Source organism: Oncorhynchus kisutch, linkage group LG10, assembly GCF_002021735.2.
Source record: "Oncorhynchus kisutch isolate 150728-3 linkage group LG10, Okis_V2, whole genome shotgun sequence".
NCBI lineage: Eukaryota > Metazoa > Chordata > Actinopteri > Salmoniformes > Salmonidae > Oncorhynchus > Oncorhynchus kisutch.
The window spans coordinates 35,613,923-35,739,794 of NC_034183.2; the positions used below are offsets into that span (position 1 = coordinate 35,613,923).

The 125,872-nt window shown below is 43.2% G+C and overlaps 1 protein-coding gene across 2 annotated transcripts; it reads right to left on the bottom strand.

Moving 5' to 3' along the window:
• Positions 1-19,506: 19,506 nt before the first annotated feature.
• On the bottom strand, positions 19,507-101,833 carry LOC109898086 (trafficking protein particle complex subunit 8). 2 transcript variants are annotated; one of them, XM_020492868.2, is made up of 30 exons: positions 101,384-101,833; positions 88,460-88,672; positions 73,952-74,035; positions 69,130-69,219; positions 68,737-68,911; positions 68,370-68,523; positions 68,021-68,123; positions 67,242-67,507; positions 66,628-66,743; positions 65,964-66,114; positions 64,899-64,999; positions 64,599-64,704; positions 63,842-63,973; positions 63,140-63,364; positions 58,061-58,166; positions 55,996-56,190; positions 53,856-54,031; positions 53,529-53,603; positions 53,239-53,365; positions 52,703-52,860; positions 51,706-52,190; positions 40,326-40,479; positions 39,953-40,049; positions 34,859-34,927; positions 34,697-34,755; positions 34,354-34,557; positions 30,980-31,081; positions 21,821-21,963; positions 21,600-21,689; positions 19,507-21,405 (listed from the first exon to the last, which is right to left on the bottom strand). In XM_020492868.2, exons 1-30 carry the CDS (start codon positions 101,538-101,540, stop codon positions 21,168-21,170), a joined length of 4,551 nt encoding a protein of 1,516 aa, XP_020348457.1. In that variant the 5' UTR covers positions 101,541-101,833; the 3' UTR covers positions 19,507-21,167. The 2 variants fall into 2 exon arrangements, with proteins under 2 accessions (XP_020348457.1, XP_020348458.1); XM_020492869.2 differs by lacking the exon at positions 73,952-74,035.
• Positions 101,834-125,872: the final 24,039 nt, after the last annotated feature.

Sequence of the window (125,872 nt, forward strand, 5' to 3'; positions counted from 1 at the left end):
TTGTGACTAAACTCAATAAGAAGAAACTGTATTATGAAGCCAAGATCAATGATATAAAGAATGATGGGAAAAACTTCAGTACTTTAAATGAAATTATGGGCAGAAAGACAAATTCTACTCCATCTTTCATCAAATGGCTTATTAATCACAATCATTTAATGTTTCCAATTATTTTAATGTTTACTTCATTGTCAAAGTGGGCAAACGTAGGCAAGAAATGCCAACAGAGAGCCATCGTATTCATGCATAAAAATAAATTTTAAAAATGAAAGAATAGCATTGCAAGTTCAAATTCTGTAAAGTTAGTGTGGGAGAGGTAGAACAATTATTGTTATAATAATGACAAACCTCATGGCATTGACAATTTAGATGGAAAAATACTGAGGATGGTGGCTGACTCTATAGCCACTCCTATCTGTCATATCTTTCTTCTGAGCCGAGAGGAAAGTCTTTGTCCTCAGGCCTGGAGGGAAGCAAAAGTAACTCCGTTACCCAAGAACAGTTGAAGTCGGAAGTTTACATACACCTTAGCCAAATACATTTAAACTCAGTTTTTCACAATTCCTGATATGTAATCCTTGTACAAATTCCCTGTTTTAGGTCAGTTAGGATCACCACTTTATTTTAAGACTGAAATGTCAGAATAATAGTAGAGTGATTTATTTCAGCTTTTTATTTATTTCATCACAATCCCAGTGGGTCAAATGTTTACATGCACTCAATTAGTATTTGGTAGCATTGCCTTTAAATGGTTTAACTTGGGTTACCTTCAGATAAGTCCCGTGACACTTGTGGGGGTTGTAGAGCGAAACGTAGAACACCATTGTGTCTAGCCGATACTGTTCAGACGCTACAGACGTTTTCATGAGAAGACCGATTTTCGGGAAGTGTCCTGGCAGCAAGGTTTAAACAAATCTCTGCCGTTAAAAATGAAATTTTAGTCTTAAAGAAATGTAAGATAATGTCTATAGTTTATAAATTGCTTGACTGGGCTGATGAAACAGTGGATTGCGCAGTCAGATGGAACAGAGTAAATAGGCATTTTAACGTCATAAATTTAGCCAGTGGTAGCATGTGGAATAGACATCGGCTGGAATGCGGTTTTAAACATTCAGGATTAGACCCACCCATTGTATAATACAGTTTTAAATACCTAAATGGATCGTAAAGGAAATCACATTACAAACTATCACCTTCAAGCACTTAAGGAAATCACAAATATCATGGATAAATTGGAACTAGTGGATATATGGAGGCTTAAATATCCTGAGATATACAGTTGAAGTCTTAAGTTTACATACACCTTAGCCAAATACATTTAAACTCAGTTTTTCACAATTCTTGACATTTAAACTCCCTGTCTAAGGTCAGTTAGGATCATCACTTTATTTTAAGAATGTGAAATTTCAGAATAATAGGACAGAATGATTTATTTCAGATTTTATTTCTTTCATCACATTCCAAGTGGATCAGAAGTTTACATACACTCAATTAGTATTTGGTAGCATTGCCTTTAAATTGTTTAACTAGGGTTAAATGTTTCGGGTAGCCTTCCACAAACCTCCCACAATAAATTGGGTGAATTTTGGCCCATTCCTCCTGATAGAGCTGGTGTAACTGAGTCAGGATTGTAGGCCTCCTTGCTCACACACACACTTCTCAGTTTTGCCCACAAATGTTCTATAGGATTGAGGTCAGGGCTTTGTGATGGCCACTCCAGTACCTTGACTTTGTTGTCCTTAAGCCATTTTGCCACAACTTTGGAAGTATGCTTGGGGTCATTGTCCATTTGGAAGACCCATTTGTGACCAAGCTTTAACTTCCTGACTGATGTCTTGAGATGTTGCTGCAATATATCCACATCCTTTGCTGTTGTTCTGGGATTGATTTGCACCAAAGTATGTTAATCTCTAGGAGACAGAATGCGTCTCCTTCCTGAGCTGGCTGCGTGGTCCAATGGTGTTTATACTTGTGCACTATTGTTTGTACAGATGAACGTGGTACCTTCAGGCATTTGAAAATTGCTCCCAAGGATGAACCAGACTTGTGGAGGTCTACAATTTTTTTTCTGAGGTCTTGGCTTATTTCTTTTGATTTTCCCATGATGTCAAGCAAAGAGGCAATGAGTTTGAAGGTAGGCCTTGAAATAACATCCACAGTTACACCTCCAATTGACTCAAATGATATCAATTAGCCTATCAGAAGCTTCTACAGCCATGACATGATTTTCTGGAATTTTCCAAGCTGTTTAAAGGCACAGTCAACTTAGTGTATGTAAACTTCTGACCCACTGTAATTGTGATACAGTGAATTATAAGTGAATTAATCTGTCTGAAAAACAATTGTTGGAAAAATGACTTGTGTCAAGCACAAAGTAGATGTGCTAACCGACTTGCCACAACTATAGTTTGTTAACAAGAAATTTGTGGAGTGGTTGAAAAACGAGTTTTAATGACTTCAACCTAAGTGTATGTAAACTTCCTACTTCAACTGTACATAGCGGAGGCTCAGTCAAGCTAGTCATCTTGACTACTTATGTCATTCTCGCTGGCACCAAAAGTTACAAAACATGATGATAGAATGTGGTCGGACCATCAAATAATTGCCATAAACATTACTCTTACAGAATTTTCATGTGGGCGAGGACATTGGACATTTCATCAAAGCCTATTGGATGACAACTTGTTTTTAACCAGGACAGAATTTACAAAATACTTTTTCAAACATAATATAGGTACAGCAGATCCCCTTATTGTATGGTACACTTTTAAACATGCCTTTAGAGGCCATGCAATTCAATACTCTTCTTTAAAACAAAAGCAATTTAGGTCAAGAGTTCATATTAACAAAGGAAATAGAGGGACTAACAGTACAGATAGATAGCAATAAAAACTATCATATAGTTACAGAATAAGTCAGAGGAAAAACAAAAAGAATTGGGGGAATTTATTAAAGGAAGATTTTTAAAATACATATTTTTACCTTTTATTTAACTAGGCAAGTCAGTGAAGAACAAATTCTTATTTACATTGACGGTTTATCCCGGCCTAATCCTAACCCAGATGACACTGGGCCAATTGTGCACCGCCCTATGGGACTCCCAATCACAGACGGTTGTGATACAGCCTGGAATCGAACCAGGGTCTGTAGTGAGGCCTCTATCAAGTGTAATATATTATTAATGAAAAATATATTATAAAAAATAAAGCGAACTGGATAGAATATGGAGAACAAAAGCTGATAATGTCTCTCACCATAAACATTTTACTTAAAAAATAATTTACCAAACAATATTTTAAGAGGAACTTTAAAGCATATGTTTTTGTTTCCTCCATCTCCACTAACCAAAGATAATTGTAAGTTTTTTTCTATTAATAATGTAAAATGAACAGCTGTACAGAAAGTCATGTGATGGCCAAATTAGAGAGGAGGAACTTCTTGATGTAATTAAAGCCTTTAAGTCTGAAAAAAACTCCTGGGCTGGATGGTATACCAAACCATTTTTTGATGTACTCAGAGGATCATTACAAAGATCCAGTCCAATTTTTTTTGCCAAATGCATAGCGCATAGAATAAAAAAAGGTATTGTCGGATATTATTCATACTAAACTAATGAACGATACATTGGAGATAATATAAGACAAGTACTGTAAACAATAGAACACTATGAAAAATCTGGGACACCAAGCCTGGCATTCATAGCTCCATACAGACCTTCTCCAAATCCTTCAGGTTTCGGGGCTGTCGCTGGGCAATACGAACTTTCAGCTCCCTCCAAAAATGTTCTATTCGGTTCAGGTCTGGAGACTGGCTAGGCCACTCCAGGACCTTGAGATGCTTCTTACGGAGCCACTCCTTAGTTGCCCTGGCTGTGTGTTTTGGGTCGCTGTCATGCTGGAAGACCCAGCCACGACCCATCTTCAATGCTCTTACTGAGGGAAGGAGGTTGTTGGCCAAGATCTCGCGATACATGGCCCCATCCATCCTCCCCTCAATATTGTGCAGTCGTCCTGTCCCCTTTGCAGAAAAGCATCCCCAAAGAATGAGGTTTCCACCTCCATGCTTCACGGTTGGGATGGTGTTCTTGGGGTTGTACTCATCATTCTTCTTCCTCCAAACACAGCGAGTGGAGTTTAGACCAAAAAGCTCTATTTTTGTCTCATCAGACCATATGACCTTCTCCCATTCCTCCTCTGGATCATCCAGATGGTCATTGGCAAACTTCAGACGGGCCTGGACATGCGCTGGCTTGAGCAGGGGGACCTTGCGTGCGCTGCAGGATTTTAATCCATGACGGCATAGTGTGTTACTAATGGTTTTCTTTGAGACTGTGGTCCCAGCTCTCTTCAGGTCATTGACCAGATCCTGCCGTGTAGTTCTGGGCTGATCCCTCACCTTCCTCATGATCATTGATGCCCCACGAGGTGAGATCTTGCATGGAGCCCCAGACCGAGGGTGATTGACCTTCATCTTGAACTTCTTCCATTTTCTAATAATTGCACCAACAGTTGTTGCCTTCTCACCAAGCTGCTTGCCTATTGTCCTGTAGCCCATCCCAGCCTTGTGCATGTCTACAATTTTATCCCTGATGTCCTTACACAGCTCTCTGGTCTTGGCCATTGTGGAAAGGTTGCAGTCTGTTTGATTGAGTGTGTGGACAGGTGTCTTTTATACAGGTAACGAGTTCAAACAGGTGCAGTTAATACAGGTAATGAGTGGAGAACAGGAGTGTATCAAAGTATCAAATACTTGTTCTCCCCACTGTATCTACAGTACTAAATCAACGCGTATGTATAGTGCGTATGTCATTGTGTGTGTGTGTCTGTGCCAATGTTTGTGTTGCTTCACAGTCCCCGCTGTTCCATAAGGTGTTTTTTAATCTGTTTCTTAAATCTAATTTTGCTGCTTGCGTCCGTTACTTGATGTGGAATAGAGTTCCATGTAGTCATGGCTCTATGTGGTACGGTGTGCCCCCCATAGTCTGTTCTGGACTTGGGGACTATGAAGAGACCTCTTGTGGCATGTCTTGTGGTGTATGCATGGGTGTCTGAGCTGTGTGCCAGTAGTTTAGACAGACAGCTCGGTGCATTCAACATGTCAATCAATACCCCTCATAAATAAAAGTAGTGATGAAGTAAATCTCCTCCACGTTCAGCCACGAGAGATTGACATGCATATTATTAATATTAGCTCTCTGTGTACATCCAAGGGCCAACCGTGCTGCCCTGTTCTGAGCCAATTGCAATTTTCCTAAGTCCTTTTTGTGGCACCTGACCACACGACTGAACAGTAGTCAAGGTCAAATCAAATTTTATGTGTCACATACACATGGTTAGCAGATGTTAATGCGAGTGTAGCGAAATGGTTGTCCTTCTAGTTCCGACAATGCAGTAATAACAGAGTAATCTAACCTAACAATTCCACAACAACTACCTTATACACACACAAGTGTAAAGGGATTAAGAATGTGTACATAAAAATATATGAATGAGTGATGGTACAGAACAGCATAGGCAAGATGCAGTAGATGGTATAGAGTACAGTATATACATATGAGATGAGTAATGTAGGGTATGTAAACATTATATTAAGTGGCATTGTTTAAAGTGGCTAGTGATACATTTTTACATCAATTTGTACATTATTAAAGAGGCTGGAGTCAGCATGTCGGCAGCAGCCACTCAATGTTAGTGGTGGCTGTTTAACAGTCTGATGGCCTTGAGATAGAAGCTGTTTTTCAGTCTCTCAGTCCCTGCTTTGATGCACCTGTACTGACCTCACCTTCTGGATGATAGCAGGGTGAACAGGCAGTGGCTCGGGTGGTTGTTGTCCTTGATGACCTTTATGGCCTTCCTGTGACATCGGGTGGTGTAGGTGTCCTGGAGGGCAGGTAGTTTGCCCCCGGTGATGCGTTGTGCAGACCTCACTACCCTCTGGAGAGCCTTATGGTTGTGGGTGGAGCAGTTGCCATACCAGGCGGTGATACAGCCCGACAAGATGCTCTCGATTGTGCATCTGTAAAAGTTTAAGTGCTTTTGGTGACAAGCCAAATTTCTTCAGCCTCCTGAGGTTGAAGAGGTGCTGCTGCGCCTTCTTCACCACACTGTCTGTATTTCACACATATTATCCAGATACTGAATGTTAGCAATTAGTGGTCTATAGCAGCTTTCCACAAGAATGGGCTTTAGGTGAGGCAGATGATCCTGTAGCCATATTTCTTCAACAGTATTTAACATTAGATCGTCTCTAAGCGTTACAGGAATGTGGTTCTGAATATAGACCGCAACACCACCTCTATTGGCATCTTTTCGGTAGACGTTATAACCATGGATTGCTACCACTGTATTATCAAAGGTATTATCTAAGTGAGTTTCAGAGATAGTCAGAATATGAATGTCTTCTGTCACAAGCAAGTTATTGACATCATGGACCTGGTTTCTTTTAGCACCTTTCTGGGTTTCTTGATTGTTTTTAATGCTTTACTGGGAAGCTTATCAGAGGTAGACTTACTCATGTTATTTACATTGGAGCTGATTATATAGCTCACCCTGCACTAAGTGGTCTTCCTACTATTGCATACTGCCTCAGTGCTAACAGTGTAACTCTGGTTTATAGGCTCATGATTACTGCTTACAATAGCTGCAGAATCAGATTTCTTCAGTGCAATTAGGGATACATAAATTACATTGCGTTTTCCAATGCCACTAAGATAATGTACATTTGATGCAACATTATGATGACTCATTGTCACAATGGTAGGGATTAACTGAGCTGGTCTTGGATCATTTACCAGTCATTGTTTTAACGTGGACAGAGTCCAGGAGCCAAGATGATTTGGATGGACTCAGTCATTCCTGTAGAGTATCTTCTGTTTCCAGAAGGTGTCAAAGTTATCAATAAAAGTGACTCCAGCAGAGCTACAGTAGTCTTTTAGCCAGATGTGTAATGCCAGCAGTCTGCTGAATCTTTCACACCCATGGCCCAACGATGGTACTGGACCTGAAATTATTGGCCGTTTTTTTTAGTCTTAATGCTAAAATTAGTTCTTTAAAATCCACTTTCAGATGTTCTGAGCTAACCCTCCTGATGTCGTTTGACCCCACATGGACTATGACAGTGTCAGCTCCCAGCATCTGTGGTAGAACAGTCGGAAACAGCCTTGTTATGTCCTGTACTTGTGCTCCTGGGTAGCATCGGGTTTTTGCCTTGGGGACCGAGATGTTTCTCACCATAGAGCTGCCTATGATGACAGCTGGTGATGTTGAATGGGCCGGTCTCTCAGGCAACCTCACGGGTTCAGATCCCCCCAGCCTCACCAGACCGAGGTAGAAGCCACCGGAGAGGGAGACAGAGCCGAGGACGAAGACACAGGTACCTCCGGGTCCGATCTTGATTGAGATACCACCACAGACAAAGGCGCCGGAACCTCTGGATCCAGGGCGGCAAAGCTGTTTCTGATCTGTGTCAGTTCCGGGCTCAACAATTCCATGGAGACCCCCGTTGCCAGAGGACGCCTTTTTCGACTTCCACGGCGAGTGACATACCTCCATGGCTAGTTGGTTGGGTCGAGATAAGCTCCGTTCTCCAGGGAAGTGGGAGACCCGTCGGGGATGGAACCCTGCCTAGCACCGGCCAGTTGGCTGTGGAGAGCCGACACGGCGGCAAAACTTCCACCAGACCAAGTCTTCTTGGGTATGACGCTACAAACTTGAAACACCTGTATTTGGGGAGTTTCTCCTATTCTTCTCTGCAGATCCTCTCAAGCTCTGTCAGGTTGTATGGGGAGCATCTCTGCACAGCTATTTTCAGGTCTCTCCAGAGATGTTCAATCGGGTTCAAGTCCGGGATCTGGCTGGGCCACTCAACATTCAAAGGGGCGGCAGGGTAGCTTAGTGGTTAGAGCATTGGACTAGTAACCGGAAGGTTGCGAGTTCAAACCCCCGAGCTGACAAGGTACAAATCTGTCGTTCTGCCCCTGAACAGGCAGTTAACCCACTGTTCCTAGGACGTCATTGAAAATAAGAATTTGTTCTTAACTGACTTGCCTGGTTAAAAAAGGGGGAAAAAAAGACTTGTCCCGAAGCCACTCATTCGTTGTCTTGGCTGTGTGCTAAGGTTCATTGTCCTGTTGGAAGAGGTCCTGAACGCTCTGGAGCAGGTTTTCATCAAGGATCTCTCTGTACTTTGCTCCATTCATCTTTCCCTCGATCCTGACTAGTCTCCCACTCCCTGCCACTGAAAAACATCCTCACAGCATGATGCTGCCACCACCATGTTTTACCATAGGCATGATGCCATGTTTCCTCCAGACGTGGGGCTTGGAATTCAGGCCAGAGAGTTCAATATTGGTTTCAGCAGACCAGAGAATCTGCTTTCTCATGGTCTGAGAGTCTTTAGGTGCCTTTTGGCAAACTTCAAGTGGGCTGTCATGTGCCTTTTGCTGAGGACTGGTTTCCGTCTGGTACTCTACCATAAAGGCCTGATTGGTGGGGTGCTGCAGAGATGGTTGTCCATCTGGAACGTTCTCCCATCTGCACAGGGGAACTCTGGAGCTCTGTCAGAGTGAACATTGGTTTCTTGGTCACCTCCGTGACCAAGGTCCTTCTCCCCCAATTGCTCAATTTGGCCGGGTGGCCAGCTCTAGGAAGAGTCTTGGTGGTTCCAAACTTCTTCCATTTAAGAATGATGGAGGCCACCGAGTTGTTGGGGAGTTTCAATGCTGCAGACATTTTTTGGTACCCTTCCCCAGATCTGTGCCTCGACACAATCCTGTTTCGGAGCTCTACAGACAATTCCTTTGACCTCATGGCTTGGTTTTTGCTCTGACATACACTGTCAACTGTGGGAGCTTATATAGACAGGTGTGTGCCTTTCCAAATCATGTGCAATCAATTGAATTGACCACAGGTGGACTCCAATGAAGTTGTAGAAACATCTCAAGGATGGTCAATGGAAACAGGATGCACCTGAGCTCAATTTCGAGTCTCATAGCAAAGGATCTGAAAATTGATGTAAATAATATATTTTTTTAAATGAATTATTAGCAAAAATTTCTAAAAACCTGTTTTAGCTTTGTCATTTTGGGGTATTGTGTGTAGATTGATTAGGGGGGAAATTATTTAAGCCATTTTAGAATAAGACTGTAACCTAACAAAATGTGGTCGGGAATACTTTCCGAATGCACTGTAAATACCTGGAATATTTCAATTTTGGAGAATCTCTTATACAATGGGTTAGAATTAGTTATAGTAACCCTAGATGTAAAATCGAGAATAATGGCTACCTCTCAGAAAGTATTAAACTGTCAAGAGGAGTAAAATAAGGTTGTCCACTATCGGCATATCTATTTATTATGGCCATCGAAATGTTAGCTATTAAAACCAGACCCAACAATAATATCAAGGGTCTAGAAATCCAGGGCTTAAAATCAAAAGGTGTCATTGTATGCTGATGATTCATGTTCTTTTAAATCCAAAATTTGGATACCTCCATAGCCTCAGAGAATAATTTAACATCTCTGGAATACATCCAAAGGATAAGTGCACTCTTACATTTTGTTTACCAATAAAATCTTACGGTGAAGTCGACATACTCTGTATTCATATCCCGAAATAATGAAATTCTCAGTACAATACATTTGTATAAAAAAAGTAAGCAAAAATAGATAAGGTCTTGCTACCATGGAAAGGGAAAATACCTGTCGTTTTGTGGAAAAAAATAACCGTAATTTAACACTTTAGTCATATTCCAGTTGACCTATTTATGTATGGCCTTGCGTACAATTATATGAAGAAAAAAAAATCAAATGTTCTTTGGAAAGGCAAGCCAGACAAAATTAAACGTGTATTTATATAATGAATATGAATTCGGAGGGTAGATAATGATTAAATATTAAAGCATTAGACCTCTCACTAAAAGCTTCAGGATTACAAAAGCTGTTCTTAAATCTGAACTGGTTGTCTTGCACATTAGAAGAATGGCTCACCCCGTGTTCAAGAATGGCCTTTTCCCCTTTATTCAGATTACAACCTCACACTTTTGGTTATTTGAAAATGAAATAATCTCCAAAATATAGCTATTTTTAAAACAATTCACAGTTGATTGCAATTTCTGTTTAATTCACCAGTCTCTCTGATCATTTGATGTTGTTACTCGAACTCTGAAGCATTTATTTGGGCTGCAATCTGAGGTGCAGTTAATTGCCGATTTCTGAGGCTGGTAACTCGAATGAACTTATCCTCTGCAGCAGAGGTAACTCTGGGTCTTCCTTTCCTTTGGTGGTCCTCATAGGAGCCCGTTTCATCATAGCGCTTGATGGTTTTTGCGACTGCACTTGAATTAAGTTCTTTAAGTTTTCCAGATTGACTGACCTTAATGTCTTAAAATTATGTACTGTCGTTTCTCTTTGCCTTTTTGAGCTATTCTTGCCATAAAATGGACATGTTCTTTTACCAAATAGGGCTATCTTTTGTATACCACCCCTACATTGTCACAATACAACTAATTGGCTCAAAAGCATTAAGAAAATAAATTCCACAAATTAACATGGCACACCTGTTAATTGAAATGCATTCCAGGTGACTACTTCATGAAGCTAGTTGAGAGAATGCCAAGAGTGTGCAAAGCTGTCGTCATGGCAGTGTGGCTACTTTGAAGAATCTAACATTTCCATCTCCTCCTTGTTCTCCTCTATTCCTTCATTGAGTACGCAGACAGGCCGTCAACAGTTTAGTGAAATATGTTTAGTTGCGAAAACATGTTACTATCGATGTTCCCAAACAGATTTCACTTGGTTTCTCAAATTAAGCACCGGGTAGCTGTAGGAACAAGGTTGGAGAGCCCTTGGCATACAGAGTTTGGGTGGAATAGCACCAATCAGGCAGCGAGAGCATGCTCCTCAAACAGTGGTTGATGCAGGGAGTGAAATCCTGTATCTCCCTGGACTCATACGGTAGCAGGGAGATTTCTGTGGTCCGGATTGGATGCATGTAGAAACTGTCCCATTACAGAGAATATCCTATGCCTGTATATGAAATTAAGGACATGCATGTCTACTCTTTGTATTTAATAAAAGGGCAGGGCAAATAGAGTCTGTGTGTGTGGGGGGGTACTTTGTATTGATGTACCCATTTTTATTTTATTTTTATTTTTGGAGTGGCAGCCCACAGGTAAATACTAACTGAATATTAAATATGAATTTGTATATTATACAGGTAATGACATTTGTTTACCATTATAATTATTAGGTGTTGGGTTGGTCGCTAGCTAGCTACAGTATTTTCAATCTAGCCTACACTCTTAAAAATTCTGGGTTGTTTGGATGGCCCACCAGCTGGATTGTAGGCATTCGATCACTTACTGTAGCTGGGTTTTTTTCTTAGAAGAGAGCCAGCTTGGGTTGTTGATGCTGGGTTATTAAGATATGACCCAGCGTGGCATAGTAGGGGCGTGGCTCTCAGATGTTTTTGGCCACCCATGAGAATAAATGTAATTCCTGTTAATCTGTTCTGTTGTCATTAAATGTTCATGTTGAACACCGACAGTTTTGTTGCTTGATCGAGGCTTACAGAGATGTACGAGTTCATCAAGACCCTATACAAATCCTAATGTTGGAAATACTGTTACCACTATTACTATATGTAATCAGCAATGTTATTATAATATGTAATACGCATAAATATTCAATGACTATTTTTATTTGCAGTGTACAAAACATAATGAACAGGAATGACATGCACTGTCACTGGTGGCCAAACATAACTATCTGAAAGTTAAGTCTCTGATAGGCTGACGCCGCTACTATATATATATATATATCCTATCACAAAAAGGTTCCTGTTGGGACCTTTACAGAGAGATTCCTGAAAAGGTTCCCCCACAGTATCAATCTTTTGAACCGTGTGAGACAACCCACCTGTGAGTGACTGACAGTGTAACAGTGACTGACAAGATTAAGAGAGATGGAGATCCCCGCTCTGTCCCCTTTGCCTTCTGACAATAACACACCACTTGTAACTATGAGTGACCACACAAACAAACAAGATCAATAAACAGCACATTTGTACAGACACTTGCATAGACTCTCTCCCATCATGCACCCACAGAGAAAACAGCGCATTGCGTTATTTAGCCCCTGAGAAGATACATTTTAATTGACAAACTGATTGTTGATTTATCCTGGAACAATGTGTGTTCCCAATTCCATTTAATCGGAGTGCCCTGAGGGTATAGTAGTGAACACTACAGCATGCACTTCCCCTATATCCCCCCCCCACCCCCAGGCATGTTCTGCTGCTGCTTGAACCCCCAAAGGAAAGAGACTGTCCAGTTTTACATTAATCTAGTTCAGTGGTTCCTAACCAGGGGTACGAGGCCCCCGAAAAAGGTTGGGAATCCCTAATTCTAGTCCACCAGCTAGCTCTCTCTACAGTTTAGCCTGTGGAGGTGGTTAGTTTTACATGGATCCACTCAAGCATTATGAATACATTACTGTATGGTACATGTGGAGTAGGGCAGGAGGTTAGAAAGTGGCCACTAGCTAGACACACAGACGGGATATGCAGATTTTATTTTACTCAACTTTCACTGTGGCAGGCTACTTTGTATGTACACAATAGCATGTCCGTCTTGGTTAGTTCCTCCAGCGAATACTGTAGGCCAATTTCCCCCCTCTGGCCGTCTTTTACCAACAGAGCGCCAAGGGGCAGTTCTTATCACACTGATGCATATGCATTTCTGAGCACATTGTTCAAATAAACAACAAGCGGGTTACCAAGAAAATAAGAAAATAACGTACAAAATAATGCATATTTTGTGTCTCTGTGTTTCATAAATTATTTGCAATTCGCAATCTCACCGGAGTAAGCATCCGAGTGAGCACCTCCCGGTCTCAGTACTGTATGTGCATTCCAGCTTTCTGATGCTGTCTGGTCAAAAATTGTATGACATTGTTGCCACCCGTAGCATTGAAGGCAAGGCAAGCTAGCGAGCTCAGCCAGAGATATTAGAAAAGGATAAGATTCCCAGCGGGAAATGAATGGGGGGAAAAGTATACGCTCTGCCCAGCAAACTGTCGACCAATCGCGTTCACGTTGTCATGCTGCGTTACGTGGCTGCTAAGCTAATCATCACGCAATCCCTTCTAAAAGTCAGGATATGAATTGAGAACCCTTGAAATTTTCCTTGAAAGTACGTAATGTCACAATTTCAGAGCTATACGATATTACAGATGACAAGCTAATCATATTTTATGCTTGGAACAGATTTGTAATGTTGAGCTTCTTGTTCACGTAATTTGTGTTCATGTTGGGTTTTTGTGCAAGCACCCAATTGACACTTTGAACGAGAGAGCTCATTGTCTAAGTTTACTCAGAATGCACCGCAAGGCCCATTGCCAATGTACTGCAACGTACACAGTGGCCGTTAATACGATTTTAATGGAGTTTCCAATCTCCTCAAAAGTATATCTGGCTCAGCTGTTAATGGTCCTAGCACACCAAAATACAGTCAAGGGAAACCAGTTTGGATGGTTTCACACCAATCATATCACATCAGAAGCCAAAATAAACTGACAAAAGAAACTTAAATTTTTGCATCATCTCGTTGTGTCGTTGTCCCCCAGTGGCTAGCTAGCTAAACTCGTCCCTTTCCTAAATTACCCATAGATGGAGATCCAACCATATATTCATACATTGTACCCCTGGCCTGTGAGGATGGAAGTTCAACATGTAGCTAGCTATATGTAGTAACTAGCTGGCCTGTTGCACTGTTGTCCATGAAGTTAGGATAGCAAGAAAGCATTTTAGCCAGGGAGCCTAGGACAACAATATATAACAGCTGTACTGTATGACAGATTCATATACGTTTAAGAAACATATACACACGCAGCCTGTGAGGTTCTGTGTTATGCACTACAGTCCATTACCATATCATATGTGATTGAATACTATCTGCTGTTGGCTTGTGTGGGTGTATGTGTTATGCAACATAGCTGACTTGAGACATTGTTAACAGTTTCAGGGCCATGGGCCTTTCTCGTGATGGAAAAATACAGAATAACAAAAACGGACACATACAGAACGTAGTAGGGAACAAACGGTCTTTTGTTAGATAACAGGAGCCGAGTGTATGAGCGCATGGATATTCTACACAACTACAACGGCAGATCGCTGAAGCGCCTAGGGGGCTGGGACCAGCTCGTGCGCCAACAATCAACGATAGGCTGGGTGAGTTTAAACCACACCCAGTCTCTACTCTGTGACAGGCCGGCTCGGAAGCAGGAACTACTTCTGTCAGAGTATATTATAACATCTTTGTCAGGAACAAGTCAGTTCTCTGTTCTACCCTGCGTGGTGTTACAGCGAACCGTATATACGAAAATTGCATTTACCACTTATTGCTTAGCTAATAAAAAGTACATAGTATACAATCGGTGACTCAATGTCATATTTATCCTGATACCAGATTCGATTGAGGCAACCCTTAACAAGCCACATATTTAGCATACCTTGGACTAAATACTTGTTGGCATATTTTAGTTGTCATTGGATTAGACTAAACATAGGTGATTAGATGATGTTGAAATGTTGAATTTGAAATATTGCTGGAATAGTGGAGGCTGCGCCTATTTTATTGTTTGGTTCAAAATCAATAGTTGTTTAGTTGTCGGAAACGTTAACTTGCTTGGCCATGCTGTAGGTCATGTACCTGTTTGAATTTAGTCTGCCACTGTCTTCTTATTGTCTCGGCTATAGGCTTACAGTCTATGTCACCGCTTCAAAGCATATGAACTCACGCAAGGGATATGGAACAACATTTATCACAACACATAGGTTGTGATATGGCGTTTTTCCCCTGGCATGGCTTCCCTGGTCATTTTAACCACGAATCAATTACCACAGGCGTGTCATCATGGGTGCTTTTTAAAACTTACGAAGTGCACCTCAACGTGTGTGTAGCTGGTGTGTCATAGAAAAATGTGCGCGATTCTTTAGCTGACAGCGTACAGAGAGAACAAATCTACCACGCAGCAGGTCCAGCCGTGGCCAATTTGAGCGCGCAGAGTGGCGGGGAGTCTGGAGACTGCCCCATGGTAAGTGAGTCAGCCTCCTTAATTCCCAGCTTTTACCTCTTGGTGGTTCTCGGACTCTGCTCTGTCTATAAAACTCCCTGAGAATCGAGGGAACTCCTCCCGTAATGGCTCGACGATGCCAGCCAACGTGTAGATGGAATTTCATTAGTAAGTGACACCTTCATTTGTAAGTGACTCAGAGTGCGTGTTCCTTAAGCAGCCTAGAACTGGACCTGTTCCACAACAGTTAAATGCCACTGCGTGAATAATGGGCCGTTTCTCTCAGGCCACTGCGTGGGAGACAGACACCGAGGCCTCTCCCTGTTCATTCAGCAAGGGAGTCCAAGCAGGCGCAGCGCGAGAAGGGGGGCAACGGGAGAGGAGAGGTGTGTATCCAAGGTCATCCGGCTCACGCGCATGTCGGTGGAGCAGGGGCTGCTGACTTCTCCGCACTCGGTCCATAAAAAAAAAAACTCCTAGCCTAACCCGGGAATGGTCACTGACTGCACGAGATGCCCGTTCACGCAGGTGTATTTAAAAAAAAATCTATTTAACCTTTAACCAGGTAGGCAAGTTGAGAACAAGTTCTCATTTACAATTGCGACCTGGCCCAGAACAAGTTCTCATTTACAATTGCGACCTGGCCCAGATAAAGCAAAGCAGTTCGACACGTACAACAGAGTTACACATGGAGTAAAACAATCATACAGTCAATAATACAGTAGAAAAATAAGTCTATATACAATGTGAGCAAATGAGGTGAGAAGGGAGGTAAGGGCAAAAAAATAGGTCTAGAAGCTTGGATGTAAAGCCCCTAGATTATGCTGGGGAACAGCAAGGCTATTTTTGATCGGCATATCTATCCAAGTGCGTATCAGACGAATATAAGGAGTATTTATATTTATTTGGTTTATTTGGCTATTTGGTTATTATAAGGGACTATAATAACCAAATAGCCTACTGTTTCTGAGAAATACATTCAGCCAGCCTATAGCACCATGTGAGGTTCCAAGATACAGTTGAAGTTGGAAGTTTACATACACTTAGGTTGGAGTCATTAAAACTCGTTTTTCAACCACTCAACTAAATTCTTGTTAACAAACTATAGTTTTGGCAAGTCGGTTAGGACATTACTTTGTGCATGACACAAGCCATTTTTCCAACTGTTTACAGACAGATTATTTAATTTATAATTCACTGTATCACAATTCCATTGGGTCAGAAGTTTACATACACTAATAGGCAATGATAGGCAAATTAACATAATTTGAGTCAATTGGAGGTGTACCTGTGGAGCAATTTCCAAATGCCTGAAGGTACCACGTTCATCTGTACAAACGATAGTACGCAAGTATAAACACCATGGGACCACACAGCCATCATACCGCTCAGGAAGGAGACGTGTTCTGTCTCCTAGAGATGTACGTACTTTGGTGCAAAAGGTGCAAATCAAACCCAGAACAATAGCCAAGGACCTTGTGAAGATGCTGGAGGAAACAGTTAAACGAGTCCTATATCGACAACCTGAAAGGCCGCTCAGCAAGGAAGAAGCCACTGCTCCAAATCCGGCATAAAAAAGCCATACTACGGATTGCAACTGCACATGGGGACAAAGATTGTACTTTCTGGAGAAATATCCTCTGGTCTGATGAAACAAAAATAGAACTGTTTGGCCATAATGACCACCGTTATGTTTGAAGGAAAAAGGGGGAGGCTTGCAAACCGAAGAACACCATCCCAACCGTGAAGCACGGGGGTGGCAGCATCATGTTTGTGGGGGTGCTTTGCTGCAGGAGGAACTGGTGCACTTCACAATATAGATGGCATCATGAGGATGGAAAATTATGTGGATATATTGCAGCAACATCTCAAGACATCAGTCAGGAAGTTAAAGCTTGGTCGCATATGGGTCTTCCAAATGGACAATGATCCCAAGGATACTTCCAAAGTTGTGGCAAAATGGCTTAAGGACAGCAAAGTCGAGGTATTGGAGTGGCCATCACAAAGCCCTGACCTCAACCCTATAGAAAATTTGTGGGCAGAACTGAAAAAGCATGTGCAATCGAGGCCTACAAACCGGACTCAGTTACACCAGCTCTGTCAGGAGGAATGGGCCAAAATTCACCCAACCTATTGTGGGGAAGCTTGTGGAAGGCTACCCGAAACGTTTGACCCAAGTTGAACAATTTAAAGGCAATGCTACTAAATACTAATTGATTATATAAACTTCTGACCCACTGGGAATGTGATGAAAGAAATATAAACCTGAAATAAATCACTCTACTATTATTCTGACATTTCACATTCTTAAAATAAAGTGGTGATCCTAACTGACCTAAGACAGGGAATTTTTTACTAGGATTACATTTCAGGAATTCTGAAAAACTGAGTTTAAATGTATTTGGCTAAGGTGCATGTAAACGTCCAACTTCAAATGTGCCTGCCACCAACCACAGCAGAGTGTGGCTTCAGAACCATAGACAGCGACAAAGCGAGATCTACTGTAGCACACACAGCTTCTCTTTACCTCAATTCTCTTGGGTTCTGAATTCACAGTATGCTTCGTGACCCTCACCCTTATAAACCTGAGAGTGCTACCAAAGCAATCCAACATGAAGAGAGGAGCATCCAATACAATTAAGTTGACACCATTTGACACGTGTAAATTAACATAAGACAGGTTCTTCATCTAATGAAGGAGAGAGTGAGAGAAGTACAATGTAACAATAGTACTTGCCATTCTGTTTTGGCTTTCATATCATGTAGCTTTTCAATCATGTTAAAACTTGCCCATCACTATCACTGTTATTTATTCAGGCAGATCGCTCAAGACTGACTTCGAAATTGGTTGTCTATAGAGGTCTTGAGGACATCTGGAAACTGTTACCATCATATATGTGTACATTTTGCTAGGGTGTTGTGGACAGAGGTGTCGGATGGGCGTAATTTGATGAATCTGGTTCAGAAGGTTGCGTCAAAGATCGTACAGTGTGAAGATAGAAATACTCAAATCATGCGTGTAGTCGATGTCATGGTGACTTTGGCTAGCTAAGCTCATGCGCAAAAACAGGTCAAACGGTCAACTCGCACCGAACTGCACATGTGCAGGCCATCAAATCAAAAAGCACTCCTTTCACGAGGTTGGAATAACAGCATGTTCAACGACTTAAGACATTGGCTCGAATCTAGGTTGTGCCTTTAGACCTCGGTCTGGTCTGCTTCGCCAACGTTCCCGGAAGTCTTGCGATGTTCCGTCTTTTGGGTTTACAAACTCTGTGGTTGCGTGTTCAATCCCATTGGTGGGTTTTTAACCCTATCCCAAACCTTAACCCTTACTCTAACCATTCAGAATGGGTCCCTAAAATGAATATTTTAACCCTATCCAAAACCTTCTAAATTTGAAATTTGGAGCAACTTCTACATTTGTAGAAACGGTACGATACTGAGCAGGAGACCGACAACACAGGGTGTCAAAAAGACTTTGAAATGTTATGTTTTTGTCTGCTTTCAGAGGGTTGTGACTGCTTTCTCTCATTCATGGTACATTTGCCTGTATAGTCATCCCTCATCTCCTGCTCCATATACCCCTATATTAGTTAATATGTGAGAGGGAGAGAGCTCTGCGCCAAGCCAGTTGAGCTCTGAAACTGAAGGGTGACGCTCTGACCTCCCTGTCTGAATGAGAATCACCTGAGAGGGGGTGGGAGGCAGAGAGAGAGGAGTAGGAGCCAGGGGTGTTGCTACTCTATCTGGTCACTATAGAAAGGTAGGAAGTGAGAGTGGACAGGGAGAATGAGGGGGTTAGGAACCATTACTTATCCTGGTCCCAGATCTGTTTGTGCGCTCTCGCCAACTCCTACAGCCAGCCATTAGCCATAACTGCATCATTTGTCTGAGTGGACAACACCCTGATCCTGTGACAAAGGCCACAGAAGTTTAGTCCAGGACAGATGGGGTTAAGATAGTAATGATAGATCTGACTGACTCACTTTCATTTTCCTTGCAGGTAAAAGTTTGTTGGAGCCAGATTCCCACTTTATTCATTCTATATTTATTATTTTGCTCCATTTAGATAAATATAGAATATAAGAATAAATATTGCTTCATGAACTAATGTTTTTTTGGTTTTCTATTATGTTTATCACAGGTATTTAAAAGCATTATGGAGCCTTTCCTGGGCACTTCGCTCATTGATGGAATACAGCCTTTGAAATTACCTTTGGAAAATAGATTTATTTTTACACGATCTGAGCTTTGGAAACGTGTCTGACAGCAGCATCACATACCTGTGGCCTCAAGGCAAGGTTGGAATTGGATTACCAATTGCCTTTATGGTTCTAGGAAGAACCCCGTAAAGGGTTATTCTACTACAAGGTTAAGCCTGTAGAACCCCTTCTTTCCCTAAGAATGTAGAGAACCACAGGGGACTTTACAACTTAACTTAAGTTAATTTATTAGGTACCAACAAGATTATTAATGCTTTATTAAAGAATGGCAACTTCACGACTAAAACATCTGAATTGAATATCTCATGTTTTAAGCTTTGTCCAGATATACATGTGTCAGCAGATCTACTAGGTTGAGTTTCTCTGTGTATCCTTGAATGTGAAAGCTCCTGGCTAGGCATACATTTTAAACACCATTTTACAATATCATTTGTAATACTTTACAAAGTTTTCAAATTGCATCTGTCAGACGCAATCTAAATAATTAGTATTCGGCGATTAGAGAATCCATTTGACTGAGAAACTGATACTGAGATAGACGCACATCAGTGTAAGTGTGTATCAGGGAGATATAGCGACAGAGGACAGCTTGACAAAGACGTCGCTACTAATGCACTTAAAACAGAGTTGGCATTGAGAGACTGAGCAGATCTACAGAGTTAGGCTAATTGAGGATCGGACTATATTCACTGCATCAAAGAGAGAGTCATTAAGTATTTTTCCCCAAATGGCACGCTACTCCTTTTATAGTACACATTGGGATCTGGTCAAAAGTAGTGTAATATATATGGAACAGGGTGCCATTTGGAATGCAAAATAAAACTTGCCCTGAAAAGTATTAAAAATCCCCACATCATCCACACATTTCACCATACAGAGACAGTTACTGTATCTCACAGCCCATATCATTGGTTACGTTTTATTTCTATTTACAGTAAATTTGTTATAAATATAATACATCATTTTCATCTGAAAAGCAGTTGAGTAAATACATACATTTAAATAACAGCTTGATCACAAGGTGGAGGAGGTCCAATGAGGGAGAAGTACAGGGAACATGTTGATTTGATTGATTGATTAGTTTGTTTTGTAGAAAATGACATGTGTGCTCGTGGGGACTGACAGCACAGTAAATCCAGATGGACTACAGACAGGTGGGGCAGGCAGCATCAGGGCCTGTCAGTCAAAGGATTCGTTCATCATAGTATAGTGGTCAACCTCTGGGTCATATTCTGAAGGGTTTGTGATGTGCCGACAGTCTGGTCCATGTGGGGCAGTTCTTTCTACTTCCTCATCCAGGTTAATCCAGGAAGTAAACAATGCAATCACTACTGTGATATCTCAACAACAACCACCTGTGATTATTTTTTCAACAGTAAAAATAAAATAAAAATCTCTGGCGGCAGACAGATGCCACCGTTACCATAGGAGACAGGTCATTGTCTTTGCTTAGAATGTCTTTGTCTGTTCTGTGTCCTTCCCTTTCACGCGCCTCCACTGAGATGATAGACTCATATGCAGAGAGAGAAAATAGTTCCTTCTTCCACATGTAAAGCCATGATGTTTTGCTTTGTTGCTGGGACATAAAATAGTTAAGTCAGACCATCAAAGTGGTTACAAGCTGAACTGATGCACAATTTAATTAGAACATTCTATTTTGTTTTTACATAATTGGAAAAATGTGTCAACTTTTTAGGGCGGGGAGTAGAGTGGGTGATTTGAAACTGGGTGGAAAGATGGGATGTGGAAGATATTTCTTGCTGGGTGCTTCTCTCAACCCTGTTGTTGCCAACCAATGGGGGACTCTGGAGCCTTGCTAGTGATGATTGACAGATGGTTAATTGGCTATTGATGATGGGGCGGGACAATGTTCAGGTGCTGTTGATGATGATTATGAGTGCTGGCGTGGCCGTCTGCTGGCTGGTCTCACACATGGCTCCCTGGTCCGCCAGTTTGGCAAAGACCCGCGGCGTTCCCAGATTATAGACGCCCGCATGCAGGAAGCAGGCTCGCAGCTGCACTCGCATCACTTCTTGTGCCCCCAACTGCATTTTGAATTGTGTCTGGCCCAGCCATGTAAACGAACCATGCACCTCGAGGGACTCAGGGCTGATGGAGGGAGTAGAGGGATGGGAGAAAAGTGAGAGAGAGAGAGGGATTTACGGCAGAGGGAGAAGAAAATAGAAAGCTCATTCAAACCAGGAGGATAAATAGAATGCAGTTTATCAGTTAAAAATTTGGTCAGGGACATGAGGAACAGATGGCAGATTTAACAGTACACAGTGAGTTTGTGTTATGTTTACCTTGTAGTTTTGTGGCGTAGGTCAATGATGACATCAACTTGAGCCAGGGAGCAGTTAGACAGAGTCAAAGTGACTGGAACCATACACAGACTACAGGGGGGGGGGGGCAAAAGAGACATAAATATATTTTTTACACCATTAATCATGTCTCATGATGCAATTTTTTGGTTTGATAATTATATTGTTTAGCTAGCTGGTCATGTTACGTGTGTGTGCGCTACCTCTTCTGATTGAAGGGGTGGCTGTAGCTCTCTGGGTACTGCAGGTTGGTCTTGATGAGGTGGGAGAGTTGTTCCATAGAGGGCCGTGTCATTGGAGGTGGCAGCTCTGGTTTAAACTTCAGCAGCACCATCTCCTGAGCCTCCTACAACAGGACAGAGGAACACAAATCAGATCAGGACGCAGGAAGAGTAAACATCAACATTATTACCTCAAACACACTGCCGATACAAAGTGTATTCGGAAAGTGTTCAGACCCCTTTACTTTTTTCACATTTTGTTTTACGTTACAGCATTATTCTAAAATTCATTAAAATATTGTCCTCAATCTACACACAATACCCCATAGTGACAAAGCGAAAACAGGTTAGAAATGTGCGCAAATGTGTTAAAAACAAAAATACATTATTTACATAAAGTATTCAGACCCTTTGTTATGAGACTCGAAAATTATCTACGGTGCATCCTGTTTCCATTGATCATCCTGGATGTTTCTACAACTTGGAGTCCACCACAGTGGTAAATTCAATTGAATGGACATGATTTGGAAAGGCACACACCTGTCAATATAAGGTCCCACAGTTGACAGTGAATGTTAGAGCAAAAACCAAGCCATGAGGTCGAAGGAATTGTCTGTAGAGCGTCGAGACAGGGTTGTGTCGAGGCACAGATCCGGGGAAGGGTACCAAAAAATGTATGCAGCATTGAAAGTCGCCAAGAACACTGTGGCCTCCATTCTTAAATGGAAGAAGTCTGGAACCACCAAGGCTCCTCCTAGAGCTGGCCGCCCAGCCAAACTGAGCAATCGAGGGAGAAGGGCCTAAGTCTCCCCATGAGAAACAAGATTCTCTCGTCTGATGAAACCAATATTGAACTCTTTGACCTGAATGCCAAGCATTACGTCTGGAGGAAACCTGGCACCATTTCTATGGTGAAGCATGGTGGTGGCAACCATGCGGTGGAGATGTTTTTCAGTGGCAGGGACTGGGAGACTAGTCAGGATCGAGGGAAAGATGAACAGAGCAAAGTACAGAGAGATCCTTATTGGAAACCTGCTCCAGAGTGCTCAGGACCGCAGACTGGGGCGAAGGTTCTCCTTCCAACAGGACAACAACCCTAAGCACACAGGCAAGACAACGCAGGAGTGGCTTCAGGACAAGTTTCTGAATGTCCTTGAGTGGCCCATCCAGAGCCCGGACTTGAATCCGATCGAACATCTCTGGAGAGACCTGAAAATAGCTGTGCAGCGACACTCCCCTTCCAACTTGACATAGCTATAGAGGATCTGCAGAGAAGAATGGGAGAAACTCCTCAAATACATGTGCCAAGCTTGTATTATCATACCCAAGAAGCCTCGAGGCTGTAATAACATGTGTAGACGGTCCAGAGGTCTGAATACTTTCCGAATGCACTGTACATCTCGGAAGTCTTACTACAGAACAGAGGAATATACTTACACACCATTAGTGGCAAGAGAAAGTTTGTGTACCCTTTAGGATTTTCTGTATTTCTGCATAAATTTGACCTAAAATGTGATCAGATCTTCATTAGTCCTAACAGTTAAAGCAAACATTAAACAAATAAAAACAATTGTAGGAATTGGCATGAGTAATCGAGTACTCAAACTGATATCAAAAAATTATCCTTAACCATCTAATATTAATATATATAGAATACGGTGTGGCAACCAGTGGTAGAAAAAGTACCCAATTGTCATACTTTAAAGTAAAGGTACCTTAATAGCAAATCACCCAGTAAGTCACCCAGTAAAATACTACTTGAGTAAAACTCTAAAAAGTATTTGGTTTGAAAAATACTTAAGTATCAAAAGTAAAAGAAAGTATAAATAATTTCAAATGACTTATAATAAGCAAACCAGATAGCGCCATTATGATTTTTTATTTATTTACAGAAAGCCAGGGACACACTCCACACTATTTACAATTATAAACTGGGTGGTTCAAGCCCTGAATGCTTATTGGCTGACAGCCGTGCTAAAACAAAATACTTATTTGTACTGCTCTAATTACATTGATAAATGGTTTAAAATAGCAAAAAGGCACCTCTGGGGTTTGTGATGTGTCCAGGCACTCCGCATAAGAACAGCCCTTAGCCGTGGTATATTTGCAATATACCACACCTCCTCGGGCCTTATTGCTTAAATGAAGCACGTGTGTTTAGTGAGTCCACCAGATCAGAGGCAGTAGGGATGACCAAGGATGTTCTCTTGATAATCACGTAACAATTTTCTGGTTCTGCTAAGCATTCCAAATGTAGAGTTATTTTGGGTGTCAGGGAAAATGGAATAAAAAGTACACTATTTTCTTTAGGAATGTAGTGAAGTAAAAGTTATATATATATATAATATAAAAGTACAGATACTGCACTCTCCCACTAACGTGCTCATTCATGGTTTTGTTTGTTGATGTTTAAGAATTTCCCACTATATATCAACATTATCACCAGTAGTAAATGTAGGCTACCATTAATCATTGCCATTTCCCCATTAATCTAGAATGTTTGGTTGTGGTCATTTCTGTTTATTCAATGTATTAATACTGCATACCGTTCTCATTCTCGTAGCGTACACATTTGGAGAGCTCGCAAACGGCACAGTGATAATGAAGTTGTGGTTTATTTAATTATATTTATCAGTTAATGTAAATTGTGTGAACGCACACAGATAGACTACCTGGCCTAAGGGCCAGTATAGACAGTCGCGTTAGAGTTCCTAAATCTGCATTTTCAAAACGCAAACCATCAAGAAAAGCCATGTTATAAACCATTTCACCTGCGTTTTGTATTGAAAGTGTGTGTTTTTCCAGTTGAAATTTAGGCAATTATTACCCAGAGGAAAATTTGGAATTTACATATTGAACTCTCATTCTCCTGGCTGAGCCTGGCTGGGTGGGCATTTCGCTTTTATCTTGCATTGGCTGTTCGATCAGTCCCCTTCATGCTTGGTGTATCCAGAACGTGTAGAGTATCTGGCGAATCAAATATGGCTTGTAGAGATGACATGGGGAGCTAGCTTTCTTTGCCGTCTCTGTCCGATGTAGAGTCCAGAAGAATTTAATGGAATTTTGGAGTTGAAAGGAGATAGTTCCTCAATGCGGAAAAAAGCAAAAGCATTAAAATTGGGTGTTGGAGTTATTGCTACCGGATGGGGAGGACAACAGTCTGTTGTTGTAGGTGTAGGCTATCTGTAGGTGAAAAGCTGTTCTTATTCGAGCGATACGTTCATCCTAGGCGGCTTGTCATTTCATATTATTCATAATTCCTCTTTAGCTCTTGGAGTACCAGGAAGAAAAAGGTAGACTAGGCCTACAAGCTTGTTGTACACTTATTTGGGTCATTTTATTTACTACTTACAGCTTGCTCGCTGAATGTAAAATAGAGAAACTAAAAGAACAAGAGCCTATTCTTACGCAGATTCTGTTGCAAAACGTTTTTATTTTTTTAAACGAAGGGGGACCTACCTGAATTTGTCCAATAGAATCCGATTTTGGTCAGTCAGTCAGTGTGAGAGCAAGATGGTGTGATCAAAATACACCATGAGTACACTAATGTACTTTTCTGGATGTTGTAAATGATTGAGAATAGACCTATAACGGAACCAAATGGTTGCATAATCAGGCAGAGGCTTTATGGTACTCCCTTATATAGCACCATTCTTGTGTATTTTATTCCTTGTGTTACTATTATAATTTTGTAAAAATTGGAAAGTCTCGCAAGCAAGCATTTCACGGTAAAGTCCACAACAGTTGTATTCGGCGCATGTGACGTTTAAGCGGTTCTTGTCTTTACTGTAATCAGAGGGTTAATAACAATACATGCCAGTATTTTTATTTTCAGAAGCATTAATGTGTTCAATTCCAAATGGTTTACATTGTCAACTTACCACACAGCACTGACACACACGTACTCCATAAGCTATGTGTGTGGTTTTTTTGTGTGTTTTTTTTTACCCATGTGACGTTTTAAATACATGTAGTTCTATCCTTAGGCGGTTGTTGTCTATTAATGATCTGTCTTATGTCATGTTTTGTGTGGAACCCAGGAAGAGTAGCTGAGGATCCTAATAAATGTGATTTTAAAAAGTCTAATTTAAAAATGAACCTACATCACTGCAGCCCTAGCTAATAAGTGTGTACTCACTTTATAACAATAATATATTCCTACTTGCACTGTGTTGTTGTAGCCTATGTAGAATAACATTAGTGTCTAAAAATCTAGGCCTAATCAATAGTGGAGTTTTGCATGCCCAACTGCTGCAGAGCATAGCCTGGAAGAACGCACAGATCTGCCATTTCATCATCTGTGAGATTATTATTAATCCTTGCACTTTGACAGGTAAATATTTATTGAGCTAATGAGTGGCCTAATATTTAGCTACACAACTCTCATCCAGCTATTGCCGTGCACGATGGTGGTCTCCGTTTTGTTATGCGACCCCTACAAGTGTCACGGGACTCGTCTGAAGGTACCCCATACAATTGAATGGATGTATGGAGGTAGTGTTGTGACAACAAAATAAAGGGGTTAAAAGGTGTCCAAAAAAATACATCCTGAGCTTTCTTATTCCTTTTTATTTAATTTTAGACTGTCTTTGCCATTTATGTGTTATTCACATTGTTTTTCTATTGGCTAGAGTAGAAAGGCTAAATTCAACATTTTATCAAATAATAAAAACATTCAAATGTATACCTAAAGTGGTCCTAAAATTCGAAATCAAATAGCTAAATGATACATGGTATGACCATTTTAAAACAATTCTAGATGTTTGCGTGAAGTTAAATCTTGCATTTTACCGGATAAAAAGGAGGCGACACCGAGAACGTTTTGTTGTAGCCTCTAACTTTCTCAATGATTCATTCATGGTTTTTCTTAATCGTGCCATTTATCAGGATTCATTTAGAAGTGTTCAAAAACATCTTATCTACTCACTTTAAAACATTTTACTCACCATTCAGTTACTATTGGGCAAAACAACTCATAACATGACCAAAACAAACTGGAAATGCATCAAACAAGTTTGTAGTCACAAGCTTGATGTAGTCAATGTGTGCTGGGAATATGGGGCCAAATACTTAACTTTTGACTACTTTAATACACTTTGAGCAGATTAATCTAGAGGTTCACGTAAGAGAGTGTCAGAGTTGAAAACATTTCAATGAGAAAAATCTGGATCCGGAGCCAAATATCACCTACAGTACCAGTCAAAAGTTTGGACACACCTGCTAAATTGTTCTATATTTGTACTATTTTCTATATTGTAGAATAGTGAAGACATCAAAACAAATTCTAAATAAATCACTGACAGTGTCACCAGCAAAGCACCCCCACACCACCTCCATGCTTCACGGTGGGAACCAAACATACGGAGATCATCCGTTCACCTACTCTGTGTCTCAGACACGGCGCTTGAACCAAAAATCTCAAATTTGGACTCACTCAGACCTAACGTCCATTGCTCGTGCGTCTTTGCCCAAGCAAGTCTCTTCTTATTGGTGTCCTTTAGTAGTTTCTTTGCAGCAATTCACAGTCTCCTCTGAACAGTTGGATGTTGAGATGTGTCTGTTACTTGAACTCTGTGACAAATTTATTTGGGCTACAATTTCTGAGACTGGTAACTGTATTGAGCTTATCCTCTGCAGCAGAGGTCATCTCTGGGTCTTCCTTTCCTGTGGCGGTCCTCATGAGAGCCAGTTTCATCATAGCGCTTGATGGTTTTTGCAACTGCACTTGAAGAAACTTTCAAAGTTCTTGAAATGTTCCGGATTGACTGACCTTCATGTCTTATAGTAATGATGGACTGTTGTTTCTCTTTGCTTATTTGAGCTGTTCTTGCCATAAAATGGACTTGGTCTTTTACCAAATAGGGCTATCTGCTGTATACCACCCCTACCTTGTCACAACACCACTGATTTGTTCAAATGCATTAAGGAAAGAAATTCCAACAAATTAACTTTTAACAAGGCACACCTGTTAATTGAAATGGATTCCACGTGATTACCTTATGAAGCTGGTTGAGAGAATGCTAAGAGTGTGCAAAGCTGTCAGAGGCAAAGGGTTCTTTGAAGAATCTCAAATAGAAAATATACTTTGATTTGTTTAACACTTTTTTTGGTTACTACATGATTCCATGTGTGTTATTTCATAGTTTTTATGTCTAAAAACAAAGAAAAATCCTTGAATGAGTAGGTGTCCAAACTTTTGACTGGTTCTTTATATAAACATCCATCTGTATAGTAGGCCTATAACAGCACATCAGTAGAGTATGGAGCTGAGGTACTTTACTTAGTCTGTATGTAGTCTAAGAGCCCTCTGTCCCTCAATGCCCTCCACTGGCCACAGCTCTCACTCTCAGTAAAGCAAACCATCAGCCATCCCTCTCTCCACCTACTAAACAAGTCATCTGACCTTCCTTAGTCGTTTAAGCAGAGATGGAGGGAGCCACTGTTCATCTCTGCACCAATCACTCCTGAAGGACATTCCTCTCTCCGTAATCACTGTTAGACAGCATGACATCATCAACATACACACACACACACACACACACACTCCTTAAACACCCTGGCAAAATGCAAGATGTGTGTGAGAGATGGTAAGTGAGTATTTTCATGAACATGTATGGCAGTTAGTTGGATATACTTGACATTGCCAAGCTCATCCTTGACTACTGCTGGAGAGAGAAACATTTTGAAGAGCGCAAGCGTTAGTTGGTTCACTGTCAGCATCGAGAGCGTCACTAATAAAACATTCAACTATCTTTCCAACAATCTCAAAACTATATCATTCCAGCTGAGTACAAAGGTGGTATGAAACATAACATACTGCTTGCTATACAGGAGTGATGCATTCCATAGAACATATTTTAATTGAAGTGGATCAACTTTATTGATCCATAGAGACTAAATACAGTCACCAACATAGGACACATACAGCAAGAACAATATAAAAAGGTATACATCAGAATGATATGAAGTCAATACAAACCTATTTGAATACGTTTCTATAGACGTCATATACTGTACTTTGACTAGCCATCCATGCGCAAGTACAGTGCATTCGGAAAGTACTCAGAACCCTTGAATTTTTTCACATTTTGTTATGTTACAGCCTTATTCTAAAATGTATTATATTAATTGTTCTCATCAATTGACACACAATACCCCACAATGACAAAGTGAAAACAGGTTGAGAAATTTTTACAAATGGATAATTTTTTTTATTTTTACGAAATACCTTATTTACATAAGTATTCAGACACTGCTATGAGATTCGAAATTGAACTCCGGTGCATCCTGTTTCCATTGATCATCCTTGAGATGTTTCTCCAACTTGATTAAAGTCCACCTGTGGTAAATTCATTTGATTGGACATGATTTGGAAAGGCACACACCTGTCTATATAAGGTCCCACAGTTGACAGTACATGTCAGAGCAAAAACCAAGCCATGGAGGTTGAAGGAATTGTCGATAGAGCTCCGAGACAAGGTTGTGACGAGACTCAGATCTGGGGAAGGGAACCAAAACATTTCTGCAGCATTGAAGATCCAAGAACACTGTGGCCTCCATTCTTAAATGGAAGAAGTTTGGAACCACCAGGACTCTACCTAGAGCTGGCCAAACTGAGAAATCGGGGGAGAAGGGCCTTGGTCAGGGAGGTGACCAAGAACCCGATGGTCAAGCTGACAGAGTTCCTCTGTGGAGATGGGAGAACCTTCCAGAAGGACAACAATCTCTGAAGCACTCCAGCAATCAGGCCTTTAAGCTACAGCGGCCAAAAGGAAGCCATTCCTAGGCAAAAGGCAAATGACAGCCCGCTTGGAGTTTGGCATAAAGCACCTAAAGGACTTTCAGACCATGAGAAACATTGGTGCCCTGAATTCCAAGCATCACGTCCGGAGGAAACCGGGCACCATCCCTACGGTGAAGCATGGTAGTGGCAGCATCATGCTGTGGGGATGTTTTTAAGCAGCAGGGACTGAGAGACTAGTCAGGATTGAGAGAAAGACAAGCAGAGCAAAGTACAGGGAGATCCTTGATGAAAACCTGCTCCAGAGCACTCAGGACCTGACTGGGGTGAAGGTTCAGGACCTCTTCCAACAGGACAACAACCTTAAGCACACAGCCAAGACAACGCACAAGTGGCTTCGGGACAAATCTCTGAATGTCCTTGAGTGGCCCAGCCAGAGCACGGACTTGAACCCGATCGAACATCTCTGGAAAGACCTGATATTAGCTGTGCAGTGACGCTCCCCTTCCAACCTGACATTGCTTGAGAGGATCTGCAGAGAATAATGGAACAAACTCTCAAAATGCAGGCGTGCCAAGCTTGTAGAGTCATACCCAAGAAGACTTGAGGCTGTAAATCACTACCAAAGGTGCTTCAAAGTCCTGAGTAAAGGTTCTGAATAATTATGTAATATTTCAGTTTTTGCTAAAATATCTAAAAACCCGTTTTTGCTTTGTCTTTATGGTGCATTTTGTGTAGAAAAAAACAATTTATTCCATTTTTAGAACAAGGCTGTAACGGGACAAAATGTAGAAAAAGTCAAGGGGTCTGAACTTTCCGAATGCATTGTATATGTGTTGATACATCTGTGTACAGTATATTGCCTCCCTTACTGTATGTCTCCTATGCTGTTGAGTGGTGACCAATTGAATTTTTACCTCTGAGGATCAATAAAGTTTGTTCAATTCAAAGAAAATCTTCCACTCAGCCTTGAGATAGCAAAGCATGGGCATGCCTCTTAAACACTCATCTGTGTAGAGTAGACCCTTCCTTACTCATGTTGGCCTATAAACCCATGAGGAGCATAGGTCAGAGTAGACACTAACCCTGTAAAAACCTCTACCAGGCCTGAGTCCGACATACCAAGCTTTCCAGTGTCACCCTGGCCCCACAGCTTACAGGGTGTTTGGGAGGTGGCCAAGTAAACACTCGACGCCCTGTTGGACCTTGGCAGGGAGATATAGGGGCTTTTAGGTAGTGAATGAGAGAGAGGTAGCGTTCTCCAAGAAGTCGGATCGCTTTGTTTTGCTTGTGCTTTAGTCGCAATGCAAAGGAGTCCAGGAGTGTGTATAGTTATTCAGCTTGTGTGTACACTACACAGTTAGAACAAAATGGTGATTTGAATTTTTACATGCGTTTACCTCTTTCGGTGTCAAAGAGCAGGCCTCTTTGTCGATGGTCTGTAGGGCCACATGAAGCTGTCCCTCTAGGATAACCTGCTTGTTGTCCTCAACAACAAATGCCTGTAAACAAACAAATTAGCAACTATAATAGACCTTTCTACAACAAACATTAGCAACATCATTGGCCTAATGCCAAAAACAAAACAGCAGCAAATACCTCAAAATCTTAACATAATGAGTACATTTTACTAATGCATAATTAAACAATGGAGCACGTAAAGAAGGCTACGTCTGCACATGTGACTGTAGCTGTATAGTACCGCTGGAGCTTATGTACATTTCAGACACTCAATATGCATGTTGTTTATAAGGGCCTGTATTGAATTGAATGCATGAGTGTTGTGCAACAGATGTTCTTGTTTAGAGATGGTTAATCCCTATAGCCTGTAATGCGCACTTTACCTCTGCGCTTTCATAGTTTGCGCAACTGTTAAAGCTGCAATACTTAACTTTTTGGGCAACCTGACCAATTTCAGTTATAGATCGTTATAGATATGTCACTCTCATTCAAAGCAAGTCTAAAAAAGCGGTAGATAAGTTCAATGCGCGCTATTTTTATGCTTCCCGTTCTTAAATTTAGTTTTTGCATTTTACCTTCTGTTTTGTACACCAGTTTCAAAAAGCTGAAAATAAAATATTTTTGGTTATGGAAAATATATTTCACAGCGGTTTCAATGGTACAATGACTCTACACTATACCTGCTTGTTTTGACACAAACTGGAATTAGGCAAACTATTAGAATTTTAGCAACCAGGAAATGGCGGCGTGACTTCTGCATAGTAGTGCATCTTTAAGCCATGGTGCGAGATTCTAGATGTTTCAGTCCGTCCTCAGCCCTGCATGCGCAGTGAGATTTGACTATGGCACCAGCTTTTATTTATTTGACCTTTATTTAAACTAGGCAAGTCAGTTAAGAACAAATACGTATTTTCAATGACGGCCTAGGAACAGTGGGTTAACTGCCTTGTTCAGGGGCAGAACTACAGATTTTTACCTTGTCATCTCAGGGATTCCATCTTGCAACCTTTCGGTTACTAGTCCAATGCTCTAACCACTAGGCTACCTGCCGCCCCCTAACCACTAGGCTACCAGTATATCCTTGTATAGATGCGCAATATAAATCGGTGAGCATATCGGAATTGGACAATATTAACTAAAAATGCCAACATCGGCCCGATTTCTAGTTTAAAGGCGATGTGCAAAACCAATGTCAAAGCTGATGTGCATACGTATATAACGTAAGTAGATGACAATGACGGCACTAAAAATACAATACACTTCAAACAACTAAACAAGTTCAAGTTGAGCAGTCATTTGAAAGAGTAAGAACATTTCAGCAAGACAACTCGAAGGCGAAACCCATTAACGCCAAGATAATTTAATGCATTGCCATTGACAATCAACCGTTCTCTGTCGTGGATGATGTTGGCTTAACGACTGACATTTGGACCAGCGATGTCAGCCCCATGAGCATGCTAAGTCTGACAGCACAGTGGGTTGACGAGGATTTCGTACTGAGGAAAGCCGTATTACATGCTCAAGAATGTGCTGGTTCTCATACTCCTGCTTCCATTTCAATGGCATTTGAGAACATACCATTGAAACCTGGAAACATGAACACACTCCTAGCGCCGTTCGAACAACTGACTCGAGACATAAGATAATCAACTGCGTCTGCAGCAGACGGGATACCCTCGGTCAAGGCATTGAAACGCCTGCTCGACATAAACCGTGGGGTTAAAACTTAAAGGTACTCGGTGGCATTCTCTCTGAGCCTCTTTACCCTTTACCGTGTGTGTTAACTATTTAACAGTACCAGAATGCTTAAAAGGCTGGTATCAGAATCGTTCTTTTTTGGGGGTCGCAAGGAAAATAGCAGATATCGGTATCGGCCAATACTTTCATATCAGGGCATCTCTAATGCTATGCGATTATTTCCTGAGTAGATATTCCTACTGCATAGCTTACAACAATATATACTGGTTCTTACCTTTCAGAACCACAAGTCCATTCCTAATTGTAACATGAAGCTCACTTCTAGCCTGTGTGTTCTAATGTGTGGTGCTGACCATGAGCCAATTAAACTCTGTATATGGACACGTCTGCCTTGTTCTTGCCGGGCAGAATCTAAATACAAAAACATATGGACACCCCTTCAAATGAGTGGATTCAGCTATTTCAGCCACACCTGTTGCACACAACCATGGAATCTCCATAGACAAACATTGGCAGTAGAATGGCCTTAAGAACTGTGACTTTCAAAGTGGCACAATCATAAGACGCCACCTTTCCAACAAGTCAGTTCGTCAAATTTTTGCCCTGCTAGAGCTTCCCTGGTCAACTGTAAGTGCTGTTATTGTGAAGTTGAAATATCTAGGAGAAGCAACGGCTCAGCCACAAAGTCGAAGGCCAAACAAGCTCATAGAACAGGAGCGGCAAGTGATGAAGCGCGGTTGCAACACTCACTACAGAGTTCCAAACTTCCTCTGGAAGCAACGTCAGCACAATAACTGTTCATCGGGAGCTTCATGAAATGGGTTTTCATGTCTGAGCAGCCGCACGCACACAAGACTAAGATCGCCATGCGCAATGCCAAGAGTCGGCTGGAGTGGTCTAAAACTCGCCTCCATTGGACACTGCAGTTTGTGCCCATTGGCGACACTGTTGCCGGTAATGTCTGGTGAGGACCTGCCTTTACAACAGGCCTACAAGCACTCAGTCCAGCCTCTCTCAGCCTATTGCGGACAGTCTGAGCACTGACGGAGGGATTGTGCATTCCTGGTGTAACTCAGGCAGTTGTTGCCAGCCTGTACCTGTCCCGCAGGTGTGATGTTCGGATGTACCGATCCTGTGCAGGTGTTGTTACAGGTGGTCTGCCACTGCGAGGACAATCAGCTGTCCGTTCTGTCTCCCTGTAGCGCTGTCTTAGGCGTATCACAGTGCGGACATTGCAATCTATTGCCCTGGCCACATCTGCAGTCCTCATGCCTCCTTGCAGCATGCCTAAGGCGCGTTCGCGCAGACGAGCAGGGACCCTGGGCATCTTTCTTTTGGTGTTTTTCAGAGTCAGTACAAAGGCCTCTTTCGTGTCCTACGTTCTCATAACTGTGACCTTAATTGCCTGCCGTCTATAAGCTGTTAGTGTCTTAACAATGTTCCACAGGTGCATGTTCATTAATTGTTTATGGTTCATTGAACAAGCATGGGAAACAGTGTTTAAACCCTTTACAATGAAGATCTGTGAAGTTATTTGGATTTTTAAAAATGATCTTTGAAAGACAGGGTCCTGAGTTTAGTAATGATAAGAGTCCCTTTAATTCTGTGGTTTTACCTTCCAGAGGATGATGATGTCGAGGTCCACCTCATTACACTTCCTGACCACGCCCGCTATATCCTTGTCCCCGCCCCCATGCCCCACCCCCTGACTCCTGGAATGTCTCCCCTGTGTCTCCATGGCAACGGGAGGTCTCAGAGACTCCAAGGGCTGACACCTCCGGAAGAAGAAATCTGCACATGGAGTGGTGGAGGTGATGATCTGAAGAGAGGAGACACCAGACTTAGAGAAGGGAAAGGCTGATTGTTTTTTTTCCTCTTTTATAAGGCATTCACAGCATTAACAGCATTAACTCGACAGCCTTGACAGTCACAGATAACAATGTGTTTCCTCTACATACCAGTTCATTCCCAAGGCTCAGGTCTGCAAATGTGTATTTCTCTGCTGCCTTCAAGGTAACTGAAAAACACAAGTTAAAAACAGGCAGAGAGAGAAAAGAGATTCTCCATATTGACTGATATTGCTGGTAGTGTATGTGTGTGATGCGTGCATATCATGTTACCTTGCAGGGGTTTGCATCGTGTTGCTCTGAAGCACAGCTTTCCTCTCTCTCTGCTGGTGAGTTTGCAGTCTGGAATGACAACAAGAGGATGAAAGGAAAGACCTTCTCCCTCTGAACTATAACAAACACTCTTGAACAGCATTCTTACAGTAACTCAGAAAGCCTCTAAGAACAACTATCAATGCACCTCCCCCACAGCAAAACCTTCCCTCCAGATCAAAACTCCAAACCTACAACCTAATTTTGGACAAAAGTACCTGGAAGGATTAATACTACCAAGGACACCATCCAACCTGGAACTGAGACAGACCAGATACAACTTCAATTAGCACTGAGGTGTGAAGTGAGAGGTGTCGAAGCATGAGCCCAACAAATGGCAGGCTACCCCACCCAAATCCAGGGGCATGGAAGCCCCCTCCTGCTGTTCAGAGACCATCTGCTGGCATTTTTTTAAATACAAGAAATCTACCCCCAGAAATAAAAGCTTTTCCCAAGTGGGTGTGGCACCTACTCAATTTGCCTGCTGCACTGCTGCTTGGATTCCACCTGGTGATCTGTTCAAAGTCTGCCCTGGTTGTTGCCCCATCTGGTACAGGTACCCCCACCACACTCCCCTCTCTCCCGAGCTTTTGCTCACCACAGGCACTGTCAGGGCGAGTAACTCTGAACTTACAAGGGCTAGCCCCGAATCGTTATATTTGTTTTCTTGTGCATTTAGCTATTTGCCTCCTGCATGCTTTGTTGACTACGAACTTTCTTTACCCAACCATGTTTGTTCCCACACTCGGGACTCTGACTCTCTATTGGTTATACAGACTTTTGGCCTCCCATCCTATTCTAACCACCTCTCGCCGGCATTGTATTCATGTTAACTGATGAAATTGCTGTATAATATGATCTTGTTGCCATCTAATGCACATTCAAATGTCATAAATCAACACCGCAGAGCTCTCCCTGTCCTCTGCCATGCCTTGATTGTTTTACTATTGATGATATCTAGAAATGTGCACGTCTGCTTCACTGATTTCTGCTCTCGTAAAAGCCTGGGTTTTCTGCACGTTAACACTAGAAGCTTATTACCAACATAAGGGACGCGAGTGGCATTTCCCATATGATCGATGAGGATCTCCATATTGCAAATGTACGGTCCCTTAACCTCTTACGTCGACCCCCTACTTTTTCGAACATTCTGTTAAAAATCGCGCAACATTTCGGCGTCCTGCTACTCATGCCAGGAATATAGTATATGCATATGATTAGTATGTGTGGATAGAAAACTCTAACGTTTCTAAAACTGGTTAAATCACGGCTGTGACTATAACAGAGCGTGTGTTTCATCGAAAAGCGCAAGAAAATCTGGTCACTGAAAACTGAAAAAAGTATCAATGCGCCACTTGCATGTATTGTTGAATGGAAACTAAATTAAATGGGGCCGAGATTGCAATTCCTACAGCTTCCACACGATGTCGCCAGTCTCGTCATTTGCGGTGCCTTTGTTTCTTGGTCAAACGTACTAGAGAGATCACTTTCCATCCGGTCTCCGACAGGAAGGTTTGGAAGAGAGATTTTGGAAGATGATTTGAAATCGTGGAGCTATTGAATACACATCGCCCCGTGATCAATTTGATAGATTATTAACGTTTACTGATACCTAAAGTTGGATTACAAAAGTATTTCGAAGTGTTTTGTGAAAGTTTATCGTCAACTTTTTTAATAAAAAAAAATGACGTAGCGTTTTCAAACTTTTTTTTCTGAATCACACAGTTTCCATAGATGGCTATTTTGGGTATATATGGACCGATTTAATCGAAAAAAATACCCAATAGTGATGTTTATGGGACATATAGGAGTGCCAACAAAGAAGCTCGTCAAAGGTAATGAAAGTTTTATATTTTATTTCTGCTATTTGTGTAGCGCCGGTAGCGGTATTTGTGTAGCGTCGCATTCAGTTATTTCGGGGTGTTGCATGCTATCAGATAATAGCTTCATGCTTTCGCCCGAAAAGCATTTTAATAATCTGACTTGTTGGCTAGATTCACAACGAGTGTAGCTTTAATTCACTACCCTGCATGTGTGTTTTAATGAACGTTTGAGTTTTAACGAGTGCTATTAGCATTTGGCGTAGCGCATTTGCATTTGCTGATGGCTAGATGAGACGATTGCGTCTCGGGTCGACGTAAGAGGTTAAACATCCGCAGGTGTTATTAAAATAGGCTGACGGCCCCAGGTCATCCCCCAGGGACCAGTCTTCCGGGAAGTCCTCAAATGAAGTCTCGGACATTTGGTTTCCGTGTTAAAAAATGCTGCTGTACTGGAAATTTCCACCAGATGGTGTCTGGTTAACTTATGGCAAATGGACAAAACGTCCCCAAATGGACATGGTCATTTCTCGTAAACGGAAAAGACTAAGACAAAACCCGGTGAGCACGTTTGGCCAAATGTACTTTTACCCCAGAAACAAGATGGCGTCGAGGCCTCAACGCTTTGAGTTAATGCCCATTTTCTGGGATTAAAGATTGAAAACGGTTATACCGCGAAAATTTGACTGCTTCACGCCATAGTACATAAACCTACAGTGTAAGGAAAAAACAGCCATTTATCTATCATAATTTACGATAAATCATACAGCGTCTGTTTGATGATCGTTACAAAGTTTTTTCTTTTTCAAAAAAGTCAAATCCAGTTGCGGCATGTTAACTTCTCTCGGGTAGGGGGCAGCATGCGGAATTTTGGATGAAAAGCATGCCCAAATTAAACAGCCTGCTACTCGGGCCCAGAAGATATATGCAATGCATATAACTGGTAGATTTGGATAGAAAACACTAAAGTTTCCAAAACTGTTAAAATAGTGTCTGAGTATAACAGAACTGATTTGGCAGGCGAAAACTACTTCCTGAATGGATTTTTCTCAGGTTATTTTTGTTGGTTTTGTAGTTCTATTCAATGCCATTACAGTATCCATTGACTAAGAACTCAAATTGCAGTTCCTATACCTTCCACCGGCCTGTACCCTATATGCCCTAAGCCCCCTCTTGGCCCCTTACACTAAGTCTGAATTTGTCCTGCTAGGTGATCTAAACTGGGACATGCCTAAACCACTTGACCAAGTGCTAAAGCAATGGGACTCCCTAAAGCTTCCTCAGATTACCAATCCCACAAGGTATGACTCAGTAAAGGCTACTCTCCTCGATGTTATCCTCACAAATTATCCTGAGCGGTATCAGTCTGCTGTTTTCTGTAATGACGTTAGTGATCACTGATTTACAGCCTGTGTTAGTAATGGCTGCAATAGTGAAACGACCTGTCTTGATTTGTCATAGACGCTTGCTAAAAACTTTAATGAGTAAGCCTTCCTTCATGACCTGGCCTCTGTAAACATGTATGGAATCAGCTTGATCCCTTCTGTTGAAGAACCTTCTTTTTGATATATTCAGTGATATTGTTTACAAACACGCCTCCAATAAGAAAATGAGAATTAAAAACTGGTTCAGTCCCTGGCTCGACAATGATCTGGCAGTTACTCCACTTCAAGAATTGCATTTGGCGAAAGGCTCGGCACACGCATACACTCAGGCTGACTGGCTCTCGTTCAGGCAAATGATTAATAAGTGCACTTAGACTATCAGGAAGGCCAAAGTTAGTTACTTTAAGGAGCAGTTCTCTCTGTGGGTCTAACCCCAAGAACTTCTGGAAAACGACCTGGAGAATAAGCCCTCGTCCTCACAGCTGCCCATGTCCCTTAATGTTGATGATGTGGTTGTTACTGACAAGAAGCACATGGCTGAGCTTTTTAATCACCACTTCAATAAGTCAAGATTCCTATTTGACTCAGCCATGCCTCCTTGCCTGTCCAACATTTCCTCATCTCTTGGAAGGCAGCCACAGTTCATCCTTTATTTAAAGGGGGAGATCAAGCTGATCCTAACTGTTACAGTCCTATTTTTATTTTGCCCTGTTTACCAAAGGTGTTGGAAAAACTTGTCAATAATCAATTGACTTGCTTTCTTGATGTCTATAGTATTCTCTCTGGTGTGCAATCTGGTTTCCACTCAGGTTATGTATGTGTCACTGCAACCTCAAAAGTCCTCAATGTCACCATTGCCCTTGATTGTGCTGCTATTTTTATTGACTTGACCAAAGCTTTTGATACGGTAGACCATTCCATTCTTGTAGGCCAGCTAAGGAGTATTGGTGTCTGCGAGGGATCTTTGGCTTGGTTTGCTAACTACCGCTCTCAAAGAGTGCAGTGTATAAAGTCCGAATAGCTGCTGTCTCAGCCACTGCCTGTCACCAAGGGTGTACCCCAAGGCTCGATCCTAGGCCCGACGCTCTTCTCAATTTACATCAACAACATAGCCCAGGCAGTAGGAAGCTCTCTCATCCATTTATATGCAGATGATACAGTCTTATACTCTGCTGGCCCCTCCCCGGATGTTTTGTTAAATGCTCTACAACAAAGCTTTCTTAGTGTCCAACAAGCTTTCTCTGCCCTTACCTTTGTTTTGGAGGTGTTCAGAACAAGGTTAATGTGGTTTGTTAAGAAGAATGCCCCTCTATTTTGTGGAACTTCATTCCTCCTTAATGCATTTGAGCCAATCAGTTGTGACAAGGTAGGAGAGGTATACAGAAGATAGCCCTATTTGGCGAAAGACCATATTATGAAGGTCAGTCAATCCGTAAAACTAGATAGCCAAATCAAGGTAGCCACTCTAAACAAGTAAACCTCACTGATCAAACCACCAAAAGGCATCTATGTAATGAACTTAACAGCTATGCAACACAACACATCAAACCAATCCTGTGGATGAAGTGAAACATTCCTAAGCCAGTCTGGCTGCTGCCACATGGCTAACTAGTGATAGACTCCTCAGCAACACAAAAACCTAAATCAAATCCTTCCAAATGAAATGACGGAAAGACACAAAGTGAAAGAATTGAGAAAAAAGAGTGAAACGCCACAAACTGAAACTTCTTAAGTCAATCATCTTTGAATGGAAATGCACAAAACAAAATCTGAGACCGAAATGTTAGTCATCCAGTAAATGAGTTAGACTATTTGTAATCCCTTCTGAGAGGCTGCAGAGAGGGACAAACCTTTGTCTTCTGCTGGGTTTATACACTTGTGTAGTCTCCACTGTTTACTGCTGCTAGAGACCTGTGCAATGTGAAACTCACGCACCCCAGCCTCGCTCTGTAGAGAGAGAGAGCACGAATAAGTATCATAACGACCAGCATTTAAAGTCAACACAATGAACAGCAATGTCTGTCATAACATTCAAATCTTCACATCAGCATACTTGTACAGAACACAAAAACGGAACTTTGAATAACAATGTTCCATCAAACATCAGCTTAACTGCGATTGTGTGACTGAAATAGTATGTGTGTGTATGAGTATTACAACGGAACGTGTTAGTGTGTGTGTGTATATATAGCATGCTTGTGTGCGCACGCTCGTGGAGCTCACAGAGTTGATGTTCTCCACGTCAACAAAGACCAGCATGCTGCCGTTCCTCTCCTCCTCCTCCTCCTCAGGTAGTGTGTTACTACGACAAGCTGTGGCCCGAACAGACAGCGAACGACTCGCACAAATAAATACCGTGTGACGCAAAACCCTGTGACTGGGGGGAGGAGAGAGAGGGGGAGGGAGGTAAGGAGGGGGAGAGAGAGGGGAGGGGATTGAGATGAAAGCAGAGAACGTGAGTAGAGTGACAGAAGGAGAGCAGAAATTAGATGGAGGGAACGAGAGACGAGGAAAGAGATTGAGTTCATGTAATGCATTTCCAACTCATAATCGTCATAATTGAAACTACAGAAACCACGTTAAAAGTAAACCATTTAATTTAAACAGATGATCAGGCACATTCTGTAAGATCTGAAAGGTCCTTTAAGAGAAAAATATATAGTACTTTGTAAAGTAGAATGGCTTTTCAAAAGTGCCCCAATTTCATCTCATTCGATCTCCAATGAGCAAATGTTTTATTTTATTTCACCTTTATTGAACCAGTTGAGAACAAGTTTATAACTGAAACATGGCCAAGATAAAGCAAAGCAGTGCGACACAGAGATACATGTGGAATAAACAAACGTACAGTCAATAACACAATAGAAAACATCTATATACAGTGGGGAGAACAAGTATTTGATAACCTGCAAAATCGGCAGTGTTTCCTACTTACAAAGCATGTAGAGGTCAAATTTTTTATCATAGGTACACTTCAACTTTGAGAGACGGAATCTAAAACAAAAATCCAGAAAATCACATTGTATGATTTTTAAGTAATTAATTTGCATTTTATTGCATGACATAAGTATTTGATACATCAGAAAAGCAGAACTTAATATTTGGTACAGAAACCTTTGTTTGCAATTACAGAGATCGTATGTTTCCTGTAGTTCTTGACCAGGTTTGCACACACTGCAGTAGGGATTTTGGCCCACTCCTCCATACAGACCTTCTCCAGATCCTTCAGGTTTCGGGGCTGTCGCTGGGCAATATAGACTTTCAGCTCCCTCCAAAGATTTTCTATTGGGTTCAGGTCTGGAGACTGGCTAGGCCACTCCAGGACCTTGAGATGCTTCTTACGGAGCCACTCCTTAGTTGCCCTGGCTGTGTGTTTTGGGTCGCTGTCATGCTGGAAGACCCAGCCACGACCCATCTTCAATGCTCTTACTGAGGGAAGGAGGTTGTTGGCCAAGATCTCTCGATACATGGCCCCATCCATCCTCCCCTCAATACGGTGCAGTCGTCCTGTCCCCTTTGCAGAAAAACATCCCCAAAGAATGATGTTTCCACCTCCGTGCTTCACGGTTGGGATGGTGTTCTTGGGGTTGTACTCATCCTTCTTCTTCCTCCAAACACGGCGAGTGGAGTTTAGACCAAAAAGCTCTATTTTTGTCTCATCAGACCACGTGACCTTCTCCCATTCCTCCTCTGGATCATCCAGATGGTCATTGGCAAACTTCAGACGGGCCTGGACATGCGCTGGCTTGAGCAGGGGGACCTTGCGTGCGCTGCAGGATTTTAATCCATGACGGCGTAGTGTGTTACTAATGGTTTTCTTTGAGACTGTGTTCCCAGCTCTCTGCAGACCATTGACCAGGTCCTGCCGTGTAGTTCTGGGCTGATCCCTCACCTTCCTCATAATCATTGATGCCCCACGAGGTGAAATTTTGCATGGAGCCCCAGACCGAGGGTGATTGACCGTCATCTTGAGCTTCTTCCATTTTCTATGGAAGAAGCGCCAACAGTGGAATTGCGCCAACAGTTGTTGCCTTCTCACCAAGCTGCTTGCCTATTGTCCTGTAGCCCATCCCAGCCTTGTGCAGGTCTACAATTTTATCCCTGATGTCCTTACACAGCTCTCTGGTCTTGGCCATTGTGGATAGGTTGGAGTCTGTTTGATTGAGTGTGTGGACAGGTGTCTTTTAGACAGGTAACAAGTTCAAACAGGTGCAGTTAACACAGGTAATGAGTGGAGAACAGGAGGGCTTCTTAAAGAAAAACTAACAGGTTTGTGAGAGCCGGAATTCTTACTAGTTGGTAGGTGATCAAATACCTATGTCATGCAATAAAATGCAAATGAATTACTTTAAAAAATCATACAATGTGATTTTCTGGATTTTTGTTTTAGATTCCGTTTCTCACAGTTGAAGTGTACCTATGATAAAACAAATACTGACCTCTACATGCTTTGTAAGTAGGAAAACCTGCAAAATTGGCAGTGTATCAAATACTTGTTCTCCCCACTGTACAGTGTGTGCAAATTAGGGAGGTAAGGCAATAAACAGGCTGTAGTGGTGAAGTAATTACAATTTAGCAATTAAACACCGGAGTGATAGATGTGCAGAAGATGAATGTGCAAGTAGAGATACTGGGGTGCAAAAGAGCAACAACAACAAAAAAACAATATGGGGATGTGTGAGTTGGATGGACTAATTACAGATGCGCTATGTACAGTACAGGTGGGCTATGTACAGGTGCAGTGATCGGTGAGCTGCTCTGACAGCTGATGCTTAAAGTTAGTGAGGGAGATATGGGTCCCCAGCTTCAGTGATTTTTGCAATTCGTGCTTCATTGGCAGCAGAGAACTGGAAGGAAAGACGGACAAAGGAGGAATTGGCTTTGAGGGTGACCAGTGAAATAAACCTGCTGGAACGCGTGTTATGGGTGGGTGCTGCTATGGTGACCAGTGAGCTGAGATAAGGCCTCACTTAATCGATGACCTGGAACCAGTGGGTTCAGCGACGAATGAAGCGAGGGCCAACCAACGAGAGCATACAGGTCGCAGTGGTGGGTTGTATATGGGGATTTGGAGACCAAACGGATGGCACTGGGATAGCAAATTGGATGCAATTTGTGTTGGAGGCTATTTTGTAAATCGCCGAAGTCAAGGATCGGTAGGATAGTCAGTTTTACGAGGGTATGTTTGGCAGCATGAGTGAAGGATGCTTTGGTGCGAAATAGGAAGCCGGATTCTGGATTTAATTTTGGATTGGAGATGCTTAATGAGAGTCTGGAAGGAGAGTTTACAGTCGAACCAGACACGAAGGTATTTGTAGTTGTCCACATATTCTGAGTCAGAACTGTCCAGAGTATGTGAAGCTGGACTGGCGGGCAGGTGCGGGCAGCGATCAGTTGAAGAGCAGGCATTTAGTTTTACTTGCATTTAAGAGCAGTTGGAGGCCACGGAAGGAGTGTTGTATTGCATTGTAGCTTGTCTTTAGGTTAATTAACACAGTGTCCAAGAAGGGCCAGAAGTAGACAGAATGGTGTCGACAGCATAGAGGTGGATCAGAGAATCACCAGGAGCAAGAGCGACATCATTGATGTATACAGAGAAAATAGTCAGCTCAAGAACTGAACCCTGTGGCACCCCCATAGAGACTGCTAGAGGTCCGGACAATAGGCCCTCCGATTTGACACACAGAACTCTGAGAAGTAGTTGGTGAACCAGGTGAGGCAGTCATTTGAAAAACCAAGGCTGTTGAGTCTGCCAATATGAATGCTGTGATTGACAGAGTCGAAAGCCTTGGCCAGGTCGATAGAAACGGCTGTTATGATATCGTTTAGGACCTTGAGCGTGGCTGAGGTGCACCCATGACCAGCTCGGAAACCAGAATGCATAGCGGAGAAGGTACGGTCGGGGATTGGAAATGGTCGGTGATCTGTTTCTTAACTTGGCTTTCAAAGATCTTAGAAAGGCAGGGTAGAATAGATCAAATCAAATTTTATTTGTCACATACACATGGTTAGCAGATGTTAATGCGAGTGTAGCGAAATGCTTGTGCTTCTAGTTCCGACAATGCAGTAATAACCAACAAGTAATCTAACTAACAATTCCAAAACTACTGTCTTATACACAGTGTAAGGGGATAAAGAATATGTACATAAGGATATATGAATGAGTGATGGTACAGAGCAGCATAGGCAAGATACAGTAGATGGTATCGAGTACAGTATATACATATGAGATGAGTATGTAAACAAAGTGGCATAGTTAAAGTGGCTAGTGATACATGTATTACATAAGGATGCAGTCGATGATATAGAGTACAGTATATACGTATGCATATGAGATGAATAATGTAGGGTAAGTAACATTATATAAGGTAGCATTGTTTAAAGTGGCTAGTGATATATTTACATCATTTCCCATCAATTCCCATTATTAAAGTGGCTGGAGTTGAGTCAGTGTGTTGGCAGCAGCCACTCAATGTTAGTGGTGGCTGTTTAACAGTCTGATGGCCTTGAGATAGCTGTTTTTCCGTCTCTCGGTCCCAGCTTTGATGCACCTGTACTGACCTCGCCTTCTGGATGATAGCGGGGTGAACAGGCAGTGGCTCGGGTGGTTGATGTCCTTGATGATCTTTATGGCCTTCCTGTAACATCGGGTGGTGTAGGTGTCCTGGAGGGCAGGTAGTTTGCCCCCGGTGATGCGTTGTGCAGACCTCACTACCCTCTGGAGAGCCTTACGGTTGTGGGCGGAGCAGTTGCCGTACCAGGCGGTGATACAGCCCGCCAGGATGCTCTCGATTGTGCATCTGTAGAAGTTTGTGAGTGCTTCTGGTGACAAGCCGAATTTCTTCAGCCTCCTGAGGTTGAAGAGGCGCTGCTGCGCCTTCTTCACGATGCTGTCTGTGTGAATGGACCAATTCAGTTTGTCTGTGATGTGTATGCCGAGGAACTTAAAACTTGCTACCCTCTCCACTACTGTTCCATCGATGTGGATAGGGGGGTGTTCCCTCTGCTGTTTCCTGAAGTCCACAATCATCTCCTTAGTTTTGTTGACGTTGTGTGTGAGGTTATTTTCCTGACACCACACTCCGAGGGCCCTCACCTCCTCCCTGTAGGCCGTCTCATCGTTGTTGGTAATCAAGCCTACCACTGTTGTGTCGTCCGCAAACTTGATGATTGAGTTGGAGGCGTGCGTGGCCACGCAGTTGTGGGTGAACAGGGAGTACAGGAGAGGGCTCAGAACGCACCATTGTGGGGCCCCAGTGTTGAGGATCAGCGGGGTGGAGATGTTGTTGCCTACCCTCACCACCTGGGGGCGGCCCGTCAGGAAGTCCAGTACCCAGTTGCACAGGGCGGGGACGATACCCAGGGTCTCGAGCTTGATGACGAGCTTGGAGGGTACTATGGTGTTGAATACAGAGCTGTAGTCGATGAACAGCATTCTCACATAGGTATTCCTCTTGTCCAGATGGGTTAGGGCAGTGTGCAGTGTGGTTGAGATTGCATCGTCTGTGGACCTATTTGGGCGGTAAGCAAATTGGAGTGGGTCTAGGGTGTCAGGTAGGGTGGAGGTGATATGGTCCTTGACTAGTCTCTCAAAGCACTTCATGATGACGGGAGTGCTACGGGGCGGTAGTCGTTTAGCTCAGTTACCTTAGCTTTCTTGGGAACAGGAACAATGGTGGCCCTCTTGAAGCATGTGGGAACAGCAGACTGGTATAGGGATTGATTGAATATGTCCGTAAACACACCGGCCAGCTGGTCTGCGCATGCTCTGAGGGCGCGGCTGGGGATGCCGTCTGGGCCTGCAGCCTTGCGAGGGTTAACACGTGTAAATGTCTTACTCACCTCGGCTGCAGTGTAGGAGAGTCCGCATGTTTTCGTTGCAGGCCGTGTCAGTGGCACTGTATTGTCCTCAAAGCGGGCAAAAAGGTTAGTCTGCCTGGGAGCAAGACATCCTGGTCCGTGACTGGGCTGGATTTCTTCTTGTAGTCCATGATTGACTGTAGACCCTGCCACATGCCTCGTGTCTGAGCCGTTGAATTGAGATTCTACTTTGTCTCTGTACTGACGCTTAGCTTGTTTGATAGCCTTGCGGAGGGAATAGCTGCACTGTTTGTATTCGGTCATGTTTCCGGTCACCTTGCCCTGATTAAAAGCAGTGGTTCGGGCTTTCAGTTTCACGCGAATGCTGCCATCAATCCACGGTTTCTGGTTAGGGAATGTTTTAATCGTTGCTATGGGAACGACATCTTCAACGCACGTTCTAAAGAACTCGCACACCGAATCAGCGTATTCGTCAAGATTGTTATCTGACGCAACACGAAACATATCCCAGTCCACGTGATGGAAGCAGTCTTGGAGTGTGGAGTCAGCTTGGTCGAGTCAGCTTGGTCGGACCAGCGTTGGACAGACCTCAGCGTGGGAGCCTCTTGTTTTAGTTTCTGTCTGTAGGCAGGGATCAACAAAATGAAGTCGTGGTCAGCTTTTCCGAAAGGAGGGCGGGGCAGGGCCTTATATGCGTCGCGGAAGTTAGAGTAACAATGATCCAAGGTTTTTCCACCCCTGGTTGCGCAATCGATATGCTGATAAAATGTAGGGAGTCTTGTTTTCAGATTAGCCTTGTTAAAATCCCCAGCTACAATGAATGCAGCCTCCGGATAAATGGATTCCAGTTTGCAAAGAGTCAAATAAAGTTTGTTCAGAGCCATCGATGTGTCTGCTTGGGGGGGGATATACACGGCTGTGATTATAATCTAAGAGAATTCTCTTGGTAGATAATGCGATCTACATTTGATTGTGAGGAATTCTTAAATCAGGTGAACAGAAGGATTTGAGTTCCTGTATGTTTCTTTCACCACACCATGTCTCGTTAGCCATAAGGCATACACCCCCGCCCCTCTTCTAACCAGAAAGATGTTTGTTTCTGTCGGCGCGATGCGTGGAGAAACCCGCTGGCTGCACCGCCTCCGATAGCGTCTCTCCAGTGAGCCATGTTTCCGTGAAGCAAAGAACGTTACAGTCTCTGATGTCCCTCTGGAATGCTACCCTTGCTCGGATTTCATCAACCTTGTTGTCAAGAGACTGGACATTGGCGAGAAGAATGCTAGGGAGTGGTGCACGATGTGCCCGTCTCCGGAGTCTGACCAGAAGACCGCCTTGTTTCCCTCTTTTTCGGAGTCGTTTTTTTGGGGTCGCTGTCCGGTTTGAGAGGCAGAACACAGGATCCGCGTCGCGAAAAACATATTCTTGGTCGTACTGATGGTGAGTTGACGCTGATCTTATATTCAGTAGTTCTTCTCGACTGTATGTAATGAAACCTAGGATGACCTGGGGTACTAATGTAAGAAATAACACGTAAAAAAACTGCATAGTTTCCTAGGAACGCGAAGCGAGGCGGCCATCTCTGTCGGCGCCGGAAGTAGTATAGTTATGTAACAGTTTGGGGCTGGAGTGTCACCACCTTTGAAGAGGGGGATGATCACGGCAGCTTTCCAATCTTTGGGGATCTCAGACAATACGAAAGAGGTTGAACAGGCTAGTAATAGGGGTTGCAACAAGTGTGTTGGATAATTTTAGAAAGAGAGGGTCCATATTGTCTAGCCCAGCTGATTTGTAGGGGTCCAGATTTTGCAACTCTTTCAAAACATCAGCTATCTGGATTTGGGGGAAGGAGAAATGGGGAGGCTTGGGCAAGTTGCTGTAGGGGGTGCAGGGCTGTTGACCGGGGTAGGGGTAGCCAGGTGGAAAGCATGGCCAGCCGTAGAAAAATGCTTACTGAAATTCTCAATTATCGTGTATTTATCGGTAGTGACAGTGTTTCCTAGCATCAGTGCAGTGGGCAGCTGGGAGGAGCTGCTCTTGTTCTCCATGGACTTTACAGTGTCCCAGAACTTTTTGGAGTTTGTGCTACAGGATGAACATTTCTGTTTGAAAAAGCTAGCCTTAGCTTTCCTAACTGCCTGTGTATATTGGTTCCTAACTTCCCTGAAAAGTTGCATATCGCGCGAGATATTTGATGCTAATGCGGTACGCCACAGGATGTTTTTGTGCTGGTCAAGGGCAGTCAGGTCATGAGTGAACCAAGGGCTATATCTGTTCATGGTTCTACATTTTTTCAAGGGGCATGCTTATTTAAGATGGTGAGAAAAGCACTTTTAAAGAATAACCAGGCATCCTCTACTGACGGAATGAGGACAATATCCTTCCAGGATACCCGGACCAGGTCGATGAAAGGCCTGCTCGCTGAAGTGTTTTAGGGAGCGTTTGAGAGTGATGAGGGGTGGTCGTTTGACCGCAGACCCATTACGGACGCAGGCAATGAGGCAGTGATCGCTGAGACCCTGGTTGAAGACAGCAGAGGTGTATTTAGAGGGCAGGTTGTTTAGGATGGTATGTATGAGGGTGCCAGTGTTTACAGATTTGGGGTTGTACCTGGAAGGTTCATTGATAATTTGTGTGAGATTGAGGGCATCTAGCTTAGATTGTAGGACAGCCAGGGTGTTAAGCATGTCCCAGTTTAGGTCACCTAACAATACGAGCTCTGAATATAGATGGGGGTGCAATCAATTCACATATGGTGTCCAGGGCACAGCTGGGGGCTGAAGGTGGTCTATAACAAGCGGCAATTGTGAGAGACTTGTTTCTGGAAAGGTGGATTATTAAAAGTAGAAGCTTGAATTGTTTGGGCACAGACCTGGATAGTTAGACAGAACTCTGCAGGCTCTTTCTGCAGTAGATTGCAACTCCGCCCCCTTTGGCAGTTCTATTTTGTCGGGAAATGTTGTAGTTAGGGATGGAAATTTCTAGTGGCCTTCCTAAGCCAGGCTTCAGACACTGCTAGGGCATCCGGGTTAGCAGAGTGTGCTAAAGCAGTGGAAGAAAAAAAACTTAGGGAGGAGGCTTCTAATGTTAACATGCATGAAACAAATGCTTTTATGGTTACAGAAGTCAACAAATGAGAGCGCCTGGGGAATGGGAGTGGAGCTAGGCGCTGCAGGGCCTGGATATATCTCTACATCAACAGAAGAACAGAGGAGGAGTAGGATAAGGGTATGACAAAAGGCTATAAGAACTGGTCGTCTAGTGCGTTCGGAACAGAGTAAAAGGAGCAGGTTTCTGGGTACAGAAGAATTGATTCAAGGCATAATGTACAGACAATGGTATGGTAGGATGTGAATACAATGGAGGTAAACCTAGGCATTGAGTGACGATGAGAGAAGTTGTCTCTAGAGACACCATTTAAACCAGGTGGGGTAACCGAATGTGTGGGAGGTGGAACAAAAGGGCATATTGACCAGGGCTGGAGGTTCTACAGTGAAATAAGTCAATCACTAAACAAAACAGCAATGGACAAGGCATATTGACATTAGGGTGAGGCATGCGTAGCCGAGTTATCATAGGGACCAGTGAGTAGCTAGGCGAGCTGGAGACACGGCGATTCAGACAGCTAGCGGGCCGGGGCTAGCAGAAGAGCCTTAGGGGGACTTTATGACTGAAGAGTCAGTTGTAGCCCCCGCGGATGGTTACGTCGGCAGACCAGTCGTGATGGATAGGCAGTAAAAGGGTCCAGGCCAATTGGCAAAATAGGTATTGTAGCCCAATTGGCAAAATAGGTTTTGTAGCCCAAGAAATTGGCTGATGGATCTCTTCAGCTAACAGTCCTATATGCTCTAGACAGCTAGTGGGCCGCGGCTAGCAGATGGGCACTTCAGGGGACGTGGCAACGGAGGAACCTGTTGAAACCCCCTCGGGAGGATTTCGTCAGTAGACCAGTCGTGATGGATCAGCGGGGCTCTGTGTCGGCAGTAAACGGGGTCCAGGTCAATTGGCAAAATAGGTATGGTAGCCCAAGTAGTGGCTGATGGACCTCTTCAGCTAGCCGGGAGATGGTTCTAGTACGAGGCTAGTTCCAGGCTAACTGGTGCTTGCGTCGGGACAGAGACGTTAGGAGTAGCCACTCAGATAGCTAGCTACGATGATCCAGGTGAAAAGGTTCAGAGCTTGCGGTAGGAATCCGGAGACATGGAGATTTGGTGTAGAAAAAGCAGTCCGGTATGCTCTGGGTTGAATCTCGCTGTGCAGACTGGCAGGAGTTGACCGGGCTAAGGTTAGCTGATGACCGCTAGCAGTGGCTAACTGACTACTAGCTAGTTAGCTGGCTAGCTTCTGTTGGGGGTTCCGGTTCTAAAGCATAGAAAATAGCAGATCCATACCACATTGGGTGAGGCGGGTTGTTGAAATGTTGTAATTGAGGTTTAAAATATACAAAATATGTCCAAAGAAAAAATATATATACATGGGTCACGACAAGACAAGGATGTCTGACTACAAGCAGTGAACACTGATTTTAAAGCAAGACTGACATATGCAGGTGTACATTCAGGATAACTAGGAGACTTAAGAAATACACACCGGTATTGAAATGATACCTAATATGCTTCAGGCAGTGCCAGGACTCATCGTAAGTTTTCTACTGCTTGATTACACCCACCACTCTAACAGAATATTTGCTCTAAAATGTGAAATTAAAACATTTCATTCAACTTGAACCACTAGGCTGTAGTCATGCTTAATAAAAGAGACTCAAAATTACCAGTGAAAGACAAAAAATATATATATATTTTTTTAACTTAAATCATATTTTATAATTTAATACAATGTTCCACTCCTTGGTTTGTGTATTAGTGAACAATCTTCAACTCTCCCTATGCCTCTCCCCAACCTGAATATAAAAAGCTACTTTCTCCCCTTAGGGCTTTCGTGTTACACATCGCACAAGCCAAATAGTGTATTGACTAATGAGTCAATACACAGTCTTAACTTTGAAGTCTTCACACAAGACTACACAACGTAGGCAGCTTTTTTTTTGAGGATTCTATCAGCTCCATTCCATCTTTTATACATTTTTTTTATAATGAGATGTCATGTCTTGCATCAGGCAGCTTCCCCAAGGTCATACCTGCTCTCTCTTCTACCTGATTAACAGGCAGCTCTCTCCCATTTCTGCTTCAATGGCTGGTCTAATGTGGCTTTCACTACGCAGTGCGTATCAAACTTTCTTCTTTGTTTAATTTTTATTTATTTTACCCCTTTTTCTCCCCAATTTGTGGTATCCAATTGTTTAGTTGCTACTATCTTGTCTCATCGCTACAACTCCCGTACGGGCTCGGGAGAGACGAAGGTTGCGAAATTCATGCGTCCTCCGATACACAACCCAACCAAGCAGCACTGCTTCTTAACACAGCGCCATCCAACCCGGAAGCCAGCCGCACCAATGTGTCGGAGGAAAAACCGTGCACCTGGCAACCTTGGTTAGCGTGCACTGCGCTCGGCCCACCACAGGAGTCGCTGGTGCGCGATGAGACAAGGATTTCCCTACCGGCCAAACCCTCCCTAACCCAGACGACGCTAGGCCAATGGTGCGTCGCCCCACGAACCTCCCAGTCGCGACCGGTTACGACAGCCTGGGTGCGAACCCAGAGTCTCTGGTGGCACAGCTGGCGCTGCAGTACAGCGCCCTTAACCACTGCGCCACCCGGGAGGCTCATACTTTGTTCTTGAATAACTCTCCCATACCTGATCTTGGCTTGTGTAGTGAATATCCTACCTGATCTTGCCTCCCTTCTCGGCGCTCTCGTAGTAGAACAGGAAGTGGATCTCGTGGACTCCTTCCTGGTCCGGTCCTCTCAGCCACATGGGCAGCTGGGTAGATTCTCCAGGCTTTAGTGTCCCCTCTCCTAGAGGGATCTCCGTTATCCCTTTACCCCCCGTACCCGCACCGGACACTCCTCCCCTCAACCCTGTCCCTGACCCAAAGTCCCCCTCTGAAACCAGTGTCACCGCAGCAACAGACCCGGGCGTGGCGCCAGGGGGTGTGGCCAGGGTCTTGTAGGCAGAGCAGTTTTCAAAAGAGGTGGGGCTGAGGGGGGTGAGAGGTGTGGCTAAGGAGGAGCTTCCAAAGGTAAAGAAGTCTGGGTGCGTGGACGCCACCCGCAGGCCACACAGGGTAACGCGACTCATGTTACAGAACTCCACGTAAGCCTTCCTGATCTCACCACATAGCAGGGCAGTAGGGAACTGGAGGAAGAATACCTGGGGGGGAATGGGAGAGCGAGGAAGAGGGGTGGGATAGTGATAGAGAAATGGGGACAGAGAGAGGTTAGTTAGTGTGTGACCAGTTACCGTGTAACAGCCCTTCTCAGGAGACTGGCAGATATATAAAGCAGTGATAGGGAGGGACTTGGCTGCCAGTCATTTGAATATAGACTAGTCTGAATCCATCCCATAATTACTCATATACTGCCCAGTTCAATCTAAATGGTAATTCGCAGAAATTGAAAAAGTAGATGGGAGAAATGGTAGATGAAATCTACCATAGACCAATTCACATCGCTGGTATGAAACCATCAGTCATACAGGGAAAGAGGAGGGCAGACGGCAGAGGATAAAGGACGAGCCCTGAATCAAACATTTACCCCCTAGCCATTCCTGTGAATCTAAGAATTACTTCCACCAATCCAATCCTCTCAGATGTACAGAAGTGTCCAGTGAGTAGGGACCTAGAGATCAAGGGGCTAAGGGTTGATTTGGAATTGAGTGAATACCTCTAGCAGGGGCATGGGAGGGGTGATGGTGGGGTCAAGACGTCGGTCAGGACCGTGGCTGACTGAGGTCTTCTCCTCTTTGGTCTGGTTCAACCGCGGTCCCTGGATCTCTAGGTCCTGTCGACCACGAACTGATGTCCCCTCTGCCGCTGAGGGACCTATTGAGAGGATCGCAACCGTCAGGTGAGAGGGACCAAAACAGGATTATAAACCAGGTGGTTCAAGCCCTGAATGCTGATTGGTTGAAAGCCGTGGTATAAAGGATCCTATTCCTCGCGAATGACAGAATTACTATTTACTGGTCTAGTTATGTTTGTAACCAGTTTATAATAGCAATAAGGCACCTCGGGGGTTTCTGGTATACGGCCAATATACCACAGCTAAGGTCTGTATCCAGGCACTCCGTGTAAGCTGTGCTAAGTACAGCTCTTAGCCATGGTATACTGGCAATATACCACACACCCTCTGGCCTTATTGCTTAATTATAGTACTGGTTTCACTGTGCGTGTGTGACTGCATGACCATGTGTATGTTACCTTCGGTCTGTGAGGCTGCGGTGCTGTTGATAGTAGTGTCTCCAGTAGAGGAGGTGGAGGCCAGATTATAGACTAGACCCAGGATGTTGAGCTGACCTGTCTGGTGGGGCAGCAGCTTCAGACGAGCCTGAGGGAGGAGACAGAGAGGAATCAGACAGAAGAAATTGATAGAGACTTTTAATAAGAAAAAGAAGAGACTGTGGGTCAGACATCGAGAATAGTCAGAAGATTAGGGCGAGAGAGGAAACAACAAGAAGAGAGAACTAGAGAATCATAAAAAGGCAGCTTACCAATTTAGTCTCCTCAGGGCTCAGGTAGAACTCTGAGATGACTTCTGTGGCAATGACATCATCTTTCTGTGAAGTCTGCAGCAAGAGGGATTGTAAAAAGTAGAGGTTAAATGAGCCGGCTGATGACATTTGCAGATATGACGAGCTGATTGAAGAATAGTTGGGTCATATTCAACAGGCACCAAACGAAAGAAAACAAACAAATTGTGAGGGACTTATTCTATAAGAAAAAGGTATTTTTGTTTTTGATACAATGTGTACTTATGAATACGACCCTGCTCTTACAGCACTGTAGCCTCAAAGACCAAAGGTAACACACACTCTTACCCTGGGAACACTGGCCTCCTTCTCGTTGCTGATGGGCACAGCATCTCCGACCGAGTCTTCCTGCGTTTGCGGTCGATTGAAGTCTTTGAGTGTAAACTTCCAGAGCAGCGAGAGGTCAGAGAGAACCAGTGGAACCTTTAGAGGGTTCCGGAACACCACCTCAACTATGATGGGTTCTAGAGGGAGAGAGAGAGAGAGAGAGAGCGAGCGACGAGGAGTGGGTAGAGCGAGCGGCGAGGGGAGGGTAGGGCGAGCCACGAGGGGCGGGTAGGGCGAGCCACGAGGGGCGGGTAGGGCGAGCGACAGGGCGGCGAGCGACAGGGCGACGAGGGGCAGGGCGGCGAGCGACAGGGCGACGAGGGGCAGGGCGGCGAGCGACGAGGGGCAGGGCGGCGAGCGACGAGGGGCAGGGCGGCGAGCGACGAGGGGCAGGGCGGCGAGCGACGAGGGGCAGGGCGGCGAGCGACGAGGGGCAGGGCGGCGAGCGACGGGGGGCAGGGCGGCGAGCGACGGGGGGCAGGGCGGCGAGCGGCGAGGGGCAGGGCGGCGAGGGGCAGGGCGGCGAGGGGCAGGGCGGCGAGGGGCAGGGCGGCGAGCGACGAGGGGCAGGGCGGCGAGCGACGAGGGGCAGGGCGGCGAGCGACGAGGGGCAGGGCGGCGAGCGACGAGGGGCAGGGCGGCGAGCGACGAGGGGCAGGGCGGCGAGCGACGAGGGGCAGGGCGGCGAGCGACGAGGGGCAGGGCGGCGAGCGACGAGGGGCAGGGCGGCGAGCGACGAGGGGCAGGGCGGCGAGCGACGAGGGGCAGGGCGGCGAGCGACGAGGGGCAGGGCGGCGAGCGACGAGGGGCAGGGCGGCGAGCGACGAGGGGCAGGGCGGCGAGCGACGAGGGGCAGGGCGGCGAGCGACGAGGGGCAGGGCGGCGAGCGACGAGGGGCAGGGCGGCGAGCGACGAGGGGCAGGGCGGCGAGCGACGAGGGGCAGGGCAGCGCCGGGCCGAGCGAGTGACGCCGAGCGAGCGACGAGAGGCAGAGAGAGGGAGGTAGCAGCGAAAGGGATTGCAAGGTAGCGGCGAAAGGAAGAGACGAGAGGAAGGGAGCAGGATGAGAACAGAGACAACAACTTCTAAAATGCATTAAATTACTAAAATTGTCAATCTACACAATATACCCCATCATGACAAAGGGAACTCAGGTTTTTTGTAATTTTTTTTAGGTTTGAGACCGGAGTGCTGGAGTTGCATCTTCACAGCTGACTTTGAGACTTATGTTTTGCGGGTACTATTTAATGAAGCTGCCAGTTGATGACTTGAGGCATTTGTTTCTCAAACTAGACATCCAATATACTTGTCTTCTTGCTCAGATGTGTACCTGGCCTCCCTTCATTTCTCAGAACAAGAATAGACTGACGAGTTTCAGAAGAAAGGTCTTTGTTTCTGGCCATCTTGAGCCTGTAATCGAACCTACAAATGCTGATGCTCCAGATACTCAACTAGTCTAAAGGCCAGTTCTATTGCTCCTTTAATCAGTACAACAGTTTTCAGCTGTGCTAACATAATTGCAAAAGGGTTTTCTAACGAACAATTAGCCTTTTAAAATTATAAACTTTGATTAGCTAACACCACGTGCCATTGGAACACAGGAGTGATGGTTGCTGATAATGGGCCTCTGTAGATATTCCATTAAAAATCAGCCGTTTCCAGCTACAAGTCATTTACAACATTGTCTACACTGTATTTCTGATAAATTTAAATGGACCAAAAAATGCGCTTTTCTTTCAAAAAACAAGAACATTTCTAAATGATACCAAACTTTTGAACGACAGTGTACATTTGCAAAAAATGACAGAAAACTGTTTTTGCTTTGTCATTATGGGGTATTGTGTGTAGATTGACGAGGGAAAAAATGTGTTAAAAGTCAAGGTGTCTGATTACTTTCCGAAAGGCACTGTGTGTGAGGATAGTGAATTCAATACTATTTATAACGTGCATGTGGTTGTAGGTGAAGGGTTGTGTGAGTGGGCTAAGTATCAAGCTATCAGACATAGTTGAATAGAAGAAAGAGAGATGAGGGAGTGGGATAAGAAAAGAAAGATGTGCTAAAAGGAGAAGGGATGAGAGACAGGAGTGCTTGTGTAGTTACCCTCCACAACAGCAAGCGGGAAGCGGAGGTTGTCCGTCTGACTGTTCAGGCAGCACTGGGTGGATTGAAACGTTGCCGGAACGACCCCACGTTTTGCGGCGGCAACCACCTGTTCCTCGAGGTCCTGCCACATGGCAGCTAGGTCCCGGTCAAACTCCTGGTCCAAGGACACGTGGGTGGCTGCCTGCTTCTCACCTGATTAATAAATCAATATCACAATCAATTAGGGAAGTAATGATTTGCCGATATGCATCAATCCCTGGTTCAAATGTTTAAGATATGAGTGCATTGGTCAGTTGGACCACAAACCGATCCAAATGTAGCATGCATTGGTGAGGAAATAGAATAAAACGTTCCAAAATCGCCAAATCACAAAAATGTTTTTCTCAAATTTCAGATTTGCGTGCTGAACAATGAGTAAGGCCTATTCCTGATCTGATACGTTTGTAAACTGGCTTGCGCAAAGCTGCTTTATAAGTTGAGTGACAACCAATGTAAATTTACTAGCTTACATTTCTCAACTGCGCAGTTGACATTTGTGGTTTACCGGAATGAAAGTAGCCTATGCTACTGCCAGAGAAAACTTATCTGGCTATAGGTAGGCTCACATTCCCCCCCAAAATTTGGGGCTCAAATTCAATTTTATTTTGATTGTTCAGGTTCACCATCAGCAATTGTTTTATGCAATTTTTATATATATATATAATTTTGGGGGGGAATGTGAGCCTACCTATAGCCAGATAAGTTCTCTCTGGCAGTAGCATAGGCTACTTTCATTCCGGTAAACCACAAATGTCAACGGCGCAGTTGAGAAATGTAAGCTAGTAAATTATTTCTTTATTTTTAGATTTACAGTATAAAGTTAATAATTTCACAACATGGACAGCAGAAGAGCTCAGAGTCCATCAAAACTATTAAGATTGAGACGGTGAAAGTACATATTTGATAAATATATAGCAGAACTTCAGATATGTCATAGCTAATTTAAAAATATAAATATTGATAAATTACACTTTAAATCTACAAAAATGACTAATTCATGGCTGATTGTGATTTCAGATCAAAAGTGGGGAGGGGACAAAGACCAAACATTGCCCCACCCCCCTAACTGATAGTAGTGTGGTAGATGCCCAGTTTCCCTCATGGCTCAGCTCAGAATCGCACCAAATAATTTCAAACTAAAACATATCGTTCCTGTATCATATTGGAGCCCATGTATCTAGATGCGTATCAAATCGTCTTGAAAGTGAAAGACTCCCATCCCTACGATCAATCGATCACAACCAATTAATTGATCAATCAATCAGGTCATTATGGATCAAACCAGCACTGTGCAGTAGCACATATAATGTATAGTGAAATAATACAACTGAACAAGGACATTTTGGGCAAAATAATAAAATAAAAATGTCTATGAGTTGGTTGGTGCAAAAGGGATACAAACATACACACTCCTACAAACCTTCCATAAATGTCACACTATCTCTGGTGGCTCTGTTGTCACAGACAGTGTCAGGGGATAAATGACTCATCTAACTTCATGTTTATGTGACCTTCAGTCCTCAACACCAACACTCCCCACTTATGACACACACACACGTATGTAACTGTATGCCACGTCTCAAACCCCACAGGACAATACCTCCTTTTGTGCTGAAAATGTGTTTTTGATTTGAAATTAAATGATTATGTTTTGTTTGGAGGGCCTGTTTAAATGAAGCAGCTGTAATCAGTGGACGGCAGGAAGGAACTTTCTTCAGCCCAGGCAGCCACACTTTGGCAATGTCTGAAACGGCACCCTATCCCCTACTTGGTCAAAAGATGTGCACTATATAGGGAGCCATTTGGGACTCAATCTTTGACTCCTCTGATATTCAAAGTTTCACTCTAATGACGAAGATAGTCGCTCAGCAGCAGTGCGCAAACACTAGACATACGTCTCGTTTCAGTCTCAAAACGCACATTTAAATTCATACACAAGGCACTCGGTCTCACCGCAATTTTTTTGTAGCATGAAATGTATGATTGGTGAGCAGAGCAGTGCTTGTGTTTGTCGCAGTCTTACCCTCTGCCAGGCGGCGTTCATGACCGAAGTAGACCCTGGTGGCAGAGCTGTTGATGCAGGGTAGGGGCAGCTGGGGTAGCGCCACCTCACATGCCCCCGTAACATTCTGGAGGAAAAGGTAGAGAGCAAGGAGACACTTAACACACACAAGGCTGTGGCGGTCTTGGAATGAGGTTAGAGAAATTGGCCAGGCCAATGTACACGGTGGGAGGGAACGACGACTCAAAAGAAACACGTGGCTTTTCTCCACAACTACACTATTGTGTGGCATTTAATTATTATCATTCAAGTTAATGTTACTTCTAAATATTAGTCTAGTATACAAATCAAGAAATGCCAGATTAGAGGATTCACATTTTCGTATTGACACAACTTAACACGGCTACCAGACTCAAAAGAAACGTGCAATTTCACTATTGTAATACACTTAGTGTACACACACACAGTACCAGGACAACAACAGTATTGCGGCAAGGAAACAAAATACGAAGTGGATGTGACTTCTTTAGGAAAACAGCTCTAATATTAGGGGTGAAAGTAAGGCGGTACAATCCGGTAATATTGGGGGTATGCCGTACCGGAAAACATGAGCCCATCACAATAATTAAAGCAAAATGTCAAGTAAAATCGAGGCTTTTACACCACTTTATCACTTCTGCATTTGAAATGCATGAAAAATTTGCGAACGGAGTACAAAAAAGTTTGTATAGCCTAGTCTCCAAAATATGATTTGATGAAAACATTGAAACGTGCAGACAGCAATGGATGCATAAATTCTGGCCTAATGACAATTGCCAAATGTCGTGACAGTTTTTGGTGTTTTGTGTAACAGATGTCTCTTTCCATTCACCACTGTTTGGAGGCTGGAAATATATTGCAAGTGACTTGAACGTGTGCAGGTAGCCGAGTAAAGAAAAACTTTGAAGTGATTGTTTGACAATGCGATGAAAACATGACTGGTTGTGTCAATTCCAGAATAAAAGGTAATGCATTCAAAAAGTTAAATGACAAATCTTTACGACTAGGTCCACAGAGAAACTATTGAATTAATAGGGATTCTATACTGTATCCAATTCTATGATTAGGCCCATACATTTTTGGATGCACCCACATATAGGAGGTTCTGTACCAGGAAGAAAATGTATTCTCTGTTCACCCCTGCCTAATGTAGAAAACATGTTTTTGTCATCCAGAGTCATATCCATATGTATTTACTGTCCAAGCTATAGCACACTATTCTACATACTGCAGGTTTGTAAAAGGACCAAAATACAAGGAAAGTTGTGTTTTTTTAAAGATACATGTTCCATCTTAAATAACTGCCTCATGTCTTTCTGGGTAATGGAGTCCTGATGGACAGCAGGCTAGCCAATGATTCGCTCCCACTGGCTGGAGCAAACCCAGGAGTGAGTCAACATGCCCCCACTCTAGTCTAGTTGGGAGGGCCAGGGAACAGAGTAATGTCAAGATACCGGAATTTTGACTTTGATACCAGGGTTAGTATCACAATGCTCGATACCAAAACAACACCACAGCAAAAAAAAGTACTGTAGAAGAGCTGTGAGAAGGTCAGTTGTTAGAAATAAATTATATGGGTTCCCAAAATAACTGCTCTTTATCAAATCTAATTTCAGAGGACGTATAAATAACTTTTGGAAAGGTCCGAGTCAGGGCTAGCCATTAAATAAAAAGTATGGTCCACAAATTTAAGTAGGGTTGGACGGGATCCACCCCCAAAACATACCGCGCGGTATACGGTATTACCAAAATGTGCACACAAGGGGCATTATTTCAACAACAAAAAACAAGGATCTTGATCGAGGGGATTGAATGTCTCTTCTGTAACCAAGCACTTTGATCTTGACATCCAGGCACTTAGCTTGAAAGTTTGCAAACCAAATGCACAGCTGGATATATTTTATTTCTCATAGATACAGTGGGGCAAAAAAGTATAGTCAGCCACCAATTGTGCAAGTTCTCCCACTTAAAAAGATGAAAGGCCTGTAATTTTCATCATAGGTACACTTCAACTATGACAGACAAAATGAGACCAAAAAAAACTAGAAAATCACATTGTAGGATTTTTAATGAATTTATTTACAAATTATGGTGGAAATTGAGTATTTGGTCACCTACAAACAAGCAAGATTTCTGACTCACAGACCTGTAACTTCTTCTTTAAGAGGCTCGTCTGTCCTCCACACATTACCTGTATTAATGGCACCTGTTTGAACTTATCAGTATAAAAGACCTGTCCACAACCTCAAATAGTCACACTCCAAACTCCACTATGGCCAAGACCAAAGAGCTGTCAAAGGATCTCTTATCCTTTTATCCTCTTATCACACAGATGTCTCAAGATTTGAGGAGCACGAAATTGGCATGCTGACTGCAGGAATGCCCACCAGAGCAGTTACCAGATAATTTCATGTTAATTTCTCTAGCATAAACTGCCTCCAACGTCATTTTAGTGAATTTGACAATACGTCCATCACATGTATGGCGTCCCCCATTGGGGACAGAGTGCCCCATGAGGGCGGTGTGGTTATGGTAAGGGCAGGCATAAGCTACGGACAACGAACACGATTGCATTTTATCGAAGGCAATTTGAATGCACAAAAAAAAAAACAATGACGAGATCCTGAGGCCCATTTTCTGTTAAGGAATCTGTGACCAGATGCATATCTGTATTCCCAGTCATGTGAAATCCATAGAGTCGGCCTAACGAATTCATTTCATTCAATGATTTCCTCATATGAACTGTAACTCAGTCAAATCAATGAAACTGTTGCATGTCGCATTTATATATTTGTTCAGTATAATTATAAGCAGTGGCGTAGCGCACACCCCCGTTTCGAAATATACGTATACCGGGGTATGACCCAAGCCTCGAACTGGTGCTACTGTATACTTGGCTCTGTAAAGAATAATCTCAGCTAAAGTCCAACACCAACAAATAAACAATCTATGAAGTCCAACAGATACACTGCACACACACACAGCACTCCAAATGTTATTACGTTACAGCCTTATTCTAAAAAAAAATGTTTGTCCTCATCCATCTACACACAATACCACATAATGACAGTAAAAACAGGTAGCAAAAAAAACAGAAAAACCTTGTTTACATAAGTATTCAGACCCTTTGGTATGAGACTCGAAATTAAGCTCAGGTGCATCCTGTTTCCATTGATCATCCTTGAGATGTTTCTACAACTTGATTGGAGTCCACCTGCAGTCAAATCAATTGATTGCACATGATTTGGAAAGGCACATACCTGTCTATATTAGGTCCCACAGTTGAGCAAAAACCAAGCCATGAGGTTGAAGGAATTGTCTGTAGAGCTCCGAGACAAGGTTGTGTCAAGGCACAGATCTGGAGAATGGTACCAAAACATTTCTGCAGCATTGAAGGTCCTCAAAAACAGTGCCCTCCGTCATTCTTAAATGGAAGAAGTTTGGAACTACCAAGACTCTTCCTACAGCTGACCACCCAGCCAAACTGCGCAATCGGAGGAAAAGGGCTTGGGTCAGGGAGGTGACCAAGAACCCGATGGTCACTCTTGACAGGGCTCCAGAGTTACTCTGTGGATATGGGAGAACCTTAGAGAAGGACAACAATCTCTGCAGCACTCCACAAATCAGGCCTTTATGGTAGACTGGACAGACGGAAGCCACTCAGTAAAAGGCACATGACAGCCCACTTGGAATTTGCCAAAAGGCTCCAAAGGACTCAGACCATGAGAAACAAGATTCACTGGTCTGATGAAACCAAGATTGAACTCTTTGGCCTGAATGCCAAGTGTCACGTCTGGAAGAAACCTGGCCCAATCCCTACGGTGAAGCATGGTGGTGGCAGCATCATGCTGTGGGGATGTTTTTCAGCGGCAGGGACTGGGAGACTAGTCAGGATCGAGGGAAAGATGAACAGAGCAAAGTACAGCGAGATCCTTGATAAAAATTCTCCAGAGCACTCAGGACCTCAGACTGGGGTGAAGGTTCACCGTCCAACAGGACAATGACCCTAAGCACACAGCCAAGCTTGTATCATCATATGCAAGAAGACTCGAGGCTATAATCGCTACCAAAGGTCCTTCAACAATGTACTGAGTAAAGGGTCGAGGGGGGGGGGGGGGGGGGTAAAGATATGGATGGGGTGCAGGTGGTTGGACAGAGACCAGTTGGGCTGGGTGGAATTGGGAGTATAGGCCACCTGAAAATCCTGTGTGATCAACATGATAATTTTTCTGTATGAATTTCTTACTTTAGTACATTTTTGAGTGAAAGCCCATGTTAAATAAACTGAATAAACACAGAGATACAAAACATTAAGGACACCTTCCTAATATTGAGTTGCACCTGCCCCTTTTGCCTTCAGAACAGCCTGAATTCATCAGGGCATGGACTCTACAAGGCGTTGAAAGCGTTCCACAGGGATGCTGGCCCATGTTGACTCCAATGCTGCCCACAGTTGTGTCAAGTTGGCTGCATGTCCTTTGGGTGGTTAACCATGCTTGATACATATGGGGAAAACCCAGCAGCATTGCAGTTCTTTACACAAACCGGTACACTTGGCACCTACTACCATACCCAATTCAAAGGCACGCAAATCTTGTGTCTTGCCCATTCACCCTCTGAATGGCACACACCCACAACCCATGTCTCAATTGTCACAAGGTTTAAAAATCCTTCTTTAACCTTCATCTACATTGAATGAAGTGACATCAATAATCGATCATGGATTCACCTGGTCAGTCTACGTCATGGAAATAGGTGTCCTTAATGTTTTGTACAGTGTATGAATTTATATGAATATTGTACCTGTACACGATGCAACACTAGGACAGCCTGTGTCATTCCAGAGTCTATCACACATGGCCTTGTTCAGGGGTATAGAGATACTCTAAGGAAGGCTTCCTGAGCCTCCCAGGCTGTATTAAGGTAATATTGAGGTTATGTATAGGTTGTGTTGTAATCTTGTTTTCTTGACTCCCTGCTGTGGGGTTGTAATAATGTGCTAACGTTGTGGAAAGGTTGTTTTAAGGTTGTGAAAGGATTTTTATTAACATTGTGTGTTACCTTGTAGACGTAGAGGTATTCCCGGAGGAAGGCTCCCTGCTGTGTGGAGGTCTGCTGGCTGTCATTGGTGAGGATGTGTCTGAAAGCTGTGACAGCGTTCTCTGGTTGGCGCAGGGTGAAGGACTGGCGGCCAATAGTGAAGTTGATATGGTCCTCAGCCAGGGACCAGCCTTTACCCTTATACACCTGCATGGCCTGGCAGTAACACCGCAACGCATGGCGCTTCTACAGGGAGGGAGAGAGAGGGGGGGAAGATACAGAATGGGATAGAGAAACAGCAGAAAGCAAGAGGAAGACCGAAGAAAGCGGAGGGGAAGATAATGACAGAGAGAGAGAAAGAGAGAGGGGGAGAAAACAATCAACACACTCCATCAAGAGTTCTGAAATGGAATGCTCTAACAATTCTAGAACTTTGAAGACGGCAGGCCTCCCGCTCAAACGGGGCTTCAGAAGGACAGAAACCATATCACACGTCTGACCCACCAGTAGAATCACTCCTGTCTCACCTCACCACATTGTTTTTAAAAAGGCCTCATTGGTCACATTCTGCTTTTAAAATGGCCTGATTGGCATTTACACACCCACAATTCCTCTTTACCAGGAATTTATATAACCAAGTACATAGTACCTCCCTGTTTCACCCTCTTCAGTTGCATGTCTACAGAACAAAGCCTAACTTTAGCCTGTTTCAGTCCCACTCACCTGCCCTGCCTTGCTGAAGCGATGTCCTGCCAGGATCATGTGGAAGGCAAACTTCCTGACCATGGGGTTCCGCATGTTAATGAAACAGTGGGCTGCCTGCTCCAATAGGAGGGCAGAACGCAGGTCAGAGTCCTGGGAGGGAGATAGACCGGGTTATACAGGTTAGCTAATACCTTGAACATACCACACAACATTTTAATTGAACTTTTAATTATACAGGTTAGTCTAACTTAGATAAAATCTTGTTTGCAAGAGAAACCTGTTCAAGACGGCAGTAACATTACAAAAGTTTCACACATAGATAGAAGCTACATGTAACAGTGATTTGACTGCTACAGAATTACACAGATCCAGAGGTTAATCGACAGTGTAAAAACAAAGAACCTGATACAATGATAAATCAGAAGTAGCGTCTAGAGCCTGATCAATGTTCATTTGGGTCCAATACCAATTCTTTGGGGGGGGGGGGGACAAACACTTATCGATACTGTTTTACAGCGAGGAAATTAAATCATTATTCCACAGTGAATTGTCATAAATTGCCATCCAACTGAGCAATTGTCTAAGAAAAATGCTTCAAATGTTGTCTTCTTACATTGTGACAATGACATGAGAATGGCCGCAAGTGTTCAGATAAGCATGAGACTTTTCCCCATCCCATTTACTGAATAACGATATAGAGTTAGAAGGCCAATATCAGTCGATAATATCGGTGACCTGATATATCGGTCTTGCTCTAGTGGAGTCTTCCTCTCACCTCACTGGTCATCTTGATGAGGAGGGTAGCAGCATCAGAGTACTTGGCCTGACTCTTCAGTACCTCAGCACTGAGCAGAGCACAACGTTCAGCTAGAACCATGTTCCTGTATGGGGGAAAAGACTTTCATAAAACATTCTTACACACAGCACCACAGGGGTGAGAGAGCCTATTGTAGTTATGTGGCTTACGTGCGGCTTTTCAGCCAGGAGGTTGATTATTTTAGCTTACTGGGCATTGTTAGTCAATGTGCAATTTTGTGACAACACATGAAAGTGTGTGTGTGTGTTAATGTCGTACTTGGACACATCTCTGTAGGTCTGTATTGCCGTGTCCATGTAGTGTGCTGGATACGGCCTTGGAGCTCCAACTTGAAGAAACGCAGACACTGCTGCCATCTCCTACAGACAGAGAGATGAGTGAGGGATGGATGCAGAGAGAGAGAGAGAGGGGAGATCAGGGGAAAGAGATGAATGAGAGAGAGGAGAAAGAGAGCAGAGTGTGAGAGAGGGGCAGCAAAAGAAGAGAAAGATAATAATTTCAAATAAATCCATACAACCATCCGTGTTGAGTGTTATAAATGGTGGGTGTGTTGAGGCTAGGTATCAGACACGTGAGGGGCGGTCACGGTTCCAGACCATCGGCCTGCCATTAATATTCTGGCTACACACACACACACACACACACGTCTGCCATTAATATTCCGGTGACCCAGAAAGCCATGAGGCGTGGCAGCATCCTTAAAACTGCAGGATGCTAGGACGGGCAGCAGAGGGCAGGGAGATCAATACGGTGTGTGTGTGGCCATTTTCCAATATCATTCAGTGTTGGTTATCTGTCTAGGGAAAGTAAGATTACGATGTTGCCGCGATGCTTTCTTCAGATGTGCACCGGTGACGCCACCTCTAGGTCTGTCTCTGTGCCTTCAATTATGCAAATTACAGAGTTTGTTCTATATGTTCCATGACTCCTCTGAACATTCTACAAGAGAAACTCCACATTTATCTTCTTTCTAGTCTGCTGTGGTAGATACGTACTGCTCAGGTCTCCAAGAGTACAACAAAAACATGTTTTGCTGACGTCATTCAGAGGTGCAGGGTGGATTGATGTGCGTGTGCTCAGTCTTAGTACTGCTGATATGCTGCTGCTGCCGCCAAGCACTTACTTAACCTTCTGGCATCTCAACCTTACCTTCTGCTGTGTCCTTTCCACAAGACAGTTCACAAACCTTCAAGACCATGTATTTTGTGTGTGTGCGCATGCGATGTGTGTGTATGAGCACGTGTATGCATGTGTGTGTTCACGCGATATGTGCATTCTCTCTGAGTGTGTTGTCTTTCCATCAGTGTACGTGCGTGTTCTCACCAGTGCCCCAGCGGCATAGAGCATGGCCTGGTCAGAGAGGAAATCCTTCTTGGCCGTGTGGTAGCAGCTGTACGCCAGGTCATAGAGCTGAACCAGGAAACAAAGGTCAGCCATCTTCCTGATCTGCAGCTCAGGGGCTTCTGGGGGATAGCTAATGACATCACACAGGACGGAGAGCAAAGGTCAGACAGCTCAGGAGATACCGAGGCGGAGGTGTTAGCAAACTGCCATCCAGAACCATTCTGAAGTTGCCTCACCAAATGGCAGCCTAGTGTTCTCTATTTAGTGTACTACTTTTGACCAGGGCCCATAGGCTGATGGCAAACCCCCATCCAGAACAATTCAATATGCAAACTGTACACTGCTTTGGGTGAAAGCCTAGAGCTAATTTCTGATGAGTTCAAACTCTCTCCATCCTGTCCTTCGGCACCTCTGATCAGAAACGTGGATGGTTGAACACAGTAAATGTGTGATTGTGTGCATACCGTATGTACCAGACAGTGTGATCTAAAGCGTGATCTGTTAATAATGAGAGAACTCTGCCTTTCTTTACAAACACTAGTCAGTAAGCAGTGTGATAGTAAGTGCTAAGACCAAAGCTAACTGGACAATCTCCTCGCTAATGGTGATATGATGGTGATGAAGAGGAAGGGGATGTACATACAGGAGGCCAGAAGTGTTCTTCAGTTCAGCGATACTCTTCTCTGGAACTTTCCCTCCTCCAAACCACTTCTTAGTGGCAGAGAAAAGAGAGCGACTCAAGCCTTTCCTGGAGACCAGCTACAGAGGGAGGGATGGAGTGAGAGAGAAGGAATGAGTTCAGATCATTAGGAGGCCAACGGTCATATCATTAATCATGTCCATCAATCCCTCCCTCCAAGATTTCAGTTTTTTTTGGGAGTGGTATTTGCAGGCAAAAAAGCTTTATTTTTGCATAGCAATCTGCGATGGTTTTGTCCAATATTTCCTTTTTTGTAGTGCAGTAACTTGACAGTTTTATGCTGTAATATTGAAGTGTTTTATGCGGTTATTGATCAAATTAGAAATTCCTCGCATAACATGCAGGGAATTGGCGATTTTGCTAAATAAAATAAATAATGCAATAGCAAAAGGACTGATGAATCAATATCTGACAGGGAGTTGGTGGCAGCAGTCACGGGACAATTAGCAATAAACGTGTCAATATAAGAACAACACAGTGGCAATATTATATTACCGGATCACACATTTACGCGGTCACTGAGCCGTCTCATGGTCATTGTGCATGCGTCTCTCTACCTGGTCATTGAGCTGTCTGATGTTCTTCTCTATGTGAGGCAGTAGTCCCCTGAAGGTAAACTCCTGGATGAACAGTCTGATGCGGTCGTGGTCGTTCAGCGTGAGGCACGCCCCATGGCTGGTGGCCGCTGCCACTCCCGTGGTGAGGGGCGGTGGCTTGGTTTCCACGGCGACGGCCCTGAGAGCGTCGAGGCTACCGGGCGTGTCACTGGGTGTATCCAGCTGGAGGGGATGGGTGTTGTCCAGACTGTTGACCAAGACTCCATCTGATGAACGACACACAATGTCATTGTCAACAATGTGAAGGCGTGTGGCCAGACTGTTGGTGATTCCGTCTGGGTAAACAACAACAAAACATGGTCAAGTACATTAAGCACATGATGGATGTGCGTCAAGAATGTTGGGAAACTCAATTATCAAACAAATCATCAACACCATGCTGTCAACCCAGGCAGGCTTCAGATTGATTAGTAAAGAGCCTAGAGTATAGCTGAATTAAATAAGTCAACTGAACTAGAGTGGTGTCTTTATTTATGCCGTCAATCTTTCAGTAGAGTGAGAGGAAGGCATCAGATACACAACAGGTGTAAAAGAGGCTTCAACTATACAAATGTGTATTTTACACGTTTGAAATATATTTTTCCCAACCACCTTGGAGTTGCTGAGCGCCAAGCTCTTTTCAGCTGAGCCACGAGTACGCGTAGACGCAGTCGGATTGAGGAGTGGCCGACGACATGGAAATCTTCAGCTCCCGAGTACTGCTAAGTGGCTACGCCTACCTTTCTCTTCCGAGTCATGTCCATCCACCTCGGATGTTCCTCCAACGTTGTTCTCTACAGCAGTGTTGTTCACCACTACAGGGGCTGGATCCTCATACTGATCCTGGAACAGCCATGAGCAAACACAGAAAGATGAGTCATGTTTAATAGGCACGCAATGGAAGAAAATATTCAGAAACAGTAAAACAGGAAGGTGCTAAGCTGAACTTGTCCAATAATCAACGTTCATTTTCTTTTCCTGTTGCAAAACCATGTGTCCTAATGAACCCGACAATGGTACTGTCGGTTGTATGCTACTGTACATTAGCAAGTAGATACTTGGAACACTTAGTCTGGGCCCCAACTGTACCTGGCTTTGCAGGCTACTCTTGTGAAGGTACTGGCTCCATGGGTCTGGGATCTGTTCGTCTGCTCCCGCTGCCGCCGTACGAGAGTTGACCTTCAACAGGTAACAACCCTGAGCACCATACCTCTGCTTCATATCCTCATACACAGAGTCAGCCCTGTGAGAGGGGGAGAGAGAGAGAATTAAGGGAATCCATAACTGCTGATGAGGAGCGGCGTCAACACCTTCCTGATTACTGCACGCGCACACAGGGTTAGCCGAGGTCAATGGATTAAAGAGAAGGAGAGCTGAGGTCATAGACCTGGCTGTCAGATGTTGTGTGCGTGTGCGCACTTGCATGTCTGCGGTGTTTGCGTCACTACTACCTCACCTCTGTTCATCTCCCTGGCTCATGTCGTGCAGTAGGACGTAGTACTTGAGTGTGTTGGGGATGAACCACTTGGGGTTGGTGTACTCGCCGCTGTGCTGGATCCTGTGCTGCTCCTGAGACAGCTTGAGGAACTTCTCCACTGGTACAGCCTCACTGGACGACACCACCAACAGACCTGCAGGGACGGCCGTCAAAGAACCACAACCAAAAAGAGCGAGAAGGAAAGGGGGAGGCAACCACGCAGACGGAGAACGAGGGAGGGTAGGGAGAGGATGGTGAAAACAGAGAGGTAAAGAATACCGTGAGAAAAAGGAGTGAGTGAGTGAAGAGAGAGAACTTGTCTCTCATCATCATAGTGTTCATTCTACTACGTTGAAGCAGTGAGAAGGATACAGGCGAGGTAGTGGTTGAGGAACTCATGGTCGGAGGCAGGCATGGACTGGAGGAAGCTCTCTCTGTACGCCTCAAACCAGGGAGTCGTGGCTAGAGAGATAGGACAACAAGATGAGAGAGAGGACATTACTCTAACCAGGTCTCACCTCCACACAACACCACCCTGAGAGTGGAGCTGCATAGAGCACCTGTAGCCGACACCCGGGGGGAGGGGGGGAGAGGTCTACACACACACCAGGGTCAACCAGCCAGGAGAGGCCATCACAGGTGACACACACACTAGGGTTGGGCGATATTACGATAGCATAGTCTATCAATGATTGACAGCCATCGTCTGTCGCGTTCCCATCGACGATGGCTTAGCCTACTTTAACTTCACTGGCACCGCAGAGTAAAGAAACGTCTTGCACAAGTTTAAGCTTATTAAGAAAGAAATTATCCATGCAGGACTGAAAAATGACTAATAACTTATCCTCCTACTAGGCCTATCATAAAAGTTAGTTACGAACAGTAGCTTATTTCCCAAATATTCTAGCTTAAGGCGTTGTCCTAAAGTTGCAGTGACAATCTATAGCCTAAGCTATTCTCAATCGCAGATTTATGAGATCTAGAATATTCTTTACTTGCTTTATTTGCCTCATAGAATAATAGTAATTATCCAGTTCTGAATGCGGTACAATGCTTCTATCCAGCCCATGATGTATAACCTGACTCAATATGGTAAGACAGACTGAGGAACAGACACTGCGCCATCATGTGCGCGCCACACAGGCAGACACACACTAGTTCCATGCTGAAGCTCCTCCACCAGGAAGGAATATTTGAAAAAATTTGAACTTAACCTCTGCCCAGGCTTTAAACATCATTATCTTTCACCCAATAGTCGCTTAAGTTGAGTTTGGGGCGGGGGGGGGGGGGGCTGGCCAATAGGAGGAAATACTATTTAAAGAAATGTTTGATGGGTACATAATCACGATAGGACAAAGGTCGACGTCGCCCAACCCTCACACACACACACACAGCTGAAGGTTCTGATTGCAGAGGTGAAACAAATGATATTCTGAGAAAGATTTGATGAATTCCTGATTAGCCAGATGGGAGTAGGGTTTGTACCACTACCGGATTCTTCTTTTATCCTAAACCCATTGAGATGCAGAGAGCATCATGCTGCTTGTTGTAGACTACATTTGTCATCAAGAGATTCACCAATTATTGTCCGAATAACAAAAATCAGCAGGAGTATATAATGTTACCATGTCCAAATGTAGACATCAACTACGTAAAGTAACACCTGTGTGTGTGTGTGTGTGTGTGTGAACAAAGAATGAGTGCGAAGCGTAGTCTGCATACTGACTCGGGTACTGTCTGAACTTGTCCAATAAGAAGCTCTCATGAGCTTTAATAATGGTGGCCCTAATGAACACAACCTGGGTAATTCTGCCATCTCTGGTGTGAGTTCTCTGAACAGCTCCTTCGTGACACAGACTAGTACTCCCTCCTTCCACATTCATCACAACACAAAGACAGCAGGCTGTGTGTTTGGACACAGGCACAACAGCATTATGAGGATCAACAGGTGACCCCCTCGTCCATTTTACAGATGATTAGGCGGTAATACATTTACAGTGGTCATTTTATGGCAGGGAAATCATTCAAAAAAACCTCTAAAGCAACCAGTGCTCGGCCTTTGAAAAATGTAAAGACAAAAGATGACATCAAGTCAAAACAATGTTAGTGTCAATTTGGTGACAAGTGTACCCAGAGCGACCAAATACACCAACATTGGATTTCATCAAACAAATTGTCTGTGTTTTTTAACACTTGTGCTATGCTTGTGTACAAACAGGCATGCTATGTGTCTTCCATCACGAGGACCACCAGTTAGTAACCTACTGATTGAGAGAAACCCAAACGGATCAAGAGTTCTATGCTACTTACAGACCAACTATTTGAAATAATTTCCCATACTTAACCTGTGCTTGATTGAGCTTGCCTGGCACAACAGGACCAATAGAAAAGTCCCAAAAGTGCAAACACTGCCTACCTGGCACTCCAGTCAACAAAGTATTTGAAATTAATTCAAATAGTATTTGAACCCAGGTCTGTTTGTTCCTAAATAAAGCCACGGGCTACAAGGGAAACCTTGCGTGAGTGAGTCAGGAGTGAGCAACAGAGAGCTCACTTCAGTTAGTTCAGTGAGTGATCTCAGTATCTGAGAAGCACACGGCAGTCGAGATTCATCTCAGTTTAAAGCTTTCTGTTTTGAATCAATTCCAATTCCCCGTTATCAATTTTTAATTCACTGTTTGAGAGAAACCCCTTTAACTTGGAGTTAGAGTTAATGCCGGGGGGAAGTCCGAGTGCCCAGAGTTGCGGCTCAGAAAGCAATAGGCCATAGCCAATTAGGGGGCGTATGTATGACTGTAAGGCACTTTGGGACCTGTATAAATAAAATGTAATTGACTGAGACCACAGAAGTGAGAGTACAGGAAGTGTTCAGGACATAAACAATTCCCCACCCTGACTTCAAACAGCTTAAGATAGAAAGCATAGTTTCCATTTCCACTGGCTCCTCAAGTCTCAGGACTCTGGAATGCAGATATCTTACAAGACACCCTATCTAATATCCTGGGATTTAGATATAGGCCTAGGCCAATTATATATAAAGAACACTGACTAAAATATCCCACTTTACACCCATCCTTTATACACTGCTCAAAAAAATAAAGGGAACACTTAAACAACACAATGTAACTCCAAGTCAATCACACTTCTGTGAAATCAAACTGTCCACTTAGGAAGCAACACTGATTGGCAATACATTTCACATGCTGTTGTGCAAATGGCATAGACAACAGGTGGAAATTATAGGCAATTAGCAAGACACCCCAAATAAAGGAGTGGTTCTGCAGGTTGGTGACCACAGACCACTTCTCAGTTCCTATGCTTCCTGGCTGATGTTTTGGTCACTTTTGAATGCTGGCGGTGCTTTCACTCTAGTGGTAGCATGAGACGGAGTCTACAACCCACACAAGTGGCTCAGGTAGTGCAGCTCATCCAGGATGGAACATCAATGCGAGATGTGGCAAGAAGGTTTGCTGTGTCTGTCAGCGTAGTGTCCAGAGCATGGAGGCGCTACCAGGAGACAGGCCAGTACATCAGGAGATGTGGAGGAGGCCGTAGGAGGGCAACAACCCAGCAGCAGGACCGCTACCTCCGCCTTTGTGCAAGGAGGAGCAGGAGGAGCACTGCCAGAGCCCTGCAAAATGACCTCCAGCAGGCCACAAATGTGCATGTGTCTGCTCAAACGGTCAGAAACAGACTCCATGAGGGTGGTATGAGGGCCTGACGTCCACAGGTGGGTGTTGTGCTTACAGTCCAACACCGTGCAGGACGTTTGGCATTTGCCAGAGAACACCACTGCCGCCCTGTGCTCTTCACAGATGAAAGCAGGTTCACACTGAGCACATGACAGACATGACAGAGTCTGGAGACGCCGTGGAGAACGTTCTGCTGCCTGCAACATCCTCCAACATGACCGGTTTGGCAGTGGGTCAGTCATGGTGTGGGGTGTCATTTCTTTGTCTGCACAGCCCCCCATGTGCTCGCCAGAGGTAGCCTGACTGCCATTAGGTACCGAGATGAGATCCTCAGACCCCTTGTGAGAGCATATGCTGGTGCGGTTGGCCCTGGGTTCCTCCTAATGCAAGACAATGCTAGACCTCATGTGGCTGGAGTGTGTCAGCAGTTCCTGCAAGAGGAAGGCATTGATGCTATGGACTGGCCCGCCCGTTCCCCAGACCTGAATCCAATTGAGCACATCTGGGACATCATGCCTCGCTCCATCCACCAACCATCCATTGCACCACAGACTGTCCAGGCGGATTCTTTAGTCCAGGTCTGGGAGGAGATCCCTCAGGAGACCATCCGCCACCTCATCAGGAGCATGCCCAGGCGTTGTAGGGAGGTCATACAGGCACGTGGAGGCCACACTCATTTTGACTTGTTTTAAGGACATTAGATCAAAGTTGGATCAGCCTGTAGTGTGGTTTTCCACTTTAATTTTGAGTGTGACTCCAAATCCAGACCTCTATGGGTTGATAAATTTGATTTCCATTGATCATTTGTGTGATTTTGTTGTAGGCACATTCAACTATGTAAAGAAAAAAGTATTTAATAATAATATTTCATTCATTCAGATCGAGGATGTGTTATTTTAGTGTTCCCTTTATTTTTTTGAGCAGTGTATATGAAGAGACTATTTTATGTGTCCAATGTTCTTCCTTTTGGTGTAGGATGCAGGGAAAGATAGTTCCATTACCAAGATTATATCAAAATGAGCTCTAACTTCCTGAATGAGCTCTAATGAGCTCGAACTTCCTGAACCCGCATAACAAGACCATTTCTGAGACAACCAGTATAGAGTACACATACTTATATGGAAAAGTACACAAACATATGCAGGGATGTGATCAGGGCAACGTAGTAAAATCAGGAAATGTTTGATTTTTGCTTATACATTGAAGACAATGTAAGAAAGGCAGGAATTGCTGATTGATCAGAAGAAAAAAGAAATAAATCACATCCCTGATATAGACATCTGAAGCTACTACCTTGTGAGAGAGCAGAGAGAATAAGGAGAGATGGTAGAGTTCACTACACGGGTCTGCTACGGAGAGACTAGAGGAGAAAAGGACAGTCTGCTACACAGTTAGGAGGGAGGGAGGAACGGAGGGAGGGACAGCTGTAAACGGAGAGAAGAGGGAGGGCCCTCCCCCCATACACCTGTGGGCCAGGTGAGGTGAGGTGAGAGTACAGGTACCTGTGTAGTGCTTGGAGGTGCTGAGTTCCGTTAGTGTGTCCCTCCAGTCACTGTACCAGGGGACGCTAGCTTTAAGAGAGCGATCTGACAGGGGGAGAGAGTCAGGGACTAGCGTTAGCAACATCCCATTACCTGTACAGGAGCACCCACTGATGTTCACCACTCATAGATCTACAGTACCAACATCATAGATATACACTATCTCACATAGTAGATTGTAGTTATGACCAATGTGGGTAAAACCAGGGAAGAGCAGAATTATAGGAGACTGAGACTAGGGTCTATCTTACCACCATGGCTCACACTTTAAACCTACAAAGGGGCCCCTATAGATAGCGTGGAGAAAAGGTTAGCCCAAATCACAAGCTTAGCTTTCAGTTTAGCATTCAACAAAACATTGACGACAGAACATGTAATGTGTTTGCTCCATTCATAGGTCAAAAGGGAGACATAGGAGGGCCATGGTTGGATTGACTTAACTTTAGGTTAGGGTTAGAGGAGGCTGTTTGACCCAAGCAAAGTCCACTAATAGTATGGGAGCAATAGAGGGGATTGGAGAGGTTTGAGGAAGTGGACCATAAGAGGGACACGCTCTATGGTAACGTCACCACAACAACGTTGCAACATTGCCCAAAGCTCATTCTTTGACAAATGGAACCGGAATCTCCATGAGCCTGTTTTTTTTTTGTTTTATACATTCCCGAAATGTAACACAAAATATATCATTTCTCTAGGCTACATTCATATCAGATCCAGTGAGAAAGAATGTCCTGCAAAGAGCATTTCAAGGAGCTGAATTTCAGGTGAATAAAAGCTTTTATTGATATTTATATTCCATTGTCAAAAGGTGTGACCTGTAAAGTCATAGGTTAGAGGGCAGAGAATGTAGGAAGGCTCTTACCCAAGGGTCATCCAGGTGAGTAAAAGAGAAAATAAAATGAGGGAAGAAGGTCAGCAATGAGGAAATGAACAAAATAAATCACCATGGAAATCACCTCCCATGCCACACTATACTTGGGGCAGCAAGTAGCCTAGTGGTTAGAGCATTGGACTAGTAACCGAAAAGTTGCAAAATGGAATACCCGAGCTCACAAGGCAAAAAGCTGTCGTTCTGCCCCTGAACAAGGCAGTTAACCTACTGTTCCTAGGCCATCATTGAAAATAAGAATTTGTTCTTAACTGACTTGCCAAGTTAAATAAAGGTTAAAAATAATAATAAATATATATACACATACACACATACTTGCTTGCTGTTATTGTCAACAACAACAAAAAAAGTACTAAATAACTCGTCATCCCACTCCCCCATGTTCTCTCCTTAGTGTTTGTTGTCCTCTACAGGACAGTCTGCGGAACTACAGGACTTCTCATTCCTCCTCATCAACCAACACTACATTCCTACAGCTCATGATTCCAGGCCTCTGTTCTGTCTTAGTTTTACTATTACTAAACCTTTTTTTTAATGGTGGTTTTGGAGCAGTGGCTTCTTCCTTGCTATGTCGGTATAGGACTCGTTTTACTGTGGATATAGATACTTTTGTACCCGTTTCCTCAAGCATCTTCACAAGGTCCTTTGCTGCGGTTCTGGGATTGATTTGCACGTTTCGCACCAAAGTATGTTCATCTATAGGAGACAGAATGCGTCGCCTTCCTGAGCAGTATTTTATTTATCCAACTACGCAAGTCAGTTAAGAACAAATTCGTATTTTCATTGATGGCCTAGGGACAGTGTGTTAACTGCCTTGTTCAGGGGCAGAACAGATTTTTACCTCGTCAGCTCGGAGATTTGATCTTGCAACCTTCCAGCGTTCTGCAACAAGTCCAGCGCTCTAGCCACTAAGCTACCTGCCGTCCCAGGTATGACAGCTGCGTGGTCCCATGGTGTTTATACTTGCGTGCTATTGTTTGTATAGATGAACGTGGCACCTTCAGGCATTTGGAAGTTTCTCCCAAGGATGAACCAGACTTGTGGAGGTCCACAATTTTTTGTTCCTGAGGTCTTGGCAGATTTATTTTGAATTTCCCATGATGTCAAGCAAAGAGGCACTGAGTTTGAAGGTAGGCTTTGAAATACATCCACAGGTACACCTCCAGTAGGCTAATTGACATCATTTGAGTCAATCAGAAGCTTCTAAAGCCATGACATCATTTTCTGGAATTTTCCAAGCTGTTTAAAAAAGGCACAGTCAACTTAGTGTATGTAAACTTCTGAACCACTGGAATTGTGATACAGTTAATTATAAGTTAAATAATCTGTGCAAATAATTGTTGTAAACATTTCTTGTCATGCACAAAGTAGATGTCCTAACCGACTTGCCAAAACTATAGTTTGTTAACAAGAAATTTGTGGAGTGGCTGAAAAACGAGTTTTAAAGACTCCAACCTAAGTGTATGTAAACTTCAACTTCAACTGTAAGTACCAGTCAAAAGTTGGCACACCCACTCATTGAAGGGTTATTCTTTATTATTACTATTTTCTACATAGTAGTATAATAGTGATGAATTAACACATATGGAATGATGTAGTAACCAGAAGTGTTAAATTAAAATATATTTTATATTTTCTGATTCTTCAAAGTAGCCACCCTTTGCCTTGATTAACATCTATACATGGACAGCCATGTAAACTTTAACATTGATTTATCCTGCAATAGATGTCGTTCAATTGGGACATTCATTTTTGTCTTCTTCCAATGCCTCATAAGGGGAAAGTAATCTAAAAGTAACTGAATGTAATCAGATTGTTACCGAGTTTGGGTAATCCTAAAGTTATGTTACCGATTACAATTTGACAGGTAACTAACGGATTACATTTAACCCTGCCCACATGTTATTCCCAACAATGGAGTCTTTAGATTTAGCTATATTTAATTATGGCCAGGACCTAGTGTATGATGAGTGAACTTGTTAGATCACAGCCACATTATGTCCATCCTCCACCTATGATTTGATACATTGGGGTTAACGCCCTCATATCAAGCAAACACACACCAGACACTTCCTGGAAAGGTGAAGAAAAAACATTAGCTAGTGGTGGACTATGGTGTTACTTAGCTAGAAAAGACAGTGTGCTTTGTCGTACAAACAAACGTTGCTGGCTAACTTTAGCAAGTAGATTCCACTCAACTCAAGGTATAGTATAGATAGGTCTTTATTTCCCAATAACTGCTCATGTTTCAAGTTGAAGCGGTTTCCAAGTCGTTCTGTGCTTACTGTTCAAGCTGGCTAGCAAGCTAAACAGCCGGCTCTGAAGCACATGTATCTGTTTGATGTCATGCAATCACACAACACTGGACTGGCCAAGGGTAAGCATGTTCGTTTGTCCATCACTCCAGTGTAAGTGACCAATCGAAGGTTTCTAGACACGCACCCGCCTCTAAGCCCACCTCCATTAGATTGGATTTCAATCGATTAAAAAATAATAATTTGTTGAAACCCAAAGGTGATCTGCAGCAATGAGGTTCTGCTTGCCCAAAATCACACTTGCAAGCTCTCACGTCTGGCCTGTTGGATCGCGGGACATCCTCTGCTCTCTCGAGACCATTTCTTCACTCTTGACTGGCCTGTGTGCTCGCGGCACTCATCCCTCCTCTGTGCCCTCGTCTCAGCGTTTGCTTGCTCAATGATGTTTAATCAGGTTCGACAGTGCCATCTCACACATAATGGACTTGAGGCTGATTTGACACGATAGGAATTTAGAAGGGACTGAGGTTGTACCACAGCTTTGGTGGTACTGTGAACTCAATGGAGTCAGCTATGGCTTGTGGCTGCCCAAGCCCAACTTCTCAGTTTTACTTTGACTGCACTAAGGAGGTTGCCTGACTGTCACACTAATTTGGCAGACAGAAACCATGCTCGACTCCAGTTAGCATCTGAAAATAAATTTGACTGGTCATACTTATCAGTCTATAGGTTCATTTGCATAGTTTTGCGGAATTAAATTGGTGTCAGAATTTAATAAAACAGGAACAGTGTCTTGATGGACCGTAATCATTATTTTGCCTAAAATAAAGTACAGTGAGTTTATAGAGCTAGAAAGTAGCTTACTTAAATCAACTAATGCCTGTCTCTACTCAGAGTGAGCAAGCCAGAGCGGAGACTTGCTGCTAGGCAACTCACAGACGGAGGCTGCAGGAAGCAGTGGGAGAGTGTGGAGCAGCACGAAGCAGCGAACAGCTAAGCTAATAAAAATAAACGTTTCACAGCATTTCTGTCCTACTGGTTTTCATATCAACTTTCTTTGGTTGTCCAGAAGCCAAAGGCACAATCCTAGTCACATTAACAACCCATCCTAGTTGTTACATATTAAAATTTTCCCTCTAAGTTTCTAATGGAGATGTTCATCTCCGTCACATGAAATGGCTGGCATCAGGTGCATATTTTGGGAAACTCTACCGGCTGTAGAGTAGAGTTTAAATAATGCAAAACAAAATTATTTTAAGGCATATACGGAGTCTAAATACACATTTTACAGAAAAAAATATTTATTCTATTTTTTTAACAAAGGCCATAAAAACTGCTGTTTTCCCCATGACTGCAAGAATTGTTGTGCATTGACCGCTTGTCAGAATGCATGTTTATAAGGGCTTCCTGCTGCATCGCAGTGGATTTTCCAATTGTTTTCTATGGGATACCCTTATTATTAGGAACCTGGTTGCAGTTCCTATGGCCACCACAAGATGTCAACAGTCGTAAGAAATTGTTTGATGTTTTTCTTTTGAGAAATTAAGTAGTAGTCCTATTCATTGTAAGTGTCACAACTGGTGGACTATACTGTTTTGATTCGCGTGAACTGGAGCGCGCTTCGTTGTTTTCATCTGGGATTAGAAACAGTTTATTCAGTCTTTAATTTTATCCATTATTTACATTTTAGGGTACCTGAGGTTCGATGAGGAATGTTGTTTGAAATGTTTGGACCAAGTTTACAGGTAACTTATTAGATACTTTTTAGGCATGTTGGGCGAGTTGAAACCGGTGTATTTCTGAATCAAACGTGCCAAATAAAAATGTCCCAAAAATATTTTTGGGCCATAAAGAAGGACATTATTGAACAAAAGGACCATTTGTGATGTTTCTGGGACATTGGACTGCCAACAGAAGATCTTCAAAGATAAGTCATGAATTATAGCGCTATTTCTGACTTTTGTGGCGCACCTGCCTGGTTGAAATATGATTTTCATGTGTTTGTATGGAGGGCGCTGTCCTCAGATAATCGCATAGTTTGCTTTCGCCATAAAGCCTTTTTGAAATCTGACACAGCGGCTGGAATAACAAGAAGTTGAGCTTTATTTTGATGTATAACACATTTTCAAGAATGTTAAATATTTTAATTTGGTATTTTTGAATTTCTCGCTCTGTAATTTCACCGGATGTTGGCCAGGTGGGACGCTACCATCCCACCTTCCCGTAAGAAGTTAACGCCTCTCCTTTTGCCCGGGATAAGAAAATATATATATATCAAACCAATACTCCAATAAGAACTGGAGCAGAGGTCAATATTTGAATATTATGCAAGTAAATTTTCCATGTAGGCCTACATAAATAAAATTGTCTACATGTCAGTGTAGGTGACATGCAAATTAGCTACAGCCTCGTGTCGAAAAAGATGCTGACATAACGGAGGTGCCAGAAAATGTAGCCAAACTTCAATGAGCCTTAAATCACTCAAATATAGCTGAACGCCAGTCATGCTTGACAAAATATAATGAAGGCACGAGGGGGTGATGTATATGGCCAATATAGCATGGCGAAGGCTGTTCTTAGGCACGATGCATCGCGGAAAGCCTGGACAGAGCCGTTAGCTATGATATATTGGCAATATACCACAACCCCCCGAGGTGCCTTACTGCTATTAAATTGGTTACCAACATAATTAGAGCATAAAATATAAAATGACGTCATACCCATGGTAAACGGTCTGATATGCCACGGCTGTCAAAAATCTGCATTCAGGGCTCGAACCACCCAGTTTATAATGAAGGATAATTAACATTAACGTCTATAGGTTTAATTCTGTCGACATACTCGGGCCATGGTTCGTTTAGATTAAAATGGTCACAAGACCAGAGTGAAGGACCATGCATGTTGCTCACCGCACATCACCCACCTTGAATCTGAGCGAAGGAAGTCAGCAAAATGAAACTATTTATTTAAACATAAACTTAGTTCTTTAAAAACGGGATGCTTTTGAAGCATGTCTTACCTTGTTTCAAAGTAACCTAGCCAAAACACAACCATCAAAATGTTGAGGAAAATATTTTATAAACACTTAACCCTATCAGTCCAAAAATCGGCTTTTCATTTATCGGACTTTCATTTATCTGCATGTACAGCCCTTATATTTAACCATTTTCATTTCAGGACAACCAGGGCTACAAAAACAAAATAGACATACAGTGCCTTCAGAAAGTATTCACACCCCTTGGCTTTTTTTCATATTTTGTTGTGTTACAACCTCAATTTAAAATGGTTTAAAATTTGGATTTTTGGGTCTCTGGCCTACACAAAATACCCCATAATGTCATAGTGGAATTATGTTTTTCAAAATGTTTACAAATTGATTAATAAGCTGAAATATCAAACCAATAAGTATTCAACCCCTTTGTTATGGCAAGCCTAAATAAGTTCAGGAGTAAAAAAAAAATTGCTTTGTTGCAATAGTGTTCAACATGATTTTTGAAGGACTACCGCATCTCTGTACCTCAAATGTTTTGTTTTTTTACATCTTTATAAAACTAGGCAAGTCAGTTAATTAAGAACAAATTCTTATTTACAATGACGGCCTACCGTGGAACAGTGAGTTAACTGCCGTGTTCAGGAGCAGAATGAGTCATTGAAAATAAGAATTTGTTCTAAACGGACTTGCCTAGTTAAATAAAAAAGGTAAATAAAGATTCAATCAAAAACCAGGGCAGTTTTCCAATGCCTCTCAAAGAAGGACACCTATTGGTAGATGGGTAAAATAAAAAGAGACATTTAATATCCCTTTGAACATGGTAAGTTATGAATTACACTTTGGATAATTATTTTAAATCCACAATTAGAATTCCTCCACAGCCTCAGAGGATCAAGATGCTTTTTCTAACCTCTGGATTAAAACCAAATTATGATAAGTGTAATATATTATGTATTGAATCACAAAAAAATGCAACTAGTTTACCAATAAAATGGTCTGACGGGGATGTGGACATACTCATATCCCGAAAGAAAGAAATCTCACCAACACATTTTTTTTGAAAGTCACCAAAATGATTTAAGATCTTGCTACCACGGAAATGGAAAATACCTGTCTATTTGTGGAAGAATCACCCTGACTAAGTCTTTAGTCATATCACAGTTTACCTATTTGCTTATGGTTTTGCCTACACCTAGCAAACCAGCTTTTTAAATTATATGAGCAAAAACATATTCAATTTGACATGGAATGGCAAGCCAGAAAAACATTTGAAGGGTCTATTTATATAATTCGGAGGGCTGAAATGATTCAATATTAATTAATTAGACCTCTCACTAAAGGCATCAGTTATACAAAAGTTATACTTAAATCCAAGTAAATTAGTAATGTCTCGCCCCATGTTCAAGAACGGCCTTTCTCCCTTTATTCAGATTACAACCGCTCACTCCTCAGTTATTTGAAAACAAATTTTTTAAACAAGCCTTATAAAGTTGGTTGTAATTTCAGTTGTATCCACCAGAAAGACAGAAATAATAACAAATAGTGGTTAAACTCAAATAAAAAAAACTTAATTGATAAAAGGTATAATCTTTGTAAATGATATCAATAGGCCTGGTGGAGTTGCCACACATGCAGCTAACACAGACATATGGAAATGTCTGCTCTACGCAAAATTAATGAACTAATTGCACCATTGCCACAAAAATGGAAAAGGCAAGTGGAAGGAGGAAAAAGTGACCAAAATTGGTTAAAGAAATTATCGTAAATAAAAATACCAGTTTCATTTAAGGACCAAAAATAAATTGACAGCTGTGCCATATAAGTTGCAAAATAGTTGGAAAGAGATTGATGTACCGATTCCATGGCACATGGTTTATGAATTGACACACACACACACACACACACATATGGGATATAATCTTCCCAGCTCTGCAGATTTTGCTGCACGGAGGCAGAGTCATAACATCATTTATGGTACTGTCCATAAGTAGCTCATTTTTGGTCATAGTTCCAGGAATGGCTGAAGAATTGCAACACGTACCTAGAGCTAACGCTGCAGATAGCAATACTGGGTGATTAAAGTCATAGATAAATAAAATACTAATTGCTTCAGCAAAAAAATAAAAAATTGCAATCTGTAGAAACTATGAGAATAAAAAGGTTCAGTACACCCGTGACGCATAACAGCACAGTTGAAAATTTACGAGAAGTTAAGAGACGAGATAGATTGGAGGGGTTGAATGGAGTGGGGTTGGACTGATAATAACAAGATAAAACATATGGGGTCTGTAAAATGTATATAGGTTCAGAACTTTTGTGAAATAGCACAGTTACAAATACATGGCAAATAGAAATCAAACTGCATGGACATCCGAAATAGAGGAAGGCCAGGCCTAAAAACAAAATATAACTATTGTAAAATAGATTGTGACTGTAAGTGTATAGTATGTATAAGCTGGAAGTAGAAGCTAAGTGTTATTGTTTATTAGTTTACTCCAATTGGGTGAGGGGTGGTAGTGATTAAGGGAATAATAAAGGTATATGAAGAAAAAAAAAATGGGGGAAAAAGTGGTGTGTATACAAACACCGTTAAAGTTTGAGGTCACTTTGAAATGTCCTTGTTTTTGAAAAGCAATTTTTGTCCATTAAAATAACATACAATTGATCAGAAATACAGTGTAGACATTGTTAATGTCGGCTGATTTTTTTAATGGAATATCTACATAGGCGCACAGAGGCCCATTATCAGCAACCATCACTCCAGTGTTCCAATGGCACGTTGTTAGCTAATCCAAGTTTATCACTTTAAAAGGCTGTAGTTCTGATTAAAGGAGCAATGAAACTGGCCTTCTTCAGACCAGTTGAGTATCTGGAGCATCAGCATTTGTGGATTTGATTACAGGCTCAAAATTGCCAGAAAAAAATAGTTTCTTTTGAAACTGGTCAGTCTATTCTTCTTTTGAGAAATGAAGGCTATTCCATGAGAGAAATTGTCAAGAAACTGAAGATCTCGTACAACGGTGTGTACTACTCCCTTCACAGAACAGCGCAACCAGAATAGAAAGAGGAGTGCCAGCATCCTGGAGTTGCCTCTTCACTGTTGACGTTGAGACTGGTGTTTTGCAGGTACTATTTAATGAAGCTGCCAGTTGAGGACTTGTGAGGTGTCCGATTCTCAAACTAGACACTCTAATATACTTGTCCTCTTGCTCAGTTGTGCACTGGTGCCTCCCACTCTTTCTATTCTGGTTAGAGCCAGTACGCGCTGTTCTGTGAAGGGAGTAGTACACAGCGTGTTGTACGAGATCTTCAGGTTCTTGGCAATTTCTCACATGGAATAGCCTTCATAGAAGGATATCCTGAACAGGCCCAGATCCCCGCCTATTGTGTGAAGAAAAGACGCAGGAAAAGGGGCCGCAGATCGATCTTCTTGCTAACGTGCAATCATTGGATGATAAAATGTATAACCTACGATTAAGATGACATTTCGATAACATCTTATATTTCACCGAGACGTGGCTGAACGACGATATGGACAATACAGAGCTAGCGGGATTTTCCATGCACCAGCAGAACAGAGACACTACATCTGGTAAGACAAGGGGTGGTGTGTCTATTTGTCAATAACAGCTGGTGCGCGATGTCTAATATTAAAGAAGTCTCAAGGTATTGCTCGCCTGAGGTAGAGTACCTTATGATAAGCTGTAGACCACACTATCTACCAAGAGAGGTCTCATCTATATTATTCATAGCAGTCTATTTAACACCGCAGAACAGATGCTGGCACTAAGAACACTCTCAACCAACTCTATAAGGCCATAAGCAAAGAAGAAAACGCTCACCCAGAAGTGGCGCTCCTAGTGGCCGGGGACTTTAATGCAGGCAAACTTAAATCAGTTTTAGCTCATTTTTACCAGCATGTCACATGTGCAACCAGAGAAAAAAAACCCTGGACCACCTTTACTCCACACACAGAAATGCATACAAAGCTCTCTCCTGCCCTCCATTTGGAAAATCTGACCACAATAAAATCCTCCTGATTCCTGCTTACAAGCAAAAACTAAAGCAGGAAGTACCAATGACTCATTCAATAAGGAAGTGGTCAGATGACGCAGCTGCTACACTACAGGACTGTTTTGTTAGCACAGACTGGAATATGTTCTGAGATTCATCCAAAGGCATTGAGGAATACACCACCTCAGTCATCGGCTTCATCAATAAGTGCATCGATGACATCGTCTCCACAGTGACTGTACATACATATCCCAACCGGAAGCCATTGATTACAGGCAACATCTGCATCGAGCTAAAGGCTAGAGCTTCCGCTTTCAAGGAGGGGGAGACTAATCCAGGCGCTTATAAGATATCCCGCTATGCCCTCAGAAGAACCATCAAACAAGCAAAGGGTCAATACAGGATTTAGACACATGCTGTGACACTCGTTGGATGTGGCAGGGCTTGAAAACTATTACGGACTACAAAGGCAAACCCAGACGCAAGCTTCCCAGTAACGTTAGCCTACCAGAGGAGCTAAATGCCTTTTATATGCTTGCTTCGAGGCAAGGAACAATGAAGTATGCACGAGAGCACCAGCTGTTCTGGATGAGTGTGTGATAACCCTCTCGGCAGCCGATGTGAACAAAACCTTTCAACAGGTCAACATTCAAAGCCGCTGGGCCAGACGGATTACCAGGACGTGTACTCAAAGCATGCGCGGACCAACTGGCAAGTGTCTTCACTGACATTTTCAACCTCTCCCAGGCCGAGTCTGTAATACCAACATGTTTCAAGCAGACCACCATAGACGTGTACACGGAAGCGAAGGTAACCTCCCTAAATGATTACCACGTCGGTAGCCATGAAGTGCTTTGAAAGGCTGGTCATGGCTCACATCAACAGCATCCTCCCGGACACCCTAGACCCACTCCAATTCGCATACCACACCAACAGATCCACAGATGATGCAATCTCTATTGCACTCCACACTGCCCTTTCTCACCTGGACAAAAGGAACACCTATGTGAGAATGCTGTTCATTGACTACAGCTCAGCGTTCAACACCAGTGTCCACAAAGCTCATCACTAAGCTAAGGAACCTGGGACTAAACACCTCCCTCTGCAACTGGATCCTGGACTTCCTGACGGGCCGCCCCCAGGTGGTAAGAGTAGGCAACGTGTCTGCCATGCTGATCCTTAACACTGGGGCCCCTCAGGGGTGTGTACTTAGTGTCCTCCTGTATTCCCTGTTCACCCATGACTGAGTGGCCAAACAACTCCAACATCATCATTAAGATTGCTGACGACACAACTGTGGTAGGCCGGATCACCGACAACGATTAGACGGCCTACAGGGAGGTGGTCAGAGAATTGGCAGTGTGGTGCCAGGACAACAACCTCACCCTCAATGTGAGCAAGACGAAGGAGCTGATCGCGGACTACAGGAAAAGTCAGGACGAACAGGCCCCTAATCTCATCGACGGGGCTGTAGTGGAGCGGGTCGAGAGTTTCAAGTTCCTTGGTGTCCACATCACCAACAAACTATCATGGTCCAAACTAGAGGACGACCAATTCATTGGAATGGCCGATTAATTAGGGCGCAGATTTTCCGATTTTTTATATATTTTTTTACACCTTTATTTAATCTTTATTTAACTAGGCAAGTCAGTTAAGAACAATGACGGCCTAGGGGGTTAACTGCCTCGTTCAGGGGCAGAAAGACAGATTTTCACCTTGTCAGCTCGGGGGATCCATCCTTGCAACCTTACAGTTAACTAGTCCAACGCAATAACGACCTGCCTCTCTCGTTGCAATCCACAAGGAGACTGCCTGTTACGCAAATGCAGTAAGGAAGGGAAAGTTGCTAGCTAGCATTAAACTTATCTTATAAAAAACTATCATAATCACTAGTTAACTACACATGGTTGATGATATTACTAGATATTATCTAGCTTTTCCTGTGTTGCATATAATCTGACTGAGCATACAAGCATCTACGTATCTGACTGAGCAGTGGTAGGCAGAAGCAGGCGCGTAAACATTCATTCAAACAGCACTTTCGTGCGTTCTGCCAGGAGCTCTTCATTGTGCGTCAAGCATTGCGCTGTTTATGACTTCAAACCTATCAACTCCCGAGATGAGGCTGGTGTGACCGAAGTGAAATGGCTGGCTAGTTAGCACGCGCTAATAGCATTTCAAACTTCACTCTCTCTGAGCCTTGTGGGGTGGTTGTTTCCCTTGCTCTGCATGGGTAACGCTTCGATGTGGTGGCTGTTGTCGTTGTGTTGCTGGTTCGATCCCAGGGAGGAGCGAGGAGAGGGACGGAAGCTATACTGTTACACTGGCAATACTAAAGTGCCTATAAGAACATCCAATGGTCAAAGGTTAATGAAATACAAATGGTATAGAGGGAATTAGTCCTATAATAACTTCAACCTAAAACTTCTTACCTGGGAATATTGAAGACTCATGTTAAAAGGAACCACCAGCTTTCATATGTTCTCATGTTCTGAGCAAGGAACTGAAACGTTAGCTTTCTTACATAGCACATATTGCACTTTTACGTTCCTCTCCAACACTTTGTTTTTGCATTATTTAAACCAAATTGAACACGTTTCATTATCTACTTGAGGCTAAATTGATTTTATTGATGTATTATATTAAGTTAAAATAAGTGTTCATTCAGTATTGTTGTAATTGTCATTATTACAAATAATTTTTATATTTTATTAAATTGGCCGATTAATCGGTATCGGCTTTTTTGGTCCTCCAATAAATCGGTATCGGTATTGAAAAATCATAAATCGGTCGACCTCTAGTCCAAACATACCAAGACAGTCATGAAGAGGGCACGACAAAACTTCTACCCCCAAGCCATAAAACTGCTGAACAATTTATAAAATCGCCACCGGACAACTTACATTGACTCCCACCCATTTTGTACAATGCTGCTACTCTCTGTTTATCATCTATGCATAGTCACTTCACCCCCACCTACATGTACAAATTACCTCAACTAACCTGTACCCCCGCACACTGACTCATTACCGGTGCCCCCTGTATATAACCTCATTGTTATTCTTATTGTGTTAGTTTTTATATATTTCAGTCTACTTGGTAAATATTTTCTTAATCCTTCTTGAACTGCACTGCTGGTTAAGGGCTTTTAAGTAAGCATTTCATATGGGGGATTGGTAATGCAAACAATTACATTGACAGAAGCAATCTTCTGTCCACAATATTAAAGCTGATCCAGCCACTAATTTATTTATAAAATATACCCAGTCACGACAAAGACCCAGGCGTCCTTCCTAACTCAGTTGCTGGAGCGGAAGGAAAACAACCACTCAGGGATTTCACCATGAGGGCAATAGTGACTTTAAAACATTTACAGAGTTTAATGGATTTGAAAGGAGAAAACTGAGGATGGATCAATAACATTGTAGTTACTCCACAACACTAACCTAATTGACAGTGAAACGGAGGAAGCCTGTACCCGAATACAAAGTGTTATGTTTGGGGCAAATCCAATACAACATAATACAGAGTACCACTCTCCATATTTTCAAGCATAGTGGTGGCTGCATCATGTTACAGGTATGCTTGTAATCGTTACGGACTAGGTCGTTTTTCAGGATAAAAAAAGAAGACGGAATAAGCTAAGCACATGCATATATTCTAGAGGAAAACCTGGTTCAGTCTGCTTTCCACCAGAAACTGTGACATTAATTCACTTTTCAGCAGGACAATAACCTAAAACACAAGGCCAAATCTACACTGGAGTTGCTGACCAAGAAGACCGTGAGTGTTCCTTAGTTTCTGAGTTACAGTTGACTTGAATCTACTTGAAAATCTATGACAAAACCTGAAAATGATTGTCCAGCAATGGTCAACAACCAATTTGACCGAGCTTGATGAATTTAGAAATAAATAGGCAAATGTTTCACAATCCAGGTGTGAAAAGCTCTTAGAGACCCAGAAAGACGTGTTTGTTATCATTGCCAAAGGGGATTCTAACATGTACTCAGGGGTGTTGAATAGTTATGTAATGAAGATTTTATTTTTTACAAATGTTTTAATTTTTCTTCCACCTTGATATGAGTATTTTGTGTAGATCGTTGACCAAAAAGGCAATTAAATCCCAACTTGTAACAAAAAGTGGAAAAAGTCTAGGGCTGTGAATACTTTCTGAAACCACTGCAACTAATCGAATGTACCCCATGTCTTCTCTCCCTTTCACTCTCTCCATCACCTCTTTTTTTTGCCATTCCAAGTTTCTCAGTCCAATCTCTCCTGCTTCTAAACCCAGCCTCGTACCCGCTTCTCGATATACTCACCACTAATATTGAGATCATAGTCACCAGCAGTAATGACATTGGCAACACCACCCTCAGCCGGTTGGCATGTCAACACCACCTCGCTGAGCAGCCGTCGGTGGGCATGGCCAGGGACGCCGGAGGAAGGGACGGAAGGGCGTGTCACCACGTTGTTGACACTGATGCGAAGGTTCTTCACCACCTGCAGCTGGTTGCTGGGGTCCCTCATGTGACCTAAGAGACAGAAAGTGTGTGTTTGAGAGACTATATTGACTGTATAGAATCAGTGATCTTGCATCTCAAAATAACGCATTGTTTAAAACTGATCCCATTGAACATGCGGAAACGCATACAGTGGCAAGAGAAAGCATGTGAACCCTTTGGAAATACCTGAATTTCTGCATAAATGTGATCCGATCTTCATCTAGGTCACAACAATAAACAGACAGTCTGCAAAAACTAATAAAAAATAGACAGTCTGCAAAAACTAATAATCAATATGTTTTCATGTCTTTATTGAACACACTATGTAAACATTCACAGTGCAGGGTGGGAAAAGTGTGTGAACCCTTGGAATCAATAACTGGTTGACCTTCCTTTGGCAGCAATAGCCTCAACCAAGTGTTTTCTGTAGTTTTGGACCAGACCTGCACAATGGTCAGGAGGAATTTTGGACCATTCCTCTTTACATAACTTTCAGTTCAGCAATATTCTTAGGATGTATGGTGTGAACTGCTCTCTTGATCACAGCATCTCAAATCGGGTTGAGGACAAGAATCTGACTGGGCCACTCCAGAAGGCATATTTTCTTCTGTTGGAGTCATTCGGTTGTTGATTAACTCCTGTGTTTTGGGTCGTTGTCCTGTTGCGTCACCCAACTTCTGTTGAGCTTCAATTGGCGGACAGATATTTGCAGGAGAATGTAAGGCTGTCTTGATAAACTTGGTAATTAATTTTTCTGTTGCTGATAGCAAGCGGTCCAGGCCCCGAGGCAGTAAAGCAGCCCCAAACCATGATGCTCCCTCCACCATGCTTCAGAGTTACAATGAGGTTTTGATGTTGGTGTGCTGTGCCTTTTTCCCTCCACAGTGTTGTGTGTTCCTTCCCATCAACATAACTGTAGTATCATCGGTCCACAGAATATTTTGCCAATAGCACTGTGAAACATTCAGGTGCACTTTTGCAAACTTCAGACGTGTAGCAATGTTTTTTTTTTGGAGAGCAGTGGCTTCTTCCGTGGTGTCCTCCCATGAACACCATTCTTGTTTACGTATCGTAGACTTGTCAAGAGGTGTGCGTGTTCCAGAGATTTCTGTGTCTTTAGCTGACACTCTAGGATTCTTCTTATCCTCATGAGCACTTTCTCAATTTTTGACAATTTTGTCTTACCGTGGACTGATGAACATCAAGGCTTTTCTGAGATAATTTTGTAACACGTAGCAATCTTTATGCAAGTAAACAATTCTTAATATTCGGTCTTCTGAGATATCTTTTGTTCGAGGAATCAGGCAATACTTATTTCTCTCATTAAAATGCAAATTAATTTATAACATTTTTGACATGTGTTTTTCTGGATTTTTTTGTTGTTATTCTGTCTCTCACTGTTCAAATATACCTACCATTCAAATTATAGACTGATCATTTCTTTGTCAGTGGGCAAACGTACAAAATCAGCAGGGGATCAAGTACTTTTTTCCCTCACTGTAATTCCAAGAGGTTCACATAATTCCTCTTGCCACTGTATATAGTCAGTCAGATTTTAAAGTAACTGTCCAGTTAAAATCTCACTTTAAAAAAGTTAATATTCTGTTAACTCAAACCCAAATAAAGTTATTGACTAGTCTTACACTCGTATGTGGCCAATGCATAATTTGGAGAACCCCTCCCCCCAAAGAAAAACACTTAAAGTGCCCCACCTAAAACTTGTATCTCAAAACAGACATTTCAAAATGCTTGCCATTTCCTCAAAGTATGACATCATACTCCTGAGAAGGATGAGCTGGACAATCAGCGGTCTAAATGCATGAATATTATTAATGACCAGTATACGCACCACCATTCTGTTGTTGGGGTACACCCTTTCCAACACAAAAGCTGCCTTTTAACATAATTACCCATTTTTGGAAGGGAAACAATTTCAGTCATATTGTAAGTAATTACATATATTTCAGACATCTGGAAACACTGGACAAAAAAAAGGGGGTGTGGTTAGTTTGGTTAATGTCAGTGAAGATGTTTAGGCCTATATATGAAACATAAGAGTCCCTTACATAAACTAACCTATGGACAGATCAAGTTAAGTGTTAAACAAGACCTAGGGCCTATGGCTAAATACTTTTGACTACCGCTAACATTATCAAGGGTGAGTACAACCGGACAACTGAGCATGCACCGAGTCTTACATATGTCGCCGCCCCCCCCCCCATAAATCTTTGTTCATGTGAGGTTGTAGTAGCAAATGGCCATGTTAATTATGGTAGTAGTGTTTTCCACAAGAACAGAGCAGCCAGCAGCAAATAGAAAGAGTAGCCAGCCAGTGCCCCCAGCCCAGCGTGGTCCAGGGAGGCTTGCAACCGGTGTGATGTTTATTGCAGAAGGAGCTCTACTTGTGGCAGCCTCTGGTTCATTCTAATGCCTTTATTCTATCTGTAATAGGTATTTCTATCCATAAATAGGAAAACGTGTAACATCACAGTGAACATTTCAAAAAGGTATGACATACATTTAAATTGGATTTTCTTGCTGCTTCACATGTGTAGTTACCGGAATAAGAGTCTTGATAGGCACAATGAGGCCAAAACTTCAAAATGTCACATGGACACTGTTTTTGTCATGCCTAGTTGCCAAGTCTAGTTGTGCTTCAAATAGTCAACTTCTCTATCATTTACAGCCATGCTAAACCTCCCAGAAGAATCCAAAAGAAAAACAGCATTTCTATAGTTCATATGATACAATGGGTTCTGTCAAAAGAAAATCATTGACAATAACCAATAATTAAATTATAATTTGGCACAGCAGCCTAAGGCACTGCATCTCAGTACAAGAGGCATCACTACAGTGCCTGGTTCGAATCCAGGCTGTATCACATCCGGCCGTGACTGGGAGTCCCATAGGGCGACGCAAAATTGGCCCAGTGTCGTCCAGGTTTGGCCATCATTGTAAATAAGAATTTGATCTTAACTGACTTGCCTAGTTAAATAAATCCCAAAAGAATCAGTAAACTCTTCAAGCAGCTCGTGTGTGTGAGAAAACTAGACATCACATTCTTGCTTCCTTTGTCCATGTCCCTCCACAACTTGCCTCTACTTGAAAGTGCATTAGAGCCTAAGGGGAGGAACCTTCCCTCTCCCATGTGCTATGAGAAGGAGGTGATGAATGGTGGAAACAAGGGGAGAGAATCTCAATTGCATTTCCTTCATTCCTCACATCCTCTCTCCTTCTCAAAACCCATTGGATAAGAAGGTGAGAGGGGAGGGAACTTCTCATTCAATGGGTTTTGAGGAGGAGACGAGGAGAGAGGATGCAATGAAACAAGGAATTGCAATTGAGATTCTCCCAAGGACAGACGAAGCAAGTATGACAACTATTCATGTTTTTTGACAGTGCCAGACTGACTGAGCTACCATTATACCCTTGGCCTGTCCAAAAACAACCCCTACTGCCCAGAGTCGAGAAACTTGTAAGATCTGAGAGGGATTGATGGGTGGTGACACTGAGCGCGCCACCTTACCCTCTGACAGGCTTGGTGGAATTTTGTTTACACTTGTCCAATTGTCTCAGATCTCAACAAGTGTCTAGGTCTAGGGGTTGTTTCTGGACAGGACCCCACAACCCTTCGGGTGTGTGGTGGACCTACAGCACAACACTTGATGCATTGGTTGGATGTTTAATTCCATTGCTATACATACACAGATTAGCACAGGTGTAAACTGGACAAACCGACGGCACCCCATCAGGCTGCTCAGACAGGTCTGGGTAGCTGAAAACCTGTTGTAAACAGTGAACGAATATACTTGTATGTCTACTATTCATACCCTTGCTTCATTCCAGCTAGTTAGATGTGCAACCAATGACTAACTATAGCTAGGGCATATCTCTAGTCTAGCAATAGAAACTGTTGTTTTCACTGTATAGCATAATTTAATAAGATTAAAAATTGTTAGCTAAGATTTATCAGTGAGCTAAACATTTACAGTAAAAGGAGTTCATTCATTAGTCAACACACACTAAATATTATGCAGAAATTGAGAAATCTTACCTTTGGCACTGTGGCAAGGTTTGAGCAGCAATTAATAGATTCATAGAATGGCGTTAGAAGGGTGACCTCTTTGAAAGGACATGAAGTGTTGGCTGTGCACTTGACCAGGCATTCCACATTTAACCCCACCCACACTTGAACACCAAAATATCAGTTGTTTTTTCCCCCCTCTTTCATCAGTTAGTCTTATTTACTGCAAAATATGAATTGCTACAACGTTTATGTTTCAAATGATGCCTTTTATTAAAACAGAAAAAGGAAGTAAATAGCCTGGACTTAGATATTCAAGACATTGTCTTAAAAAATATATGAAAAGTTACGTTTTTTTTTTAAGGTTTTCCCTCTCATAATCACACTTTTTAATAGAAAATTTTATTAAAAGGAAATGGATGTTCTAAGTCCAAAACAATGCTTAAATCACATCATCAAACCACTTTTGAGGTCTGGGGGGAAAAATCTGGTAAATGTAGATCTATTACGTGTAGTTACCCTTTAATTCAAGTGTGCACTTAGCAAGAAGCTGTTAAGCAGTATTTTTGTAGCTCACATGTGATTGTAGAGTTTGCAAAGCAAATACCCACTAGATTATTTTCATCAATCATATCATTCTGCCAGGTAATTCTGCCATGGGCTACTTCGTAGTTAACATTTCATTGAGAAGGTTTTTAGGAAAGCCTTTCATTTATCATCATTACAAACGCCTACACAAATTGGTGGATTTGTGAACACACAGACTAAAATAAGCCCATAGAAACGCATTGGGCTTATTTTTGGACAGATTGTTGGCAGAAGTGTAACATCACTCTTCCTCTCTGCTGTGTTTCCCTGTCATCGGTCGCTTTGTGACTGACAGGCACCTATCCAATCAATAGATTGCTAGAAGATGCATATAATTCATTCTAGCAGGAGAGGGTACAAGGGACTAGCGAATTGAAACTAAACTGAAAAGTAGCTTAGTGGAAAATGTAGCTGAAAAGGAGTTTAACCGACAGCCGGCGCAAATAGAGTACCACAGTATGAGTCATAATACCCATACAACCTAGGGGTCAAACACGGAAATGGTTCTAATTGTTATAATCCATAGGGGATTTCAGAAACACTTTAAATAAGGGCTGTGTTTTAAGTTGACACCAGTGGCGATTTTATCATGTAAATCTTGGTGGGGCAAACTAAATAAAAAATGTTTTAGATGCATGCCAGTAAACCCATACCACAACACGAACCAACACATTAATTGCACTATAACGGTGACAAACAGCACCCACACTGTTAGGACCTACATAAAGCTGTCCCAACAGTAAAGTTCCAACACCTTACCACTGCTACACCTGGCTATCAGCAGAGCCTTTCTGGAAGTGAAAAAGTTCATTCCGCCTCATTTAATGGCTTTTTTAAAAAAATACATTGCTGATATTGCTGACTTGCTTAAACAAATGTGGTTTCTACTCGAGGTCAGATGATGATTTTTCAACACCAATAACGATTATTGGAAGACCAAAAAAAAGCCGATACCGATAAAAAACATATGCAAAAGACAATTACAACAATACTGAATGAACACTTATTTTACCTTAATATAATACATACAACAAATTTAGTCTCAAATAAATAATGAAACAGGTGGCAACCCTAAGTCTAAATATTGCTGTTACACCTTCAATGTTATGTCATAATTATGTACAATTCTGGCAAATTAATTACGGTCTTTGTTAGGAAGAAATGGTCTTCACACAGTTCGCAACGAGCCAGGCGACCCAAACTGCTGCACATACCCTGACTCTTTTTCAGGCACCGCATTGATTATATGCAACGCAAGACAAGCTAGTTAAACTAGTAATATCATCAACCATGTGTAGTTAACATGTTAAGATCAGTTGTTTGTATTCTAAAGATAAGTTTAATGCTAGCTAGCAACTTAGCACAGCTTCTTGCTGCCTGCAATCGCGTAACAGGTGGTCAGCCTGCAACACAGTCTCTTCGTGGATTGCAATATAAGTCGGCCATAATTGGTGCCCAAAAACGGCGGATACCGATTGTTATGAAAACTGGAAATCGTCCCTAATTACTCCGCCATTCAGATTAATCGGGCGACCTCTAGTTTCTACTGGCATTTGAGATGTATAAACTACGGCATAAGAGGACGACGAGCGGATAAGAGTCAATCCGAAATTTCGTCTAAGACATTAACGGGCGAGCTAGGATGGACGTAGTGAATATAACTATTTGTTCAGCACTTTTGAAATGTACAGTTACAGAATTCCAAACATGTGCCGTTCTTACAGTATCCTCCCTGTACATTAAGTCAGAACCATAGGATAAATAAAGGGGGCATATAAGCAGACAACGAAAGCTCTTACAATATTCGATGACATTTCTCTAAAACAGGCTACATGTGCACCACCAAGTCAGAACAGTACAGTCACGGCCAAAAGTTGAGAATGACACAAATATTAATTTCCACAAAGTTTGTTGCCTCAGTGTCTTCAGATATTTTTGTCATATGTTACTATGGAATACTGAAGTATACTTACAAGCATGTCATAAGTGTCAAAGGCTTTTATTGACAATTACATGAAGTTGATGCAAAGAGTCAATATTTGCAGTGTTGACCCTTCTTTTTCAAGACCTCTGCAATCCGCTCTGGCATGCTGTCAATTAACTTCTGGGCCACATCCTGACCATTGTTGCATAATCAATGCTTGGAGTTTGTCAGAATTTGTGGGTTTTTGTTTGTCGACCCGCCTCTAGAGGATTGACCACAAGTTCTCAATGGGATTCAAGTCTGGGGAGTTTCCTGGCCATGGACCCAAAATACAGATGCTTTGTTCCCCGAGCCACTTAGTTATCACTTTTGCCTTATGGCAAGGTGCTCCATAATGCTAGAAAAGGCATTGCTCGCCACCAAACCGTTCCTGGATGGTTGGGAGAAGTTGCTCTCGGAAGATGTGTTGGTACCATTCTTTATTCATGGCTGTGTTCTTAGGCAAAATTGAGTGAGCCCACGGTCTTGGCTGAGAAGCATCCCCACACATGAATGGTCTCAGGATGCTTTATTGTTGGCATGACACAGAACTGATGGTAGCGCTCACCTTGTCTTCTCCGGACAAGCTTTTTTTGGGATGCTACAAACAATTGGAAAGGTTCATCAGAGAAAATGACTTTGCCCCAGTCCTCAGCAGTCCAATCCCTGTACCTTTTGCAGTTTAACAGTCTGTCCCTGAAGTTATTTATTTGCTGCCCTTCTTGACACCAGGCCATCCTCCAAAAGTCTTCGTCTCACTGTGCGTGCAGATGCACTCACACCTGCCTGCTGCCATTCCTGAGCAAGCTCTGTACTGGTGGTGCCCCGATCCCGCAGCTGAATCAACTTTAGGAGACGGTCATGGCCCTTGCTGGACTTTCTTCAGCGTCCTGAAGCCTTCTTCACAACAATTGAACCGCTCTCCTTGAAGTTCTTGAAGAGACGATAAATGGTTGATTTAGGTGCAATCTTAATGGCAGCAATATCCTTGCCTGTGAGCCCTTTTTGTGCAAAGCAATGATGATGGCACGTGTTTCCTTGCAGGTAACCATGTTTGACAGAGGAAGAACAATGATTCCAAGCACCGCCCTCCTTTTGAAACTTCCAGTCTGTTATTCAAACTCAATCAGCATGTCAGTCCTCTCCAGGCTTGTCCTCGTCAACACTCACACCTGTGTTAATGAGAGAATGACTGACATGATGTCAGCTGGTAATTTTGTGGCAGGGCTGAAATGCAACGGAAATGTTTTTGGGGAATTCAGTTCATTTGCATGGCAAAGAGAGGCTTTGGAAATAATTGCAATTCATCTGACCACTCTTCATAACATTCTGGAGTATATGCAAACTGCCATCATACAAACTGAGGCAGCAGACTGTGACTTTGTGTCATTCTCAAAACTTTTGGCCACGACTGTTGGTTGAAATTAGGAATGGAATCGGGACCAAATTATTAGGGTGAGGCACATGGGATACTAACAACTTACTACACAACATACAGTTAGTATTACTTTCTTAGCTACAGTATACATATCTCCCTCGGATTATACATATTTTATGCAGGAGCATACAAGACATTTTTGGACTCACGTTGTGGAATGTGGCACGACGGTCCTTCGGGGCAAACGTTGTCATCAAATTCTGGCATACTCTGAATTTATGGTGCTTTCAAGACAACTGGGAACTCGGAAAAAAACAAAGTAAAATCATGATGACGTCAGTAAGCTTCAGGTCCGAGCTCTAGATAGAGGCCCGAGTTCCCGACTTGCAATTCCAAGTTGGATGACGGTTCAAAACATTAGTCCCCCCAAGTTTCCAGTTGTCTTGAACTCACTCAAATCAGTTCTCATTTGTTTTGAGCGCGGCAAAATTGATTGACACCATGGCCAATGTTGAATGTTAATCCTTTTAAGCTTAGAAGAGAGAGACCCTTAAATCCAGACTTGGACCACACATCCACTCAAATGAATAGAAGGCTAGTGTTTGCTTTGCAATTCCTTGCAGTTAGCCACTGATTCCTTCCAAACCACTCATTTTTCGTAGTAGAATGGCACCGGAAGAAATGGCAGCAGTTTTACGGGCACCTAACCAATTGTGCTACTATGTGGGTTTGTTGCGTTATTTGTAACTTGTTTTATACATAATGTTTCTGAAACCGTATTTTACGGCAAAAAAATAGCTTCTGGATATCAGGACAGCGATCACTCACCTCAGATTAGACTAAGATTATTATTATTATATTTTTTTTCCAACAAGCAGGACCCACAGGATTTACTCCGAACATCCGACAAGGCCAGTCATTTCCAAGATAAAGACAAACAGGTACAGAGAACACAGAGTGGGGTGCCTCGTAAGGAACCACAGACAGCAAGTGGCAAAGCTGCCATTACCGTCAATATTACTTGCCAACATGCAATCACTGGGCAATAAATTAGACGAGGTACGATCGCGAATATCCTACCAACGGGACATCAGAAACTGTAACATCTTATGTTTCACTAAATAGTGGCTGATCGATGACATGGATATTCAGATGGGGGGGTCTGCACGAAATCTAAGGAAGTCTCTAGATATTGCTCGCCTGGAGAAGAGTATCTTAGAATAAACTGTAGACCACACTATTTGCCAAGAGCGTTTATCTATACTTTTCGTGGCTGTTTATTTACCACCACAGAGATGCTAGCACTAAGAATTCACTCAGTCAGCTGTATAAGGAAATAAGCAAACAGGAAACCGCACACCCAGACGTGGTGCTCCTAGTGGCCAGGGATTTTAATGCAGGGAAACTTAAATCAGTTTTACCTCATTTCTATCAACATGTTAAATGCGCAACCAGAGGGAAAAGAAATTATAGATCACCTGTACTCCACAAACACATACAAAGCTCTCCCTCGCACTGCATTTGGTAAATCTGACCACAATTCCATCCTCCTGATTCTTGCTTACAAGCAAACATTAAAGCAGAAAGAACCAGTGACTGGGTCTATAGTGGTCAGATGAAGCAGATGCTAAACTACATGACTGTTTTGCTACCACAGACTGGAACATGTTCTGGGATACTTCCGATGGCATTGAGAAGTACACCACATCAGTCACTGGCCTTATCAATAAGTGCATCGAGAACATCGTTCCCCACAGTGACTATGTACATACCCCAACCAGAAGCCATGGATTACAGGCAACATTCACACTGAGCTAAAGGGTAGAGCTGCCACTTTCAAGGTGCGGGACTCAAACCCAGAGGTTTATAGGAAATCCTACTAAGCCCTCATACAAAACATCAAACAGGCAAAGCGCCAAAACAGTCCTCAGATCCTCAAAAGGTTCTACAGCTGCAACATAGAGAGCATCCTGACTGGTTGCATCACTGCCTAGTATGGCAACTGCTCGGCCTCCGACTGCAAGGCACTACAGAGGGTAGTGCGTACGGCCCAGGACATCACTGAGGCTAAGCTGCCTGCCATCCAGGACCTCTACAACAGGCAGAGGAAGGCCCTAAAAATGGTCAAAGACCCCAGCCACCCCGGTCATAGCCTGTTCTCTCTACTACCGCATGGCAAGCGGTACCGGAACACCAAGTCTAGGACCAAAAGGCTTCTCAACTGCTTTTACACCCAAGCCGTAAGACTCCTTAACAAGTAATCAAACGGCTACCGGACGATTTGCTCAATACTACCTCAACTAGCCTGACTAACCAGTGCCTGTATATAGCCTCGCTACTGTTATTTTTCACTGTCTTTTTACTGTTGTTTTTATTTCTTTACTTATATATTGTTAACCTAACACCTATTTTTTACTTAAAAATTGCACTGTTGGTTAAGGACCTGTAAGTAAGCATTTCACTGTAAGGACTACACCTGTTGTATTCGACACACGTGACAAAACAACTTTGATTTGATTTTCCAACTTGTGTCATTTTTATGTCCAATGGCCAATGAGCACAGATGTTTTATTTATTATTTCTCTTCATATGAAAAGGATTTAAAAAGATTTGCCAGTAGATTGTTGACTTGATTCATGATGATTGCTAGCGGGCTAGCTAAGATTTTAAAGGATGACAGATATAAAATGACGTCAAATCAAGTTATATGTGGCAAATGACCGTGCACCTTCTTGAAGGCACTTCTGACGTAACTCCATGGCAGCACCCAAGGGGCTTGAATATTCGGGCGCTACTCTTAGATTTGGCAGTGACATAGTATCCCCATGAGTGACAGAAGACTGAGCCAATCACGGCGCAACTAGAGAAAGTACCAACCCCTAGGCTCCGTATCTTCCGCTGGCGACCCCACCACTACAGAAAGCACTGGGCTAGGCTGAAACACCTGCATTTTGGAGCCGCCTTAAGCAAAAAAAGAGACCAAGTTTGTATATGGCTTTATTAACTCAATTTTTGCACAAAAAAATATATGTTTTACATTGTTTGCAAACTGATGTGTGACCCTTAATGGCAAAAAATATGATTTATTTTTTGGGGGCTAGAAAGGTGGGGCTCAAAACAAGTGGGGTTCTGCCCCACCTGCACTGAATGACGAGTTGCCACTGTTTGACAAAATAGCCGTTAGCCAAGGTGTCAGCTAGAGATGACACACAGCAATTTGTAGTTTGGCATGATGTTGATGCTAATTTGCATATTATTATTTGTTTTTTATTTATGGCAAAGATTTTTTTTTACCCCCTTTTTCGTGGTATCCAATTGTTAGTAGTTACTATCTTGTCTCATCGCTACAACTCCCGTACGGGCTCGGGAGAGACGAAGGTCGAAAGTCATGCATCCTCCAAAACACAACCCAACCAAGCCGCACTGCTTCTTAACATAGTGCGCATCCAACCCGGAAGCCAGCCGCACCAATGTGTCGGAGGAAACACCGTGCCCCTAGCGACCTTGTCAGCGTGCACTGCGCCCGGCCCGCCACAGGAGTCGCTAGTGCACGATGAGACAAGGATATTCCTACCGGCCTCCACTTTGAGGCTCTAAGGAAAACACTCTGGCACTTCTTCACAGTGATGTCCTCCAAGTCAGCCCTGTCAACATTCCTCCAGAAATGTGATTAAATGTAATGGAAGTTAAACACACCAAGCGCTTATTCTCAGGAGTTTTGTGAGATTGCCACTCCTCTTCTTCTCTTGGGGCCTTGTGTCTATGAGAGGACTCATTATTAGACAACTAGGTTATGATAGGGCAATGACACTTATGGCTATGAGTTTATCACAGCCTGACAATCAAAACCTAGAGCCTTCTTGTTTTTAAAACACGGCAGTTTTCTAATTTCACTTGAGCCAAAGCAAAAATAAACACTAGATGTGATTGGTAGGCCTTGCCCTTTGCAAAGATATTATATGGTACCTATGGGATGGATATGGGTTGGTAGCTAGCTAGATTACATAATGAGTGTGGAATCAAGCCATTGGATTGTCAGTCTGACCATGAGTAATCTAGCGTTTTAAATTCCAGTGGTAAACCAGCATTAAACCGAATTACGAATACAACCGTCATCTACTCTAGCCAAAGACACTCTGGCTAGTGGCTGCTTAATCCAAGTTCAACTGAATGTCTATTTCTGTCTCAGAATCCATCTTGCTTAGCCAGTTTACTAGCTACGTTAAGTCAAATGTTGTTGGGCGTTGCTCAGCTAATATAGCTAGCAAGCAGATAGCTGCAACTTCAAGGAAGGGTGTCTAAACAATTTAGCTAGCTAAATTAGCATGACAAGCGAAGCTTAGTTAACTCCGAAGTCGTCCCTCCCATCCCCGGCCCTAATGGAAGTGGGCCTCTTCCCCGCTGCGTTGAAACGAAAGCAATTCTAACTAACAAACGTTACAAAGGCACCCAAGGCGGTTGCAGGCGCACACTGGCAGACATCTTGGGTGTCAGTGGGCCCTATCGTGTGACACATTAAAGAAACAAGACAAGGCCCCTGTTCCAACACCACGTCTGCTACTGGTGGTTAGTCCTTCCTGTCACTTGACTTGACACAGCTAAGTGACGGCGGTAAATGCAATTGGCTAACGTTAGCTTAGTTGGCTAGGAGGACAACATCATGCTAAAGCTAACTAGTTAACAATTGTACACACAATGCCGCAAACATAGCTTTGTTTAAGATGTCTCTGTGTAATGGGTCGGTCTTGAGCATACAAACGTTTAGTTGTTGTGTGTCAAAGCACTTACCTTCGGATGTTAACCGGCAGAAGGGCCTTAGCAGCTCCGAGAAATTCAGGTTGTTTTTACGAGTCACTTTCTCCGCATCTTCGCTGCACAGGACCGCCACCATCGGGACAAACGAGTCCTGGATGAATTCCTGCACCGACTGTACGCACTGAGCCATCGCGGTCTGCTTGAGAGGCCCGGGCTACGAAAATGTATTTCTCTCTGGATTTAGATAGTGAAACGCTAACTATCCGCTTCTGACTTGAAAATAACTCCCTTACTGACCGTGAAAGGCAGCCATGTTGAATTCTACAGTTGCTTGCTGTGCACAGTGGTGGTCATGTTAATGCCGCGTTCAAAACAACGGGGAACTAGGAAATCTTCGACTTCGGAGCGTTCACAATAACTGGGAACTCGGGGGAAAAGAATAGCTCCGACTGGGAAATATCGATTTGAACAGTCATCAAACTCGGGAGCTCGGGCCTCTGTCTAGAGCTCCGACCAGAAGATCACTGACGTCATGATTTGACATGGTATTTTTTCCCGAGTACCCAGTTGTTTTAAATGCAGCATATGTAGGGAGACCAGACAGTGGCAGCTCAGTCGTGTGGCTTGCTACGCCTCCAGCTGTTGGTCGGTTTTCACACAGTTTGAGCCAAAGTTCGAATCAAAATAAAGTTTGATTATTTGTTACAAGTCCGTGTAATTTTTGCCCAATTAATATGTCATATTAGATGACAAGATACAAAACAAGTAAAGAGTCGTTCCTCGTTTATTTGATTTGAATCTGAAATCAAACAACGCATAAACGGGTTTGTTTTTATTTTCTAAAGGAAATAACGATAAACTAGATAATTATTTGATTATTCAAATATTATGTTTTTAAGAATGTCACTTCCACAACGTTTACAACCTTAACGACTAAGCCAATTTAAACTTGATCTGAAAATGTGATCCGAGACTCCATATAGAGGGAGTGACCCAATAGCGTAGCCTCGCTGTGTGCCTCCGAAATGTTGTCACATCAATACAAAGCAGCTGCATTATAAGTGGGATGCACTGTTGAGCACTACATCCAGAAGGGTTTTGCTGATTGTATGAAGATTGTGACAGCCAGTTAAATGGCATCCCTTGAGAAAGCAAGAACAAGATATGTCAGGAGAAGTGCAGTATTATGATAAGGAGATGTATACTTGGAATATGGAGGAGGAATGGGGGGGAAAGGAAGGCAGAGGAGGTCTAAGAGAGAGCGGAAGGAACATACAAGCTTGAGTCAGTTAAAAATAGCAGAAAAAAGGGAGATGGTTTGTTAAAGACGAATGGTAGAAAGTGTAAGCGAAGTGAGCTGAAGACAGGAGGAGAAATGGAAGTGAATTAGGGCAAAGTACATGAGGTTGTGCTTTGAGAAAGCTAACTGGAAGTGAGCGGGCGGGACAAATGTTATCAATGGAGGAGTCTGTGGATGAGTGCACTGAGGCAGTAACGTCTGTAATTATATCAGCTGCAGATGTGACTGTTGCAGTGTGTTCGGAGGGAGGAAGACTGTGGTTGGTGCCGTGGTGGACAGACGAGGGCTCAAAGGTGGTGCAGGAAATAGATATGGCTCTACGGGTACTTAAGAACTTGTCCCAAGTAAGATGGCGGACTGAACACAGCAGTGTAGATCACCTCAAGATAAAAACGTAATACTCAATATCGGTAAGTTATTAGCACTTCATAAACTGGTGGGTAATAAACTTCAATCTGGATAACAACACAAAACAAATCTTAAGACAAGAGACATGTATCAACAAATATTACGAAAACAAGCAACACCCAAACATGATGGAGAGTGATCCCGAAAAGAAAATGCGACTCTTCGACAGACACAAACAATTTAATCTTTTCACTACTGGGAATGGTCAAATCTGTTAAAAATCGCTAAATGACAAACTGGGCGTACTTGAATTAGTCAGTAAGGACATAAAGGAGTTGAAGGCAAGCCTCGAGATGAGTGGCGAAAAAACTGCAACATTGGAGAAAGAAACAAACAACCTAAAAGGGACAGTCAATAAGATTGAAACCGATGTTAATGAACTTAAAAAGGAGAGAAGCCTTACTTGACATACAGACTAGATCCACGAGAGAGAATCTGGTACTTACTGGTTTCCAGGAGAACGAAGGAGATGTTTCTGAGGGTGTAGTTGGGGAGTTCCTCCTTACAGCGTTTCAGATCCCATGCGAAGCTGTCGAACAAAATCCAACAGATGACAGAGATATGACTGCCCAATCTTTGCCAAATGTGCTGGGTAAAAGACTCGCTGGCACGAAATTGGGCATGAATGTTCAGTTCCCAAAGGGAAATTGCAGAACAAAGCAAAGTTCTGTACCCAATCTTCAAGGAAAATAGATTCAAAGTTAAACGTGTAGCTCTCGTAGTCGATAAACTGTTTGTTGATAACCAAATGTTCAGAGACACAAACACTACCCCATGGCTATTCTAAATATTACAAAGTTCCCATATAAGAGTCGAATAATGTTACACCCAATACTAGCCATGGTAGGGATTGTTATTAAACAATATATAGAAAATAAATCAAATACAAAAATTGTTAAAGAAATAAACTACACTATACCATTCTAGATAGGGAATGTTGGAAAATAATTAGTTTTACTTTCCATTTATAGTATTTCATAAATTGATAAAACAGCATTAGAAGAAAGGATAATTAGTAGAATAGTACAGCTTCAAATATAAGGAACTGGAACAAAAAAAGTACTCAATCAACATGGTAGAGATAAAACACAAGACATAGAAGGCACACTATGTGGGTATGTGTGGATGTATTGTCATGGAAGGTGGGGTGTGTTTTTGTGTTTGGAAAAGTGTGGAGTTAAGTGAGTGAAATAGAATAGGGGTTGCAAATCCCAGAGCCTGTGTGTGTTTGTGAGCAGGGGTTGTGAGAGAGAGCTTTCAATTTTGTGCAGATAAGAGATATACGTTTTAAAATAAATTATTCATGTTTATTTATCAACTGTCCTATCCTGATGGAATGGTCAACAACCCTATACCCTAGACACCCACCTGAGCGACCCATACACTAAGGAGAAGTCCTTATCTGTTTTATGGGCCTACTGTAAGTAGTCTATATGCAGCCAAATCAGAAAGATGAATGTGGTCAGAGACCTACTAAAGCAGCACCGCCCCCTCAAGATTGTGAGCCTGCCTGCTACAAAGCCAAAGCCCCCTGATGGGAGAGCATTATCTACAAGGAAATTCTCAAAGCTGCTAATGAGAACCTTGACGACATTGTACCTAGCCGGTGGGGATTGAAATATTCAATAGAACGTTAGGGAACATGCTCAGAGCATTACCACTGAGGACCAAGCGAGAATGGCTTCAGCAGGTCCAAACACCGACTTTGGTATACAATGCAACCATCCACAAGACCACAGGGTACGCAACCTTTTGCCCTATGTTCGGCCGTGTCCCCAGGCTTCCAGTTGACGTCATGTTTAAGGCAGTCCTCCAAGATCTTGTTGTGGTAGAATTCAGTACTTACTCCAAGACTCCTCTCGACCTTGACCCGAAGCAGCAGGAGTTGCACAACACATTTGCAAAGAACAGCAACACCAGACAAGACAATACAACAAGATGGTAAAAGGGGTCTCGCTCCACAAAGGAGATTGAGTGTTACTGGCAAACAAAGGGAAAAAGGGGTAAGAAGAAACTGGCAGACAAGTGGGAGCCTGTGATGTACACAGGGGTCGAGAAGGAATCTACTGCTAGATGGCAACTTCTTACCTGTCAAGGAGCCTCGGGATGATGGATCTGAAAGAGAAAGTGATCTTACCTGTGGAAGTTCGGAAATGGATGATGTCAGTAACCTGGAAAGGGAATATTCTGTTCGATAGGACAAGTATTACCCCTGAGTCAGTCACATCTCTTGAAACAGATCCTTCTCCAGCTGTGCCTGAGACAGACACCGTCATTGACCTGGACAATGTTGACTTTTTCCCTGTTTACAGCTCAGACAACTGGTCATGACAGTGTCTAGACCCCCTTACCCATACTGGACTCAGTAGCTGCCCGGGGTCCAGTTAGAACAAGAACTCGGAAGGGGGGTTAGATCAGTGAATTGCCTTATTGAGTCCAGACCTTTTAGATGGAGCTGTGGGTTGTCGTCAGGGAAAGCTCAGGCCTAAGGACATGTTGCTTAAGTTCTAAGGTAATCCAGGGATATAATATGTTGAGGTCTCTCTATCAAACATGCATTGATTAGTTTTATGAGATAAAATAGGTATATGTCAAGTTGAAAGACCAAGTGCCCTGTTGTGTAGGCTGCACCACATTGCACTAGAAGGGTTAGAGGCCTGATCAACCTTTTAAACTCCTTAACTAAACTGAAGATGAGATCTTTAGAGAAGCTAGTCTAGTCAAGGGTCATTTGTCTCATTAACTATTTGTGCTGTTAAAGGCTAAATGTATATATTTTTTTAGTGTTTTGGTGAAATTCAGGAGGGGTGAATGTAACAGGAGTTAGTAAACTGATGAATATTCACTCAATCACACTTTTCCTCATTTGATTTTGGTTGAATCTCCTACTGTTTTTTGTTGGGCTCTGTGTGTGACGTCAGCGCTGCGCACACAAGATTGTTCTTGTTGGGGCTTGACAGTTGAACTAAGCTCATGATGCCTTTATAAGTTATATTATTCAAGAATCAATGAGTACATATCATTCATTTATCAGTCCAAAAATGGATGTAGTAACTGCCGATTTCCCCTTTAAATTACATTACCAGTCAAAAGTTTGGACACACCTACTCATTCAAGGGTTTTTGCCTTCAAGCTGTCTTCAAGGTAAAGAGTGGCTACTTTGAAGAATCTCAAATATAATATATATTTTGATTTGTTTAACACTTTTTTGGTTACTCCATAATTCCATATGTGTTATTTCATAGTTTTGATTGTCTTCACTATTATTCTACAATGTAGAAAATACATGTCAACTGGGAAACTAGGCCCTGATCCGTCAGTCTCTCCGGGACTGTCACCTCCAGACAGTCCCGGGGGAAAGTGCCTCACACATCAAAAACCAAATTGCGAATGAGGTATGCTAGGCTATGGTTTACAATGTTTATTTTTAAAATTACAGTGCATTCAGGAAGTATTCAGACCACATTTTGTAATCTTGCAGCCGTACTCTAAAATTGATTAAATAAAAAAAAATCCTCATCAATCTACACACAATACCCCATAATTACAAAGTGAAAACAGGTTTTTAGACATTTTTACAAATATATTAAAAATAAAACACGGATACCTTATTTACATAAGTATTCGGACCCTTTGCTATCACACTCGAAATTGAGCTCAGGTGCATCTTGTTTCCATTGATCATCCTTGAGATGTTTCTACAACTTGATTTGGAGTCCACCTGTGGTAAATTCAGTTGATTGGACATGATTTGGAAAGGCACACACCTGTCTATATAAGGTCCCACAGTTGACAGTGCATGTCAGAGCAAAAACCAAGCCATGAGGTTGAAGAAATTGTCCATAGAGCTCCAAGACAGGATTGTGTTGAGGCACAGATCTGGGGATGGGTACTAAAACATTTCAACAGTATTGAAGCTCCCCAAGAACACAATGGCCAACCATCATTCTTAAATGGAAAAAGTTTAGAACTCCCAAGACTCTTCCTAGAGCTGGCTGCCCGGCCAAACTGAGCAATCGGGGGATTGGGAGCGTTGGTCTGGGAGGTGACCAAGAACCCGATGGTCACTCTGAAAGAGCTCCAGAGTTCCTCTGTGGATATGGGAGAACCTTCCAAAAGTACAACCCATCTCTGCAGCACTCCACCAATCAGGCCTTTATGGTAGAGTGGACAGACGGAAGCCACTCCTCAGTAAAAGGCATATGACAACCCGCTTGGAGTTTGCCATAAGGCACCTAAAAACTCTGACCATGAGAAACAAGATTCTCTGGTCTGGTGAAACCAAGATTGAACTCTTTGGGCTGAATGCCAATTGTCACATCTATATGAAACCTGGCACCATCACTACAGTGAAGCATGGGGGTCGCAGCATCATGCTGTGGGGATGTTTTTCAGCAGCATGGACTGGGAGACTAGTCAGGATCGAGGGAAAGATGAACGGAGCAAAGTACAGAGCGATCCTTATGGAATATTTGATCCAGAGAGCTCAGGACCTCAGACTGGGGTGAAGGTTCACATTCCAATAGGTCAATGACCCTAAGCACACAGCCAAGACAATGCAGGAATTGCTTTAGGACAAGTCTCTGAATATCCTTGAGTTTCCCAGCCAGAGCCCGGACTCGAACCCGATCGAACATCTCTGGAGAGACCTGAACAAAGTTGTGCAGCAATGCTCCCCATCGAACCTGACAGAGTTTGAGAGGATCTGCAGATAAAAATGGCAGAAACTCCCCAAATACAGGTGTGCCAAGCTTATAGCGTCATACCAAAGACGACTCGAGGCTGTAATCGCTGCCAAAGGTGCTTCAACAAAGTATTGAGTAAAGGGTCTGAATACTTATGCAAATATTATTATTATTATTATTTTTTTTTTTATACATTTTCAAAAATGTCTTAACCTGTTTTAGCTTTGTTATTATGGGGTATTGTGTGTAGATTGATGAGGGTAAAAAAAAAATGTTTAATCAATTTTATAATAATGCTGCAATATAACAAAATGTGGAAAGGTCAAGGGGTCTGAATACTTTCCGAATGCACTGTATGTAGGCTACTATGCCATTGCAGGGGCACATGTTGGCTCGCCAAACAAGACAGATAAAAAGTATCCTATGCCTACAAGGGGATAACTTCAATTTAAACAGACTTTCCTCTACATCTCTCTGTGCTGCTCTTTCGCTGACAACCAGCAGCTGTTTTCTAGAATTCCACGCTTCCTAAATCTCAAGCGATTGGATAAATGACTTCTTAGGGTATTTTTGCAGTATTGTGGGGAAAATGTATCGTAGCCTATATTTCTATCTGGACATTAGCCTACGATTTGATTAAGCTACAAATTAATAGACCTACGGTAGCATATCGCCTATAATTGAGGATGTATTTCTGCAGTATTCCATGGTGTCCGTCTCTATATCCTACCAGTAGTGTCGGTCAAGCTGTAGGCCTATTTGCATCCATAGGCCTATTGACAGTGTGCATCTGTCCCGCTGGACTTAAAGGCCACTTAAGTTCCCTCACGCCAGAGTTTGAGACAGGCCTAATTGGAAAATCGTCCCTTTTAGCAGGGCTGGAGTGTGTTATCTGAAAGGCTGCTGTCACGGGTAGTAGTGGCATTCTGAGATTCGAGGTAAAGAGCTGTGTCTGGGTGTTGGAGAGGCAGTCTGTTCGTAGGTCAACATCCTCAACAGTAGGCTAGTCGACAATGCAGAGGCTGGAGGAACAGCGAAAAGTCGGGTATAAATGTAAACAGGATGACATTGACAAAATAACTCATGCTGTGTTAGTGGGCTCCCGAGCGGTCTAAGACACTGCATCTCAGTGCTAGAGGTGTCACTACAGACCCTGGTTCGATTCCAGGCTGTATCACAACCAGCCGTGATTGGGAGTCCCCATAGGGCGGCACACAATTGGCCCAGTGTCGTCTGGGTTAGGGTTTGTAAATAATTGTAAATAATTTCTTCTTAACTGACTTGCCAAGTTAAATAAAGGTAAAAAATATATATGAGGGTTTGGAAATGACCATATCTCAACAGCAGAGCTGGAGTGCTTTGTATCCTATAGCCTTCCATCTCGTCCTGGGCTCGGAGTAGTGCTTATCTCCTCCCTGGAGTTGCGCGCCTCCGTTTCGAAACGTCTCCTTTTAATGCAGGTAACCAGCCAATGTATAAATGCCATGTGGGGGTCTGCTGACAATACTTCCTTGTCGAGACCTGCAGAGGGAACAAGCTCTCCGAAACAATAGCACACCCAGCGTCAAGCAAGGCCCGTCTCAATAATAGAGGCTATGAGTCCCGCTCATTGCCTCTCATCTCGCCCGTTGTCTCTCATCAGCACCTGCGTCCTTTATCAACGCTGTCCGGGATCCTGAACCTGTCCGAATACAGGTAAAACAGCTCAGTGCCAATTAGAGGCCAGTGCCTGAGATGATAAACAAATTGTTTATAAGCCAGCCTACAGTATAGCACACACGTTTTGTTCAGGCAACGCCTCCACATATAAGCATCTTAAATGTCATCATGAGCGGACATATTGGAGCTTATTATAGGCCTAAATATATGAGCTTAGGCTGTTCCGAGTTAAGGGATTACCATTTATCAGTGGGGAAGCCCACGAATCCCGTGAATACGCATCAAACGATGTAGCGGCACCACGTTCTATAGTTTACAGACGATAAATCATTGGATCTATGAATTTGTTTAATGTAATTTTGTTAAAGTAGCTATAGGTGGGAAATGTACCACAAAAATACATTGTCACACAATAGCTTTACATTATTTAGACCATCCAACAATGACATAGCCTATAGGCCTATGTAACCCATCTATGGTGAGCATAGGCCCTAAATCAATGTTGTATTTAAGTCAAGCCTCAAGCACGCCAGATGGACGCATTACCTATTGACCAACACCACTGGTTTGGAGCTGAACACCATGGAATACTCTATAAACCCTGTCCTCAATTATTAATACCACTAAATAGATAGGATTTTGGCCTATTCAATAGTAACTTTTTCATATCCTAGGCTAATTGTCCAGTCAAAGTAGCCTATATTTCTACAAAACATTTCCTTGACAATCAAGGCTAGGCTACTGCAAAAATAGCAACTTGTGAAATCTTGTGAATTATCTGACGTCCCTCATGCGGCTATATTGCGAGCTGCTCTGTGCCCCTGCATTATAACCAGTGATTAATTTGAGCCGGATCCTACCGGAACAGGATCCGGAACCTATCTGGCCAGATCTGGTACCTCTCTTGGCATGAAAAATAATTGTTACATTTTGTAATGGATTTTTAAAAAATAAAAGCGTTCAAAGTTCATTCAAGTTGCCTCCGTTAATTCATTAATATTTCAAATACAATCATGGGAAAACACAGGTTGGAAAGCAAATGGGTCCTGCTGAAAAGAGAAGACTCCAATCCCTCCATACTCAACTGGCGGACCGCAGACTGGATCCGGACCCAGAACAGAGTTAATATGGACCGCAGGTCGCAAAAATAAAATAACTCCCGGTATCATATAAACCCACATAAAACATGGAAGAATGTGTAGAATTGTGGGAAATTAGCATTAAAACTGTAACATTTTCTCTCTGCCAACAAGAGGGGTGTGAACAGTTTGGGGTTGGGAGGTGGGGGTTTGTTACTACGTCGGACCTTTGCCACCTTGGAAATTTGTGTGACCAGACCTTCTCAAATAGTACTTGAGTACCCCTGCTCTAATCTGTCTGCTGAAGGCTACCAAAAATATTTGATCAAATTCCAAATATTGTTTTACAAAGCAACAAGGTTTTACAAAGTAAAACAAGAGAGAGAAAGGCTTTTGGCACAAGGGCATCAGCCATCATCAGTGAGTAAGCTGCGCATTATTGGGTGAGTCGGTGAAACTGGAAAGCATTTTTAGGACAAAAATGTCCTCATATTGTAGACTACAATATGTCTCCACACACCTACAGTGCCTTGCAAAAGCAATCACCCCCCTTTGCATTTTTTCTATTTTGTTGCATTACAACCTATAATTTAAATAGATTTTTATTAGGATTTAATGTTAAAAAAAATCTGTTTTTGATTTGTTAAAAAAGTTTGAAATATCCAATAAATGTCGTTCCACTTCATGATTGTGTCCCACTTGTTGTTGATTCTTCACAAAAAGTTGTATATCTTTATGTTTGAAGCCTGAAATGTGGCAAAAGGTCGCAAAGTTCAAGGGGGCCGAATACTTTCGCAAGGCACTGTATATCATGGTCACAAAGGCACATACATTTTCAGGTTATAGAGCAAGCAACACAGTTATCACAATACATACAGTATGTTGTAATATGGAGGGGGTGGGGGGGGGGCTTCCCCTGTGATCTTACCCATGCACAATTGCTGTTCATTTGAAAGTTATGTATACTTACATAAAAATATATTTTTTAAAGAATACTGTGCCATTTGGTTTGCCTAATATAAGTAATTAGAACATATTTTTACTTTTGATACTTAAGTAGATTTGATACCAAATACTTTTACTCAAGAGGTATTTTACTGGGTGACTTTCACTTTTACTTGAGTCATTTTCTATTAAGGTATCTTTACTTTTACTCAAGTATGACAATTGGGTACTTTTTCCACCTCTGCCACTACGCAAATGCAATGCACCTCCTAATTTACAATCAAGCACGGATTGTAACGGCGTAGTAGCCTACATATTTTGATTAACAAACATTGTAAACCATATGCTAATAGCCTAATAGCCAACTTGGTTGTCGAACTGTGAAGCACTTTTCTCTGGGTCTGTCACTGAAGGTGACACAGTACAGCAGACTGAAGGAGTCAAGTCTTAAACGCTCGATAGCGCATTGGAGCGTTTCCAAGTACACATCATGCTCATAGATCCGTGGACAGAGCTCCGTTTTTATATCATACCTAATTATTGATGTAGTTTATAGGGTTATCAGAAGTGCCCAGATCCTGACACAGGCAAAACTAGAAACAGTTCTCAATGGGTCATGACTGCTGTGAAGATCATTGGTCATGACGCGCGATTTCCACCAGCACATGATTCTATTCCTCTATAATGTAATATCGAATAACAATCATGCCTTCCTGTAAAAATCGAGTGGTTATGTTGTCTGAGATCCTAGGCACTGAAGCTTGTGGGGATCAGTTGCATGTTATTGAGCCTATCCACAATTATATAGACTACAGGTTAAAGTGCGTAAGGTTGTAAAAGTGGCTTACTCACTGACCTAGGCCAATTTGGACTGGGCACATGACTAAACTACGGTAACTGTGAATCATCAATCAATGGAACGAGAAACAAACAAATCAATAAATAACATTTAGCTGTTTATTCGATTACATAATGTTTATTCGATTACATAATATGTAAGATCAAAAACATCATAAACACCCATTTATCATGTTATGTGAACCAGAACCGATCATTAAAAACGCAACGTTTGAATAATCAAATTATTACTCCGTTTTTCCTTATTTCATATTTCCTTTAGACAGTAAAAACAAAAAGCGAAACATTTTATGTTGATTGATTTCAGATTCAAAGAAAATAAAAGAGGAATGACTCTTTACTCGTTTTTTTTATCTTGTCATCTAATAGGAAATATTAATTGGCCAAAAAGTACATGGACAAATGTGAATAGGGTATATGGAGCTCACCAACTTGTAGTCCTAAAAAACTGAAATGATTTACCTCTGGTTCCTTCAGTCATTCCTATGAGCAAAATTAATGGGAAAGAATAGGGTTTTGGAATCAACTCCCAATAGGCTTATGAGATGTGTTTTGTTCTATGAGATAATGTTAGTCTGTTAACATGTGTGTTGATGTGCGTTACATAAATGCTTCAAAATTCACAAAAAGTGGCATAAGCTGATGAAGATGAGAACAAAATGTTTAAGATATACTAAGCCTGTGTTTACCACAGACTTTATTTTCAGCGTTTATCCAAAACCCCTGCAAAACCTCTATTCACTTTGTTCAACAAACCATGGTGGAGTTGGTGTCTCCAAAAAGAGGCCATTACTATTGCTCTCTATTCTGTAGTGTGTACACTGAGTGAACAAAATGTTAGGAACATAGACTGACCAGGTGAATTCAGGTGAAAGCTATAATCCCTTATTGATGTCGCTTGTTAAATCTACGTTAATCAGTATAGATGAAGGGGGGAGACAGGTTAAAGAAAGCCTTTTTAAGCCTTGAGACAATTGAGACACGGATTGTGAATGTGTGCCATTCAGAGGGTGGATGGGCAAGACAAACAATTTAAGGGCCTTTAAACGGGGTATGGTAGTAGGTGTCAGGCATACCGGTTTGAGTAGGTCAAGAACTGCAATGCTGCTGTTTTTTCACACTCAACAGTTTCCTGTGTGTATCAAGAATGGTCCAGCACCCAAAGGACATCCAGCCAACAAGACACAACTGTGGGAAGCATTGGAGTCAACATGGGCCAGAATCCCTGTGGAACATTTTCGACACCTTGTTGAGTCCATGCCCCAACCAATTGAGGCTGTTCTGAGAGCAAAATGGGGTGCAAGTCAATAATATGATGGTGTTCCTAATGTTTTGTACACTCAATGTATATCCCAATGACACAGCACTGATATATCCCTGCCCGAATAGTCCCCGTCTCCCCTAATCTACATCAGGTGTGTTCATAAGTGTACTGCTATACACATAATGTTTCAGAGATATCAAGTTATGGTTTGGTTCGGACTCCATACTCACCTGCAGCAAACCGCACCATGGTACAAATGGAAACAGCCCGAGACCACCCTTTTTGAGCACAGTGAGTTGTTTAGTGTGCTCCCGAGTGCAGATCACACTAGACGTCGACCGAATATGATTTTTCAATGCCGATACCGATTATTGGAGGACCAAAAAAAGCCGATAGCGATTAATCGGACAATTTTTTATATTTATTTCTAATAATGACAATTACAACAATACTGAATGAACACTTATTTTAACTTAATATAATACATCAATAAAATCAATTTAGCCTCAAATAAATAATGAAACATGTTCAATTTGGTTTAAATAATGCAAAAACAAAGTGTTGGAGAAGAAAGTAAAAGTGCAATATGTGCCATGTAAGAAAGCTAATGTTTAAGTACCTTGCTCAGAACATGAGAACATATGAAAGCTGGTGGTTCCTTTTAACATGAGTCTTCAATATTCCCAGGTAGGAAGTTTTAGGTTGTAGTTATTATAGGACTATTTCTCTCTAGACGATTTGAATTTCATATACCTTTGACTATTGGATGTTCTTTTAGGCACTGCCAGTGTAACAGTATAGCTTCCGTCCCTCTCTTTGCTCTTACCTGGGCTCGAACCAGGAACACATCGACAACAGCCACCCTCGAAGCAGCGTTACCCATGCAGAGCAAGGGGAACAACCACTCCAAGTCTCAGAGCGAGTGACGTTTGAAACGCTATTAGCACGCACCCCGCTAACTAGCTTGCCATTTCACATCGATTACACCAGCCTAATCTCGGGAGTTGATAGGCTTGAAGTCATAAACAGCGCAGTGCTTTAAGCATTGCGAAGAGCTGCTGGCAAAATGCATGAAAGGGCTGTTTGAATGAATGCTTACGAGCCTGCTGGTGCCTACCATCGCTCAGTCAGACTGCTCTATCAAATCATAGACTTAATTATAACATAATAACATACAGAAATACGAGCCTTAGGTCATTAATATGGTCGAATGCGGAAAACAAACGTTTATTCTTTCAGTGAAATACAGAACTGTTCTGTATTTTATCTAACGGATGGCATCCCTAAGTCTAAATATTGCTGTTACATTGCACAACCTTCAATATTATGTCATAATTACGTAAAATTCTGTTCCCTTTTTCCCTCTGATTAGGTCTCTATTTCTCTCTCTGTTCCTGCTTCTTTCTTTGTCAGATTCTCGTTTGAGTTTCTCATGCCAGAACCAAACTATCGTCTTGTTTGCTTCACCCTTGTCCCATCCTGTCGGAATCTGCCTGTTCTTCTGATGCTACGTGTGATCAGGTACCTCTGTCCGCTACGACCCGCGCCTTTCCAGAGAGACCAGCAGTCTGTCGCCGCAACCCAGCTATTCTCCTCTGCTGCTAAGAAGGGGACTCTTTTGTAAATATCAGAAGGACTTTCTGTTTCATTTGTCGCCCTCTCTGAGGGTTGTCTATTTTGCCATTTTCTACATCTGAAGAGGATCTATGTCTTCCCTGTGTTTTTACATTAAAGGACTCTGTTTTTGTTAAACCGCTTTTGGGTCCTCACTCAAGTGCACAACAGAAGAATCTGACCAAGAATGGACCCAGCGATTTCGGATCCTTTCCACTCAGCCGTCGAGATCCAGGGAGCGATGCTAGGCAGACACGAGCAGGAATTGTCTGTTGCTCGACATGCCGTTGAGACCCTGACCGCCCATGTCTCCGACCTCACAAGACAGGTTCACCATCTCCGCCTCGATCCACCGGCCACTTCCAGGTCTTCCGAATTTCCGGAGCCCAGAATCAATAACCCGCCGTGTTACTCTGGGGAGGCCACTGAATGCCGCTCGTTCCTCACCCAGTGTGATATTGTGTTTTCTCTCCAGCCCAACACTTACTCCAGGAGCACAGCTCGTATCGCCTACGTCATATCTCTCCTTACTGGACGGGCTCGTGAGTGGGGCACGGCTATCTGGGAGGCGAGGGCTGAGTGTACTAACCAGTATCAGGACTTTAAGCAGGAGATGATACGGGTTTTTGATCGTTCTGTTTTTGGGGAGGAAGCTTCCAGGGTCCTGGCTTCCCTATGTCAAGGTAATCGATCCATAACAGATTACTCTATTGAGTTTCGCACTCTTGCTGCCTCCAGTGACTGGAACGAGCCGGCTTTGCTCGCTCGTTTTCTGGAGGGTCTCCGCGCGGAGGTAAAGGATGAGATTCTCTCCCGGGAGATTCCCTCCAGCGTGGATTCCTTGATTGAACTCGCTATTCGCATAGAGCGACGGGTTGATCTTCGTCACCGAGCTCGGGGAAAAGAGCTTGCGTTCTCCGTTGCCCCCCTCTCCGCATCACTACCATCTTCCTCCGCCGGCTCGGGTGCTGAGCCTATGCAGCGGGGGGGTATCCGCATCTCGACTAAGGAGAGGGAACGGAGAATCACCAACCGCCTCTGTCTCTATTGCGGTTCCGCTGGTCATTTTGTCACTTCATGTCCAGTAAAAGCCAGAGCTCATCAGTAAGAGGAGGGCTACTGGTGAGCGCTACTACTCTGGTCTCTCCTTCAAGATCCTGCACTACCTTGTCGGCCCATCTACGCTGGACCGGTTCGTCAGCTTCCTGCAGCGCCTTGATAGACTCTGGGGCGGAGGGCTGCTTTATGATGGACGAGACCTGGGCTCGGGAACATGACATTCCTCTCAGACAGTTGAAGGAGCCCACGGCCTTGTTCGCTCTGGATGGGAGTCCTCTCCCCAGGATTCAGCGTGAAACGCTACCTTTAACCCTCACTGTCTCTGGTAATCATAGCGAAACCATTTATTTTTAAATTTTTCGTTCACCTTTTACACCTGTTGTTTTGGGTCATCCCTGGCTAGTTTATCATAATCCTTCTATTAATTGGTCTAGTAATTCTATCCTCTCCTGGAACGTCTCTTGTCATGTGAAATGTTTAATGTCTGCTATCCCTCCTGTTTCCTCTGTCTCTTCTTCACAGGAGGAGCCTGGTGATTTGACGAGGGTGCCGGAGGAATATCACGATCTGCGCACGGTGTTCAGTCGGTCCAGGGCCACCTCTCTTCCTCTGCACCGGTCGTATGATTGTAGTATTGATCTCCTTCCAGGAACCACCCCCCCCCCGGGGTAGACTATACTCTCTGTCGGCTCCCGAACGTAAGGCTCTCGAAGATTATTTGTCTGTAGCTCTCGACGCCGGTACCATAGTCCCCTCCTCCTCTCCCGCCGGAGCGGGGGTTTTTTTTGTTAAGAAGAAGGACGGGTCCCTGCGCCCCTGCATAGATTATCGAGGGCTGAATGACATAACAGTTAAGAATCGTTATCCGCTTCCTCTTATGTCTTCAGCCTTCGAGATCCTGCAGGGAGCCAGGTTTTTCACTAAGTTGGACCTTCGTAACGCTTACCATCTCGTGCGCGTCAGGGAGGGGGACGAGTGGAAAATGGCGTTTAACACTCCGTTAGGGCACTTTGAATACCGGGTTCTTCCTTTCGGCCTCGCAAACGCTCCAGCTGTCTTTCAGGCATTAGTAAATGACGTCCTGAGAGACATGCTGAACATCTTTGTTTTCGTCTACCATGACGATATCCTGATTTTTTCACCGTCACTCCAGATTCATGTTCAGCACGTTCGACGTGTCCTCCAGCGCCTTTTAGAGAATTGTCTTTATGTGAAGGCTGAGAAGTGCACTTTTCATGCCTCCTCCGTCACATTTCTCGGTTCTGTTATTTCTGCTGAAGGCATTAAGATGGATCCCGCTAAGGTCCAAGCTGTCATTGATTGGCCCGTTCCTAAGTCACGCGTCGAGCTGCAGCGCTTTCTCGGCTTCGCAAATTTCTATCGTCGTTTCATCCGTAATTTCGGTCAGGTGGCAGCTCCCCTCACAGCACTTACTTCTGTCAAGACGTGCTTTAAGTGGTCCGATTCCGCCCAGGGAGCTTTTGATCTTCTCAAGAATCATTTTACATCCGCACCTATCCTTGTTACACCTGACGTCTCTAGACAGTTCGTTGTCGAGGTTGACGCGTCAGAGGTGGGCGTGGGAGCCATTCTTTCTCAGCGCTCCCTTTCTGACGACAAGGTCCACCCTTGCGCGTATTTTTCTCATCGCCTGTCGCCGTTGGAACGTAACTATGATGTGGGAAACCGCGAACTGCTCGCCATCCGCTTAGCCCTAGGCGAATGGCGACAGTGGTTGGAGGGGGCGACCGTTCCTTTTGTCGTTTGGACTGACCATAGGAACCTTGAGTACATCCGTTCTGCCAAACGACTTAATGCGCGTCAGGCTCGTTGGGCGCTGTTTTTCGCTCGTTTCGAGTTCGTAATTTCTTATCGTCCGGGCTCTAAGAACAGCAAGCCTGATGCTTTATCTCGTCTCTTCAGTTCTTCAGTAGTCTCCACCGGCGTGTTGTCGGGTTGACTGTCTGGGGAATTGAGAGGCAGGTAAAGCAAGCACTCACTCACACTCCGTCGCCGCGCGCTTGTCCTAGGAACCTTCTTTTCGTTCCCGTTCCTACTCGTCTGGCCGTTCTTCAGTGGGCTCACTCTGCCAAGTTAGCCGGCCACCCCGGCGTTCGGGGTACGCTTGCTTCCATTCGCCAGCGTTTTTGGTGGCCCACTCGGGAGCGTGACACGCGTCGTTTCGTGGCTGCTTGTTCGGTCTGCGCGCAGACTAAGTCCGGTAACTCCCCTCCTGCCGGCCGTCTCAGACCGCTTCCCATTCCCTCTCGACCGTGGTCTCACATCGCCTTAGATTTTTATCACCGGACTGCCTTCGTCAGCGGGGAAGACTGTTATTCTTACGGTTGTCGATAGGTTCTCTAAGGCGGCTCATTTTATTCCCCTCGCTGAGCTCCCTTCTGCAAAAGAAACGGCACAAATCATCATCGAGAATGTTTTCAGAATTCATGGCCTTCCGTCAGACGTCGTTTCGGACAGGGGTCCGCAATTCACGTCTCAATTTTGGAGGGAGTTTTGCCGTTTGATTGGAGCTTCCGTCAGTCTCTCTTCCGGCTTTCACCCTCAGTCTAACGGTCAAGCAGAACGGGCCAATCAGACTATTGGTCGCATCTTACGCAGTCTTTCTTTTCGTAACCCTGCGTCTTGGTCAGAACAGCTCCCCTGGGCAGAATACGCCCACAACTCGCTTCCTTCGTCTGCGACCGGTCTATCTCCTTTTCAGAGTAGCCTCGGGTACCAGCCTCCGCTGTTCTCGTCTCAGCTCGCCGAGTCCTGCGTCCCCTCCGCTCAGGCTTTTGTCCAACGTTGTGAGCGCACCTGGAAGAGGGTCAGGTCTGCACTTTGCCGTTATAGGGCGCAGACTGTGAGAGCCGCTAATAAGCGTAGAACTAAGAGTCCTAGATATTGTCGCGGTCAGAGAGTATGGCTCTCCACTCAAAACCTTCCCCTTAAGACAGCTTCTCGCAAGTTGACCCCGCGGTTCATTGGTCCGTTCCGTATTTCTCAGATCATTAATCCTGTCGCAGTGCGACTTCTTCTCCCGCGATATCTTCGTCGCGTCCACCCGGTCTTCCATGTCTCCTGTGTTAAGCCCGTTCTTCGCGCCCCCGCTCGTCTTCCCCCCCCCCATCCTTGTCGAGGGCGCACCTATCTACAGGGTCCGTAAGATTTTGGACATGCGTCCTCGGGGCCGTGGTCATCAGTACCTAGTAGATTGGGAGGGGTACGGTCCTGAGGAAAGGAGTTGGGTTCCCTCTCGGGACGTGCTGGACCGTTCGCTGATCGATGATTTCCTCCGTTGCCGCCAGGTTTCCTCCTCGAGTGCGCCAGGAGGTGCTCGGTGAGTGGGGGGGTACTGTCATGTATTGTCATATTATGTCTTGTTCCTGTTCTTTCTCTTCACTCCGTTTCCCTCTGCTGGTCGTATTAGGTTACCTTCTCTTCCTCTCCTTCCCCCAGCTGTTCCTCATCTTCTCTAACTACCTCGTTCACTCTTTTCCCACCTGTTCCCTTTTTCCCTCTGATTAGGTCTCTATTTCTCTCTCTGTTCCTGCTTCTTTCTTTGTCAGATTCTCGTTTGAGTTTCTCATGCCAGAACCAAACTATCGTCTTGTTTGCTTCACCCTTGTCCCATCCTGTCGGAATCTGCCTGTTCTTCTGATGCTACGTGTGATCAGGTACCTCTGTCCGCTACGACCCGTGCCTACCCAGAGAGACCAGCAGTCTGTCGCCGCAACCCAGCTATTCTCCTCTGCTGCTAAGAAGGGGACTCTTTTGTAAATATCAGAAGGACTTTCTGTTTCATTTGTCGCCCTCTCTGAGGGTTGTCTATTTTGCCATTTTCTACATCTGAAGAGGATCTATGTCTTCCCTGTGTTTTTACATTAAAGGACTCTGTTTTTGTTAAACCGCTTTTGGGTCCTCACTCAAGTGCACAACACGTTGGGTGTTTTCACACTTTGTCCCTTTCAGACAATTTTTGTGAACTCACTCCCTTTGCCAGCTCACTTCCCGACAGATTTTTCCCGTCGGACCTGGGATTCAAACTGGCAACCTTCCAGTTGCTGACTCGCCTCTCTAACCTCTAGGCTACCTGCTGCCTAGCCTCTGCTGAGTCCCCAACAACCAGATGTTCCGGTTTTCAGGGGAAATGGAAAGAGCGCTTGTGACCCAACTTCTGCTTTTGGACCTTAAGAAGGCGACACTACATCTTAAGTCCTCCTCCACATTTACTGGATTGGTTGAATTCCCCCAACAGTTTAGTTTCTTCTCATCGAGACCATTATGTAGGGGATCTAGTTTCAGGTGTTTATTTTATGCCTGCTATGTTAGGTTATCTGCCACCCCCTCCTTCTCAAAACCCATTGGAGGAAAAGGTCAGAGGGGAGGGACTGGCTTTCTCATCCTATGGGTTTTGAGGAGGCATGGAGAAAGGACGTAAGGAGTATGCAATTGAGATTCTCCCGGTGGCAGATTGGCTAGATATGTATTAGCGCATTTGGAATGTATTCAGACCCCTTGACTTTTTCAAGTTATAGCCTTTTTCAAGTTATAGCCTGAATTTAGAATTTATTACATTTACACACCCCATAATGACAAAGCAAAAACAGGTTTTTAGAATTTGTTGCATATTTATAAAAAAAACGATTACATTTACATAAGTATTCAGACCCTTTACTCAGTACTTTGTTGAAGCACCTTTGGCAGCGATTACAGCCTCAAGTCTTCAAGACACCTGTATTTGGGGAGTTTCTCCCATTCTTCTCTGCAGATCCTCTCAAGCTTTGTCAGGTTGGATGGGGAGTGTAGCTGCACAGCTATTTTCCGGTCTCTCCAGAGAAGTTCGATCGGGTTCAAGTCCAGGCTCTGGCTGGGCCACTCAAGGACATTCAGAGACTTGTCCCAAAGCCACTCCTGCATTGTTTAGGCTGTGTGCTTAGGGTCGTTGTCCTGTTGGAAGGTGAACCTTTTCCTGAGTCTCAGGTCCTAAGCGCTCTGGAGAAGGTTTTCATCAAGGATCTCTCTCTGTCCTTTACTCCGTTCATCTTTCTATCGATCCTGACTCGCCTCCCAGTCCCTGCCGCTGAAAAACATCCCCACAGCATGATGCTGCCACCACCATGCTTCACCGTAGGGATGGTGCCAGGTTTCCTCCTGGAGTGTCTTCCGTCTGGCCACTATAGCATTTACTATTCATATTTTCGACAACTTTTACTTTTACTTCACTACATTCCTAAAGAAAATATTTTACTATTTACTCCATACATTTTCCCTGACATTCAAAAGTACTCGTTACATTTTAAATGCTTAGCAGGACAAGAAAATTGTCAAATTTATGCACTTATCAAGAAATCACGTGGTCATCCCTAATGCCTCTGTCAGACTCACTAAACACACATGCATCTTTTCTAAATAATGTCTGAGTGTTGGAGTGTGACCCTGGCTATCCATACATTTTAAAAACAAGAAAATGTTACCGTCTCCTTTGCCCCTTTACCCCTGCCTACATGTACATATTACCTAAATCACCTCAACTAACCTGTACCCCAGCACATTGACTCTGTACCTATACCCCTGTATATACTGGAGCCTCGTTATTATTTTATTGTGTTACTTTTTAAAACTTGAGTTTATTTAGTCAACATTTTCTTAACTCTATTTTTCTGAACTGCATTGTTGGTTAATTGTAAGTAAGCATTTCACCGTAAGGTCTGCACCTGTTTTATTAGGCGCATGTGACATACACTTTGATTTTATTTGATTAATATAAGGAATTTTAAATGATTTATACTTTTACTTAGCAATTCCATTTACTTTTGATACTTAAGTATATGTAAAACCAAATATCTTTAAGACTTTTACTCAGTTAGTATTTTACTGGCTCACTTTCACTTTTACATTCTATTAAGGTATCTATACTTTTACTCAAATATGACAATTGAGTATTTTTTCCACCACTGCATATAGGCCTACTGCAGCTCCGATTGACTATGCCCGCACAGGTCTGTGTAGAGCAGGCCTCGGCAAAGGCCGGACTTTTACTTTGAAGGCACACATAAAATAACATCTGCACGAGGACAGACAGTGACTGACAGGCTAACACACACGTCACAGTTACAAATAGTATTTAGGTAGAAATTGCACAAAAATGAAATTTTCAACGATTTCAAAGAAAAGCAAAGTAGACAATGAGTGTAGGGTGTTCTAGCAAGAGTGGACATTGAAATATGTATTTATTGAGGTATCAGGGAAAGCTGTGTGCTTTGTGTGCAAGGAGAGCATCGCTGTCTTGAAAAGACTACAACTTGTCCCGACACTTCCAGATGAAGCATGCAGAGAAATATAGGAATATGTCTTCTGAGCAGAGGACAGGTGCATCGAAAGAGTTGCTTTCTCAGATGCAAAAGCAGCAAGGACTTTTCACAAAACTGCATTCAGCAAACAACGGAATTGCGAGAGCTAGCTACATACTGTCCCACAAAATTGCTAAACATAGCAAGCCATTCGCTGAGGGCGAATGCATTAAAGAATGTTTAATTGACTCTGCAGCAATACTTCGCCCCAACAAGAAAGAGCTGTTTGAAAATGTTTCCCTGTCAAGATGAACAGTGACACGGCGTGTTGAAGACATCGGAGAGAATATGGAACAACACCTATTTCTCCTTGGCCCTGGATGAGAGCAGTGATGCACGTGACACAGCACAGTTGTTGATATTCTTAGGAGGCATAACCCCAGACTTTGAAATGACAGAGGAGCTTGCTTCAGTGTAGTCAATGAAGAGCACAACCACAGGGAAATATTTATTGGAGGAGGTTAATTAGTGTGTGGCAAAGCTGGGACTGAGTTTTGAAAAGTTACCCAGGGTGACCACTGATGGGTGCCCAAACTTGACAGTAAAAAACGTTGGCCTTTTGATAAGGATACTAGATCAAGTAGCTGAGCTGAACCCAGATCAGAAAATTATTTTCCTGCGTCGATTTATTCATTAGGAGGTGCTCTGGAAATGTGTTCTGGAAATGAGCCATGTGGTGGATACAGTCCCTAAAGTGGTAAACTTCATAAGAACAAAATCTTTAAACCACAGGCAGTTTGTCTCACTGTTGGAAGAGACAGAGTCGGGCCATGCAGATCTCCCCTACCACACAAACGTGAGATGGCTGAGTTTTGGGAAGGTGCTTAGAAGGGTTTGGGACCTGAAGTCTGAGATTGCTGAGTTTTTGCAAATGAAAGGAAAATATGTTGATTACCCTCAGCTGCAAGATAAAGAATGGTTGGCTGATTTTGCCTTCACCGTGGACATCATGGCCCTCATGAATGAACTGAATTCCAGACTACAAGGGAAGGGCCTTTTTGCACATCAGATGTACAGCCTTGTCAAATCCTTCAAGGGAAATTGGTCCTCCTGTAGAAGCCAACAATCTCACTAAACAATTTCACCCACCTTCCGACACTATTAGTCTGTTCCCTATCAGATGACCTTCCGACACTACTAGTCTGTTTCCTATCAGATGACCTTCCGACACTACTAGTCTGTTCCCTGTCAGATGACCTTCCGACACTACTAGTCTGTTTCCTATCAGATGACCTTCCGACACTACTAGTCTGTTCCCTGTCAGATGACCTTCCGACACTACTAGTCTGTTCCCTGTCAGATGACCTTCCGACACTACTAGTCTATTCCCTGTCAGATGACCTTCCGACACTACTAGTCTGTTTCCTATCAGATGACCTTCCGACACTACTAGTCTGTTCCCTGTCAGATGACCTTCCGACACTACTAGTCTATTCCCTGTCAGATGACCTTCCGACACTACTAGTCTGTTTCCTATCAGATGACCTTCCGACACTACTAGTCTGTTCCCTGTCAGATGACCTTCCGACACTACTAGTCTGTTCCCTGTCAGATGACCTTCCGACACTACTAGTCTGTTCCCTGTCAGATGACCTTCCGACACTACTAGTCTGTTCCCTGTCAGATGACCTTCCGACACTACTAGTCTGTTCCCTGTCAGATGACCTTCCGACACTACTAGTCTGTTCCCTGTCAGATGACCTTCCGACACTACTAGTCTGTTCCCTGTCAGATGACCTTCCGACACTACTAGTCTGTTCCCTGTCAGATGACCGGGGGAGAAGTATACATCGCTGCTGCTTTGAGCGGTGAGTTTTGTCGTCGTTTTGAGGATTTCAAAGTGTTGGAAAATGACATTCTGTTGCTTTCCTCCCCTTTCACCTTCAATGTGGATAACGCTCCAACTGACCTGCAACTTGAGCTTATCGATCTTCAGTCTGATGCAGTGATTGGAGAACTATTCAAAACAATGTCACTGACGAGGTTCTATGCATCTCTCGATTAACAAAACTTTATAAAGATTAGGAGTCATGCTCAGAAGATGTTTGTACTGTTTGGGTCAACCTATGTATGTGAACAGACATTTTCAGTGATGAAATATAACAAGGCACAGATCGTCTCTTACTGACTATACGTGACTTCACTACTCTAGTCAATAGCCATCAGAGACTTTCACTCCTAACTCTGAGTAGTTTAAATGTAATGTTGAGCTCTCTCTCTTTCTTGTGCTTTTGTGCTTACTCGTTAACAAGAGTTCTGTCCGTGGTGCTGACTGCACAGTGTACTTTTCCCTCTGTGTAGTTCATTGCATGTTTAATAATGAAAATACCTACCAAAAGGAGAACATGGATGTGGTTTATTTCTGTGCATGTTAAAAAAGTGAAATAAGTAGCCTATCTCGATGTGATTTACAGTAGATATATCTGTCAACACAGTCATACACATGATGTATAATCCTGTAATATGATTCTGTGGCAAAAATATAGTCTAATGTGGCCCTCCATGGAAAGTAATTGCCCAGGCCTGGTGTAGAGTAAGAGCTGAGTGGTGCACTATAGAATCCTATCTTGCATAGTTTGTTTTGTTTTGGTATGTTGCATTGAAAGTGGCTAATACTGCGTTGACTCGATCACAATTGCCACAGTAAAGAGAGACGTTGATAGTGCTACTAACAGGGAAAACTTCAAGTTCAATCTCATTCTTCTCTCCGTGGGCTGATATTTCTTCAGCGCACTGTGCTGCTGTCCCTGGGGAGCTACGTGGTAGACTCGGTGCTACTGCACAGCTTAGCGGGAGCACTGGTCTGCAGCTTATCATGAGGTATTCTAACTCAGGCGAGCAGAAACTTGAGACTTCCTTAATATTAGAGATTGCGCACCAGCCGTTGTTAAGAAAGAGACAAACATCTCCCCCTTGAGCTTACCCAAGTCTGCTGTTCAATCCTGCCGATGCATAGAAAAAATAAACTAGATGTACACTGAGTGTACAAAACATTAGGAACACCTTCTTAATATTGAGTTGCAAACCCTCCCCCCCTTTTTGCCCTCAGAACAGCCTCAGTTCATTGAGTCGTGGACTCTACAAGGTGTCAAAAGCATTCTACAGGGATGCTGGCCCATGTTGACTCCAATGCTTCCCACAATTGTGTCCGTTGTTGATACACACAGGAAACTGTTGAGCATGAAAAACCCAGCAACATTGCAGTTCTTAACACACTCAAACCGGTGTGCCTGGAATCCTACTACCATACCCTCTACAAAGGCACTTCAATCTTTTGTCTTGAACATTCGCCCTCGGA

Excerpts from the sequence above, each read along its gene's own strand:
- LOC109898086 (XM_020492868.2), bottom strand. The coding sequence starts at position 101,540 with ATGGCTCAGTGCGTACAGTCGGTGCAGGAATTCATCCAGGACTCGTTT. Across the intron at positions 56,191-58,060 it reads TGAACGCCGCCTGGCAGAGG|GTGAGAAGCAGGCAGCCACC; the intron begins GTAAGACTGCGA and ends TTTATTAATCAG. Across the intron at positions 40,050-40,325 it reads ACGTGGAGAACATCAACTCT|AGCGAGGCTGGGGTGCGTGA; the intron begins GTGAGCTCCACG and ends CTCTCTCTACAG.